At 43.3% G+C, this 134,392-nt stretch overlaps 96 non-coding genes across 96 annotated transcripts; all 96 read left to right on the forward strand.

The window, feature by feature from the left end:
- Positions 1–30,948: 30,948 nt before the first annotated feature.
- On the forward strand, positions 30,949–31,019 carry TRNAG-CCC (transfer RNA glycine (anticodon CCC)). Its single transcript has one exon. It is a non-coding gene; the product is annotated as a tRNA-Gly (tRNA).
- Positions 31,020–31,524: 505 nt separating this feature from the next.
- Positions 31,525–31,595, forward strand: TRNAG-CCC (transfer RNA glycine (anticodon CCC)). Its single transcript has one exon. It is a non-coding gene; the product is annotated as a tRNA-Gly (tRNA).
- A 442-nt stretch (positions 31,596–32,037) lies between these two features.
- On the forward strand, positions 32,038–32,108 carry TRNAG-CCC (transfer RNA glycine (anticodon CCC)). Its single transcript has one exon. It is a non-coding gene; the product is annotated as a tRNA-Gly (tRNA).
- A 505-nt stretch (positions 32,109–32,613) lies between these two features.
- TRNAG-CCC (transfer RNA glycine (anticodon CCC)) lies at positions 32,614–32,684 on the forward strand. Its single transcript has one exon. It is a non-coding gene; the product is annotated as a tRNA-Gly (tRNA).
- A 505-nt stretch (positions 32,685–33,189) lies between these two features.
- Positions 33,190–33,260, forward strand: TRNAG-CCC (transfer RNA glycine (anticodon CCC)). Its single transcript has one exon. It is a non-coding gene; the product is annotated as a tRNA-Gly (tRNA).
- A 442-nt stretch (positions 33,261–33,702) lies between these two features.
- TRNAG-CCC (transfer RNA glycine (anticodon CCC)) lies at positions 33,703–33,773 on the forward strand. The gene has a single exon. It is a non-coding gene; the product is annotated as a tRNA-Gly (tRNA).
- A 496-nt stretch (positions 33,774–34,269) lies between these two features.
- TRNAG-CCC (transfer RNA glycine (anticodon CCC)) lies at positions 34,270–34,340 on the forward strand. The gene has a single exon. It is a non-coding gene; the product is annotated as a tRNA-Gly (tRNA).
- Positions 34,341–34,845: 505 nt separating this feature from the next.
- Positions 34,846–34,916, forward strand: TRNAG-CCC (transfer RNA glycine (anticodon CCC)). The gene has a single exon. It is a non-coding gene; the product is annotated as a tRNA-Gly (tRNA).
- Positions 34,917–35,358: 442 nt separating this feature from the next.
- TRNAG-CCC (transfer RNA glycine (anticodon CCC)) lies at positions 35,359–35,429 on the forward strand. Its single transcript has one exon. It is a non-coding gene; the product is annotated as a tRNA-Gly (tRNA).
- Positions 35,430–35,934: 505 nt separating this feature from the next.
- On the forward strand, positions 35,935–36,005 carry TRNAG-CCC (transfer RNA glycine (anticodon CCC)). Its single transcript has one exon. It is a non-coding gene; the product is annotated as a tRNA-Gly (tRNA).
- Positions 36,006–36,447: 442 nt separating this feature from the next.
- On the forward strand, positions 36,448–36,518 carry TRNAG-CCC (transfer RNA glycine (anticodon CCC)). The gene has a single exon. It is a non-coding gene; the product is annotated as a tRNA-Gly (tRNA).
- A 442-nt stretch (positions 36,519–36,960) lies between these two features.
- TRNAG-CCC (transfer RNA glycine (anticodon CCC)) lies at positions 36,961–37,031 on the forward strand. Its single transcript has one exon. It is a non-coding gene; the product is annotated as a tRNA-Gly (tRNA).
- Positions 37,032–37,473: 442 nt separating this feature from the next.
- Positions 37,474–37,544, forward strand: TRNAG-CCC (transfer RNA glycine (anticodon CCC)). Its single transcript has one exon. It is a non-coding gene; the product is annotated as a tRNA-Gly (tRNA).
- Positions 37,545–37,986: 442 nt separating this feature from the next.
- Positions 37,987–38,057, forward strand: TRNAG-CCC (transfer RNA glycine (anticodon CCC)). Its single transcript has one exon. It is a non-coding gene; the product is annotated as a tRNA-Gly (tRNA).
- A 442-nt stretch (positions 38,058–38,499) lies between these two features.
- Positions 38,500–38,570, forward strand: TRNAG-CCC (transfer RNA glycine (anticodon CCC)). The gene has a single exon. It is a non-coding gene; the product is annotated as a tRNA-Gly (tRNA).
- A 442-nt stretch (positions 38,571–39,012) lies between these two features.
- Positions 39,013–39,083, forward strand: TRNAG-CCC (transfer RNA glycine (anticodon CCC)). Its single transcript has one exon. It is a non-coding gene; the product is annotated as a tRNA-Gly (tRNA).
- Positions 39,084–39,588: 505 nt separating this feature from the next.
- TRNAG-CCC (transfer RNA glycine (anticodon CCC)) lies at positions 39,589–39,659 on the forward strand. Its single transcript has one exon. It is a non-coding gene; the product is annotated as a tRNA-Gly (tRNA).
- A 442-nt stretch (positions 39,660–40,101) lies between these two features.
- Positions 40,102–40,172, forward strand: TRNAG-CCC (transfer RNA glycine (anticodon CCC)). The gene has a single exon. It is a non-coding gene; the product is annotated as a tRNA-Gly (tRNA).
- A 442-nt stretch (positions 40,173–40,614) lies between these two features.
- Positions 40,615–40,685, forward strand: TRNAG-CCC (transfer RNA glycine (anticodon CCC)). The gene has a single exon. It is a non-coding gene; the product is annotated as a tRNA-Gly (tRNA).
- A 478-nt stretch (positions 40,686–41,163) lies between these two features.
- On the forward strand, positions 41,164–41,234 carry TRNAG-CCC (transfer RNA glycine (anticodon CCC)). The gene has a single exon. It is a non-coding gene; the product is annotated as a tRNA-Gly (tRNA).
- Positions 41,235–41,676: 442 nt separating this feature from the next.
- Positions 41,677–41,747, forward strand: TRNAG-CCC (transfer RNA glycine (anticodon CCC)). Its single transcript has one exon. It is a non-coding gene; the product is annotated as a tRNA-Gly (tRNA).
- Positions 41,748–42,189: 442 nt separating this feature from the next.
- On the forward strand, positions 42,190–42,260 carry TRNAG-CCC (transfer RNA glycine (anticodon CCC)). The gene has a single exon. It is a non-coding gene; the product is annotated as a tRNA-Gly (tRNA).
- Positions 42,261–42,738: 478 nt separating this feature from the next.
- TRNAG-CCC (transfer RNA glycine (anticodon CCC)) lies at positions 42,739–42,809 on the forward strand. Its single transcript has one exon. It is a non-coding gene; the product is annotated as a tRNA-Gly (tRNA).
- Positions 42,810–43,130: 321 nt separating this feature from the next.
- TRNAG-CCC (transfer RNA glycine (anticodon CCC)) lies at positions 43,131–43,201 on the forward strand. Its single transcript has one exon. It is a non-coding gene; the product is annotated as a tRNA-Gly (tRNA).
- An 837-nt stretch (positions 43,202–44,038) lies between these two features.
- Positions 44,039–44,109, forward strand: TRNAG-CCC (transfer RNA glycine (anticodon CCC)). The gene has a single exon. It is a non-coding gene; the product is annotated as a tRNA-Gly (tRNA).
- A 442-nt stretch (positions 44,110–44,551) lies between these two features.
- TRNAG-CCC (transfer RNA glycine (anticodon CCC)) lies at positions 44,552–44,622 on the forward strand. Its single transcript has one exon. It is a non-coding gene; the product is annotated as a tRNA-Gly (tRNA).
- Positions 44,623–45,127: 505 nt separating this feature from the next.
- On the forward strand, positions 45,128–45,198 carry TRNAG-CCC (transfer RNA glycine (anticodon CCC)). The gene has a single exon. It is a non-coding gene; the product is annotated as a tRNA-Gly (tRNA).
- A 1,098-nt stretch (positions 45,199–46,296) lies between these two features.
- On the forward strand, positions 46,297–46,367 carry TRNAG-CCC (transfer RNA glycine (anticodon CCC)). The gene has a single exon. It is a non-coding gene; the product is annotated as a tRNA-Gly (tRNA).
- A 442-nt stretch (positions 46,368–46,809) lies between these two features.
- TRNAG-CCC (transfer RNA glycine (anticodon CCC)) lies at positions 46,810–46,880 on the forward strand. Its single transcript has one exon. It is a non-coding gene; the product is annotated as a tRNA-Gly (tRNA).
- Positions 46,881–47,385: 505 nt separating this feature from the next.
- On the forward strand, positions 47,386–47,456 carry TRNAG-CCC (transfer RNA glycine (anticodon CCC)). The gene has a single exon. It is a non-coding gene; the product is annotated as a tRNA-Gly (tRNA).
- A 505-nt stretch (positions 47,457–47,961) lies between these two features.
- Positions 47,962–48,032, forward strand: TRNAG-CCC (transfer RNA glycine (anticodon CCC)). Its single transcript has one exon. It is a non-coding gene; the product is annotated as a tRNA-Gly (tRNA).
- A 505-nt stretch (positions 48,033–48,537) lies between these two features.
- Positions 48,538–48,608, forward strand: TRNAG-CCC (transfer RNA glycine (anticodon CCC)). The gene has a single exon. It is a non-coding gene; the product is annotated as a tRNA-Gly (tRNA).
- Positions 48,609–49,050: 442 nt separating this feature from the next.
- TRNAG-CCC (transfer RNA glycine (anticodon CCC)) lies at positions 49,051–49,121 on the forward strand. Its single transcript has one exon. It is a non-coding gene; the product is annotated as a tRNA-Gly (tRNA).
- A 505-nt stretch (positions 49,122–49,626) lies between these two features.
- Positions 49,627–49,697, forward strand: TRNAG-CCC (transfer RNA glycine (anticodon CCC)). Its single transcript has one exon. It is a non-coding gene; the product is annotated as a tRNA-Gly (tRNA).
- A 505-nt stretch (positions 49,698–50,202) lies between these two features.
- TRNAG-CCC (transfer RNA glycine (anticodon CCC)) lies at positions 50,203–50,273 on the forward strand. Its single transcript has one exon. It is a non-coding gene; the product is annotated as a tRNA-Gly (tRNA).
- Positions 50,274–50,778: 505 nt separating this feature from the next.
- TRNAG-CCC (transfer RNA glycine (anticodon CCC)) lies at positions 50,779–50,849 on the forward strand. The gene has a single exon. It is a non-coding gene; the product is annotated as a tRNA-Gly (tRNA).
- Positions 50,850–51,359: 510 nt separating this feature from the next.
- Positions 51,360–51,430, forward strand: TRNAG-CCC (transfer RNA glycine (anticodon CCC)). Its single transcript has one exon. It is a non-coding gene; the product is annotated as a tRNA-Gly (tRNA).
- A 504-nt stretch (positions 51,431–51,934) lies between these two features.
- Positions 51,935–52,005, forward strand: TRNAG-CCC (transfer RNA glycine (anticodon CCC)). Its single transcript has one exon. It is a non-coding gene; the product is annotated as a tRNA-Gly (tRNA).
- Positions 52,006–52,447: 442 nt separating this feature from the next.
- On the forward strand, positions 52,448–52,518 carry TRNAG-CCC (transfer RNA glycine (anticodon CCC)). Its single transcript has one exon. It is a non-coding gene; the product is annotated as a tRNA-Gly (tRNA).
- Positions 52,519–53,878: 1,360 nt separating this feature from the next.
- On the forward strand, positions 53,879–53,949 carry TRNAG-CCC (transfer RNA glycine (anticodon CCC)). Its single transcript has one exon. It is a non-coding gene; the product is annotated as a tRNA-Gly (tRNA).
- Positions 53,950–54,967: 1,018 nt separating this feature from the next.
- On the forward strand, positions 54,968–55,038 carry TRNAG-CCC (transfer RNA glycine (anticodon CCC)). The gene has a single exon. It is a non-coding gene; the product is annotated as a tRNA-Gly (tRNA).
- Positions 55,039–55,543: 505 nt separating this feature from the next.
- TRNAG-CCC (transfer RNA glycine (anticodon CCC)) lies at positions 55,544–55,614 on the forward strand. The gene has a single exon. It is a non-coding gene; the product is annotated as a tRNA-Gly (tRNA).
- A 442-nt stretch (positions 55,615–56,056) lies between these two features.
- TRNAG-CCC (transfer RNA glycine (anticodon CCC)) lies at positions 56,057–56,127 on the forward strand. The gene has a single exon. It is a non-coding gene; the product is annotated as a tRNA-Gly (tRNA).
- A 505-nt stretch (positions 56,128–56,632) lies between these two features.
- TRNAG-CCC (transfer RNA glycine (anticodon CCC)) lies at positions 56,633–56,703 on the forward strand. Its single transcript has one exon. It is a non-coding gene; the product is annotated as a tRNA-Gly (tRNA).
- A 442-nt stretch (positions 56,704–57,145) lies between these two features.
- Positions 57,146–57,216, forward strand: TRNAG-CCC (transfer RNA glycine (anticodon CCC)). The gene has a single exon. It is a non-coding gene; the product is annotated as a tRNA-Gly (tRNA).
- Positions 57,217–57,721: 505 nt separating this feature from the next.
- Positions 57,722–57,792, forward strand: TRNAG-CCC (transfer RNA glycine (anticodon CCC)). The gene has a single exon. It is a non-coding gene; the product is annotated as a tRNA-Gly (tRNA).
- Positions 57,793–58,234: 442 nt separating this feature from the next.
- TRNAG-CCC (transfer RNA glycine (anticodon CCC)) lies at positions 58,235–58,305 on the forward strand. The gene has a single exon. It is a non-coding gene; the product is annotated as a tRNA-Gly (tRNA).
- A 505-nt stretch (positions 58,306–58,810) lies between these two features.
- TRNAG-CCC (transfer RNA glycine (anticodon CCC)) lies at positions 58,811–58,881 on the forward strand. Its single transcript has one exon. It is a non-coding gene; the product is annotated as a tRNA-Gly (tRNA).
- A 505-nt stretch (positions 58,882–59,386) lies between these two features.
- Positions 59,387–59,457, forward strand: TRNAG-CCC (transfer RNA glycine (anticodon CCC)). Its single transcript has one exon. It is a non-coding gene; the product is annotated as a tRNA-Gly (tRNA).
- A 442-nt stretch (positions 59,458–59,899) lies between these two features.
- On the forward strand, positions 59,900–59,970 carry TRNAG-CCC (transfer RNA glycine (anticodon CCC)). The gene has a single exon. It is a non-coding gene; the product is annotated as a tRNA-Gly (tRNA).
- Positions 59,971–60,475: 505 nt separating this feature from the next.
- Positions 60,476–60,546, forward strand: TRNAG-CCC (transfer RNA glycine (anticodon CCC)). Its single transcript has one exon. It is a non-coding gene; the product is annotated as a tRNA-Gly (tRNA).
- A 955-nt stretch (positions 60,547–61,501) lies between these two features.
- On the forward strand, positions 61,502–61,572 carry TRNAG-CCC (transfer RNA glycine (anticodon CCC)). The gene has a single exon. It is a non-coding gene; the product is annotated as a tRNA-Gly (tRNA).
- Positions 61,573–62,077: 505 nt separating this feature from the next.
- On the forward strand, positions 62,078–62,148 carry TRNAG-CCC (transfer RNA glycine (anticodon CCC)). Its single transcript has one exon. It is a non-coding gene; the product is annotated as a tRNA-Gly (tRNA).
- A 442-nt stretch (positions 62,149–62,590) lies between these two features.
- Positions 62,591–62,661, forward strand: TRNAG-CCC (transfer RNA glycine (anticodon CCC)). The gene has a single exon. It is a non-coding gene; the product is annotated as a tRNA-Gly (tRNA).
- A 505-nt stretch (positions 62,662–63,166) lies between these two features.
- On the forward strand, positions 63,167–63,237 carry TRNAG-CCC (transfer RNA glycine (anticodon CCC)). Its single transcript has one exon. It is a non-coding gene; the product is annotated as a tRNA-Gly (tRNA).
- Positions 63,238–63,877: 640 nt separating this feature from the next.
- On the forward strand, positions 63,878–63,948 carry TRNAG-CCC (transfer RNA glycine (anticodon CCC)). Its single transcript has one exon. It is a non-coding gene; the product is annotated as a tRNA-Gly (tRNA).
- Positions 63,949–64,390: 442 nt separating this feature from the next.
- TRNAG-CCC (transfer RNA glycine (anticodon CCC)) lies at positions 64,391–64,461 on the forward strand. The gene has a single exon. It is a non-coding gene; the product is annotated as a tRNA-Gly (tRNA).
- Positions 64,462–65,416: 955 nt separating this feature from the next.
- TRNAG-CCC (transfer RNA glycine (anticodon CCC)) lies at positions 65,417–65,487 on the forward strand. Its single transcript has one exon. It is a non-coding gene; the product is annotated as a tRNA-Gly (tRNA).
- Positions 65,488–65,992: 505 nt separating this feature from the next.
- TRNAG-CCC (transfer RNA glycine (anticodon CCC)) lies at positions 65,993–66,063 on the forward strand. Its single transcript has one exon. It is a non-coding gene; the product is annotated as a tRNA-Gly (tRNA).
- A 442-nt stretch (positions 66,064–66,505) lies between these two features.
- Positions 66,506–66,576, forward strand: TRNAG-CCC (transfer RNA glycine (anticodon CCC)). Its single transcript has one exon. It is a non-coding gene; the product is annotated as a tRNA-Gly (tRNA).
- Positions 66,577–67,081: 505 nt separating this feature from the next.
- Positions 67,082–67,152, forward strand: TRNAG-CCC (transfer RNA glycine (anticodon CCC)). The gene has a single exon. It is a non-coding gene; the product is annotated as a tRNA-Gly (tRNA).
- A 505-nt stretch (positions 67,153–67,657) lies between these two features.
- TRNAG-CCC (transfer RNA glycine (anticodon CCC)) lies at positions 67,658–67,728 on the forward strand. Its single transcript has one exon. It is a non-coding gene; the product is annotated as a tRNA-Gly (tRNA).
- Positions 67,729–68,566: 838 nt separating this feature from the next.
- Positions 68,567–68,637, forward strand: TRNAG-CCC (transfer RNA glycine (anticodon CCC)). Its single transcript has one exon. It is a non-coding gene; the product is annotated as a tRNA-Gly (tRNA).
- Positions 68,638–69,079: 442 nt separating this feature from the next.
- On the forward strand, positions 69,080–69,150 carry TRNAG-CCC (transfer RNA glycine (anticodon CCC)). The gene has a single exon. It is a non-coding gene; the product is annotated as a tRNA-Gly (tRNA).
- A 510-nt stretch (positions 69,151–69,660) lies between these two features.
- TRNAG-CCC (transfer RNA glycine (anticodon CCC)) lies at positions 69,661–69,731 on the forward strand. Its single transcript has one exon. It is a non-coding gene; the product is annotated as a tRNA-Gly (tRNA).
- An 838-nt stretch (positions 69,732–70,569) lies between these two features.
- On the forward strand, positions 70,570–70,640 carry TRNAG-CCC (transfer RNA glycine (anticodon CCC)). The gene has a single exon. It is a non-coding gene; the product is annotated as a tRNA-Gly (tRNA).
- A 442-nt stretch (positions 70,641–71,082) lies between these two features.
- TRNAG-CCC (transfer RNA glycine (anticodon CCC)) lies at positions 71,083–71,153 on the forward strand. The gene has a single exon. It is a non-coding gene; the product is annotated as a tRNA-Gly (tRNA).
- Positions 71,154–72,108: 955 nt separating this feature from the next.
- On the forward strand, positions 72,109–72,179 carry TRNAG-CCC (transfer RNA glycine (anticodon CCC)). The gene has a single exon. It is a non-coding gene; the product is annotated as a tRNA-Gly (tRNA).
- A 505-nt stretch (positions 72,180–72,684) lies between these two features.
- TRNAG-CCC (transfer RNA glycine (anticodon CCC)) lies at positions 72,685–72,755 on the forward strand. The gene has a single exon. It is a non-coding gene; the product is annotated as a tRNA-Gly (tRNA).
- A 505-nt stretch (positions 72,756–73,260) lies between these two features.
- Positions 73,261–73,331, forward strand: TRNAG-CCC (transfer RNA glycine (anticodon CCC)). Its single transcript has one exon. It is a non-coding gene; the product is annotated as a tRNA-Gly (tRNA).
- Positions 73,332–74,682: 1,351 nt separating this feature from the next.
- On the forward strand, positions 74,683–74,753 carry TRNAG-CCC (transfer RNA glycine (anticodon CCC)). The gene has a single exon. It is a non-coding gene; the product is annotated as a tRNA-Gly (tRNA).
- A 510-nt stretch (positions 74,754–75,263) lies between these two features.
- On the forward strand, positions 75,264–75,334 carry TRNAG-CCC (transfer RNA glycine (anticodon CCC)). Its single transcript has one exon. It is a non-coding gene; the product is annotated as a tRNA-Gly (tRNA).
- Positions 75,335–76,685: 1,351 nt separating this feature from the next.
- TRNAG-CCC (transfer RNA glycine (anticodon CCC)) lies at positions 76,686–76,756 on the forward strand. Its single transcript has one exon. It is a non-coding gene; the product is annotated as a tRNA-Gly (tRNA).
- A 510-nt stretch (positions 76,757–77,266) lies between these two features.
- On the forward strand, positions 77,267–77,337 carry TRNAG-CCC (transfer RNA glycine (anticodon CCC)). The gene has a single exon. It is a non-coding gene; the product is annotated as a tRNA-Gly (tRNA).
- Positions 77,338–77,841: 504 nt separating this feature from the next.
- On the forward strand, positions 77,842–77,912 carry TRNAG-CCC (transfer RNA glycine (anticodon CCC)). Its single transcript has one exon. It is a non-coding gene; the product is annotated as a tRNA-Gly (tRNA).
- A 442-nt stretch (positions 77,913–78,354) lies between these two features.
- On the forward strand, positions 78,355–78,425 carry TRNAG-CCC (transfer RNA glycine (anticodon CCC)). The gene has a single exon. It is a non-coding gene; the product is annotated as a tRNA-Gly (tRNA).
- Positions 78,426–78,930: 505 nt separating this feature from the next.
- TRNAG-CCC (transfer RNA glycine (anticodon CCC)) lies at positions 78,931–79,001 on the forward strand. The gene has a single exon. It is a non-coding gene; the product is annotated as a tRNA-Gly (tRNA).
- Positions 79,002–79,520: 519 nt separating this feature from the next.
- On the forward strand, positions 79,521–79,591 carry TRNAG-CCC (transfer RNA glycine (anticodon CCC)). The gene has a single exon. It is a non-coding gene; the product is annotated as a tRNA-Gly (tRNA).
- Positions 79,592–80,314: 723 nt separating this feature from the next.
- TRNAG-CCC (transfer RNA glycine (anticodon CCC)) lies at positions 80,315–80,385 on the forward strand. Its single transcript has one exon. It is a non-coding gene; the product is annotated as a tRNA-Gly (tRNA).
- A 342-nt stretch (positions 80,386–80,727) lies between these two features.
- Positions 80,728–80,798, forward strand: TRNAG-CCC (transfer RNA glycine (anticodon CCC)). Its single transcript has one exon. It is a non-coding gene; the product is annotated as a tRNA-Gly (tRNA).
- A 342-nt stretch (positions 80,799–81,140) lies between these two features.
- Positions 81,141–81,211, forward strand: TRNAG-CCC (transfer RNA glycine (anticodon CCC)). Its single transcript has one exon. It is a non-coding gene; the product is annotated as a tRNA-Gly (tRNA).
- A 505-nt stretch (positions 81,212–81,716) lies between these two features.
- TRNAG-CCC (transfer RNA glycine (anticodon CCC)) lies at positions 81,717–81,787 on the forward strand. Its single transcript has one exon. It is a non-coding gene; the product is annotated as a tRNA-Gly (tRNA).
- A 510-nt stretch (positions 81,788–82,297) lies between these two features.
- On the forward strand, positions 82,298–82,368 carry TRNAG-CCC (transfer RNA glycine (anticodon CCC)). The gene has a single exon. It is a non-coding gene; the product is annotated as a tRNA-Gly (tRNA).
- A 342-nt stretch (positions 82,369–82,710) lies between these two features.
- Positions 82,711–82,781, forward strand: TRNAG-CCC (transfer RNA glycine (anticodon CCC)). Its single transcript has one exon. It is a non-coding gene; the product is annotated as a tRNA-Gly (tRNA).
- A 342-nt stretch (positions 82,782–83,123) lies between these two features.
- On the forward strand, positions 83,124–83,194 carry TRNAG-CCC (transfer RNA glycine (anticodon CCC)). Its single transcript has one exon. It is a non-coding gene; the product is annotated as a tRNA-Gly (tRNA).
- Positions 83,195–83,704: 510 nt separating this feature from the next.
- Positions 83,705–83,775, forward strand: TRNAG-CCC (transfer RNA glycine (anticodon CCC)). Its single transcript has one exon. It is a non-coding gene; the product is annotated as a tRNA-Gly (tRNA).
- Positions 83,776–84,280: 505 nt separating this feature from the next.
- Positions 84,281–84,351, forward strand: TRNAG-CCC (transfer RNA glycine (anticodon CCC)). Its single transcript has one exon. It is a non-coding gene; the product is annotated as a tRNA-Gly (tRNA).
- A 442-nt stretch (positions 84,352–84,793) lies between these two features.
- Positions 84,794–84,864, forward strand: TRNAG-CCC (transfer RNA glycine (anticodon CCC)). The gene has a single exon. It is a non-coding gene; the product is annotated as a tRNA-Gly (tRNA).
- A 342-nt stretch (positions 84,865–85,206) lies between these two features.
- On the forward strand, positions 85,207–85,277 carry TRNAR-UCU (transfer RNA arginine (anticodon UCU)). Its single transcript has one exon. It is a non-coding gene; the product is annotated as a tRNA-Arg (tRNA).
- Positions 85,278–85,719: 442 nt separating this feature from the next.
- On the forward strand, positions 85,720–85,790 carry TRNAG-CCC (transfer RNA glycine (anticodon CCC)). Its single transcript has one exon. It is a non-coding gene; the product is annotated as a tRNA-Gly (tRNA).
- Positions 85,791–87,394: 1,604 nt separating this feature from the next.
- TRNAG-CCC (transfer RNA glycine (anticodon CCC)) lies at positions 87,395–87,465 on the forward strand. Its single transcript has one exon. It is a non-coding gene; the product is annotated as a tRNA-Gly (tRNA).
- Positions 87,466–95,003: 7,538 nt separating this feature from the next.
- Positions 95,004–95,074, forward strand: TRNAG-CCC (transfer RNA glycine (anticodon CCC)). The gene has a single exon. It is a non-coding gene; the product is annotated as a tRNA-Gly (tRNA).
- A 4,691-nt stretch (positions 95,075–99,765) lies between these two features.
- Positions 99,766–99,836, forward strand: TRNAG-CCC (transfer RNA glycine (anticodon CCC)). Its single transcript has one exon. It is a non-coding gene; the product is annotated as a tRNA-Gly (tRNA).
- A 9,987-nt stretch (positions 99,837–109,823) lies between these two features.
- On the forward strand, positions 109,824–109,894 carry TRNAG-CCC (transfer RNA glycine (anticodon CCC)). The gene has a single exon. It is a non-coding gene; the product is annotated as a tRNA-Gly (tRNA).
- An 8,281-nt stretch (positions 109,895–118,175) lies between these two features.
- On the forward strand, positions 118,176–118,246 carry TRNAG-CCC (transfer RNA glycine (anticodon CCC)). The gene has a single exon. It is a non-coding gene; the product is annotated as a tRNA-Gly (tRNA).
- Positions 118,247–119,592: 1,346 nt separating this feature from the next.
- TRNAG-CCC (transfer RNA glycine (anticodon CCC)) lies at positions 119,593–119,663 on the forward strand. Its single transcript has one exon. It is a non-coding gene; the product is annotated as a tRNA-Gly (tRNA).
- Positions 119,664–134,392: the final 14,729 nt, after the last annotated feature.

Consider the following 134,392-nt stretch of genomic DNA (forward strand, 5'->3'; position numbering starts at 1 on the left):
GCTGAACTCCAGGCAAACAGCTGAACATACACCTGAAGGGTCACAGGTGTGTGTATTGTTTATCTACTGTGCTAAAAAATAAAAAAATAAAAATAAAATAATCCTGTTCAACCAGGTACCCAGAGCAGGCAGCATAGCCAGGTCCTTGGAATCTGCTGTATAATACTGCAGCCGAGAGACACCACCTGGTCTATATGTCTCAATCTGTAACTGTAGAGTAAAATAAGCAGCAATAGAAGCCAAAAGGTCTGCTTGCACTTTCTACTCCTTGGCATTAAAATGACAGGTGTACTATACCAACCCACCCTTTCTTGTCCTGAATCTACACTACAAGCTCCCACCCCAAGCTGCTTATTCGTCTACTCCATGTCTTCATCCTCTGTCACTGGCTGTGACCAGTGGTGAACCGAAATGAAAATTCCAATGCCAAAAACGAAGATTTAGGATGCAGTTGGCCGAAACTGAAAACCGACAGTTAAAAAAAATAAATAATAATAATTGAAATGACTGAGGCGGGTGTAATGTTGCATTGAAATCAATGGAATGCGGTTTTACATTGAAGTCAATGGGAGGCAGCATGCCGTTATCAGCACTTCTTTCTCTTCTATCTGCAAAAACGGTGATAACCCCCATTTTTTTTGGAGGCGATGATTTTCGGTGGCCGATATTATCAGTGCATCCCTAGGTGCAACTATTCCACAGACTTTTATAGGTCCATAGTCTAAGATGTTCAGAATAAGGCCCCAATACAAGTCTGATGACTCAATTTGCAGACAGAGCCCACAATGTGGACTATTTTGGCCTGGACAGGATGAAGACAAAGCCGCAGGGGGTGGGGAGTTTTTGGTACATATTTCAGGAGGGCGAGGGATTAAAAAAAAAAGGTGTTTTATCTGCCTGGAGTCCAGATATGTCCATTCAATTGGGCTGATTTACTTAGGACCCTTTACACCAGGCATATGCAATTAGTGGACCTCCAGCTGTTGCAAAACTACAAGTCCCATCATGCCTCTGCCTCTGGGTGTCATGCTTGTGGCTGTCAGAGTCTTGCTATGCCTCATGGGACTTGTAGTTCAGCCACAGCTGGAGGTCAGCTAATTGCATATCCCTGCTTTACACGAACGGACAGGCAGACCCGATCAGAACCTCCATGAAGCGGTGTTAGTCAACGCCCACCCACATCCATTCCAATCAGCCAAAAACAGAAGGATGGGGATAGCAGTCGAGTATAAGAAATGGATAGGAAGTCCATTTACATCCTATCGCCCATAGAGAGGGGGGCGCTGTCTGCTCTGCATAAAAACGGAGAAGGACCTGCCACCCTCCTGCTGAGTAGTGATCAGCGGACCGACCCCCTGCTGGCCGCAGGCGGATTCCACCCAGTGTGAAAAAGGGGCCTAAAGAATTTGAGAATCATCATAACTGCGTAATTATTCGCTTTGGTTATTCAGTCATTCAAAAATCAAAAATTCCAGCTCACTTTGAATGCCCAATTGTGAAGATGGAATAAATAGAAAGGGGGTTTGGTTTGGGTGACTGAAGTGAATATTTACAAATGTAATTTGAAATTCTCAATTCCTCTAGTAAGCCAGCCTCATTGCGTGGACAACAGTCTTATAATGCTATTAAAAAAAAATAAAAAAAATAAAAAGTGTAACCAACATTACCAGGCCTAATGAACAGCAACCATACAAAGATTTACATTTTTAAAATAAAAAAAATCATTAATAATCATATTTAGTGACATGCAGCATAATTGAAAGCTAAAGCAACAAGCCGGGTCCTCAAATGAAAGCAGCTCAACCCCCCACCACAGCTCACCCATCAAATAAAGAAAAAGCAGAATTTGCTTATTGATCTTTTCAGTATTATGTTAAACAGGATTGATGTACAGATAAGCACACGGTCCCTATGAGTTTTACATCAACAGCCAATGTCCCATATAAATAAATAGGTTTGTTGGATGTTACACACTAGTAAAAACATTAGAGGACACTTTTGTAACTGACATTAATGCAGGAAAAAAAAAAAAACACTAGTCCTTTTGGTTTTCAAAAGAGGGCGGCAGTTGGGCAGAGTGAGAGGTCGGCAGTTGGGCAGAATGAGAGGTCGGCAGTTGGGCAGAGTGAGAGGTCGGCAGTTGGGCACAGTGAGAGGTCGGCAGTTGGGCAGAGTGAGAGGTCGGCAGTTGGGCAGAGTGAGAGGTCGGCAGTTGGGCAGAGTGAGAGGTCGGCAGTTGGGCACAGTGAGAGGTCGGCAGTTGGGCACAGTGAGAGGGCGGCAGTTGGGCAGAGTGAGAGGTCGGCAGTTGGGCACAGTGAGAGGTCGGCAGTTGGGCAGAGTGAGAGGTCGGCAGTTGGGCAGAGTGAGAGGTCGGCAGTTGGGCAGAGTGAGAGGTCGGCAGTTGGTCCCCAACTCCCCTATATATTCAGCGGCTGGGGCAGAAGGCATCAGAAGTTGACTGACCACTGACCAGTGAGCAGCTTGGCTTTGATCTCTCCTGAGAGATACCTTGTGATATTATTGGATTTGATTTCGGTCAATTCAATTTCATTGCAATTTCTATTGTCATACATTTAAAGCGAGTTTCTTTATTCTTAATAATGAACCGATTTAAATGTAATCAGATTCTTTCTCTGAAAAACACCAAAGAGAAACCCAGCAAAGGAAGGGCCATGGTAGGAGGTATTAGTGAGCAGCCTGCAGATACCCCAACCAAAAAGCCCTCCAAGCTGAAGAGGACCCGAGCGTTTGTGCGCGGCTGTTTCAGAGCCGTCGTTGGATGTTTTGGTAAAGCCAATAGACATCGCCGGGATACAGACACTGAGATTGGTAAGTGTTTTTTTCAAAGATTATTTATTTTTTATTTTTTTTCATAAATTTTTTTTTTTCCCAAAAATTTTTTTTTTCAATTTTTTTTCAAAGTATATTATTTTTTTAAATGTTTTTTTTTTCCCCAAAAATTTTTTTTTCATAATTTTTTTTTTCACATTCCCATAGGTACAAATGTTTTTTTTAATATTTTTTAAATCAAGTCCTTTTTTATGACATTTTTTAGTTACAATCAACACAAGACATACACCAGGGCTCCACAAACCCCAGGCTCCGTGTCGCCAATGCTACCGGAAATCACAACCTGGCGCCTAAGCTGCCACCAGCCCACTCACTATTGATGCCCCAGACATGCAGAGCATTAACACTGACTGCCGTCCTCCTCCCTCCTCCGGCCGGGGTGGGCGGGACCCGGCAGCTATCAAACACCAGCCAATGGAATCTGGGCGGGCCGCTACGTGTATGTGGCCGCGCCTCTTTTCTTAAGCAGCCCAATCGTTGGCCAGTGTTTGATAGCTGCTGAGTCCCGCCCTACCCCGGCCGGGTCCCGCCCCCTACCCCGACATATCCGCTGTAGTGTCATATTTTGCTCCCATCATAGAATGCTCCAGAAGGGACGTTGCGGCTAGAAATTTTGCACTGCGCATGCGCGATGCGTTCCAGAGGATTTCCGACAATGTAGTTCAGTGAGACGGTTTCCCTGGTCTGAATTGTGGCAAATCATTTGGAACGCATGGCGCAAGTGTTGGGAACGCATGGCGCATGCGCAGTGCTAAATTTCTGGCCGCAGCGCCACTTCCGGAGCATTCTATGATGGGGAGCAAAATATGACACTACACCGCCTCTCTGTTACTTGTCAGTTTCACACCTCGGCCGAGTCCCGCCCATTCCGACATTAAAGCGGGAGTCCGCCGTTTTTTTTTTTAAAAGCCAGCAACTACAAATACTGCAGCTGCTGACTTTTAAAATAAGGACACTTACCCGCCCAGCACGCCCGCGATGTCGGCACCCGAAGCCGATCTCTCGATCGTCTCTCAAGTGCTGCCGCCACCATCTTGGGTATGGGAATCAGGAAGTGGAGCCTTTCGGCTTCATTTCCTGGTTTCCTACTGCGCATGTGCGAGTCGCGCTGCGCAATAAGGATGGTCCCCGCTGTCTCTGGGATCCGTGTGTTTCCCAGCAGGCAGCGGGGGACCTTCGGAACGGGGCGTGGATTCTGCGGAAAGGGGCGTAGCTTCTGCAGAATCTACGCCGGAAGTGGGTGCAGATACCTGTACTGTACAGGTACCTGCAACCCCTCCCCCCTGAAAGGTGCCAATTGTGGCGCAGGAGGGGGGGAGGGTTCCAATGAGCGGAAGGTCCACTTTAGGGTGGAGCTCCGCTTTAAGCTCAATTCTCACAGCTCCTCTGTTACATTTCAGTAACAGAGTGGTCCACATGAAACCTGCCAGTGCCACCGCCAATCAGTGCCACCTGCTGGTGCCAACCAGTGCCACCGCCAATCATTACCACCTGCATCCACCAACCAGTGCCACCTGCCACTACCAATCAGTGCCACCTGCCAGTGCCACCACCAATCAGTGCCAACTAGTGCCACGCCAACCAGTGCCACCTGCCAACACCAACCAGTGCCACCACCAATCAGTGCCATCTGCCAGTGACAACTAGTGCCACCGCCAACCAGGGCCACCTGCCACTTCCAAACCAGTGCCACCTGCCAATCAGTGCCAGTGCCAATAGTGCTACCTGCCAGTGCCAATATTGCCACCTGCCAGTTCCAAACCAGTGTCACCTGCCAGTTCCAAACCAGTGCCACCTATCGATGCCCACCAGTGCCACCTATCGATGCCCACCAGTGGTGCTAATCATTGACACCTAGAAGTGCTGCCTATCAGTGTAACTGATCAGTGCCCATCACTGCCACCCATCGGTGCCCATCAGTGCCACCTCATCAGCGTACATCAATGACAGACAAAAATTACCCGTTATAACATTTAAAAAAAAAATGTCATTTGGGTACAGTGTTGTATGACCGTGTAATTGTCACTCAAAGTGCGACAGCGCTGAAAGCTGAGGATTGGTGTGGATAGGAGGGGGAGGGGGGTTTAAGTGGGGGGTTTAAGTGGCCGGTAAGCAAGGGGTTAAACATGACAGCATTTTCTACACATATGAGATGGCTGTGTGCTGTGCAGGTTTTATGCCCCTTACACTGTTAGGAAAATGTTGTCACCCCCTCATTTCTTCACAGAGCACACCACCTCCTTTTCCTCTGCTGGCTGAATGTGATGTGGGGGGCGCAGGCTCAGGCCCTGGCTCTTATAGGTGGTAGGGGGCCCAGTCATGTAAGCTGATTTCTAGCAGCGGTCCTGGGTGTGGGCGAATGTCCCTGAATGCAGACAGTGCATGTCATATTAGAAGTGGCTGCGTGCGTGCAGCTGTGCGTTCTACTCATTGTCAATGGACTGCCTGCATGCAGCACCTGGAAGATACAGATGTTGTAGAAACGTCCCGTTCATGTTATATGGGCCTCATCACCCTTGTAAACAAGGCCAGACAGACGGACAAAACCAACACAAATAAAACCGCACTAATTCATTATCCATCAGCATTTTAAAGAGGAAGTAAACCCCTACAAACAACTTTGACCTACAGGTAAGCCTAGATTAAGGCTTACCTGTAGGTCCAAGAAATATCTCCTAAACTTATATGTAGACAGCGGCGCGCAGGCGCACTAAAGGTGGCAGTTCCAAGAATGGAGCTGCCGCATTTGTCGACTCCCGTGCGCATGCGCGGGAGTGACGTCATCGCGGCTTTGCCGAATGACAGCGGCGGAGCTGCGAGACGCCGCCCCCGTGCGCATGCGCGGGTGTGACGTCATCGCGGCTTCGCCGCTGTTACATAGTTACATAGTTAGCCAGGTTGAAAAAAGACACAAGTCCATCCAGTTCAACCTTAAAAACAAATAAATAAAATAAAAAATAATCGTACAATCCAGATACCCAATTTTATGCCCACAATTGATCCAGAGGAAGGCGAAAAAAAAACCCAGCAGAGCATGCTCCAATTTACTACAGCAGGGGAAAAAAAATTCCTTCCTGATCCCCCCAATAGGCGATCGGATTTTCCCTGGATCAACTTTACCTATGTTAGTACCTAGTTATATTATGTACCATCAGGAAAGTATCCAAGCCTTTCTTAAAGCAATCTACTGAACTGGCCAGAACCACCTCTGGTGGGAGTCTATTCCACATTTTCACTGCTCTAACTGTGAAGAAACCTTTCCGTACTTGAAGCTGAAATCTCTTTTCCTCTAGACGTAAAGAGTGCCCCCGTGTCCTCTGGGTTGACCGTACAGAGAACAACTCAACACCAAGTTCACTATATGGACCCCTAATATATTTGAACATGTTAATCATATCCCCCCTTAATCTCCTCTTCTCAAGAGTGAATAAATTTAGTTCCTCTAATCTCTCCTCATAGCTGAGTTCCTCCATGCCTCTTATCAGTTTGGTTGCCCTTCTCTGCACTTTCTCCAGTTCCCCGATATCCTTTTTGAGAACTGGTGCCCAAAACTGAACGGCATATTCCAGGTGAGGTCTTACTAATGATTTGAACAGGGGCAAAATGATATCTCTTTCTCTGGAGTCCATACCTCTCTTAATACAAGAAAGGACTTTGCTCGCTTTGCAAACAGCAGCTTGGCATTGCATGTTGTTATTGAGCTTATGGTCTACCAAAACCCCAAGATCCTTCTCCACTATGGATTCCCCCAGTTTTACTCCCCCTAGCATGTATGATGCATGCATATTCTTAGGCCCCAAGTGCATAACTTTACATTTATCAACATTAAACCTCATCTGCCACATAGTCGCCCAATTAGACAGTGTATTGACTGTCATTCGGCGGAGCTGCGAGACGCCACAAGCAAGATGGATGCGGCGGACTACAGGGGACAGCGGCGACTTCGCTGGCTCCTGTGTCAGGTAAGTGACACATAATGGGCTACTATGCGATGCGATGTGATGCGATGCATAGTAGTCCATTATGCTTTACCTTTGCAGGGAAAAAAAGAGGAAGTAAACTCATCAGGGTTTACTTCCTCTTTAATATGCACTATGCCTTTACCCCAAGTGCTGTCATTAGAAGTGTCTGCGCTCCTAAAGCCGGCCATAGACACTTCCAATCTCACCCGGCTAAGCAAGGACCAGCCAAGATTCTAACCATGTATGGGCAGGCTGATTACGGGCTGGGTACAACCAGCCCCTCTGATTTTTCATGCCATTATTGCCAGCCAGTGGGTCGGGATGAGTGGCAGGCAACCAGCATTTTTATACAAAGTACAACATTAGTCCTCCTTGTGTCCCTGTCCTGTAGAGTTTATTCATGGTCTCTGGCACCAGCGTTTTCATCTCTTCTCTCCATAATTTGATGTTCTACAAAGAAAAATATATGAAATGTAGGTGAAGGTGCTAAATCTAATTCCTCTCTATTTTTATTGTAGGTGTACGCGGTATTGACTGCGACCAATTCGTGTCCGCTCCTCCAGAGTGCGACCAATTCGTGTCCGCTCCTCCAGAGTGCGACCAATTTGTGTCCGCTCCTCCAGAGTGCGACCGATTCGTGTCCGCTCCTCCAGAGTGCGACCGATTCGTGTCCGCTCCTCCAGAGTGCGACCGATTCGTGTCCGCTCCTCCAGAGTGCGACCGATTCGTGTCCGCTCCTCCAGAGTGCGACCGATTCATGTCCGCTCCTCCAGAGTGTGACCGATTCGTGTCCGCTCCTCCAGAGTGCGACCCGGACGTGTCCGCTCCTCCAGAGTGTGACCGATTCGTGTCCGCTCCTCCAGAGTGCGACCGATTCGTGTCCGCTCCTCCAGAGTGCGACCCGGACGTGTCCGCTCCTCCAGAGTGCGACCCAGACGTGTCCGCTCCTCCAGAGTGCGACCCGGACGTGTCGGCTCCTCCAGAGTGCGACCGATTCGTGGCCACTCCACCAGAGTGCGACCCGGACGTGGCCACTCCACCAGAGTGTGCCCAAAACGTGGCCACTCCACCAGAGTGTGCCCAAGACGTGGCCACTCCACCAGAGTGCGACCCGGACGTGTCCACTCCACCAGAGTGCGACCCGGACGTGTCCACTCCACCAGAGTGCGACCTAGACGTGTCCACTCCACCAGACTTTGACCTACATGTGTCCACTCCACCAGAGTGCGACCAAGACATGGCCACTCTACCAGAGTGCGACCAAGACATGGCCACTACACCAACATGCCAGGGGAACGTCTCCAGTGAACATAGGGGCAAGGTTACAAGACAGGATAGGCACATACTAGTGGTAGGGGATTCAGTTATTGGAGGGATACAGAAGGCATTCTGTCACCAATCCCCTTATCGCAAAACAGTATGTTGTTTACCGGGCGCCCGGGTTCGGAATATTGTAGATTGCATTGACGGCTTATTGGATGGGGCTGGGGAGGACCCAGCTGTCATAGTACATATTGGAACCAATGACAACATTAGAAGAAAATGGAGCGCCCTACAAAATGATTTCAGGGACTTAGGGGCTATACTAAAGAAAAGGACCTCCAAGGCAGTATTTTCAGAAATACTGCCTGTACCTCGAGCCACCCCAAGGAGGCAGCAGGAGCTTAGAGAGCTTAGCAGGTGGCTGAAGAACTGGTGCAGGAAGGAGGGGTTCGGCTTCATGGAGACTTGGACCGACTTTTCAATTGGTAACTTTCTCTACAACAAGGATGGATTGCACTTAAATGAGCAGGGTGCAAATCTGCTGGGCAAGAAAATAACCAAAAAGTTGGAAAAAATGACAAATCAACCAAGTGTCATTCACATCGAGACCCCTCCAGCATGCAACGACGTGTCCACTCCACCAGAGTGCGACCCAGACGTGTCCACTCCACCAGAGACGGTAACACAAGCAGTGTGAGACGGTAACACAAGCAGTACTGAGTGAGATAATTTGGCACACTGGCAATGATCTCCCTACACCATACATAGAACCATACATAGAATGTATACATAGGGCCATACATACCACCATACTCAGCATGCCCACCTAGGACCAAACATACCACTATACATACCACCATCAGGGCCACCAATAAGGGGGTACCACCAGTCCTCCTGTAGGGGGCTGGGCACAGAAATCATGAGGAATCGGTGCGGTGGGCGGATGCACTGATCAGTGGGGGAGGCACTGATCTGTGCGGATGCTCAATGCATATATTCTGAATGATCCCCAAATATGATTGTAAACAAGCAGGTAGGTGTGTTTTATTGCATACATACCTGCGTATATAGCACCATGCATACCATCATACACAGCATGTCTACATACCACCACCAGGGCCACCAATAACGGGGTACCACCAGTCCCCCTGTAGGGGGCTGGGCACAAAAAACATAAGGAATCGGTGCGGCGGGCGGAGGCACTGATCAGTGTGGGGGCGCTGATCTGTGCGGATGCTCAATGCATATATTCTGAATGAGCCCCAAAGTTGTGAACAAGCAGGTAGGTGTGTTTTATTGCATACATACCTGCAATACATATGTTCTGTATGGTTCTATGTATGGTTTTTTTCTCTATATGAGATGAACTGGGCACCCTAGACTGATGATTCAGGGACAATCCGATCGCCTTAGGGGGTCAGGAAGGAATTTTTCCCCCCCTTGGAGCCCATCTGGCCGGGGGGTTTTCGCCTTTCTCTGAATCATCTTAAGGTTTAGGCTTAGTGTAAAAAGGCTCTGCCTTTGAGGAGTCCTAGGACAACCGTCACTGATCTCCGATGTTCTCAGAAGCCCGACAATCATTTCCATCTATAGATTTATCTCCAATAAAGATTGGTCGTACCTTAATTGTCTTTGTATGTGTTTTTTTTTCTTCTTTTTTCTAAGAAATATAATGAGGAATGGCAGCAGGGTGGGGAATCTTGCCCCATACTTCACCACTAGGGATGAGCTTCGATTTCAAGAGGAAGATCGAACATTATGGTCCGTTCGTGCCAAATTAGAGCGGCGTGTCACCGCCCATAATGCACTGCGTCATAGCAGTGTATTGCTGGCTGATGATTGGCCAAGCATGCACGATGACCCGCATGCTTTGGCCAATCACAGCTCCGTCAGCGAAGAGAGCCATAATTGGTCACAGACCAATTTTTGATGCAATACTTTGCAGCAGGGCTCATTCCTGCGCCCCAACTAAAGTATCTGTAAGGGGTTGCAGTGTTGTGGCACCAGTGCCTAAGGCCCAATTTTTCTGCCCCTGTTCAACAGAGGCATGTAATTACAATTCTTGATCTAATATTTCACAGCAGGGACCGTTCCTGCGCCCACCCAGAGTAACTGTGAGGGATTATAGTGTTGTGGCAACACCAACACTTAAGGCCCACATTTTTGCGTTTATATTTTGAGTATATAGGGCAGGCCCCTACTTTCAAACATCCAACTTACAAACGACTCTTACTTTCAAACAGAAGGAGACAACAGGAAGTGAGAGGAAATCTACCCCTAGGAAGGGAAATTCTCTCCTGTAAGAGTTCCTCGTTTCACAAAAAAACACAAATTTTAACAATCCAATTGTCATTGGGACAGAAAGTGAGGTGAAATCTTCTGAACAGGTGCGCACAGACAGCAAAACAAATTATACAGGGGTGATAACCCTTCCCTATGTTTTACAAAAAGCTTAAAAATAGATTTTTGGGCTGGAGCGACACTTTAAAAATGTACCAGTTAAAAATTACAAACAGACTCTACTTAATAACAAACCTACACAGTCCCTGTCTTGTTTGGACCGCCTGTATACTGCTGTTCTGGGTATATAGGGCCTGGGGGCCTCAGGCCTTTCCTTTTTATAATTTGGGTGCGCGGTTCTCCTTAATGTCCATACAAGACCCAAAGGGGCTGGTAATGGGCTTGGGGGCGGGGTACCCATGCCTTTGTTCTCAATGATTTTCATCCATATTGCCGGGACCAGACATTACATTAAAGCCGTAAACAGTTTTAAATGACTTTTATTCCTTTAGAAATGTCATTTTGTGCAGGGACAGTTCTAAACACGGGAAACACAGGCCACTTTACAGGCATACTATAGACACCCCCCAGGCATGATATTTATAGGAATGTTTCACTTTTATTTTTTCACTTTAAGCATCATTAAAATCACTGCTCCTGAAAAAACAGCAGTTTTTAAAAATTTTGCATTAATACATGTACCCTGGGGCAGGACCCGGGTCCTCAAACCCTTTTTTAGGACAATAACTTGCATATTAGCCACTTCACACTTTTGATTTCTCACGTTCGAGTCCCATAGACTGTAACGGGGTTTGAAAGTTTGCGCAAACTATCGGTCCGTTTGCAAGTTCTGGTGCAAACAGAACCGGGGGGTGTTTGGCTCATCCCTATTCACCACCCTTCAGCCATGGGATAGCGATAGGAAACACCCCAAGTCTAGTCTCTGTAAATGAGTCATATTATGACAGCAGGTATAATGTTTGCAGGTACAGGCTGTGTATATATATATATATATATACACACATGGAGTGTAGTCTGGGGCCTGATTGTCAGGGCTGGTCAGCCCTTCCTTCTCTGAGCTGGCCGCTCAGCTGTCAGATAATTGGCAGCTCTCATCTCTCTACACAATTTAGCAGCTGTTGTGGATGTGCTCGTCAGTCCCGCCTACTTAACCACTACAATACAGGGCACTTTCGCCCCCTTCCTTCCCAGCCCAATTTTCAGCTTTCATCGCTCTAGCGCTTTCAGTGACAATTGCGCGGTCATGCTACACTGTACCCAAATAAAATTTTTATAATTTTGTTCGCACAAATAGAGATTTATTTTGGTGGTATTTATTCACGACTCCGTTTTTTATTTTTTGCGATATAAGCGCAAAAAAGCAGAAATTTGGAAAAAAAACAATATTTTCTTTTTTCTATTTTAAAAGAAATCCAATAAAATCAAATTTTGTCATAAATTTAAGCCAAAATGTATTCTGCTACATGTTTTTGGTAAAAAAAATTCCGTTAAGTGTATAATAATTGGTTTGTGTGATCACGGACATATGTACGCAAATGATCATGTACATATGTGTGCAGGTGATCACGTACATATGTGTGCACATAATCATTGGGACAAGTGATTTTAGTGGGACATATGTGGGGGACATGTTTTTATTATTAGGGACATGTGTTTTTATTTTTGGGGACATGTATGTTTTGGGGACATGTGTGTTATGGGGACATATGTGGGACTGTGTTTACACTGTGTGGTGTGTTGTGTGTTTACACTAGACTGAAGATCAGTGAGTAAAAAGCTGTAAAAAACAGCTCATACTCACTGATCAACAGCCGGCTGCAGCGATCTGCTCTCCTCTCCTCAGCGATGACTTCTGTGTGAGGAGAGGAGGAGCCGATTGCCTAGCAACCGGCTGTTTGTTTACATCACATGATGGCCGTGATTGGACACGGCCGTCATGTGATCAGGAGGGCCAATCACAGAGCCCTCCTGCCGATCTGAGATGCGCCGTGTCCCGGTGACACGGGCGCATCGGGATCGCGCCGCTGCGCGGGCACGCGCGTGCGCGATCCCGCTCCTCCTGATGGACGTTCCTGAACGTCCTATCAGGAGTAGACGGCTCCCACCCGGCCGTATATGTGCATTGGCCGGGTGGGAAGTGGTTAAAGATCTGCAGGTCTCTTCATTCCTGCCTTCGCCTTGGTCACATCACAAGAAACCATCTCCTGCGTTCCTGTTTAACCACTTAACAACCGGCCCATAGCCAAATGACGGCTACAGGGCGGTTGTTTAACTCTGGGAGGCCGTCGTATGACGTCCTCCCAGAATTCCGCTCTCGCGTGCGACCCCTGGGGCACGCACTCCAGAGCACCCGCGACCGCCGGGTCCTGTATCACGGATCACGGTAAATGGCCGCTCATCGCGTCAAATGACGGAGTGATCACTTGTAAACAAACCGGCGTCATGTTATGACGCCGGTTCCTCCCTCCCCCTCTCTGTACCGATCGGTACAGAGAGGGGGAAGAGATCGGTGTCAGCAGCGCTGTGGGCTGCATCTGCAGTGCCCACATCGCTGCTCACCGAAATGTAACCCCTTAATTCCCTGCCAATACTCTGCAATACCCGCCAATACGCCAATACTCTGCAATACCCGCCAATACTCTGCAATACCCGCAAATACTCGGCAACACCCGCAAATACTCTGCAACACCCGCAAATACTCTGCAGTACCAGCAAAAACTCTGCAATACCCGCCAACACTCTGCAATACCCGCCAATACTCTGCAACACCCGCCAATACTCTGCAACACCCGTCAATACTCTGCAATACCAGCCAATACTCTGCAATACCAGCTAATACTCTATACTACCCTCCAATACTCTGCAGTACCCGCCAATACTCTGCAATACCCTGCCATAAATTGCCATACTCGGAGATACCCAGCCATACTCAGATATACCCAGCTATACCCAGCCATAGTCGGAGATACCCTGCAATACCCAGCCATAGACATCCCCCCCTCCCGCCGCCCTCCGTTGCTTCTACCGACTCGCCAATACGATCAAAGCCAGAATCTTTTTTTTTTTTTTTTTTTCAGGCTTTCCAGCCTAGAGGTGAGATGTGGGGTCTTATTGACCCCATATCTCACTGTAAAGAGGACCTGTCATGCCATATTCCTATTACAAGGGATGTTTACATTCCTTGTAATAGGAATAAAAGTGATCAAAAAATGTATTTTTGGGGAAAAAAATGTCAAACTAAAATAAATAAAGTAAAACGAACAATAACATTTTTTTTTTTAAAGCGCCCCTGTCCTCATGTGCCCCCCCCCGGGGGCCGGGCGGTTGCGGGTCCCCCCCCCCGGGGGCCGGGCGGTTGCGGGTCCCCTCCATGTCGGCGATCGGAGAGGAAGAACGAGGAGATGACAGAACACCGATCCATCTCTGTGATCAGTGACGTGTCACACACAGCCCCTCCCCCCACAGTTAGAATCACTCCCTAGGACACACTTAACCCCTTCATCACCCCCTAGTAATTAACCCCTTCCCTGCCAGTCACATTTATCCAGTAATCAGTGCATTTGTATAGCGCTGATCGCTGTATAAATGACAATGATCCCAAAATGGAGTCAAAAGTGTCTGATGTGTCCGCCGTAATGTCGCAGTCCCGATAAAAATCGCTGATGGCCGCCATTACTAGTAAGTCCATAAATCTCTCCTGTATTTTGTAGACAATGTAACGTTTCCACAGACCGATCAATAATCACTTATTGGGATTTATATATTTATTACCAGAAATCTGTAGAAGAAAACGTGTCGCCTGAACTGAGGAAATGATTTTATATTTTATTACAGCAAAAAGTAAAAAATCAAATCCCACCAATAGAGATCTCTGTGTGGGGGAAGGGCGTCCGCTGTGATTGGGAGCCGCGTCACACCACTGCGCAATTGTCAGCTAAAGCGCCGCCGCGCCGAATCACAAAAACTGCTCTGGTCTTTGGGCAGCCAAATAGTCGGGGGATGAAGGGGTTAATACAAAGCCCCGCCTCTTATGATGGACAGAACAGTCGTCCAATGGCAGCCCAGGAAGCGGGACTTCTTATGAGATGTGTCCATTTATGAAGCGCAGTAGATCTCTTCTCCTCCGAGTGCCAGTTTATGAAGAGCAGTACATCTCTTCTCCTCCGAGTGCCAGTTTATGAAGAGCAGTACATCTCTTCTCCTCCGAGTGCCAGTTTATGAACCAGAGATCTCCTCCAATCATCGTACAGAAGAGAGAAGAGAAGATTGTACGAGGTGACGGTCTATGGAGGAGACATCTCTACCCTCCCCCCTCTACACCACTCCGATCACTCTATAGCCGCCATCTTCCTCCTACCATACCACTTCCGGGATCTCACCTCCACCGGAAATACATCACCGGCTGGAACTTCCTGTCACCCTCAGCTGCCATTTTCCTCCTCCCATACCACTGCCGGTGTTCTAAAATTTCCTGCGACTTGTGAAAAACACTCATCCCGTCACTTCCGGTGCGGCTCCGTCACTGTAACAGCTGACCGCGGGCCGTTAATGCGCATGCACCAAGTCCGTGATATTAACGGCACATGCGCAACATCTTTATTTAAGCGGTGGTTAAAAATTATACACTCAAGTGGGCGGAGACTTGCGGGTGGGCGGGCGGAGCTGAACAGATGCTTAGAACGTCAGCAGCAGCCCCGCCCACCCCACTAACATGCCCCTGAATCGCTGGATGTTTGTTTATGGGTCGAGAAAATTTATGGCTTCAGCTGCTATTAACAGCAATCGCGCATGCGTGGGATCTTTGTTTACTGACCAGAAAAATTATGCACTCAAGCACATTCTTATTGGTGATGAAAATTGATAGACTCGGGCGGGCGATGGCTTTATTATATCATCGGCAGCACCAATATGTATAGTATTTATTAAATCAGAAGAATATGCAGTGTATGGGGCACCATGCCTGCGTTACCCGAGTACCTGTCACCAGCCCATCAGAGTACCCGAGTACTTGTCACCAGCCCATCAGAGTACCCGAGTACCTGTCACCAGCCCATCAGAGTACCCGAATACCAGTCACCAGCCCATCAGAGTACCCGAGTACCTGTCACCAGCCCATCAGAGTACCCGAGTACCTGTCACCAGCCCATCAGAGTACCCAGGTACCTGTCACCAGTCCATCAGAGTACCCGAGTACCTGTCACCAGTCCATCAGAGTACCCGAGTACCTGTCACAGCCCATCAGAGTACCCGAGTACCTGTCACCAGCCCATCAGAGTACCCAGGTACCTGTCACAGCCCATCAGAGTACCCGAGTACCTGTGACCAGCCCATCAGAGTACCCGAGTACCTGTCACCAGCCCATCAGAGTACCCGAGTACCTGTCACCAGCCCATCAGAGTACCCGAGTACCTGTCACCAGTCCATCAGAGTACCCAGGTACCTGTCACCAGTCCATCAGAGTACCCGAGTACCTGTCACCAGTCCATCAGAGTACCCGAGTACCTGTCACAGCCCATCAGAGTACCCGAGTACCTGTCACCAGTCCATCAGAGTACCTGAGTACCTGTCACAGCCCATCAGAGTACCCGAGTACCTGTCACAGCCCATCAGAGTACCCGAGTAACTGTCACCAGCCCATCAAAGTACCCGAGTACCTGTCACCAGCCCATCAGAGTACCCGAGTACCTGTCACCAGCCCATCAGAGTACCCGAGTACCTGTCACCAGCCCATCAGAGTACCCGAGTACCTGTCACCAGTCCATCAGAGTACCCAGGTACCTGTCACCAGTCCATCAGAGTACCCGAGTACCTGTCACCAGTCCATCAGAGTACCCGAGTACCTGTCATCAGCCCATCAGAGTACCCGAGTACCTGTCACCAGCCCATCAGAGTACCCGAGTACCTGTCACCAGTCCATCAGAGTACCCGAGTACCTGTCACAGCCCATCAGAGTACCCGAGTACCTGTCACCAGCCCATCAGAGTACCCGAGTACCTGTCACCAGCCCATCAGAGTACCCGAGTACCTGTCACCAGTCCATCAGAGTACCCGAGTACCTGTCACCAGCCCATCAGAGTACCCGAGTACCTGTCACAGTCCATCAGAGTACCCGAGTACCTGTCACCAGAAAATAAAAAACAAAGCTTTACAACCCCTTTAACATCTTATAATGTTAAGGGGTTGAATATGGCAGAGAAACGATAACGGTATCAGACTCCTGGCTGACTTGGGAAGATTTAAATCTCAAACGTTATTTTTCTGACACACTTTAGAAGTGATAAAAAATTCCAAGACTTAAAGGATCACAGATCCCCGCCAGTGTATGACCGGACATCGCAGACCTCCAAGTCAAGTGGGGTCTCTATTATTCTTCCAAAACCGATTCTATGGAGGGAATCAAAAAGGTAATTACTGATGAAAGGGGGGGTGGGGGGTCGCCTCCTTATTGTGAGAGGAACCCTGGGTGAGCAGAACGTCCATCTACCAATCAGGTCACTTCATCTCCAGTTGGTTCCCCAACACAGGGAGGGGTTCCTGGTGACAGGCGGGGGCTTTAATAGGCTCTTGGATCCCACTTTGGATGCGTCAAAAAGGCTCCTCTCATTTATCATATGTAAAATTGCATAGAGATAGGAAATTCCTACAGGATCTGCAATTGATAGATAGCTGGAGGACTATCCATGTGCAGGACGGGGACTAAACTTATGTTTTGCCGAAACCCCCCCTCCCCCCCAAAAAAAACACATAGACCAGAATTGATTATATCTGGAAATGTAGCGACATCCCTGATAGACGCTTCCATAGGACCATTTACTTTGGCGGGTCACACGCCAACAAATTGTGTTGTAGAACTGGGGGAGTCGGATTCCAGAGAGAGGTTCTGGAAGATTAACGAGACCCTTTAAAAGAAATGGAATATGAGAAAAAATAAAAATAAATGGGCCAGGAATTGGACTCCTTGGCAGCTCTAACAATGACTTCATTTATCACATATCAATTGATAGAGCGAGGGTCCCAACACATGGAAAGGTCGGGGGTCTGAAGAGCACATATTGGGGGGCAGAGAGTTCTGTGTCTCCTGGGAAGGGAAGACTGAGGCCTGAAGGTCCAGAATCCACCCCAACGTCTGCCAGGTCAAGGCCTTAAGCCACAAGAACCTGTGCCAAGAGGCTATTGTAATACCCCACAATGGAGATGCTCCGAGAGTCCGGCAAGGCTGGCATTGTGGGCAGTATTTTGGTGAACACACCCCGTGCAGAAGATTGGCCAAATGGCAGAACCACAAGCCGAAAAGGGCAGAGGAGACACGGCGAGGCAAAGAAATATGTGGGGACATGGGGGGTCCACATCTGATGTCCACACGGGCAGAACGGGTCCCTGGTGGAGGCCACAGCAGACCCGCTGCATTCAATGCAGAATTTCCAGAGCTCCAATAAGGACATTGAGGACTTTGAGATCCCAGAAGAAAAGTGGTGCATTCGCCCCATCATAGAACCGTGACCGGGCCGGATCAGAACTCCTGAACCCGTTCCACTGGTGGGACTGGAGGAATGATGCCCAGGTCCTGGAGACCTCCGGGGCTGCCTGGAAATGTGACATTTGTGTGGTGATGGGGGAAGGGTGCGACGTATGAACTGAAGGAGGACTGGGAGCCGATCTCCGGCCTCCGATCTCCTTCCAACTCCATTATCCCTCCATCCTTCCCCCTCCATTATCCCTCCGTCATTCCTCCTCCGTCCTTCCTCCTCCGGTATCCCTCCATCTTTCCTCCTCCATTATCCCTCCATCCTTCCCTCTTCATTATGCCCCCGTCATTTCCTCTCCATTATCCCTGCGTCCTTCCTCCTCCATTATCCCTCCGTCCTTTCCTCTCCATTATCCCTCCATCCTTACTCCTCCATTATCCTTCCATCCTTCCCCTTCCATTATCCCTCCATCCTTCCTCCTCCATTATCCCTCCGTCATTCCTCCTCCATCCTTCCTCCTCCGGTATCCCTCCATCTTTCCTCCTCCATTATCCATCCATCCTTCCTCCTCCATTATCCCTCCGTCCTTCCCTCTCCGTTATCCCTTCATCCTTCCCCCTCCATTATCCCTCCGTCATTCCTCCTCCGTCCTTCCTCCTCCAGTATCCCTCCATCTTTCCTCCTCCATTATCCCTCCATCCTTCCCCCTCCATTATCCCTCCGTCATTCCTCCTCCGTCCTTCCTCCTCCGGTATCCCTCCATCTTTCCTCCTCCATTATCCCTCCATCCTTCCCTCTTCATTATCCCTCCGTCATTCCTCCTCCGTCCTTCCTCCTCCGGTATCCCTCCATCTTTCCTCCTCCATTATCCCTCCATCCTTCCCTCTTCATTATCCCTCCATCCTTCCTCCTCCATTATCCCTCCGTCATTCCTCCTCCATTATCCCTCCGTCCTTCCCTCTCCATTATCCCTCCGTCATTCCTCCTCCGTCCTTCCTCCTCCGGTATCCCTCCATCTTTCCTCCTCCATTATCCCTCCATCCTTCCCTCTTCATTTTCCCCCCATCATTCCTCTCCATTATCCCTGCGTCCTTCCTCCTCCATTATCCCTCCGTCCTTTCCTCTCCATTATCCCTCCATCCTTACTCCTCCATTATCCTTCCATCCTTCCCCCTCCATTATCCCTCCATCCTTCCCTCTCCATTATCCCTCCGTCATTCCTCCTCCATCCTTCCTCCTCCGTTATCCCTCCATCCTTCCCCTTCCATTATCCCTTCATCCTTCCCCCTCCATTATCCCTCCGTCATTCCTCCTCCGTCCTTCCTCCTCCGGTATCCCTCCATCTTTCCTCCTCCATTATCTCTCCATCCTTCCCCCTCCATTATCCCTCCGTCATTCCTCCTCCGTCCTTCCTCCTCCGGTATCCCTCCATCTTTCCTCCTCCATTATCCCTCCATCCTTCCCTCTTCATTATCCCTCCGTCATTCCTCCTCCGTCCTTCCTCCTTCAGTATCCCTCCATCCTTCCTCCTCCATTATCCCTCCATCCTTCCCCCTCCATTATCCCTCCATCCTTCCCTCTCCATTATCCCTCCATCCTTCCAACTCCATTATCCGTCCATCCTTCCCCCTCCATTATCCCTCCGTCATTCCTCCTCCGTCCTTCCTCCTCCGGTATCCCTCCATCTTTCCTCCTCCATTATCCCTCCATCCTTCCCTCTTCATTATCCCTCCGTCATTCCTCCTCCGTCCTTCCTCCTCCGGTATCCCTCCATCCTTCCTCCTCCATTATCCCTCCATCCTTCCCCCTCCATTATCCCTCCGTCATTCCTCCTCCGTCCTTCCTCCTCCGGTATCCCTCCATCTTTCCTCCTCCATTATCCCTCCATCCTTCCCCCTCCATTATCCCTCCGTCATTCCTCCTCCGTCCTTCCTCCTCTGGTATCCCTCCATCTTTCCTCCTCCATTATCCCTCCATCCTTCCCTCTTCATTATCCCTCCGTCATTCCTCCTCCGTCCTTCCTCCTTCGGTATCCCTCCATCCTTCCTCCTCCATTATCCCTCCATCCTTCCAACTCCATTATCCCTCCATCTTTCCTCCTCCATTATCCCTCCATCCTTCCCTCTTCATTATCCCTCCGTCATTCCTCCTCCGTCCTTCCTCCTCCGGAATCCCTCCATCCTTCCTCCTCCATTATCCCTCCATCCTTCCCCCTCCATTATCCCTCCATCCTTCCCTCTCCATTATCCCTCCATCCTTCCAACTCCATTATCCCTCCATCCTTCCCCCTCCATTATCCCTCCGTCATTCCTCCTCCGTCCTTCCTCCTTCGGTATCCCTCCATCCTTCCTCCTCCATTATCCCTCCATCATTCCCCCATCATTATCCCTCCATCCTTCCAACTCCATTATCCCTCCGTCATTCCTCCTCCGTCCTTCCTCCTCCGGTATCCCTCCATCTTTCCTCCTCCATTATCCCTCCATCCTTCCCCCTCCATTATTCCTCCGTCATTCCTCCTCCGTCCTTCCTCCTCCGGTATCCCTCCATCTTTCCTCCTCCATTATCCCTCCATCCTTCCCTCTTCATTTTCCCCCCGTCATTTCCTCTCCATTATCCCTGCGTCCTTCCTCCTCCATTATCCCTCCATCCTTTCCTCTCCATTATCCCTCCATCCTTACTCCTCCATTATCCTTCCATCCTTCCCCCTCCATTATCCCTCCATCCTTCCCCCTCCATTATCCCTCCGTCCTTCCTCCTTCGGAATCCCTCCATCCTTCCTCCTCCATTATCCCTCCATCCATCCCCCTCCATTATCCCTCCATCATTCCCCCTTCCATCCTTCCAACTCCATTATCCCTCCATCCTTCCCCCTCCATTATCCCTCCATCCTTCCCCCTCCATTATCCCTCCATCCTTCCCCCTCCATTATCCCTCCATCCTTCCCTCTTCATTTTCCCCCCGTCATTTCCTCTCCATTATCCCTGAGTCCTTCCTCCTCCATTATCCCTCCGTCCTTTCCTCTCCAGTATCCCTCCATCCTTCCCCCTCCATTATCCCTCCATCCTTCCCCCTCCATTATCCCTCCATCCTTCCCTCTCCATTATCCCTCCGTCCTTCCCTCTCTATTATCCCTCCATCCTTCCCCCTCCATTATCCCTCCATCCTTCCCTCTCCATTATCCCTCCTTCATTCCTCCTCCATTATCCCTCCGTCATTCCTCCTCCATTATCCCTCCGTCCTTCCCTCTCCGTTATCCCTTCATCTTTCCTCCTCCATTATCCCTCCATCCTTCCCCCTCCATTATCCCTCCATCATTCCCCCTTCATTATCCCTCCATCCTTCCAACTCCATTATCCCTCCATCCTTCCCCCTCCATTATCCCTCCGTCATTCCTCCTCCATTATCCCTCCGTCATTCCTCCTCCATTATCCCTCCGTCCTTCCCTCTCCGTTATCCCTTCATCTTTCCTCCTCCATTATCCCTCCATCCTTCCCCCTCCATTATCCCTCCATCATTCCCCCTTCATTATCCCTCCATCCTTCCAACTCCATTATCCCTCCATCCTTCCCCCTCCATTATCCCTCCATCCTTCCCCCTCCATTATCCCTGCATCCTTCCCCCTCCATTATCCCTCCATCCTTCCCCCTCCATTATCCCTCCATCCTTCCAACTCCATTATCCCTACATCCTTCCCCCTCCATTATCCCTCCATCCTTCCCCCTCCATTATCCCTCCGTCATTCCTCCTCCGTCCTTCCTCCTCCGGTATCCCTCCATCTTTCCTCCTCCATTATCCCTCCATCCTTCCCCCTCCATTATTCCTCCGTCATTCCTCCTCCGTCCTTCCTCCTCCGGTATCCCTCCATCTTTCCTCCTCCATTATCCCTCCATCCTTCCCTCTTCATTTTCCCCCCGTCATTTCCTCTCCATTATCCCTCCATCCTTACTCCTCCATTATCCTTCCATCCTTCCCCCTCCATTATCCCTCCGTCCTTCCCTCTCCATTATCCCTCCGTCATTCCTCCTCCATCCTTCCTCCTCCGATATCCCTCCATCCTTCCCCTTCCATTATCCCTCCATCCTTCCTCCTCCATTATCCCTCCGTCATTCCTCCTCCATCCTTCCTCCTCCGGTATCCCTCCATCTTTCCTCCTCCATTATCCCTCCATCCTTCCTCCTCCATTATCCCTCCGTCCTTCCCTCTCCGTTATCCCTTCATCCTTCCCCCTCCATTATCCCTCCGTCATTCCTCCTCCGTCCTTCCTCCTCCGGTATCCCTCCATCTTTCCTCCTCCATTATCCCTCCATCCTTCCCCCTCCATTATCCCTCCATCCTTCCCCCTCCATTATCCGTCCATCCTTACTCCTCCATTATCCTTCCATCCTTCCCCCTCCATTATCCCTCCGTCCTTCCCTCTCCATTATCCCTCCATCCTTACTCCTCCATTATCCTTCCATCCTTCCCCCTCCATTATCCCTCCGTCCTTCCCTCTCCATTATCCCTCCGTCATTCCTCCTCCATCCTTCCTCCTCCGATATCCCTCCATCCTTCCCCTTCCATTATCCCTCCATCCTTCCTCCTCCATTATCCCTCCGTCCTTCCCTCTCCGTTATCCCTTCATCCTTCCCCCTCCATTATCCCTCCGTCATTCCTCCTCCGTCCTTCCTCCTCCGGTATCCCTCCATCTTTCCTCCTCCATTATCCTTCCCCGTCCATTATCCCTCCATCCTTCCCCCTCCATTATCCGTCCATCCTTCCCCCTCCATTATCCCTCCATCCTTCCCCCTCCATTATCCCTCCATCCTTCCCCCTCCATTATCCCTCCGTCATTCCTCCTCCATCCTTCCTCCTCCATTATCCCTCCATCCTTCCCTCTCCATTATCCCTCCGTCATTCCTCCTCCATCCTTCCTCCTCCGTTATCCCTCCATCCTTCCCCTTCCATTATCCCTCCATCCTTCCTCCTCCATTATCCCTCCATCCTTCCCTCTTCATTTTCCCCCCGTCATTTCCTCTCCATTATCCCTGCATCCTTCCTCCTCCATTATCCCTCCGTCCTTTCCTCTCCATTATCCCTCCATCCTTACTCCTCCATTATCCCTCCATCCTTCCCCTCCATTATCCCTCCATCCTTCCCTCTCCATTATCCCTCCATCATTCCTCCTCCATCCTTCCTCCTCCGTTATCCCTCCATCCTTCCCCTTCCATTACCCCTCCATCCTTCCTCCTCCATTATCCCTCCATCTTTCCTCCTCCATTATCCCTCCATCCTTCCTCCTCCAATATCCCTCCGTCCTTCCCTCTCCGTTATCCCTTCATCCTTCCCCCTCCATTATCCCTCCATCCTTCCAACTCCATTATCCCTCCATCCTTCCCTCTCCATTATCCCTCCGTCATTCCTCCTCCATTATCCCTCCATCCTTCCTCCTCCGTTATCCCTCCATCCTTCCCCTTCCATTATCCCTCCATCATTCCTCCTCCGTTATCCCTCCGTCATTCCTCCTCCGTCCTTCCTCCTCCGGTATCCCTCCATCTTTCCTCCTCCATTATCCCTCCATCCTTCCCCCTCCATTATCCCTCCATCCTTCCTCCTCCATTATCCCTCCATCATTCCTCCTCCGTCCTTCCTCCTCCGGTATCCCTCCATCTTTCCTCCTCCATTATCCCTCCATCCTTCCCCTTCCATTATCCCTCCATCCTTCCTCCTCCATTATCCCTCTGTCATTCCTCCTCCATCCTTCCTCCTCCGTTATCCCTCCGTCATTCCTCCTCCATTATCCCTCCATCCTTCCCCCTCCATTATCCCTCCGTCATTCCTCCTCCATTAGCCCTCCGTCCTTCCCCCTCCATTATCCCTCCATCCTTCCCCTTCCATTATCCCTCCATCCTTCCTCCTCCATTATCCCTCCATCCTTCCCCCTCCATTATCCCTCCATCCTTCCAACTCCATTATCCCTCCATCCTTCCCTCTCCATTATACCTCCGTCATTCCTCCTCCATTATCCCTCCATCCTTCCTCCTCCGTTATCCCTCCATCCTTCCCCTTCCATTATCCCTCCATCATTCCTCCTCCGTTATCCCTCCGTCATTGCTCCTCCGTTTTCTATCCATCCTTCCCCCTTCATCCTTCCCCCTCCATTATCCCTCCATCCTTCCCCCTCCATTATCCCTCCGTCCTTCCCTCTCCATTATCCCTCCGTCATTCCTCCTTCATCCTTCCTCCTCCGATATCCCTCCATCCTTCCCCTTCCATTATCCCTCCATCCTTCCTCCTCCATTATCCCTCCGTCATTCCTCCTCCATCCTTCCTCCTCCGGTATCCCTCCATCTTTCCTCCTCCATTATCCCTCCATCCTTCCCCCTCCATTATCCCTCCGTCATTCCTCCTCCGTCCTTCCTCCTCCGGTATCCCTCCATCTTTCCTCCTCCATTATCCCTCCATCCTTCCCTCTTCATTATGCCCCCGTCATTTCCTCTCCATTATCCCTGCGTCCTTCCTCCTCCATTATCCCTCCGTCCTTTCCTCTCCATTATCCCTCCATCCTTACTCCTCCATTATCCTTCCATCCTTCCCCTTCCATTATCCCTCCATCCTTCCTCCTCCATTATCCCTCCGTCATTCCTCCTCCATCCTTCCTCCTCCGGTATCCCTCCATCTTTCCTCCTCCATTATCCCTCCATCCTTCCTCCTCCATTATCCCTCCGTCCTTCCCTCTCCGTTATCCCTTCATCCTTCCCCCTCCATTATCCCTCCGTCATTCCTCCTCCGTCCTTCCTCCTCCGGTATCCCTCCATCTTTCCTCCTCCATTATCCTTCCCCGTCCATTATCCCTCCATCCTTCCCCCTCCATTATCCGTCCATCCTTCCCCCTCCATTATCCCTCCATCCTTCCCCCTCCATTATCCCTCCATCCTTCCCCCTCCATTATCCCTCCGTCATTCCTCCTCCATCCTTCCTCCTCCATTATCCCTCCATCCTTCCCTCTCCATTATCCCTCCGTCATTCCTCCTCCATCCTTCCTCCTCCGTTATCCCTCCATCCTTCCCCTTCCATTATCCCTCCATCCTTCCTCCTCCATTATCCCTCCATCCTTCCCTCTTCATTTTCCCCCCGTCATTTCCTCTCCATTATCCCTGCGTCCTTCCTCCTCCATTATCCCTCCGTCCTTTCCTCTCCATTATCCCTCCATCCTTACTCCTCCATTATCCCTCCATCCTTCCCCCTCCATTATCCCTCCATCCTTCCCTCTCCATTATCCCTCCGTCATTCCTCCTCCATCCTTCCTCCTCCGTTATCCCTCCATCCTTCCCCTTCCATTATCCCTCCATCCTTCCTCCTCCATTATCCCTCCATCTTTCCTCCTCCATTATCCCTCCATCCTTCCTCCTCCAATATCCCTCCGTCCTTCCCTCTCCGTTATCCCTTCATCCTTCCCCCTCCATTATCCCTCCATCCTTCCAACTCCATTATCCCTCCATCCTTCCCTCTCCATTATCCCTCCGTCATTCCTCCTCCATTATCCCTCCATCCTTCCTCCTCCGTTATCCCTCCATCCTTCCCCTTCCATTATCCCTCCATCATTCCTCCTCCGTTATCCCTCCGTCATTCCTCCTCCGTCCTTCCTCCTCCGGTATCCCTCCATCTTTCCTCCTCCATTATCCCTCCATCCTTCCCTCTCCATTATCCCTCCATCCTTCCTCCTCCATTATCCCTCCATCATTCCTCCTCCGTCCTTCCTCCTCCGGTATCCCTCCATCTTTCCTCCTCCATTATCCCTCCATCCTTCCCCTTCCATTATCCCTCCATCCTTCCTCCTCCATTATCCCTCTGTCATTCCTCCTCCATCCTTCCTCCTCCGTTATCCCTCCGTCATTCCTCCTCCATTATCCCTCCATCCTTCCCCCTCCATTATCCCTCCGTCATTCCTCCTCCATTAGCCCTCCGTCCTTCCCCCTCCATTATCCCTCCATCCTTCCCCTTCCATTATCCCTCCATCCTTCCTCCTCCATTATCCCTCCATCCTTCCCCCTCCATTATCCCTCCATCCTTCCAACTCCATTATCCCTCCATCCTTCCCTCTCCATTATCCCTCCGTCATTCCTCCTCCATTATCCCTCCATCCTTCCTCCTCCGTTATCCCTCCATCCTTCCCCTTCCATTATCCCTCCATCATTCCTCCTCCGTTATCCCTCCGTCATTGCTCCTCCGTTTTCTATCCATCCTTCCCCCTTCATCCTTCCCCCTCCATTATCCCTCCATCCTTCCCCCTCCATTATCCCTCCATCCTTCCAACACCCTTAATCCCTCCATCCTTCCCTCTCCATTATCCCTCCGTCATTCCTCCTCCGTTATCCCTCCATCCTTCCTCCTCCGTTATCCCTCCATCCTTCCCCCTCCATTATCCCTCCGTCATTCCTCCTCCGTTATCCCTCCGTCATTGCTCCTCCGTTTTCTATCCATCCTTCCCCCTTCATCCTTCCCCCTCCATTATCCCTCCATCCTTCCCCCTCCATTATCCCTCCATCCTTCCCTCTCCTTTATCCCTCCATCCTTCCAACTCCATTATCCTTCCATCCTTCCCCCTCCATTATCCCTCCATCCTTCCCCCTCCATTATCCCTCCATCCTTCCTCCACCGTTATCCCTCCATACTTCCTCCTCCATTATCCCTCCGTCATTGCTCCTCCATTATCCCTCAATCCTTCCCCCTCCATTATCCCTCCATCCTTTCTCCTCCGTTATCCCTCAATCCTTCCTCCCCCGTTATCCCTCTGTCATTCCTCCTCCATTATCCCTCCATCCTTCCTCCTCCATTATCCCTCCGTCATTCCTCCTCCATCCTTCCTCCTCCGGTATCCCTCCATCTTTCCTCCTCCATTATCCCTCCATCCTTCCTCCTCCATTATCCCTCCGTCCTTCCCTCTCCGTTATCCCTTCATCCTTCCCCCTCCATTATCCCTCCGTCATTCCTCCTCCGTCCTTCCTCCTCCGGTATCCCTCCATCTTTCCTCCTCCATTATCCCTCCATCCTTCCCCCTCCATTATCCCTCCATCCTTCCCCCTCCATTATCCGTCCATCCTTACTCCTCCATTATCCTTCCATCCTTCCCCCTCCATTATCCCTCCGTCCTTCCCTCTCCATTATCCCTCCATCCTTACTCCTCCATTATCCTTCCATCCTTCCCCCTCCATTATCCCTCCGTCCTTCCCTCTCCATTATCCCTCCGTCATTCCTCCTCCATCCTTCCTCCTCCGATATCCCTCCATCCTTCCCCTTCCATTATCCCTCCATCCTTCCTCCTCCATTATCCCTCCGTCCTTCCCTCTCCGTTATCCCTTCATCCTTCCCCCTCCATTATCCCTCCGTCATTCCTCCTCCGTCCTTCCTCCTCCGGTATCCCTCCATCTTTCCTCCTCCATTATCCTTCCCCGTCCATTATCCCTCCATCCTTCCCCCTCCATTATCCGTCCATCCTTCCCCCTCCATTATCCCTCCATCCTTCCCCCTCCATTATCCCTCCATCCTTCCCCCTGCATTATCCCTCCGTCATTCCTCCTCCATCCTTCCTCCTCCATTATCCCTCCATCCTTCCCTCTCCATTATCCCTCCGTCATTCCTCCTCCATCCTTCCTCCTCCGTTATCCCTCCATCCTTCCCCTTCCATTATCCCTCCATCCTTCCTCCTCCATTATCCCTCCATCCTTCCCTCTTCATTTTCCCCCCGTCATTTCCTCTCCATTATCCCTGCGTCCTTCCTCCTCCATTATCCCTCCGTCCTTTCCTCTCCATTATCCCTCCATCCTTACTCCTCCATTATCCCTCCATCCTTCCCCCTCCATTATCCCTCCATCCTTCCCTCTCCATTATCCCTCCGTCATTCCTCCTCCATCCTTCCTCCTCCGTTATCCCTCCATCCTTCCCCTTCCATTACCCCTCCATCCTTCCTCCTCCATTATCCCTCCATCTTTCCTCCTCCATTATCCCTCCATCCTTCCTCCTCCAATATCCCTCCGTCCTTCCCTCTCCGTTATCCCTTCATCCTTCCCCCTCCATTATCCCTCCATCCTTCCAACTCCATTATCCCTCCATCCTTCCCTCTCCATTATCCCTCCGTCATTCCTCCTCCATTATCCCTCCATCCTTCCTCCTCCGTTATCCCTCCATCCTTCCCCTTCCATTATCCCTCCATCATTCCTCCTCCGTTATCCCTCCGTCATTCCTCCTCCGTCCTTCCTCCTCCGGTATCCCTCCATCTTTCCTCCTCCATTATCCTTCCCCGTCCATTATCCCTCCATCCTTCCCCCTCCATTATCCGTCCATCCTTCCCCCTCCATTATCCCTCCATCCTTCCCCCTCCATTATCCCTCCATCCTTCCCCCTCCATTATCCCTCCGTCATTCCTCCTCCATCCTTCCTCCTCCATTATCCCTCCATCCTTCCCTCTCCATTATCCCTCCGTCATTCCTCCTCCATCCTTCCTCCTCCGTTATCCCTCCATCCTTCCCCTTCCATTATCCCTCCATCCTTCCTCCTCCATTATCCCTCCATCCTTCCCTCTTCATTTTCCCCCCGTCATTTCCTCTCCATTATCCCTGCGTCCTTCCTCCTCCATTATCCCTCCGTCCTTTCCTCTCCATTATCCCTCCATCCTTACTCCTCCATTATCCCTCCATCCTTCCCCCTCCATTATCCCTCCATCCTTCCCTCTCCATTATCCCTCCGTCATTCCTCCTCCATCCTTCCTCCTCCGTTATCCCTCCATCCTTCCCCTTCCATTATCCCTCCATCCTTCCTCCTCCATTATCCCTCCATCTTTCCTCCTCCATTATCCCTCCATCCTTCCTCCTCCAATATCCCTCCGTCCTTCCCTCTCCGTTATCCCTTCATCCTTCCCCCTCCATTATCCCTCCATCCTTCCAACTCCATTATCCCTCCATCCTTCCCTCTCCATTATCCCTCCGTCATTCCTCCTCCATTATCCCTCCATCCTTCCTCCTCCGTTATCCCTCCATCCTTCCCCTTCCATTATCCCTCCATCATTCCTCCTCCGTTATCCCTCCGTCATTCCTCCTCCGTCCTTCCTCCTCCGGTATCCCTCCATCTTTCCTCCTCCATTATCCCTCCATCCTTCCCTCTCCATTATCCCTCCATCCTTCCTCCTCCATTATCCCTCCATCATTCCTCCTCCGTCCTTCCTCCTCCGGTATCCCTCCATCTTTCCTCCTCCATTATCCCTCCATCCTTCCCCTTCCATTATCCCTCCATCCTTCCTCCTCCATTATCCCTCTGTCATTCCTCCTCCATCCTTCCTCCTCCGTTATCCCTCCGTCATTCCTCCTCCATTATCCCTCCATCCTTCCCCCTCCATTATCCCTCCGTCATTCCTCCTCCATTAGCCCTCCGTCCTTCCCCCTCCATTATCCCTCCATCCTTCCCCTTCCATTATCCCTCCATCCTTCCTCCTCCATTATCCCTCCATCCTTCCCCCTCCATTATCCCTCCATCCTTCCAACTCCATTATCCCTCCATCCTTCCCTCTCCATTATCCCTCCGTCATTCCTCCTCCATTATCCCTCCATCCTTCCTCCTCCGTTATCCCTCCATCCTTCCCCTTCCATTATCCCTCCATCATTCCTCCTCCGTTATCCCTCCGTCATTGCTCCTCCGTTTTCTATCCATCCTTCCCCCTTCATCCTTCCCCCTCCATTATCCCTCCATCCTTCCCCCTCCATTATCCCTCCATCCTTCCAACACCCTTAATCCCTCCATCCTTCCCTCTCCATTATCCCTCCGTCATTCCTCCTCCGTTATCCCTCCATCCTTCCTCCTCCGTTATCCCTCCATCCTTCCCCCTCCATTATCCCTCCGTCATTCCTCCTCCGTTATCCCTCCGTCATTGCTCCTCCGTTTTCTATCCATCCTTCCCCCTTCATCCTTCCCCCTCCATTATCCCTCCATCCTTCCCCCTCCATTATCCCTCCATCCTTCCCTCTCCTTTATCCCTCCATCCTTCCAACTCCATTATCCTTCCATCCTTCCCCCTCCATTATCCCTCCATCCTTCCCCCTCCATTATCCCTCCATCCTTCCTCCACCGTTATCCCTCCATACTTCCTCCTCCATTATCCCTCCGTCATTGCTCCTCCATTATCCCTCAATCCTTCCCCCTCCATTATCCCTCCATCCTTTCTCCTCCGTTATCCCTCAATCCTTCCTCCCCCGTTATCCCTCTGTCATTCCTCCTCCATTATCCCTCCGTCATTCCTCCTCCATTATCCCTCAATCCTTCCTCCTCCATTATCCCTCCATCCTTCCTCCTCCATTATCCCTCCGTCATTCCTCCTCCATCCTTCCTCCTCCGTTATCCCTCCGTCATTCCTCCTCCATTATCCCTCCATCCTTCCCCCTCCATTATCCCTCCATCCTTCCCCCTCCATTATCCCTCCGTCATTCCTCCTCCGTTATCCCTCCATCCTTCCTCCTCCATTATCCCTCCATCCTTCCTCCTCCATTATCCCTCCATCCTTCCCCCCATTATCCCTCCATCCTTCCCCCCATTATCCCTCCATCCTTCCCCCCATTATCCCTCCAGCACCAGTAGTTTAGGGGTATCATGCAAGATTCCCATTCTTGTGACCCCGGTTCAAGTCCCGGCTGGTGCAAAAATGCTATTTTAAACATAGCTTACTTGAATCAGAAAACTTGAAGAGCTTTTCAAAAGCAATGCTAAAAAGCATTGCTTGTGCTTGGTTATGATGTCCATTTCAAAATGATACCCAGAGAACAGCTGAGTAGATAAACTGCAAGATATCCAATTTACAAATATTCTCTCCAGAAAGTGTTCATTTGTGAAACCTTGATATTAAGTCCAGGAACATGCTAGCTGGTTTGCAAAAAAACATGCGTCTGTTCATGGTTTGCAGCATTGAAAATAGACACATTCCTGTGTTTTCTTAACAAATTGCATTTAATTAGGGTTATCATGCAAGTTTCCCATTCTCGTGACCTTGGTTTTATTCCTGACTGGCACATAGATCCAACCCTGTAGCGAACAGTCTGTATACTGAGATTTCAAGAAGGCAGATTAACATGAGAGCAATTAGGGCACCAGTAGTGTAGGGGTATCATGCAAGATTCCCATTCTTGTGACCCGGGTTCAAGTCCCGGCTGGTGCAAAAATGCTATTTTAAACATAGCTTACTTGAATCACAAAACTTGAAGAGCTTTTCAAAAGCAATCACAAATTATGAATTGTTCATTTGTGAAACCTTGAAATTAAGTCCAGGAACATGCTAGCTGGTTTGCAAAAAAACACATATCCAATTTACAAATATTCTCTCCAGAAAGTGTTCATTTGTGAAACCTTGAAATTAAGTCCAGGAACATGATTATTAATTATTAATTAAGTCCAGGAAGTTTCATTTGTGAAACCTTGATATTAAGTCCAGGAACATGCTAGCTGGTTTGCCACAAAACATGCGTCTGTTCATGGTTTGCAGCATTGAAAAGAGACACTTTCCTGTGTTTTCATAACAAATTGCATTTAATTAGGGGTATCATGCAAGATTCCCATTCTCGTGACCTTGGTTTGATTCATGGCTGGCACATAGATGCAACCCTGTAGCGAAAGGTCTGTATATTGAGATTTCAAGAAGGCAGATTAACATTAGAGCCCATAGGGCACCAGTAGTTTAGGGGTATCATGCAAGATTCCCATTCTTGTGACCTGGGTTCAAGTCCCGGCTGGTGCAAAAATGCTATTTTAAACATAGCTTACTTGAATCACAAAACTTGAAGAGCTTTTCAAAAGCAATGCTAAAAAGCATTGCTTGTGCTTGGTTATGATGTCCATTTCAAAATGATACCCAGAGAACAGCTGAGTAGATAAACTGCAAGATATCCAATTTACAACTATTCTCTTCAGAAAGTGTTCATTTGTGAAACCTTGAAATTAAGTCCAGCAACATGCTAGCTTGTTTGCAAAAACCCATGCTGCTGGACATGGTTTGCAGCATTGAAAATAGACACATTCCTGTGTTTTCATAACAAATTGCATTTAATTAGGGGTATCATGCAAGTTTCCCATTCTCGTGACCTTGGTTTTATTCCTGACTGGCACATAGATCCAACCCTGTAGCGAACAGTCTGTATACTGAGATTTCAAGAAGGCAGATTAACATGAGAGCAAATAGGGCACCAGTAGTGTAGGGGTATCATGCAAGATTCCCATTCTTGTGACCCAGGTTCAAGTCCCGGCTGGTGCAAAAATGCTGTTTTAAACATAGCTTACTTGAATCACAAAACTTGAAGAGCTTTTCAAAAGCAATCACAAATTATGAATTGTTCATTTGTGAAACCTTGAAATTAAGTCCAGGAACATGCTAGCTGGTTTGCAAAAAAACAGATATCCAATTTACAAATATTCTCTCCAGAAAGTGTTCATTTGTGAAACCTTGAAATTAAGTCCAGGAACATGATTATTAATTATTAATTAAGTCCAGGAAGTTTCATTTGTGAAACCTTGAAATTAAGTCCAGGAACATGCTAGCTGGTTTGCAAAAAAACATGTGTCTGTTCATGGTTTGCAGCATTGAAAATAGACACTTTGCTGTGTTTTCATAACAAATTGCATTTAATTAGGGGTATCATGCAAGATTCCCATTCTCGTGACCTTGGTTTTATTCCTGGCTGGCACATAGATCCAACCCTGTAGCGAAAAGTCTGTGTATTGAGATTTCAAGAACGCAGATTAACATGAGAGCACATAGGGCACCAGTAGTGTAGGGGTATCATGCAAGATTCCCTTTCTTGTGACCTGGGTTCAAGTCCCGGCTGGTGCAAAAATGCTATTTTAAACATAGCTTACTTGAATCACAAAACTTGAAGAGCTTTTCAAAAGCAATCACAAATTATGAATTGTTCATTTGTGAAACCTTGAAATTAAGTCCAGGAACATGCTAGCTGGTTTGCAAAAAAACACATATCCAATTTACAAATATTCTCTCCAGAAAGTGTTCATTTGTGAAACCTTGAAATTAAGTCCAGGAACATGATTATTAATTATTAATTAAGTCCAGGAAGTTTCATTTGTGAAACCTTGAAATTAAGTCCAGGAACATGCTAGCTGGTTTGCAAAAAAACATGTGTCTGTTCATGTTTTGCAGCATTGAAAATAGACACTTTGCTGTGTTTTCATAACAAATTGCATTTAATTAGGGGTATCATGCAAGATTCCCATTCTCGTGACCTTGGTTTTATTTTTGGCTGGCACATAGATCCAACCCTGTAGCGAAAAGTCTGTGTATTGAGATTTCAAGAACGCAGATTAACATGAGAGCACATAGGGCACCAGTAGTGTAGGGGTATCATGCAAGATTCCCATTCTTGTGACCCGGGTTCAAGTCCCGGCTGGTGCAAAAATGCTATTTTAAACATAGCTTACTTGAATCACAAAACTTGAAGAGCTTTTCAAAAGCAATGCTAGAAAGCATTGCTTGTGCTTGGTTATGATGTCCATTTCAAAATGATACCCAGAGAACAGCTGAGTAGATAAACTGAAAGATATCCAATTTACAACTATTCTCTTCAGAAAGTGTTCATTTGCGAAACCTTGAAATTAAGTCCAGCAACATGCTAGCTTGTTTGCAAAAACCCATGCATCTGTTCATGGTTTGCAGCATTGAAAATAGACACTTTCCTGTGTTTTCATAACAAATTGCATTTAATTAGGGGTATCATGCAAGATTCCCATTCTCGTGACCTTGGTTTTATTCCTGGCTGGCACATAGATCCAACCCTGTAGCGAACAGTCTGTATACTGAGATTTCAAGAAGGCAGATTGACATGCGAGCAAATAGGGCACCAGTAGTGTAGGGGTATCATGCAAGATTCCCATTCCTGTGACCCGGGTTCAAGTCCCGGCTGGTGCAAAAATGCTATTTTAAACATAGCTTACTTGAATCAGAAAACTTGAAGAGCTTTTCAAAAGCAATCACAAATTGTGAATTGTTCATTTGTGAAACCTTGAAATTAAGTCCAGGAACATGCTAGCTGGTTTGCAAAAAAACAGATATCCAATTTACAAATATTCTCTCCAGAAAGTGTTCATTTGTGAAACCTTGAAATTAAGTCCAGGAACATGATTATTAATTATTAATTAAGTCCAGGAAGTTTCATTTGTGAAACCTTGATATTAAGTCCAGGAACATGCTAGCTGGTTTGCCACAAAACATGCGTCTGTTCATGGTTTGCAGCATTGAAAAGAGACACTTTCCTGTGTTTTCATAACAAATTGCATTTAATTAGGGGTATCATGCAAGATTCCCATTCTCGTGACCTTGGTTTGATTCATGGCTGGCACATAGATGCAACCCTGTAGCGAAAGGTCTGTATATTGAGATTTCTAGAAGGCAGATTAGTGATTAGGCACCAGTAGTGTAGGGGTATCATGCAAGATTCCCTTTCTTGTGACCTGGGTTCAAGTCCCGGCTGGTGCAAAAATGCTATTTTAAACATAGCTTACTTGAATCACAAAACTTGAAGAGCTTTTCAAAAGCAATCACAAATTATGAATTGTTCATTTGTGAAACCTTGAAATTAAGTCCAGGAACATGCTAGCTGGTTTGCAAAAAAACAGATATCCAATTTACAAATATTCTCTCCAGAAAGTGTTCATTTGTGAAACCTTGAAATTAAGTCCAGGAACATGATTATTAATTATTAATTAAGTCCAGGAAGTTTCATTTGTGAAACCTTGAAATTAAGTCCAGGAACATGCTAGCTGGTTTGCAAAAAAACATGTGTCTGTTCATGTTTTGCAGCATTGAAAATAGACACTTTGCTGTGTTTTCATAACAAATTGCATTTAATTAGGGGTATCATGCAAGATTCCCATTCTCGTGACCTTGGTTTTATTTTTGGCTGGCACATAGATCCAACCCTGTAGCGAAAAGTCTGTGTATTGAGATTTCAAGAACGCAGATTAACATGAGAGCACATAGGGCACCAGTAGTGTAGGGGTATCATGCAAGATTCCCATTCTTGTGACCCGGGTTCAAGTCCCGGCTGGTGCAAAAATGCTATTTTAAACATAGCTTACTTGAATCACAAAACTTGAAGAGCTTTTCAAAAGCAATGCTAAAAAGCATTGCTTGTGCTTGGTTATGATGTCCATTTCAAAATGATACCCAGAGAACAGCTGAGTAGATAAACTGCAAGATATCCAATTTACAAATATTCTCTCCAGAAAGTGTTCATTTGTGAAACCTTGAAATTAAGTCCAGGAACATGCTAGCTGGTTTGCAAAAAAACATGTGTCTGTTCATGGTTTGCAGCATTGAAAATAGACACTTTGCTGTGTTTTCATAACAAATTGCATTTAATTAGGGGTATCATGCAAGATTCCCATTCTCGTGACCTTGGTTTTATTCCTGGCTGGCACATAGATCCAACCCTGTAGCGAAAAGTCTGTGTATTGAGATTTCAAGAACGCAGATTAACATGAGAGCACATAGGGCACCAGTAGTGTAGGGGTATCATGCAAGATTCCCTTTCTTGTGACCTGGGTTCAAGTCCCGGCTGGTGCAAAAATGCTATTTTAAACATAGCTTACTTGAATCACAAAACTTGAAGAGCTTTTCAAAAGCAATCACAAATTATGAATTGTTCATTTGTGAAACCTTGAAATTAAGTCCAGGAACATGCTAGCTGGTTTGCAAAAAAACAGATATCCAATTTACAAATATTCTCTCCAGAAAGTGTTCATTTGTGAAACCTTGAAATTAAGTCCAGGAACATGATTATTAATTATTAATTAAGTCCAGGAAGTTTCATTTGTGAAACCTTGAAATTAAGTCCAGGAACATGCTAGCTGGTTTGCAAAAAAACATGTGTCTGTTCATGTTTTGCAGCATTGAAAATAGACACTTTGCTGTGTTTTCATAACAAATTGCATTTAATTAGGGGTATCATGCTAGATTCCCATTCTCGTGACCTTGGTTTTATTTTTGGCTGGCACATAGATCCAACCCTGTAGCGAAAAGTCTGTGTATTGAGATTTCAAGAACGCAGATTAACATGAGAGCACATAGGGCACCAGTAGTGTAGGGGTATCATGCAAGATTCCCATTCTTGTGACCCGGGTTCAAGTCCCGGCTGGTGCAAAAATGCTATTTTAAACATAGCTTACTTGAATCACAAAACTTGAAGAGCTTTTCAAAAGCAATGCTAAAAAGCATTGCTTGTGCTTGGTTATGATGTCCATTTCAAAATGATACCCAGAGAACAGCTGAGTAGATAAACTGCAAGATATCCAATTTACAAATATTCTCTCCAGAAAGTGTTCATTTGTGAAACCTTGAAATTAAGTCCAGGAACATGCTAGCTGGTTTGCAAAAAAACATGTGTCTGTTCATGGTTTGCAGCATTGAAAATAGACACTTTGCTGTGTTTTCATAACAAATTGCATTTAATTAGGGGTATCATGCAAGATTCCCATTCTCGTGACCTTGGTTTTATTCCTGGCTGGCACATAGATCCAACCCTGTAGCGAAAGGTCTGTATATTGAGATTTCAAGAAGGCAGATTAACATTAGAGCACATAGGGCACCGGTAGTGTAGGGGTATCATGCAAGATTCCCATTCTTGTGACCTGGATTCGAATCCCGGCTGGTGCAAAAATGCTGTTTTAAACATAGCTAACTTGAATCACAAAACTTGAAGAACTTTTCAAAAGCAATGCTAAAAAGCATTGCTTGTGCTTGGTTATGATGTCCATTTCAAAATGATACCCAGAGAACAGCTGAGTAGATAAACTGCAAGATATCCAATTTACAAATATTCTCTCCAGAAAGTGTTCATTTGTGAAACCTTGAAATTAAGTCCAGGAACATGCTAGCTAGTTTGCAAAAAAACATGCGTCTGTTCATGGTTTGCAGCATTGAAAAGAGACACTTTCCTGTGTTTTCATCACAAATTGCATATAATTAGGGGTATCATGGAAGATTCCCATTCTCATGACATTTTTTTGATTCATGGCTGGCACATAGATGCAACCCTGTAGCGAAAGGTCTGTGTATTAAGATTTCAAGAAGGCAGATTAACATGAGAGCAAATAGGGCACCAGTAGTGTAGGGGTATCATGCAAGATTCCCATTCTTGTGACCTGGGTTCAAGTCCCGGCTGGTGCAAAAATGCTATTTTAAACATAGCTTACTTGAATCACAAAACTTGAAGAGCTTTTCAAAAGCAATGCTAAAAAGCATTGCTTGTGCTTGGTTATGATGTCCATTTCAAAATGATACCCAGAGAAGAGCTGAGTAGATAAACTGCAAGATATCCAATTTACAAATATTCTCTCCAGAAACTGTTCATTTGTGAAACCTTGAAATTAAGTCCAGGAACATGCTAGCTGGATTGCAAAAAAACATGCGTCTGTTCATGGTTTGCAGCATTGAAAAGAGACACTTTCCTGTGTTTTCATCACAAATTGCATATAATTAGGGGTATCATGCAAGATTCCCATTCTCGTGACCTTGGTTTTATTCCTGGCTGGCACATAGATGCAACCCTGTAGCGAAAGGTCTGTATATTGAGATTTCAAGAAGGCAGATTAACATTAGAGCACATAGGGCACCAGTAGTGTAGGGGTATCATGCAAGATTCCCATTCTTGTGACCTGGATTTGAATCCCGGCTGGTGCAAAAATGCTGTTTTAAACATAGCTAACTTGAATCACAAAACTTGAAGAACTTTTCAAAAGCAATGCTAAAAACCATTGCTTGTGCTTGGTTATGAAGTCCATTTCAAAATGATACCCAGAGAACAGCTGAGTAGATAAACTGCAAGATATCCAATTTACAAATATTCTCTCCAGAAAGTGTTCATTTGTGAAACCTTGAAATTAAGTCCAGGAACATGCTAGCTGGTTTGCAAAAAAACATGCATCTGTTCATGGTTTGCAGCATTGAAAAGAGACACTTTCCTGTGTTTTCATCACAAATTGCATATAATTAGGGGTATCATGCAAGATTCCCATTCTCATAACATTGGTTTGATTCATGGCTGGCACATAGATGCAACCCTGTAGCGAAAGGTCTGTATATTGAGATTTCAAGAAGGCAGATTAACATTAGAGCACATAGGGCACCAGTAGTGTAGGGGTATCATGCAAGATTCCCATTCTTGTGACCTGGATTCGAATCCCGGCTGGTGCAAAAATGCTGTTTTAAACATAGCTAACTTGAATCACAAAACTTGAAGAACTTTTCAAAAGCAATGCTAAAAAGCATTGCTTGTGCTTGGTTATGATGTCCATTTCAAAATGATACCCAGAGAACAGCTGAGTAGATAAACTGCAAGATATCCAATTTACAAATATTCTCTCCAGAAAGTGTTCATTTGTGAAACCTTGATATTAAGTCCAGGAACATGCTAGCTGGTTTGCAAAAAAACATGCGTCTGTTCATGGTTTGCAGCATTGAAAATAGACACTTTCCTGTGTTTTCATAACAAATTGCATTTAATTAGGGGTATCATGCAAGATTCCCATTCTCGTGACCTTGGTTTGATTCATGGCTTGCACATAGATGCAACCCTGTAGCGAAAGGTCTGTATATTGAGATTTCAAGAAGGCAGATTAGCATTAGAGCACATGGGGCACCAGTAGTGTAGGGGTATCATGCAAGATTCCCATTCTTGTGACCTGGGTTCAAGTCCCGGCTGGTGCAAAAATGCTATTTTAAACATAGCTTACTTGAATCACAAAACTTGAAGAGCTTTTCAAAAGCAATGCTAAAAAGCATTGCTTGTGCTTGGTTATGATGTCCATTTCAAAATGATACCCAGAGAAGAGCTGAGTAGATAAACTGCAAGATATCCAATTTACAAATATTCTCTCCAGAAACTGTTCATTTGTGAAACCTTGAAATTAAGTCCAGGAACATGCTAGCTGGATTGCAAAAAAACATGCGTCTGTTCATGGTTTGCAGCATTGAAAAGAGACACTTTCCTGTGTTTTCATCACAAATTGCATATAATTAGGGGTATCATGCAAGATTCCCATTCTCATAACATTGGTTTGATTCATGGCTGGCACATAGATGTAACCCTGTAGCGAAAGGTCTGTATATTGAGATTTCAAGAAGGCAGATTAACATGTGCGTACATAGGGCACCAGTAGTGTAGGGGTATCATGCAAGATTCCCATTCTTGTGACCCGGGTTTAAGTCCCGGCTGGTGCAAAAATGCTATTTTAAACATAGCTTACTTGAATCAGAAAACTTGAAGAGCTTTTCAAAAGCAATCACAAATTGTGAATTGTTCATTTGTGAAACCTTGAAATTAAGTCCAGGAACATGCTAGCTGGTCTGCAAAAAAACAGATATCCAATTTACAAATATTCTCTCCAGAAAGTGTTCATTTGTGAAACCTTGAAATTAAGTCCAGGAACATGATTATTAATTATTAATTAAGTCCAGGAAGTTTCATTTGTGAAACCTTGAAATTAAGTCCAGGAACATGCTAGCTGGTTTGCAAAAAAACATGCGTCTGTTCATGGTTTGCAGCATTGAAAAGAGACACTTTCCTGTGTTTTCATCACAAATTGCATATAATTAGGGGTATCATGCAAGATTCCCATTCTCATGACATTTTTTGGATTCATGGCTGGCACATAGATGCAACCCTGTAGCGAAAGGTCTGTATATTGAGATTTCAAGAAGGCAGATTAACATTAGAGCACATAGGGCACCAGTAGTGTAGGGGTATCATGCAAGATTCCCATTCTTGTGACCTGGATTCGAATCCCGGCTGGTGCAAAAATGCTGTTTTAAACATAGCTAACTTGAATCACAAAACTTGAAGAACTTTTCAAAAGCAATGCTAAAAAGCATTGCTTGTGCTTGGTTATGATGTCCATTTCAAAATGATACCCAGAGAACAGCTGAGTAGATAAACTGCAAGATATCCAATTTACAAATATTCTCTCCAGAAAGTGTTCATTTGTGAAACCTTGATATTAAGTCCAGGAACATGCTAGCTGGTTTGCAAAAAAACATGCGTCTGTTCATGGTTTGCAGCATTGAAAATAGACACTTTCCTGTGTTTTCATAACAAATTGCATTTAATTAGGGGTATCATGCAAGATTCCCATTCTCGTGACCTTGGTTTGATTCATGGCTGGCACATAGATGCAACCCTGTAGCGAAAGGTCTGTATATTGAGATTTCAAGAAGGCAGATTAACATGTGCGTACATAGGGCACCAGTAGTGTAGGGGTATCATGCAAGATTCCCATTCTTGTGACCCGGGTTTAAGTCCCGGCTGGTGCAAAAATGCTATTTTAAACATAGCTTACTTGAATCACAAAACTTGAAGAGCTTTTCAAAAGCAATTCTAAAAAGCATTGCTTGTGCTTGGTTATGATGTCCATTTCAAAATGATACCCAGAGAAGAGCTGAGTAGATAAACTGCAAGATATCCAATTTACAAATATTCTCTCCAGAAACTGTTCATTTGTGAAACCTTGAAATTAAGTCCAGGAACATGCTAGCTGGATTGCAAAAAAACATGCGTCTGTTCATGGTTTGCAGCATTGAAAATAGACACTTTCCTGTGTTTTCATCACAAATTGCATATAATTAGGGGTATCATGCAAGATTCCCATTCTCATAACATTGGTTTGATTCATGGCTGGCACATAGATGTAACCCTGTAGCGAAAGGTCTGTATATTGAGATTTCAAGAAGGCAGATTAACATGTGCGTACATAGGGCACCAGTAGTGTAGGGGTATCATGCAAGATTCCCATTCTTGTGACCCGGGTTTAAGTCCCGGCTGGTGCAAAAATGCTATTTTAAACATAGCTTACTTGAATCAGAAAACTTGAAGAGCTTTTCAAAAGCAATCACAAATTGTGAATTGTTCATTTGTGAAACCTTGAAATTAAGTCCAGGAACATGATTATTAATTATTAATTAAGTCCAGGAAGTTTCATTTGTGAAACCTTGAAATTAAGTCCAGGAACATGATTATTAATTATTAATTAAGTCCAGGAAGTTTCATTTGTGAAACCTTGAAATTAAGTCCAGGAACATGCTAGCTGGTTTGCAAAAAAACATGCGTCTGTTCATGGTTTGCAGCATTGAAAAGAGACACTTTCCTGTGTTTTCATCACAAATTGCATATAATTAGGGGTATCATGCAAGATTCCCATTCTCATGACATTTTCTGGATTCATGGCTGGCACATAGATGCAACCCTGTAGCGAAAGGTCTGTATATTGAGATTTCAAGAAGGCAGATTAACATTAGAGCACATAGGGCACCAGTAGTGTAGGGGTATCATGCAAGATTCCCATTCTTGTGACCTGGATTCGAATCCCGGCTGGTGCAAAAATGCTGTTTTAAACATAGCTAACTTGAATCACAAAACTTGAAGAACTTTTCAAAAGCAATGCTAAAAAGCATTGCTTGTGCTTGGTTATGATGTCCATTTCAAAATGATACCCAGAGAACAGCTGAGTAGATAAACTGCAAGATATCCAATTTACAAATATTCTCTCCAGAAAGTGTTCATTTGTGAAACCTTGATATTAAGTCCAGGAACATGCTAGCTGGTTTGCAAAAAAACATGCGTCTGTTCATGGTTTGCAGCATTGAAAATAGACACTTTCCTGTGTTTTCATAACAAATTGCATTTAATTAGGGGTATCATGCAAGATTCCCATTCTCGTGACCTTGGTTTGATTCATGGCTGGCACATACATGCAACCCTGTAGCGAAAGGTCTGTATATTGAGATTTCAAGAAGGCAGATTAACATGTGCGTACATAGGGCACCAGTAGTGTAGGGGTATCATGCAAGATTCCCATTCTTGTGACCCGGGTTTAAGTCCCGGCTGGTGCAAAAATGCTATTTTAAACATAGCTTACTTGAATCACAAAACTTGAAGAGCTTTTCAAAAGCAATTCTAAAAAGCATTGCTTGTGCTTGGTTATGATGTCCATTTCAAAATGATACCCAGAGAAGAGCTGAGTAGATAAACTGCAAGATATCCAATTTACAAATATTCTCTCCAGAAACTGTTCATTTGTGAAACCTTGAAATTAAGTCCAGGAACATGCTAGCTGGATTGCAAAAAAACATGCGTCTGTTCATGGTTTGCAGCATTGAAAATAGACACTTTCCTGTGTTTTCATCACAAATTGCATATAATTAGGGGTATCATGCAAGATTCCCATTCTCATAACATTGGTTTGATTCATGGCTGGCACATAGATGTAACCCTGTAGCGAAAGGTCTGTATATTGAGATTTCAAGAAGGCAGATTAACATGTGCGTACATAGGGCACCAGTAGTGTAGGGGTATCATGCAAGATTCCCATTCTTGTGACCCGGGTTTAAGTCCCGGCTGGTGCAAAAATGCTATTTTAAACATAGCTTACTTGAATCAGAAAACTTGAAGAGCTTTTCAAAAGCAATCACAAATTGTGAATTGTTCATTTGTGAAACCTTGAAATTAAGTCCAGGAACATGATTATTAATTATTAATTAAGTCCAGGAAGTTTCATTTGTGAAACCTTGAAATTAAGTCCAGGAACATGATTATTAATTATTAATTAAGTCCAGGAAGTTTCATTTGTGAAACCTTGAAATTAAGTCCAGGAACATGCTAGCTGGTTTGCAAAAAAACATGCGTCTGTTCATGGTTTGCAGCATTGAAAAGAGACACTTTCCTGTGTTTTCATCACAAATTGCATATAATTAGGGGTATCATGCAAGATTCCCATTCTCATGACATTTTTTGGATTCATGGCTGGCACATAGATGCAACCCTGTAGCGAAAGGTCTGTATATTGAGATTTCAAGAAGGCAGATTAACATGTGCGCACATAGGGCACCAGTAGTGTAGGGGTATCATGCAAGATTCCCATTCTTGTGACCCAGGTTCAAGTCCCGGCTGGTGCCAAAATGCTATTTTAAACATAGCTTACTTGAATCAGAAAACTTGAAGAGCTTTTCAAAAGCAATTAAAAGCAATCACAAATTGTGAATTGTTCATTTGTGAAACCTTGAAATTAAGTCCAGGAACATGCTAGCTGGTTTGCAAAAAAACAGATATCCAATTTACAAATATTCTCTCCAGAAAGTGTTCATTTGTGAAACCTTGAAATTAAGTCCAGGAACATGATTATTAATTATTAATTATTGGCACATAGATGCAACCCTGTAGCGAAAGGTCTGTGTATTGAGATTTCAAGAAGGCAGATTAACATGAGAGCAAATAGGACACCAGTAGTGTAGGGGTATCATGCAAGATTCCCATTCTTATGACCCAGGTTCAAGTCCTGGCTGGTGCAAAAATGCTATTTTAAACATAGCTTACTTGAATCACAAAACTTGAAGAACTTTTCAAAAGCAATGCTAAAAAGCATTGCTTGTGCTTGATGATGATGTCCATTTCAAAATGATACCCAGAGAACAGCTGAGTAGATAAACTGCAAGTTATCCAATTTACAAATATTCTCTCCAGAAAGTGTTCATTTGTGAAACCTTGAAATTATTTATTTTAAACATAGCTTACTTGAATCACAAAACTTGAAGAACTTTTCAAAAGCAATGCTAAAAAGCATTGCTTGTGCTTGGTTATGATGTCCATTTCAAAATGATACCCAGAGAAGAGCTGAGTAGATAAACTGCAAGATATCCAATTTACAAATATTCTCTCCAGAAAGTGTTCATTTGTGAAACCTTGAAATTATTTATTTTAAACATAGCTTACTTGAATCACAAAACTTGAAGAACTTTTCAAAAGCAATGCTAAAAAGCATTGCTTGTGCTTGGTTATGATGTCCATTTCAAAATGATACCCAGAGAACAGCTGAGTAGATAAACTGCAAGATATCCAATTTACAAATATTCTCTCCAGAAAGTGTTCATTTGTGAAACCTTGAAATTAAGTCCAGGAATATGCTAGCTAGTTTGCAAAAAACATGCGTCAGTTCATGGTTTGCAGCATTGAAAAGAGACACTTTCCTGTGTTTTCATCACAAATTGCATATAATTAGGGGTATCATGCAAGATTCCCATTCTCATAACATTGGTTTGATTCATGGCTGGCACATAGATGCAACCCTGTAGCGAAAGGTCTGTATATTGAGATTTCAAGAAGGCAGATTAACATTAGAGCACATAGGGCACCAGTAGTGTAGGGGTATCATGCAAGATTCCCATTCTTGTGACCTGGATTCGAATCCCGGCTGGTGCAAAAATGCTGTTTTAAACATAGCTAACTTGAATCACAAAACTTGAAGAACTTTTCAAAAGCAATGCTAAAAAGCATTGCTTGTGCTTGGTTATGATGTCCATTTCAAAATGATACCCAGAGAACAGCTGAGTAGATAAACTGCAAGATATCCAATTTACAAATATTCTCTCCAGAAATTGTTCATTTGTGAAACCTTGAAATTAAGTCCAGGAACATGCTAGCTGGTTTGCAAAAAAACATGCATCTGTTCATGGTTTGCAGCATTGAAAATAGACACTTTCCTGTGTTTTCATAACAAATTGCATTTAATTAGGGGTATCATGCAAGATTCCCATTCTCGTGACCTTGGTTTGATTCATGGCTGGCACATAGATGTAACCCTGTAGCGAAAGGTCTGTATATTGAGATTTCAAGAAGGCAGATTAACATGGGTGCACATAGGGCACCAGTAGTGTAGGGGTATCATGCAAGATTCCCATTCTTGTGACCCGGGTTCAAGTCCCGGCTGGTGCAAAAATGCTATTTTAAACATAGCTTACTTGAATCAGAAAACTTGAAGAGCTTTTCAAAAGCAATCACAAATTGTGAATTGTTCATTTGTGAAACCTTGAAATTAAGTCCAGGAACATGCTAGCTGGTTTGCAAAAAAACAGATATCCAATTTACAAATATTCTCTCCAGAAAGTGTTCATTTGTGAAACCTTGAAATTAAGTGCAGGAACATGATTATTAATTATTAATTAAGTCCAGGAAGTTTTATTTGTGAAACCTTGAAATTAAGTCAAGGAACATGCTAGCTGGTTTGCAAAAAAACATGCATCTGTTCATGGTTTGCAGCATTGAAAAGAGACACTTTCCTGTGTTTTCATCACAAATTGCATATAATTAGGGGTATCATGCAAGATTCCCATTCTCATGACATTTTTTTGATTCATGGCTGGCACATAGATGCAACCCTGTAGCGAAAGGTCTGTGTATTGAGATTTCAAGAAGGCAGATTAACATGAGAGCAAATAGGGCACCAGTAGTGTAGGGGTATCATGCAAGATTCCCATTCTTGTGACCTGGGTTCAAGTCCCGGCTGGTGCAAAAATGCTATTTTAAACATAGCTTACTTGAATCACAAAACTTGAAGAGCTTTTCAAAAGCAATGCTAAAAAGCATTGCTTGTGCTTGGTTATGATGTCCATTTCAAAATGATACCCAGAGAAGAGCTGAGTAGATAGACTGCAAGATATCCATTTACAAATATTCTCTCCAGAAACTGTTCATTTGTGAAACCTTGAAATTAAGTCCAGGAACATGCTAGCTGGATTGCAAAAAAACATGCGTCTGTTCATGGTTTGCAGCATTGAAAAGAGACACTTTCCTGTGTTTTCATCACAAATTGCATATAATTAGGGGTATCATGCAAGATTCCCATTCTCATAACATTGGTTTGATTCATGGCTGGCACATAGATGCAACCCTGTAGCGAAAGGTCTGTATATTGAGATTTCAAGAAGGCAGATTAACATGAGAGCACATAGGGCACCAGTAGTGTAGGGGTATCATGCAAGATTCCCATTCTCGTGACCTTGGTTTTATTCCTGGCTGGCACATAGATCCAACCCTGTAGCGAAAGGTCTGTGTATTGAAATTTCAAGAATGCAGCTTAACATGAAAGTACATAGGGAGCCACTAGTGTAGGGGTATCATGCAAGATTCCTATTCTTATGACCCAGGTTCAAGTCCCGGCTGGTGCAAAAATGCTATTTTAAACATAGCTTACTTGAATCACAAAACTTGAAGAACTTTTCAAAAGCAATGCTAAAAAGCATTGCTTGTGCTTGGTGATGATGTCCATTTGAAAATGATACCCAGAGAACAGCTGAGTAGATAAACTGCAAGATATCCAATTTACAAATATTCTCTCCAGAAAGTGTTCATTTGTGAAACCTTGAAATTAAGTCCAGGAACATGCTAGCTGGTTTGCAAAAAAACATGCATCTGTTCATGGTTTGCAGCATTGAAAAGAGACACTTTCCTGTGTTTTCATCACAAATTGCATATAATTAGGGGTATCATGCAAGATTCCCATTCTCATAACATTGGTTTGATTCATGGCTGGCACATAGATGCAACCCTGTAGCGAAAGGTCTGTATATTGAGATTTCAAGAAGGCAGATTAACATTAGAGCACATAGGGCACCAGTAGTGTAGGGGTATCATGCAAGATTCCCATTCTTGTGACCTGGATTCGAATCCCGGCTGGTGCAAAAATGCTGTTTTAAACATAGCTAACTTGAATCACAAAACTTGAAGAACTTTTCAAAAGCAATGCTAAAAAGCATTGCTTGTGCTTGGTTATGATGTCCATTTCAAAATGATACCCAGAGAACAGCTGAGTAGATAAACTGCAAGATATCCAATTTACAAATATTCTCTCCAGAAAGTGTTCATTTGTGAAACCTTGATATTAAGTCCAGCAACATGCTAGCTTGTTTGCAAAAACCCATGCTGCTGGACATGGTTTGCAGCATTGAAAATAGACACATTCCTGTGTTTTCATAACAAATTGCATTTAATTAGGGGTATCATGCAAGTTTCCCATTCTCGTGACCTTGGTTTTATTCCTGGCTGGCACATAGATCCAACCCTGTAGCGAACAGTCTGTATACTGAGATTTCAAGAAGGCAGATTAACATGCGAGCAAATAGGGCACCAGTAGTGTAGGGGTATCATGCAAGATTCCCATTCTTGTGACCCGGGTTCAAGTCCCGGCTGGTGCAAAAATGCTATTTTAAACATAGCTTACTTGAATCACAAAACTTGAAGAGCTTTTCAAAAGCAATCACAAATAATGAATTGTTCATTTGTGAAACCTTGAAATTAAGTCCAGGAACATGCTAGCTGGTTTGCAAAAAAACAGATATCCAATTTACAAATATTCTCTCCAGAAAGTGTTCATTTGTGAAACCTTGAAATTAAGTCCAGGAACATGATTATTAATTATTAATTAAGTCCAGGAAGTTTCATTTGTGAAACCTTGATATTAAGTCCAGGAACATGCTAGCTGGTTTGCCACAAAACATGCGTCTGTTCATGGTTTGCAGCATTGAAAATAGACACTTTCCTGTGTTTTCATAACAAATTGCATTTAATTAGGGGTATCATGCAAGATTCCCATTCTCGTGACCTTGGTTTTATTTTTGGCTGGCACATAGATCCAACCCTGTAGCGAAAAGTCTGTGTATTGAGATTTCAAGAGCGCAGATTAACATGAGAGCACATAGGGCACCAGTAGTGTAGGGGTATCATGCAAGATTCCCATTCTTGTGACCCGGGTTCAAGTCCCGGCTGGTGCAAAAATGCTATTTTAAACATAGCTTACTTGAATCAGAAAACTTGAAGAGCTTTTCAAAAGCAATCACAAATTGTGAATTGTTCATTTGTGAAACCTTGAAATTAAGTCCAGGAACATGCTAGCTGGTTTGCAAAAAAACACATATCCAATTTACAAATATTCTCTCCAGAAAGTGTTCATTTGTGAAACCTTGAAATTAAGTCCAGGAACATGATTATTAATTATTAATTAAGTCCAGGAAGTTTCATTTGTGAAACCTTGAAATTAAGTCCAGGAACATGCTAGCTGGTTTGCAAAAAAACATGCGTCTGTTCATGGTTTGCAGCATTGAAAAGAGACACTTTCCTGTGTTTTCATCACAAATTGCATATAATTAGGGGTATCATGCAAGATTCCCATTCTCATGACATTTTTTTGATTCATGGCTGGCACACAGATGTAACCCTGTAGCGAAAGGTCTGTATATTGAGATTTCAAGAAGGCAGATTAACATGTGTGCACATAGGGCACCAGTAGTGTAGGGGTATCATGCAAGATTCCCATTCTTGTGACCCGGGTTCAAGTCCCGGCTGGTGCAAAAATGCTATTTTAAACATAGCTTACTTGAATCAGAAAACTTGAAGAGCTTTTCAAAAGCAATCACAAATTGTGAATTGTTCATTTGTGAAACCTTGAAATTAAGTCCAGGAACATGCTAGCTGGTTTGCAAAAAAACAGATATCCAATTTACAAATATTCTCTCCAGAAAGTGTTCATTTGTGAAACCTTGAAATTAAGTCCAGGAACATGATTATTAATTATTAATTAAGTCCAGGAAGTTTCATTTGTGAAACCTTGAAATTAAGTCCAGGAACATGCTAGCTGGTTTGCAAAAAAACATGCGTCTGTTCATGGTTTGCAGCATTGAAAAGAGACACTTTCCTGTGTTTTCATCACAAATTGCATATAATTAGGGGTATCATGCAAGATTCCCATTCTCATGACATTTTTTTGATTCATGGCTGGCACATAGATGCAACCCTGTAGCGAAAGGTCTGTGTATTGAGATTTCAAGAAGGCAGACTAACATGAGAGCAAATAGGGCACCAGTAGTGTAGGGGTATCATGCAAGATTCCCATTCTTGTGACCTGGGTTCAAGTCCCGGCTGGTGCAAAAATGCTATTTTAAACATAGCTAACTTGAATCACAAAACTTGAAGAACTTTTCAAAAGCAATGCTAAAAAGCATTGCTTGTGCTTGGTTATGATGTCCATTTCAAAATGATACCCAGAGAACAGCTGAGTAGATAAACTGCAAGATATCCAATTTACAAATATTCTCTCCAGAAAGTGTTCATTTGTGAAACCTTGATATTAAGTCCAGCAACATGCTAGCTTGTTTGCAAAAACCCATGCTGCTGGACATGGTTTGCAGCATTGAAAATAGACACATTCCTGTGTTTTCATAACAAATTGCATTTAATTAGGGGTATCATGCAAGTTTCCCATTCTCGTGACCTTGGTTTTATTCCTGGCTGGCACATAGATCCAACCCTGTAGCGAACAGTCTGTATACTGAGATTTCAAGAAGGCAGATTAACATGCGAGCAAATAGGGCACCAGTAGTGTAGGGGTATCATGCAAGATTCCCATTCTTGTGACCCGGGTTCAAGTCCCGGCTGGTGCAAAAATGCTATTTTAAACATAGCTTACTTGAATCACAAAACTTGAAGAGCTTTTCAAAAGCAATCACAAATAATGAATTGTTCATTTGTGAAACCTTGAAATTAAGTCCAGGAACATGCTAGCTGGTTTGCAAAAAAACAGATATCCAATTTACAAATATTCTCTCCAGAAAGTGTTCATTTGTGAAACCTTGAAATTAAGTCCAGGAACATGATTATTAATTATTAATTAAGTCCAGGAAGTTTCATTTGTGAAACCTTGATATTAAGTCCAGGAACATGCTAGCTGGTTTGCCACAAAACATGCGTCTGTTCATGGTTTGCAGCATTGAAAATAGACACTTTCCTGTGTTTTCATAACAAATTGCATTTAATTAGGGGTATCATGCAAGATTCCCATTCTCGTGACCTTGGTTTTATTTTTGGCTGGCACATAGATCCAACCCTGTAGCGAAAAGTCTGTGTATTGAGATTTCAAGAGCGCAGATTAACATGAGAGCACATAGGGCACCAGTAGTGTAGGGGTATCATGCAAGATTCCCATTCTTGTGACCCGGGTTCAAGTCCCGGCTGGTGCAAAAATGCTATTTTAAACATAGCTTACTTGAATCAGAAAACTTGAAGAGCTTTTCAAAAGCAATCACAAATTGTGAATTGTTCATTTGTGAAACCTTGAAATTAAGTCCAGGAACATGCTAGCTGGTTTGCAAAAAAACACATATCCAATTTACAAATATTCTCTCCAGAAAGTGTTCATTTGTGAAACCTTGAAATTAAGTCCAGGAACATGATTATTAATTATTAATTAAGTCCAGGAAGTTTCATTTGTGAAACCTTGAAATTAAGTCCAGGAACATGCTAGCTGGTTTGCAAAAAAACATGCGTCTGTTCATGGTTTGCAGCATTGAAAAGAGACACTTTCCTGTGTTTTCATCACAAATTGCATATAATTAGGGGTATCATGCAAGATTCCCATTCTCATGACATTTTTTTGATTCATGGCTGGCACACAGATGTAACCCTGTAGCGAAAGGTCTGTATATTGAGATTTCAAGAAGGCAGATTAACATGTGCGCACATAGGGCACCAGTAGTGTAGGGGTATCATGCAAGATTCCCATTCTTGTGACCCGGGTTCAAGTCCCGGCTGGTGCAAAAATGCTATTTTAAACATAGCTTACTTGAATCAGAAAACTTGAAGAGCTTTTCAAAAGCAATCGAAAATTGTGAATTGTTCATTTGTGAAACCTTGAAATTAAGTCCAGGAACATGCTAGCTGGTTTGCAAAAAAACAGATATCCAATTTACAAATATTCTCTCCAGAAAGTGTTCATTTGTGAAACCTTGAAATTAAGTCCAGGAACATGATTATTAATTATTAATTAAGTCCAGGAAGTTTCATTTGTGAAACCTTGAAATTAAGTCCAGGAACATGCTAGCTGGTTTGCAAAAAAACATGCGTCTGTTCATGGTTTGCAGCATTGAAAAGAGACACTTTCCTGTGTTTTCATCACAAATTGCATATAATTAGGGGTATCATGCAAGATTCCCATTCTCATGACATTTTTTTGATTCATGGCTGGCACATAGATGCAACCCTGTAGCGAAAGGTCTGTGTATTGAGATTTCAAGAAGGCAGACTAACATGAGAGCAAATAGGGCACCAGTAGTGTAGGGGTATCATGCAAGATTCCCATTCTTGTGACCTGGGTTCAAGTCCCGGCTGGTGCAAAAATGCTATTTTAAACATAGCTTACTTGAATCACAAAACTTGAAGAGCTTTTCAAAAGCAATGCTAAAAAGCATTGCTTGTGCTTGGTTATGATGTCCATTTCAAAATGATACCCAGAGAAGAGCTGAGTAGATAAACTGCAAGATATCCAAAATACAAATATTCTCTCCAGAAACTGTTCATTTGTGAAACCTTGAAATTAAGTCCAGGAACATGATTATTAATTATTAATTAAGTCCAGGAAGTTTCATTTGTGAAACCTTGAAATTAAGTCCAGGAACATGCTAGCTGGTTTGCAAAAAAACATGCGTCTGTTCATGGTTTGCAGCATTGAAAAGAGACACTTTCCTGTGTTTTCATCACAAATTGCATATAATTAGGGGTATCATGCAAGATTCCCATTCTCATGACATTTTTTTGATTCATGGCTGGCACACAGATGTAACCCTGTAGCGAAAGGTCTGTATATTGAGATTTCAAGAAGGCAGATTAACATGTGCGCACATAGGGCACCAGTAGTGTAGGGGTATCATGCAAGATTCCCATTCTTGTGACCCGGGTTCAAGTCCCGGCTGGTGCAAAAATGCTATTTTAAACATAGCTTACTTGAATCAGAAAACTTGAAGAGCTTTTCAAAAGCAATCACAAATTGTGAATTGTTCATTTGTGAAACCTTGAAATTAAGTCCAGGAACATGCTAGCTGGTTTGCAAAAAAACAGATATCCAATTTACAAATATTCTCTCCAGAAAGTGTTCATTTGTGAAACCTTGAAATTAAGTCCAGGAACATGATTATTAATTATTAATTAAGTCCAGGAAGTTTCATTTGTGAAACCTTGAAATTAAGTCTAGGAACATGCTAGCTGGTTTGCAAAAAACATGCGTCTGTTCATGGTTTGCAGCATTGAAAAGAGACACTTTCCTGTGTTTTCATCACAAATTGCATATAATTAGGGGTATCATGCAAGATTCCCATTCTCATGACATTTTTTTGATTCATGGCTGGCACATAGATGCAACCCTGTAGCGAAAGGTCTGTGTATTGAGATTTCAAGAAGGCAGACTAACATGAGAGCAAATAGGGCACCAGTAGTGTAGGGGTATCATGCAAGATTCCCATTCTTGTGACCTGGGTTCAAGTCCCGGCTGGTGCAAAAATGCTATTTTAAACATAGCTTACTTGAATCACAAAACTTGAAGAGCTTTTCAAAAGCAATGCTAAAAAGCATTGCTTGTGCTTGGTTATGATGTCCATTTCAAAATGATACCCAGAGAAGAGCTGAGTAGATAAACTGCAAGATATCCAAATTACAAATATTCTCTCCTGAAAGTGTTCATTTGTGAAACCTTGAAATTAAGTCCAGGAACATGCTAGCTGGTTTGCAAAAAAACATGCATCTGTTCATGGTTTGCAGCATTGAAAATAGACACTTTCCTGTGTTTTCATAACAAATTGCATTTAATTAGGGGTATCATGCAAGATTCCCATTCTCGTGACCTTGGTTTGATTCATGGCTGGCACATAGATGTAACCCTGTAGCGAAAGGTCTGTATATTGAGATTTCAAGAAGGCAGATTAACATGTGCGCACATAGGGCACCAGTAGTGTAGGGGTATTATGCAAGATTCCCATTCTTGTGACCCGGGTTCAAGTCCCGGCTGGTGCAAAAATGCTATTTTAAACATAGCTTACTTGAATCAGAAAACTTGAAGAGCTTTTCAAAAGCAATCACAAATTGTGAATTGTTCATTTGTGAAACCTTGAAATTAAGTCCAGGAACATGCTAGCTGGTTTGCAAAAAAACAGATATCCAATTTACAAATATTCTCTCCAGAAAGTGTTCATTTGTGAAACCTTGAAATTAAGTCCAGGAACATGATTATTAATTATTAATTAAGTCCAGGAAGTTTTATTTGTGAAACCTTGAAATTAAGTCCAGGAACATGCTAGCTGGTTTGCAAAAAAACATGCGTCTGTTCATGGTTTGCAGCATTGAAAAGAGACACTTTCCTGTGTTTTCATCACAAATTGCATATAATTAGGGGTATCATGCAAGATTCCCATTCTCATAACATTGGTTTGATTCATGGCTGGCACATAGATGCAACCCTGTAGCGAAAGGTCTGTATATTGAGATTTCAAGAAGGCAGATTAACATGAGAGCACATAGGGCACCAGTAGTGTAGGGGTATCATGCAAGATTCCCATTCTCGTGACCTTGGTTTTATTCCTGGCTGGCACATAGATCCAACCCTGTAGCGAAAGGTCTGTGTATTGAGATTTCAAGAATGCAGCTTAACATGAAAGTACATAGGGAGCCACTAGTGTAGGGGTATCATGCAAGATTCCTATTCTTATGACCCAGGTTCAAGTCCCGGCTGGTGCAAAAATGCTATTTTAAACATAGCTTACTTGAATCACAAAACTTGAAGAACTTTTCAAAAGCAATGCTAAAAAGCATTGCTTGTGCTTGGTGATGATGTCCATTTCAAAATGATACCCAGAGAACAGCTGAGTAGATAAACTGCAAGATATCCAATTTACAAATATTCTCTCCAGAAAGTGTTCATTTGTGAAACCTTGAAATTATTTATTTTAAACATAGCTTACTTGAATCACAAAACTTGAAGAACTTTTCAAAAGCAATGCTAAAAAGCATTGCTTGTGCTTGGTTATGATGTCCATTTCAAAATGATACCCAGAGAACAGCTGAGTAGATAAACTGCAAGATATCCAATTTACAAATATTCTCTCCAGAAAGTGTTCATTTGTGAAACCTTGATATTAAGTCCAGGAACATGCTAGCTTGTTTGCAAAAAAACATGCGTCTGTTCATGGTTTGCAGCATTGAAAATAGACACTTTCCTGTGTTTTCATAACAAATTGCATTTAATTAGGGGTATCATGCAAGATTCCCATTCTCGTGACCTTGGTTTGATTCATGGCTGGCACATAGATGCAGCCCTGTAGCGAACAGTCTGTATACTGAGATTTCAAGAAGGCAGATTAACAAGAGAGCAAATAGGGCACCAGTATTGTAGGGGTATCATGCAAGATTCCCATTCTTGTGACCCGGGTTCAAGTCCCGGCTGGTGCAAAAATGCTATTTTAAACATAGCTTACTTGAATCACAAAACTTGAAGAGCTTTTCAAAAGCAATCACAAATTATGAATTGTTCATTTGTGAAACCTTGAAATTAAGTCCAGGAACATGCTAGCTGGTTTGCAAAAAAACAGATATCCAATTTACAAATAGTCTCTCCAGAAAGTGTTCATTTGTGAAACCTTGAAATTAAGTCCAGGAACATGATTATTAATTATTAATTAAGTCCAGGAAGTTTCATTTGTGAAACCTTGAAATTAAGTCCAGGAACATGCTAGCTGGTTTGCAAAAAAACATGTGTCTGTTCATGGTTTGCAGCATTGAAAATAGACACTTTGCTGTGTTTTCATAACAAATTGCATTTAATTAGGGGTATCATGCAAGATTCCCATTCTCATGACCTTGGTTTTATTCCTGGCTGGCACATAGATGCAACCCTGTAGCGAAAGGTCTGTATATTGAGATTTCAAGAAGGCAGAATAACATTAGAGCAAATAGGGTACCAGTAGTGTAGGGGTATCATGCAAGATTCCCATTCTTGTGACCTCGGTTCAAGTCCCGGCTGGTGCAAAAATGCTATTTTAAACATAGCTTACTTGAATCACAAAACTTGAAGAGCTTTTCAAAAGCAATGCTAAAAAGCATTGCTTGTGCTTGGTTATGATGTCCATTTCAAAATGATACCCAGAGAAGAGCTGAGTAGATAAACTGCAAGATATCCAATTTACAAATATTCTCTCCAGAAACTGTTCATTTGTGAAACCTTGAAATTAAGTCCAGGAACATGCTAGCTGGATTGCAAAAAAACATGCGTCTGTTCATGGTTTGCAGCATTGAAAATAGACACATTCCTGTGTTTTCATAACAAATTGCATTTAATTAGGGGTATCATGCAAGTTTCCCATTCTCGTGACCTTGGTTTTATTCCTGGCTGGCACATAGATCCAACCCTGTAGCGAACAGTTTGTATACTGAGATTTCAAGAAGGCAGATTAACATGCGAGCAAATAGGGCACCAGTAGTGTAGGGGTATCATGCAAGATTCCCATTCTTGTGACCCGGGTTCAAGTCCCGGCCGGTGCAAAAATGCTATTTTAAACATAGCTTACTTGAATCACAAAACTTGAAGAGCTTTTCAAAAGCAATCACAAATTATGAATTGTTCATTTGTGAAACCTTGAAATTAAGTCCAGGAACATGCTAGCTGGTTTGCAAAAAAACAGATATCCAATTTACAAATATTCTCTCCAGAAAGTGTTCATTTGTGAAACCTTGAAATTAAGTCCAGGAACATGATTATTAATTATTAATTAAGTCCAGGAAGTTTCATTTGTGAAACCTTGATATTAAGTCCAGGAACATGCTAGCTGGTTTGCCACAAAACATGCGTCTGTTCATGGTTTGCAGCATTGAAAATAGACACTTTACTGTGTTTTCATAACAAATTGCATTTAATTAGGGGTATCATGCAAGATTCCCATTCTCGTGACCTTGGTTTGATTCATGGCTGGCACATAGATGCAACCCTGTAGCGAAAGGTCTGTATATTGAGATTTCAAGAAGGCAGATTAACATTAGAGCCCATAGGGCACCAGTAGTGTAGGGGTATCATGCAAGATTCCCATTCTTGTGACCTGGGTTCAAGTCCCGGCTGGTGCAAAAATGCTATTTTAAACATAGCTTACTTGAATCACAAAACTTGAAGAGCTTTTCAAAAGCAATGCTAAAAAGCATTGCTTGTGCTTGCTTATGATGTCCATTTCAAAATGATACCCAGAGAACAGCTGAGTAGATAAACTGCAAGATATCCAATTTACAACTATTCTCTTCAGAAAGTGTTCATTTGTGAAACCTTGAAATTAAGTCCAGCAACATGCTAGCTTGTTTGCAAAAACCCATGCTGCTGGACATAGTTTGCAGCATTGAAAATAGACACATTCCTGTGTTTTCATAACAAATTGCATTTAATTAGGGGTTTCATGCAAGTTTCCCATTCTCGTGACCTTGGTTTTATTCCTGACTGGCACATAGATCCAACCCTGTAGCGAACAGTCTGTATACTGAGATTTCAAGAAGGCAGATTAACATGCGAGCAAATAGGGCACCAGTAGTGTAGGGGTATCATGCAAGATTCCCATTCTTGTGACCCGGGTTCAAGTCCCGGCCGGTGCAAAAATGCTATTTTAAACATAGCTTACTTGAATCACAAAACTTGAAGAGCTTTTCAAAAGCAATCACAAATTATGAATTGTTCATTTGTGAAACCTTGAAATTAAGTCCAGGAACATGCTAGCTGGTTTGCAAAAAAACAGATATCCAATTTACAAATATTCTCTCCAGAAAGTGTTCATTTGTGAAACCTTGAAATTAAGTCCAGGAACATGATTATTAATTATTAATTAAGTCCAGGAAGTTTCATTTGTGAAACCTTGATATTAAGTCCAGGAACATGCTAGCTGGTTTGCCACAAAACATGCGTCTGTTCATGGTTTGCAGCATTGAAAATAGACACTTTACTGTGTTTTCATAACAAATTGCATTTAATTAGGGGTATCATGCAAGATTCCCATTCTCGTGACCTTGGTTTGATTCATGGCTGGCACATAGATGCAACCCTGTAGCGAAAGGTCTGTATATTGAGATTTCAAGAAGGCAGATTAACATTAGAGCCCATAGGGCACCAGTAGTGTAGGGGTATCATGCAAGATTCCCATTCTTGTGACCTGGGTTCAAGTCCCGGCTGGTGCAAAAATGCTATTTTAAACATAGCTTACTTGAATCACAAAACTTGAAGAGCTTTTCAAAAGCAATGCTAAAAAGCATTGCTTGTGCTTGCTTATGATGTCCATTTCAAAATGATACCCAGAGAACAGCTGAGTAGATAAACTGCAAGATATCCAATTTACAACTATTCTCTTCAGAAAGTGTTCATTTGTGAAACCTTGAAATTAAGTCCAGCAACATGCTAGCTTGTTTGCAAAAACCCATGCTGCTGGACATAGTTTGCAGCATTGAAAATAGACACATTCCTGTGTTTTCATAACAAATTGCATTTAATTAGGGGTTTCATGCAAGTTTCCCATTCTCGTGACCTTGGTTTTATTCCTGACTGGCACATAGATCCAACCCTGTAGCGAACAGTCTGTATACTGAGATTTCAAGAAGGCAGATTAACATGAGAGCAAATAGGGCACCAGTAGTGTAGGGGTATCATGCAAGATTCCCATTCTTGTGACCCGGGTTCAAGTCCCGGCTGGTGCAAAAATGCTATTTTAAACATAGCTTACTTGAATCACAAAACTTGAAGAGCTTTTCAAAAGCAATCACAAATTGTGAATTGTTCATTTGTGAAACCTTGAAATTAAGTCCAGGAACATGCTAGCTGGTTTGCAAAAAAACAGATATCCAATTTACAAATATTCTCTCCAGAAAGTGTTCATTTGTGAAACCTTGAAATTAAGTCCAGGAACATGATTATTAATTATTAATTAAGTCCAGGAAGTTTCATTTGTGAAACCTTGATATTAAGTCCAGGAACATGCTAGCTAGTTTGCAAAAAAACATGCGTCTGTTCATGGTTTGCAGCATTGAAAATAGACACTTTCCTGTGTTTTCATAACAAATTGCATTTAATTAGGGGTATCATGCAAGATTCCCATTCTCGTGACCTTGGTTTGATTCATGGCTGGCACATAGATGCAACCCTGTAGCGAAAGGTCTGTATATTGAGATTTCAAGAAGGCAGATCAACATTAGAGCACATAGGGCACCAGTAGTGTAGGGGTATCATGCAAGATTCCCATTCTTGTGACCTGGGTTCAAGTCCCGGCTGGTGCAAAAATGCTATTTTAAACATAGCTTACTTGAATCACAAAACTTGAAGAACTTTTCAAAAGCAATGCTAAAAAGCATTGCTTGTGCTTGCTTATGATGTCCATTTCAAAATGATACCCAGAGAACAGCTGAGTAGATAAACTGCAAGATATCCAATTTACAACTATTCTCTTCAGAAAGTGTTCATTTGTGAAACCTTGAAATTAAGTCCAGCAACATGCTAGCTTGTTTGCAAAAACCCATGCTGCTGGACATAGTTTGCAGCATTGAAAATAGACACATTCCTGTGTTTTCATAACAAATTGCATTTAATTAGGGGTTTCATGCAAGTTTCCCATTCTCGTGACCTTGGTTTTATTCCTGACTGGCACATAGATCCAACCCTGTAGCGAACAGTCTGTATACTGAGATTTCAAGAAGGCAGATTAACATGCAAGCAAATAGGGCACCAGTAGTGTAGGGGTATCATGCAAGATTCCCATTCTTGTGACCCGGGTTCAAGTCCCGGCTGGTGCAAAAATGCTATTTTAAACATAGCTTACTTGAATCACAAAACTTGAAGAGCTTTTCAAAAGCAATCACAAATTGTGAATTGTTCATTTGTGAAACCTTGAAATTAAGTCCAGGAACATGCTAGCTGGTTTGCAAAAAAACAGATATCCAATTTACAAATATTCTCTCCAGAAAGTGTTCATTTGTGAAACCTTGAAATTAAGTCCAGGAACATGATTATTAATTATTAATTAAGTCCAGGAAGTTTCATTTGTGAAACCTTGATATTAAGTCCAGGAACATGCTAGCTAGTTTGCAAAAAAACATGCGTCTGTTCATGGTTTGCAGCATTGAAAATAGACACTTTCCTGTGTTTTCATAACAAATTGCATTTAATTAGGGGTATCATGCAAGATTCCCATTCTCGTGACCTTGGTTTGATTCATGGCTGGCACATAGATGCAACCCTGTAGCGAAAGGTCTGTATATTGAGATTTCAAGAAGGCAGATTAACATGTGTCCACATAGGGCACCAGTAGTGTAGGGGTATCATGCAAGATTCCCATTCTTGTGACCCGGGTTCAAGTCCCGGCTGGTGCAAAAATGCTATTTTAAACATAGCTTACTTGAATCACAAAACTTGAAGAGCTTTTCAAAAGCAATCACAAATAATGAATTGTTCATTTGTGAAACCTTGAAATTAAGTCCAGGAACATGCTAGCTGGTTTGCAAAAAAACAGATATCCAATTTACAAATATTCTCTCCAGAAAGTGTTCATTTGTGAAACCTTGAAATTAAGTCCAGGAACATGATTATTAAATATTAATTAAGTCCAGGAAGTTTCATTTGTGAAACCTTGATATTAAGTCCAGGAACATGCTAGCTGGTTTGCAAAAAAACATGCGTCTGTTCATGGTTTGCAGCATTGAAAATAGACACTTTCCTGTGTTTTCATAACAAATTGCATTTAATTAGGGGTATCATGCAAGATTCCCATTCTCGTGACCTTGGTTTGATTCATGGCTGGCACATAGATGCAACCCTGTAGCGAAAGGTCTGTATATTGAGATTTCAAGAAGGCAGATCAACATTAGAGCACATAGGGCACCAGTAGTGTAGGGGTATCATGCAAGATTCCCATTCTTGTGACCTGGATTCGAATCCCGGCTGGTGCAAAAATGCTGTTTTAAACATAGCTAACTTGAATCACAAAACTTGAAGAACTTTTCAAAAGCAATGCTAAAAAGCATTGCTTGTGCTTGGTTATGATGTCCATTTCAAAATGATACCCAGAGAACAGCTGAGTAGATAAACTGCAAGATATCCAATTTACAACTATTCTCTTCAGAAAGTGTTCATTTGTGAAACCTTGAAATTAAGTCCAGCAACATGCTAGCTTGTTTGCAAAAACCCATGCTGCTGGACATGGTTTGCAGCATTGAAAATAGACACATTCCTGTGTTTTCATAACAAATTGCATTTAATTAGGGGTTTCATGCAAGTTTCCCATTCTCGTGACCTTGGTTTTATTCCTGACTGGCACATAGATCCAACCCTGTAGCGAACAGTCTGTATACTGAGATTTCAAGAAGGCAGATTAACATGAGAGCAAATAGGGCACCAGTAGTGTAGGGGTATCATGCAAGATTCCCATTCTTGTGACCTGGGTTCAAGTCCCGGCTGGTGCAAAAATGCTATTTTAAACATAGCTTACTTGAATCACAAAACTTGAAGAGCTTTTCAAAAGCAATCACAAATTGTGAATTGTTCATTTGTGAAACCTTGAAATTAAGTCCAGGAACATGCTAGCTGGTTTGCAAAAAAACAGATATCCAATTTACAAATATTCTCTCCAGAAAGTGTTCATTTGTGAAACCTTGAAATTAAGTCCAGGAACATGATTATTAATTATTAATTAAGTCCAGGAAGTTTCATTTGTGAAACCTTGAAATTAAGTCCAGGAACATGCTAGCTGGTTTGCAAAAAAACATGCGTCTGTTCATGGTTTGCAGCATTGAAAAGAGACACTTTCCTGTGTTTTCATCACAAATTGCATATAATTAGGGGTATCATGCAAGATTCCCACTCTCATGACATTTTTTTGATTCATGGCTGGCACATAGATGCAACCCTGTAGCGAAAGGTCTGTGTATTGAGATTTCAAGAACGCAGATTAACATGAGAGCAAATAGGGCACCAGTAGTGTAGGGGTATCATGCAAGATTCCCATTCTTGTGACCTGGGTTCAAGTCCCGGCTGGTGCAAAAATGCTATTTTAAAAATAGCTTACTTGAATCACAAAACTTGAAGAGCTTTTCAAAAGCAATGCTAAAAAGCATTGCTTGTGCTTGGTTATGATGTCCATTTCAAAATGATACCCAGAGAACAGCTGAGTAGATAAACTGCAAGATATCCAATTTACAAATATTCTCTCCAGAAAGTGTTCATTTGTGAAACCTTGAAATTAAGTCCAGGAACATGCTAGCTAGTTTGCAAAAAAACATGCGTCTGTTCATGGTTTGCAGCATTGAAAAGAGACACTTTCCTGTGTTTTCATCACAAATTGCATATAATTAGGGGTATCATGCAAGATTCCCATTCTCATAACATTGGTTTGATTCATGGCTGGCACATAGATGCAACCCTGTAGCGAAAGGTCTGTATATTGAGATTTCAAGAAGGCAGATTAACATGAGAGCACGTAGGGCACCAGTAGTGTAGGGGTATCATGCAAGATTCCCATTCTTGTGACCTGGATTCGAATCCCGGCTGGTTCAAAAATGCTGTTTTAAACATAGCTTACTTGAATCACAAAACTTGAAGAACTTTTCAAAAGCAATGCTAAAAAGCATTGCTTGTGCTTGGTTATGATGTCCATATCAAAATGATACCCAGAGAACAGCTGAGTAGATAAACTGCAAGATATCCAATTTACAAATATTCTCTCCAGAAAGTGTTCATTTGTGAAACCTTGAAATTAAGTCCAGGAACATGCTAGCTGGATTGCAAAAAAACATGCATCTGTTCATGGTTTGCAGCATTGAAAATAGACACTTTCCTGTGTTTTCATAACAAATTGCATTTAATTAGGGGTATCATGCAAGATTCCCATTCTCGTGACCTTGGTTTTATTCCTGGCTGGCACATAGATCCAACCCTGTAGCGAACAGTCTGTATACTGAGATTTCAAGAAGGCAGATTAACATGCGAGCAAATAGGGCACCAGTAGTGTAGGGGTATCATGTAAGATTCCCATTCCTGTGACCCGGGTTCAAGTCCCGGCTGGTGCAAAAATGCTATTTTAAACATAGCTTACTTGAATCAGAAAACTTGAAGAGCTTTTCAAAAGCAATCACAAATTGTGAATTGTTCATTTGTGAAACCTTGAAATTAAGTCCAGGAACATGCTAGCTGGTTTGCAAAAAAACAGATATCCAATTTACAAATATTCTCTCCAGAAAGTGTTCATTTGTGAAACCTTGAAATTAAGTCCAGGAACATGATTATTAATTATTAATTAAGTCCAGGAAGTTTCATTTGTGAAACCTTGAAATTAAGTCCAGGAACATGCTAGCTGGTTTGCAAAAAAACATGTGTCTGTTCATGGTTTGCAGCATTGAAAATAGACACTTTGCTGTGTTTTCATAACAAATTGCATTTAATTAGGGGTATCATGCAAGATTCCCATTCTCGTGACCTTGGTTTTATTTTTGGCTGGCACATAGATCCAACCCTGTAGCGAAAAGTCTGTGTATTGAGATTTCAAGAACGCGGATTAACATGTGAGCACATAGGGCACCAGTAGTGTAGGGGTATCATGCAAGATTCCCATTCTTGTGACCTGGGTTCAAGTCCCGGCTGGTGCAAAAATGCTATTTTAAACATAGCTTACTTGAATCACAAAACTTGAAGAGCTTTTCAAAAGCAATGCTAAAAAGCATTGCTTGTGCTTGGTTATGATGTCCATTTCAAAATGATACCCAGAGAACAGCTGAGTAGATAAACTGCAAGATATCCAATTTACAACTATTCTCTTCAGAAAGTGTTCATTTGTGAAACCTTGAAATTAAGTCCAGCAACATGCTAGCTTGTTTGCAAAAACCCATGCTGCTGGACATGGTTTGCAGCATTGAAAATAGACACATTCCTGTGTTTTCATAACAAATTGCATTTAATTAGGGGTATCATGCAAGTTTCCTATTCTCGTGACCTTGGTTTTATTCCTGACTGGCACATAGATCCAACCCTGTAGCGAACAGTCTGTATACTGAGATTTCAAGAAGGCAGATTAACATGAGAGCAAATAGGGCACCAGTAGTGTAGGGGTATCATGCAAGATTCCCATTCTTGTGACCCGGGTTCAAGTCCCGGCTGGTGCAAAAATGCTATTTTAAACATAGCTTACTTGAATCACAAAACTTGAAGAGCTTTTCAAAAGCAATCACAAATTATGAATTGTTCATTTGTGAAACCTTGAAATTAAGTCCAGGAACATGCTAGCTGGTTTGCAAAAAAACAGATATCCAATTTACAAATATTCTCTCCAGAAAGTGTTCATTTGTGAAACCTTGAAATTAAGTCCAGGAACATGATTATTAATTATTAATTAAGTCCAGGAAGTTTCATTTGTGAAACCTTGAAATTAAGTCCAGGAACATGCTAGCTGGTTTGCAAAAAAACATGTGTCTGTTCATGGTTTGCAGCATTGAAAATAGACACTTTGCTGTGTTTTCATAACAAATTGCATTTAATTAGGGGTATCATGCAAGATTCCCATTCTCGTGACCTTGGTTTTATTCCTGGCTGGCACATAGATCCAACCCTGTAGCGAAAAGTCTGTGTATTGAGATTTCAAGAACGCAGATTAACATGAGAGCACAAAAGGCACCAGTAGTGTAGGGGTATCATGCAAGATTCCCATTCTTGGGACCCGGGTTCAAGTCCCGGCTGGTACAAAAATGCTATTTTAAACATAGCTTACTTGAATCACAAAACTTGAAGAACTTTTCAAAAGCAATGCTAAAAAGCATTGCTTGTGCTTGGTTATGATGTCCATTTCAAAATGATACCCAGAGAAGAGCTGAGTAGATAAACTGCAAGATATCCAATTTACAAATATTCTCTCCAGAAAGTGTTCATTTGTGAAACCTTGAAATTATTTATTTTAAACATAGCTTACTTGAATCACAAAACTTGAAGAACTTTTCAAAAGCAATGCTAAAAAGCATTGCTTGTGCTTGGTTATGATGTCCATTTCAAAATGATACCCAGAGAACAGCTGAGTAGATAAACTGCAAGATATCCAATTTACAAATATTCTCTCCAGAAAGTGTTCATTTGTGAAACCTTGAAATTAAGTCCAGGAACATGCTAGCTAGTTTGCAAAAAAACATGCGTCTGTTCATGGTTTGCAGCATTGAAAAGAGACACTTTCCTGTGTTTTCATCACAAATTGCATATAATTAGGGGTATCATGCAAGATTCCCATTCTCATAACATTGGTTTGATTCATGGCTGGCACATAGATGCAACCCTGTAGCGAAAGGTCTGTATATTGAAATTTCAAGAAGGCAGATCAACATTAGAGCACATAGGGCACCAGTAGTGTAGGGGTATCATGCAAGATTCCCATTCTTGTGACCTGGATTCGAATCCCGGCTGGTGCAAAAATGCTGTTTTAAACATAGCTAACTTGAATCACAAAACTTGAAGAACTTTTCAAAAGCAATGCTAAAAAGCATTGCTTGTGCTTGGTTATGATGTCCATTTCAAAATGATACCCAGAGAACAGCTGAGTGGATAAACTGCAAGATATCCAATTTACAAATATTCTCTCCAGAAAGTGTTCATTTGTGAAACCTTGAAATTAAGTCCAGGAACATGCTAGCTGGTTTGCAAAACAACATGCGTCTGTTCATGGTTTGCAGCATTGAAAAGAGACACTTTCCTGTGTTTTCATCACAAATTGCATATAATTAGGGGTATCATGCAAGATTCCCATTCTCATGACATTTTTTTGATTCATGGCTGGCACATAGATGCAACCCTGTAGCGAAAGGTCTGTGTATTGAGATTTCAAGAAGGCAGATTAACATTAGAGCAAATAGGGCACCAGTAGTGTAGGGGTATCATGCAAGATTCCCATTCTTGTGACCTGGGTTCAAGTCCCGGCTGGTGCAAAAATGCTATTTTAAACATAGCTTACTTGAATCACAAAACTTGAAGAGCTTTTCAAAAGCAATGCTAAAAAGCATTGCTTGTGCTTGGTTATGATGTCCATTTCAAAATGATACCCAGAGAACAGCTGAGTAGATAAACTGCAAGATATCCAATTTACAAATATTCTCTCCAGAAAGTGTTCATTTGTGAAACCTTGAAATTAAGTCCAGGAACATGCTAGCTAGTTTGCAAAAAAACATGCGTCTGTTCATGGTTTTCAGCATTGAAAAGAGACACTTTCCTGTGTTTTCATCACAAATTGCATATAATTAGGGGTATCATGCAAGATTCCCATTCTCATAACATTGGTTTGATTCATGGCTGGCACATAGATGCAACCCTGTAGCGAAAGGTCTGTATATTGAGATTTCAAGAAGGCAGATTAACATGAGAGCACATAGGGCACCAGTAGTGTAGGGGTATCATGCAAGATTCCCATTCTTGTGACCTGGATTCGAATCCCGGCTGGTTCAAAAATGCTGTTTTAAACATAGCTTACTTGAATCACAAAACTTGAAGAACTTTTCAAAAGCAATGCTAAAAAGCATTGCTTGTGCTTGGTTATGATGTCCATATCAAAATGATACCCAGAGAACAGCTGAGTAGATAAACTGCAAGATATCCAATTTACAAATATTCTCTCCAGAAAGTGTTCATTTGTGAAACCTTGAAATTAAGTCCAGGAACATGCTAGCTGGATTGCAAAAAAACATGCATCTGTTCATGGTTTGCAGCATTGAAAATAGACACTTTCCTGTGTTTTCATAACAAATTGCATTTAATTAGGGGTATCATGCAAGATTCCCATTCTCGTGACCTTGGTTTTATTCCTGGCTGGCACATAGATCCAACCCTGTAGCGAACAGTCTGTATACTGAGATTTCAAGAAGGCAGATTAACATGCGAGCAAATAGGGCACCAGTAGTGTAGGGGTATCATGTAAGATTCCCATTCCTGTGACCCGGGTTCAAGTCCCGGCTGGTGCAAAAATGCTATTTTAAACATAGCTTACTTGAATCAGAAAACTTGAAGAGCTTTTCAAAAGCAATCACAAATTGTGAATTGTTCATTTGTGAAACCTTGAAATTAAGTCCAGGAACATGCTAGCTGGTTTGCAAAAAAACAGATATCCAATTTACAAATATTCTCTCCAGAAAGTGTTCATTTGTGAAACCTTGAAATTAAGTCCAGGAACATGATTATTAATTATTAATTAAGTCCAGGAAGTTTCATTTGTGAAACCTTGAAATTAAGTCCAGGAACATGCTAGCTGGTTTGCAAAAAAACATGTGTCTGTTCATGGTTTGCAGCATTGAAAATAGACACTTTGCTGTGTTTTCATAACAAATTGCATTTAATTAGGGGTATCATGCAAGATTCCCATTCTCGTGACCTTGGTTTTATTTTTGGCTGGCACATAGATCCAACCCTGTAGCGAAAAGTCTGTGTATTGAGATTTCAAGAACGCGGATTAACATGTGAGCACATAGGGCACCAGTAGTGTAGGGGTATCATGCAAGATTCCCATTCTTGTGACCTGGGTTCAAGTCCCGGCTGGTGCAAAAATGCTATTTTAAACATAGCTTACTTGAATCACAAAACTTGAAGAGCTTTTCAAAAGCAATGCTAAAAAGCATTGCTTGTGCTTGGTTATGATGTCCATTTCAAAATGATACCCAGAGAACAGCTGAGTAGATAAACTGCAAGATATCCAATTTACAACTATTCTCTTCAGAAAGTGTTCATTTGTGAAACCTTGAAATTAAGTCCAGCAACATGCTAGCTTGTTTGCAAAAACCCATGCTGCTGGACATGGTTTGCAGCATTGAAAATAGACACATTCCTGTGTTTTCATAACAAATTGCATTTAATTAGGGGTATCATGCAAGTTTCCTATTCTCGTGACCTTGGTTTTATTCCTGACTGGCACATAGATCCAACCCTGTAGCGAACAGTCTGTATACTGAGATTTCAAGAAGGCAGATTAACATGAGAGCAAATAGGGCACCAGTAGTGTAGGGGTATCATGCAAGATTCCCATTCTTGTGACCCGGGTTCAAGTCCCGGCTGGTGCAAAAATGCTATTTTAAACATAGCTTACTTGAATCACAAAACTTGAAGAGCTTTTCAAAAGCAATCACAAATTATGAATTGTTCATTTGTGAAACCTTGAAATTAAGTCCAGGAACATGCTAGCTGGTTTGCAAAAAAACAGATATCCAATTTACAAATATTCTCTCCAGAAAGTGTTCATTTGTGAAACCTTGAAATTAAGTCCAGGAACATGATTATTAATTATTAATTAAGTCCAGGAAGTTTCATTTGTGAAACCTTGAAATTAAGTCCAGGAACATGCTAGCTGGTTTGCAAAAAAACATGTGTCTGTTCATGGTTTGCAGCATTGAAAATAGACACTTTGCTGTGTTTTCATAACAAATTGCATTTAATTAGGGGTATCATGCAAGATTCCCATTCTCGTGACCTTGGTTTTATTCCTGGCTGGCACATAGATCCAACCCTGTAGCGAAAAGTCTGTGTATTGAGATTTCAAGAACGCAGATTAACATGAGAGCACAAAAGGCACCAGTAGTGTAGGGGTATCATGCAAGATTCCCATTCTTGGGACCCGGGTTCAAGTCCCGGCTGGTACAAAAATGCTATTTTAAACATAGCTTACTTGAATCACAAAACTTGAAGAGCTTTTCAAAAGCAATCACAAATTATGAATTGTTCATTTGTGAAACCTTGAAATTAAGTCCAGGAACATGCTAGCTGGTTTGCAAAAAAACAGATATCCAATTTACAAATATTCTCTCCAGAAAGTGTTCATTTGTGAAACCTTGAAATTAAGTCCAGGAACATGATTATTAATTATTAATTAAGTCCAGGAAGTTTCATTTGTGAAACCTTGAAATTAAGTCCAGGAACATGCTAGCTGGTTTGCAAAAAAACATGTGTCTGTTCATGGTTTGCAGCATTGAAAATAGACACTTTGCTGTGTTTTCATAACAAATTGCATTTAATTAGGGGTATCATGCAAGATTCCCATTCTCGTGACCTTGGTTTTATTTTTGGCTGGCACATAGATCCAACCCTGTAGCGAAAAGTCTGTGTATTGAGATTTCAAGAACGCAGATTAACATGAGAGCACATAGGGCACCAGTAGTGTAGGGGTATCATGCAAGATTCCCATTCTTGTGACCCGGGTTCAAGTCCCGGCTGGTGCAAAAATGCTATTTTAAACATAGCTTACTTGAATCACAAAACTTGAAGAGCTTTTCAAAAGCAATGCTAAAAAGCATTGCTTGTGCTTGGTTATGATGTCCATTTCAAAATGATACCCAGAGAACAGCTGAGTAGATAAACTGCAAGATATCCAATTTACAAATATTCTCTCCAGAAAGTGTTCATTTGTGAAACCTTGAAATTATTTATTTTAAACATAGCTTACTTGAATCACAAAACTTGAAGAACTTTTCAAAAGCAATGCTAAAAAGCATTGCTTGTGCTTGGTTATGATGTCCATTTCAAAATGATACCCAGAGAAGAGCTGAGTAGATAAACTGCAAGATATCCAATTTACAAATATTCTCTCCAGAAAGTGTTCATTTGTGAAACCTTGAAATTATTTATTTTAAACATAGCTTACTTGAATCACAAAACTTGAAGAACTTTTCAAAAGCAATGCTAAAAAGCATTGCTTGTGCTTGGTTATGATGTCCATTTCAAAATGATACCCAGAGAACAGCTGAGTAGATAAACTGCAAGATATCCAATTTACAAATATTCTCTCCAGAAAGTGTTCATTTGTGAAACCTTGAAATTAAGTCCAGGAACATGCTAGCTAGTTTGCAAAAAAACATGCGTCTGTTCATGGTTTGCAGCATTGAAAAGAGACACTTTCCTGTGTTTTCATCACAAATTGCATATAATTAGGGGTATCATGCAAGATTCCCATTCTCATAACATTGGTTTGATTCATGGCTGGCACATAGATGCAACCCTGTAGCGAAAGGTCTGTATATTGAAATTTCAAGAAGGCAGATCAACATTAGAGCACATAGGGCACCAGTAGTGTAGGGGTATCATGCAAGATTCCCATTCTTGTGACCTGGATTCGAATCCCGGCTGGTGCAAAAATGCTGTTTTAAACATAGCTAACTTGAATCACAAAACTTGAAGAACTTTTCAAAAGCAATGCTAAAAAGCATTGCTTGTGCTTGGTTATGATGTCCATTTCAAAATGATACCCAGAGAACAGCTGAGTGGATAAACTGCAAGATATCCAATTTACAAATATTCTCTCCAGAAAGTGTTCATTTGTGAAACCTTGAAATTAAGTCCAGGAACATGCTAGCTGGTTTGCAAAACAACATGCGTCTGTTCATGGTTTGCAGCATTGAAAAGAGACACTTTCCTGTGTTTTCATCACAAATTGCATATAATTAGGGGTATCATGCAAGATTCCCATTCTCATGACATTTTTTTGATTCATGGCTGGCACATAGATGCAACCCTGTAGCGAAAGGTCTGTGTATTGAGATTTCAAGAAGGCAGATTAACATGAGAGCAAATAGGGCACCAGTAGTGTAGGGGTATCATGCAAGATTCCCATTCTTGTGACCTGGGTTCAAGTCCCGGCTGGTGCAAAAATGCTATTTTAAACATAGCTTACTTGAATCACAAAACTTGAAGAGCTTTTCAAAAGCAATGCTAAAAAGCATTGCTTGTGCTTGGTTATGATGTCCATTTCAAAATGATACCCAGAGAAGAGCTGAGTAGATAAACTGCAAGATATCCAAATTACAAATATTCTCTCCAGAAACTGTTCATTTGTGAAACCTTGAAATTAAGTCCAGGAACATGATTATTAATTATTAATTAAGTCCAGGAAGTTTCATTTGTGAAACCTTGAAATTAAGTCCAGGAACATGCTAGCTGGTTTGCAAAAAAACATGCGTCTGTTCATGGTTTGCAGCATTGAAAAGAGACACTTTCCTGTGTTTTCATCACAAATTGCATTTAATTAGGGGTATCATGCAAGATTCCCATTCTCGTGACCTTGGTTTTATTTTTGGCTGGCACATAGATCCAACCCTGTAGCGAAAAGTCTGTGTATTGAGATTTCAAGAACGCAGATTAACATGAGAGCACATAGGGCACCAGTAGTGTAGGGGTATCATGCAAGATTCCCATTCTTGTGACCCGGGTTCAAGTCCCGGCTGGTGCAAAAATGCTATTTTAAACATAGCTTACTTGAATCACAAAACTTGAAGAGCTTTTCAAAAGCAATGCTAAAAAGCATTGCTTGTGCTTGGTTATGATGTCCATTTCAAAATGATACCCAGAGAACAGCTGAGTAGATAAACTGCAAGATATCCAATTTACAAATATTCTCTCCAGAAAGTGTTCATTTGTGAAACCTTGAAATTATTTATTTTAAACATAGCTTACTTGAATCACAAAACTTGAAGAACTTTTCAAAAGCAATGCTAAAAAGCATTGCTTGTGCTTGGTTATGATGTCCATTTCAAAATGATACCCAGAGAAGAGCTGAGTAGATAAACTGCAAGATATCCAATTTACAAATATTCTCTCCAGAAAGTGTTCATTTGTGAAACCTTGAAATTATTTATTTTAAACATAGCTTACTTGAATCACAAAACTTGAAGAACTTTTCAAAAGCAATGCTAAAAAGCATTGCTTGTGCTTGGTTATGATGTCCATTTCAAAATGATACCCAGAGAACAGCTGAGTAGATAAACTGCAAGATATCCAATTTACAAATATTCTCTCCAGAAAGTGTTCATTTGTGAAACCTTGAAATTAAGTCCAGGAACATGCTAGCTAGTTTGCAAAAAAACATGCGTCTGTTCATGGTTTGCAGCATTGAAAAGAGACACTTTCCTGTGTTTTCATCACAAATTGCATATAATTAGGGGTATCATGCAAGATTCCCATTCTCATAACATTGGTTTGATTCATGGCTGGCACATAGATGCAACCCTGTAGCGAAAGGTCTGTATATTGAAATTTCAAGAAGGCAGATCAACATTAGAGCACATAGGGCACCAGTAGTGTAGGGGTATCATGCAAGATTCCCATTCTTGTGACCTGGATTCGAATCCCGGCTGGTGCAAAAATGCTGTTTTAAACATAGCTAACTTGAATCACAAAACTTGAAGAACTTTTCAAAAGCAATGCTAAAAAGCATTGCTTGTGCTTGGTTATGATGTCCATTTCAAAATGATACCCAGAGAACAGCTGAGTGGATAAACTGCAAGATATCCAATTTACAAATATTCTCTCCAGAAAGTGTTCATTTGTGAAACCTTGAAATTAAGTCCAGGAACATGCTAGCTGGTTTGCAAAACAACATGCGTCTGTTCATGGTTTGCAGCATTGAAAAGAGACACTTTCCTGTGTTTTCATCACAAATTGCATATAATTAGGGGTATCATGCAAGATTCCCATTCTCATGACATTTTTTTGATTCATGGCTGGCACATAGATTCAACCCTGTAGCGAAAGGTCTGTGTATTGAGATTTCAAGAAGGCAGATTAACATTAGAGCAAATAGGGCACCAGTAGTGTAGGGGTATCATGCAAGATTCCCATTCTTGTGACCTGGGTTCAAGTCCCGGCTGGTGCAAAAATGCTATTTTAAACATAGCTTACTTGAATCACAAAACTTGAAGAGCTTTTCAAAAGCAATGCTAAAAAGCATTGCTTGTGCTTGGTTATGATGTCCATTTCAAAATGATACCCAGAGAACAGCTGAGTAGATAAACTGCAAGATATCCAATTTACAAATATTCTCTCCAGAAAGTGTTCATTTGTGAAACCTTGAAATTAAGTCCAGGAACATGCTAGCTAGTTTGCAAAAAAACATGCGTCTGTTCATGGTTTTCAGCATTGAAAAGAGACACTTTCCTGTGTTTTCATCACAAATTGCATATAATTAGGGGTATCATGCAAGATTCCCATTCTCATAACATTGGTTTGATTCATGGCTGGCACATAGATGCAACCCTGTAGCGAAAGGTCTGTATATTGAGATTTCAAGAAGGCAGATTAACATGAGAGCACATAGGGCACCAGTAGTGTAGGGGTATCATGCAAGATTCCCATTCTTGTGACCTGGATTCGAATCCCGGCTGGTTCAAAAATGCTGTTTTAAACATAGCTTACTTGAATCACAAAACTTGAAGAACTTTTCAAAAGCAATGCTAAAAAGCATTGCTTGTGCTTGGTTATGATGTCCATATCAAAATGATACCCAGAGAACAGCTGAGTAGATAAACTGCAAGATATCCAATTTACAAATATTCTCTCCAGAAAGTGTTCATTTGTGAAACCTTGAAATTAAGTCCAGGAACATGCTAGCTGGATTGCAAAAAAACATGCATCTGTTCATGGTTTGCAGCATTGAAAATAGACACTTTCCTGTGTTTTCATAACAAATTGCATTTAATTAGGGGTATCATGCAAGATTCCCATTCTCGTGACCTTGGTTTTATTCCTGGCTGGCACATAGATCCAACCCTGTAGCGAACAGTCTGTATACTGAGATTTCAAGAAGGCAGATTAACATGAGAGCAAATAGGGCACCAGTAGTGTAGGGGTATCATGCAAGATTCCCATTCTTGTGACCCGGGTTCAAGTCCCGGCTGGTGCAAAAATGCTATTTTAAACATAGCTTACTTGAATCACAAAACTTGAAGAGCTTTTCAAAAGCAATCACAAATTATGAATTGTTCATTTGTGAAACCTTGAAATTAAGTCCAGGAACATGCTAGCTGGTTTGCAAAAAAACAGATATCCAATTTACAAATATTCTCTCCAGAAAGTGTTCATTTGTGAAACCTTGAAATTAAGTCCAGGAACATGATTATTAATTATTAATTAAGTCCAGGAAGTTTCATTTGTGAAACCTTGAAATTAAGTCCAGGAACATGCTAGCTGGTTTGCAAAAAAACATGTGTCTGTTCATGGTTTGCAGCATTGAAAATAGACACTTTGCTGTGTTTTCATAACAAATTGCATTTAATTAGGGGTATCATGCAAGATTCCCATTCTCGTGACCTTGGTTTTATTCCTGGCTGGCACATAGATCCAACCCTGTAGCGAAAAGTCTGTGTATTGAGATTTCAAGAACGCAGATTAACATGAGAGCACAAAAGGCACCAGTAGTGTAGGGGTATCATGCAAGATTCCCATTCTTGGGACCCGGGTTCAAGTCCCGGCTGGTACAAAAATGCTATTTTAAACATAGCTTACTTGAATCACAAAACTTGAAGAGCTTTTCAAAAGCAATCACAAATTATGAATTGTTCATTTGTGAAACCTTGAAATTAAGTCCAGGAACATGCTAGCTGGTTTGCAAAAAAACAGATATCCAATTTACAAATATTCTCTCCAGAAAGTGTTCATTTGTGAAACCTTGAAATTAAGTCCAGGAACATGATTATTAATTATTAATTAAGTCCAGGAAGTTTCATTTGTGAAACCTTGAAATTAAGTCCAGGAACATGCTAGCTGGTTTGCAAAAAAACATGTGTCTGTTCATGGTTTGCAGCATTGAAAATAGACACTTTGCTGTGTTTTCATAACAAATTGCATTTAATTAGGGGTATCATGCAAGATTCCCATTCTCGTGACCTTGGTTTTATTTTTGGCTGGCACATAGATCCAACCCTGTAGCGAAAAGTCTGTGTATTGAGATTTCAAGAACGCAGATTAACATGAGAGCACATAGGGCACCAGTAGTGTAGGGGTATCATGCAAGATTCCCATTCTTGTGACCCGGGTTCAAGTCCCGGCTGGTGCAAAAATGCTATTTTAAACATAGCTTACTTGAATCACAAAACTTGAAGAGCTTTTCAAAAGCAATGCTAAAAAGCATTGCTTGTGCTTGGTTATGATGTCCATTTCAAAATGATACCCAGAGAACAGCTGAGTAGATAAACTGCAAGATATCCAATTTACAAATATTCTCTCCAGAAAGTGTTCATTTGTGAAACCTTGAAATTATTTATTTTAAACATAGCTTACTTGAATCACAAAACTTGAAGAACTTTTCAAAAGCAATGCTAAAAAGCATTGCTTGTGCTTGGTTATGATGTCCATTTCAAAATGATACCCAGAGAAGAGCTGAGTAGATAAACTGCAAGATATCCAATTTACAAATATTCTCTCCAGAAAGTGTTCATTTGTGAAACCTTGAAATTATTTATTTTAAACATAGCTTACTTGAATCACAAAACTTGAAGAACTTTTCAAAAGCAATGCTAAAAAGCATTGCTTGTGCTTGGTTATGATGTCCATTTCAAAATGATACCCAGAGAACAGCTGAGTAGATAAACTGCAAGATATCCAATTTACAAATATTCTCTCCAGAAAGTGTTCATTTGTGAAACCTTGAAATTAAGTCCAGGAACATGCTAGCTAGTTTGCAAAAAAACATGCGTCTGTTCATGGTTTGCAGCATTGAAAAGAGACACTTTCCTGTGTTTTCATCACAAATTGCATATAATTAGGGGTATCATGCAAGATTCCCATTCTCATAACATTGGTTTGATTCATGGCTGGCACATAGATGCAACCCTGTAGCGAAAGGTCTGTATATTGAAATTTCAAGAAGGCAGATCAACATTAGAGCACATAGGGCACCAGTAGTGTAGGGGTATCATGCAAGATTCCCATTCTTGTGACCTCGATTCGAATCCCGGCTGGTGCAAAAATGCTGTTTTAAACATAGCTAACTTGAATCACAAAACTTGAAGAACTTTTCAAAAGCAATGCTAAAAAGCATTGCTTGTGCTTGGTTATGATGTCCATTTCAAAATGATACCCAGAGAACAGCTGAGTGGATAAACTGCAAGATATCCAATTTACAAATATTCTCTCCAGAAAGTGTTCATTTGTGAAACCTTGAAATTAAGTCCAGGAACATGCTAGCTGGTTTGCAAAACAACATGCGTCTGTTCATGGTTTGCAGCATTGAAAAGAGACACTTTCCTGTGTTTTCATCACAAATTGCATATAATTAGGGGTATCATGCAAGATTCCCATTCTCATGACATTTTTTTGATTCATGGCTGGCACATAGATGCAACCCTGTAGCGAAAGGTCTGTGTATTGAGATTTCAAGAAGGCAGATTAACATGAGAGCAAATAGGGCACCAGTAGTGTAGGGGTATCATGCAAGATTCCCATTCTTGTGACCTGGGTTCAAGTCCCGGCTGGTGCAAAAATGCTATTTTAAACATAGCTTACTTGAATCACAAAACTTGAAGAGCTTTTCAAAAGCAATGCTAAAAAGCATTGCTTGTGCTTGGTTATGATGTCCATTTCAAAATGATACCCAGAGAAGAGCTGAGTAGATAAACTGCAAGATATCCAATTTACAAATATTCTCTCCAGAAACTGTTCATTTGTGAAACCTTGAAATTAAGTCCAGGAACATGATTATTAATTATTAATTAAGTCCAGGAAGTTTCATTTGTGAAACCTTGAAATTAAGTCCAGGAACATGCTAGCTGGTTTGCAAAAAAACATGCGTCTGTTCATGGTTTGCAGCATTGAAAAGAGACACTTTCCTGTGTTTTCATCACAAATTGCATTTAATTAGGGGTATCATGCAAGATTCCCATTCTCGTGACCTTGGTTTTATTTTTGGCTGGCACATAGATCCAACCCTGTAGCGAAAAGTCTGTGTATTGAGATTTCAAGAACGCAGATTAACATGAGAGCACATAGGGCACCAGTAGTGTAGGGGTATCATGCAAGATTCCCATTCTTGTGACCCGGGTTCAAGTCCCGGCTGGTGCAAAAATGCTATTTTAAACATAGCTTACTTGAATCACAAAACTTGAAGAGCTTTTCAAAAGCAATGCTAAAAAGCATTGCTTGTGCTTGGTTATGATGTCCATTTCAAAATGATACCCAGAGAACAGCTGAGTAGATAAACTGCAAGATATCCAATTTACAAATATTCTCTCCAGAAAGTGTTCATTTGTGAAACCTTGAAATTATTTATTTTAAACATAGCTTACTTGAATCACAAAACTTGAAGAACTTTTCAAAAGCAATGCTAAAAAGCATTGCTTGTGCTTGGTTATGATGTCCATTTCAAAATGATACCCAGAGAAGAGCTGAGTAGATAAACTGCAAGATATCCAATTTACAAATATTCTCTCCAGAAAGTGTTCATTTGTGAAACCTTGAAATTATTTATTTTAAACATAGCTTACTTGAATCACAAAACTTGAAGAACTTTTCAAAAGCAATGCTAAAAAGCATTGCTTGTGCTTGGTTATGATGTCCATTTCAAAATGATACCCAGAGAACAGCTGAGTAGATAAACTGCAAGATATCCAATTTACAAATATTCTCTCCAGAAAGTGTTCATTTGTGAAACCTTGAAATTAAGTCCAGGAACATGCTAGCTAGTTTGCAAAAAAACATGCGTCTGTTCATGGTTTGCAGCATTGAAAAGAGACACTTTCCTGTGTTTTCATCACAAATTGCATATAATTAGGGGTATCATGCAAGATTCCCATTCTCATAACATTGGTTTGATTCATGGCTGGCACATAGATGCAACCCTGTAGCGAAAGGTCTGTATATTGAAATTTCAAGAAGGCAGATCAACATTAGAGCACATAGGGCACCAGTAGTGTAGGGGTATCATGCAAGATTCCCATTCTTGTGACCTCGATTCGAATCCCGGCTGGTGCAAAAATGCTGTTTTAAACATAGCTAACTTGAATCACAAAACTTGAAGAACTTTTCAAAAGCAATGCTAAAAAGCATTGCTTGTGCTTGGTTATGATGTCCATTTCAAAATGATACCCAGAGAACAGCTGAGTGGATAAACTGCAAGATATCCAATTTACAAATATTCTCTCCAGAAAGTGTTCATTTGTGAAACCTTGAAATTAAGTCCAGGAACATGCTAGCTGGTTTGCAAAACAACATGCGTCTGTTCATGGTTTGCAGCATTGAAAAGAGACACTTTCCTGTGTTTTCATCACAAATTGCATATAATTAGGGGTATCATGCAAGATTCCCATTCTCATGACATTTTTTTGATTCATGGCTGGCACATAGATGCAACCCTGTAGCGAAAGGTCTGTGTATTGAGATTTCAAGAAGGCAGATTAACATGAGAGCAAATAGGGCACCAGTAGTGTAGGGGTATCATGCAAGATTCCCATTCTTGTGACCTGGGTTCAAGTCCCGGCTGGTGCAAAAATGCTATTTTAAACATAGCTTACTTGAATCACAAAACTTGAAGAGCTTTTCAAAAGCAATGCTAAAAAGCATTGCTTGTGCTTGGTTATGATGTCCATTTCAAAATGATACCCAGAGAAGAGCTGAGTAGATAAACTGCAAGATATCCAATTTACAAATATTCTCTCCAGAAACTGTTCATTTGTGAAACCTTGAAATTAAGTCCAGGAACATGATTATTAATTATTAATTAAGTCCAGGAAGTTTCATTTGTGAAACCTTGAAATTAAGTCCAGGAACATGCTAGCTGGTTTGCAAAAAAACATGCGTCTGTTCATGGTTTGCAGCATTGAAAAGAGACACTTTCCTGTGTTTTCATCACAAATTGCATATAATTAGGGGTATCATGCAAGATTCCCATTCTCATGACATTTTTTTGATTCATGGCTGGCACACAGATGTAACCCTGTAGCGAAAGGTCTGTATATTGAGATTTCAGGAAGGCAGATTAACATGTGCGCACATAGGGCACCAGTAGTGTAGGGGTATCATGCAAGATTCCCATTCTTGTGACCCGGGTTCAAGTCCCGGCTGGTGCAAAAATGCTATTTTAAACATAGCTTACTTGAATCAGAAAACTTGAAGAGCTTTTCAAAAGCAATCACAAATTGTGAATTGTTCATTTGTGAAACCTTGAAATTAAGTCCAGGAACATGCTAGCTGGTTTGCAAAAAAACAGATATCCAATTTACAAATATTCTCTCCAGAAAGTGTTCATTTGTGAAACCTTGAAATTAAGTCCAGGAACATGATTATTAATTATTAATTAAGTCCAGGAAGTTTCATTTGTGAAACCTTGAAATTAAGTATAGGAACATGCTAGCTGGTTTGCAAAAAACATGCGTCTGTTCATGGTTTGCAGCATTGAAAAGAGACACTTTCCTGTGTTTTCATCACAAATTGCATATAATTAGGGGTATCATGCAAGATTCCCATTTTCATGACATTTTTTTGATTCATGGCTGGCACATAGATGCAACCCTGTAGCGAAAGGTCTGTGTATTGAGATTTCAAGAAGGCAGACTAACATGAGAGCAAATAGGGCACCAGTAGTGTAGGGGTATCATGCAAGATTCCCATTCTTGTGACCTGGGTTCAAGTCCCGGCTGGTGCAAAAATGCTATTTTAAACATAGCTTACTTGAATCACAAAACTTGAAGAGCTTTTCAAAAGCAATGCTAAAAAGCATTGCTTGTGCTTGGTTATGATGTCCATTTCAAAATGATACCCAGAGAAGAGCTGAGTAGATAAACTGCAAGATATCCAATTTACAAATATTCTCTCCAGAAACTGTTCATTTGTGAAACCTTGAAATTAAGTCCAGGAACATGCTAGCTGGATTGCAAAAAAACATGCGTCTGTTCATGGTTTGCAGCATTGAAAATAGACACATTCCTGTGTTTTCATAACAAATTGCATTTAATTAGGGGTATCATGCAAGTTTCCCATTCTCGTGACCTTGGTTTTATTCCTGGCTGGCACATAGATCCAACCCTGTAGCGAACAGTCTGTATACTGAGATTTCAAGAAGGCAGATTAACATGCGAGCAAATAGGGCACCAGTAGTGTAGGGGTATCATGCAAGATTCCCATTCTTGTGACCCGGGTTCAAGTCCCGGCTGGTGCAAAAATGCTATTTTAAACATAGCTTACTTGAATCACAAAACTTGAAGAGCTTTTCAAAAGCAATCACAAATTATGAATTGTTCATTTGTGAAACCTTGAAATTAAGTCCAGGAACATGCTAGCTGGTTTGCAAAAAAACAGATATCCAATTTACAAATATTCTCTCCAGAAAGTGTTCATTTGTGAAACCTTGAAATTAAGTCCAGGAACATGATTATTAATTATTAATTAAGTCCAGGAAGTTTCATTTGTGAAACCTTGATATTAAGTCCAGGAACATGCTAGCTGGTTTGCCACAAAACATGCGTCTGTTCATGGTTTGCAGCATTGAAAATAGACACTTTCCTGTGTTTTCATAACAAATTGCATTTAATTAGGGGTATCATGCAAGATTCCCATTCTCGTGACCTTGGTTTGATTCATGGCTGGCACATAGATGCAACCCTGTAGCGAAAGGTCTGTATATTGAGATTTCAAGAAGGCAGATTAACATTAGAGCCCATAGGGCACCAGTAGTGTAGGGGTATCATGCAAGATTCCCATTCTTGTGACCTTGGTTCAAGTCCCGGCTGGTGCAAAAATGCTATTTTAAACATAGCTTACTTGAATCACAAAACTTGAAGAGCTTTTCAAAAGCAATGCTAAAAAGCATTGCTTGTGCTTGGTTATGATGTCCATTTCAAAATGATACCCAGAGAACAGCTGAGTAGATAAACTGCAAGATATCCAATTTACAACTATTCTCTTCAGAAAGTGTTCATTTGTGAAACCTTGAAATTAAGTCCAGCAACATGCTAGCTTGTTTGCAAAAACCCATGCTGCTGGACATGGTTTGCAGCATTGAAAATAGACACATTCCTGTGTTTTCATAACAAATTGCATTTAATTAGGGGTATCATGCAAGTTTCCTATTCTCGTGACCTTGGTTTTATTCCTGACTGGCACATAGATCCAACCCTGTAGCGAACAGTCTGTATACTTAGATTTCAAGAAGGCAGATTAACATGATTCATGGCTGGCACATAGATGCAACCCTGTAGCGAAAGGTCTGTATATTGAGATTTCAAGAAGGCAGATTAACATTAGAACTCATAGGGCACCAGTAGTGTAGGGGTATCATGCAAGATTCCCATTCTTGTGACCTGGATTCGAATCCCGGCTGGTGCAAAAATGCTGTTTTAAACATAGCTTACTTGAATCACAAAACTTGAAGAGCTTTTCAAAAGCAATGCTAAAAAGCATTGCTTGTGCTTGGTTATGATGTCCATTTCAAAATGATACCCAGAGAAGAGCTGAGTAGATAAACTGCAAGATATCCAATTTACAAATATTCTCTCCAGAAACTGTTCATTTGTGAAACCTTGAAATTAAGTCCAGGAACATGCTAGCTGGATTGCAAAAAAACATGCGTCTGTTCATGGTTTGCAGCATTGAAAATAGACACATTCCTGTGTTTTCATAACAAATTGCATTTAATTAGGGGTATCATGCAAGTTTCCCATTCTCGTGACCTTGGTTTTATTCCTGGCTGGCACATAGATTCCTGGCTGGCACATAGATTTCAAGGTGAAACCTTGAAATTAAGTCCAGGAACATGATTATTAATTATTAATTAAGTCCAGGAAGTTTCATTTGTGAAACCTTGAAATTAAGTCCAGGAACATGCTAGCTGGTTTGCAAAAAAACATGCGTCTGTTCATGGTTTGCAGCATTGAAAAGAGACACTTTCCTGTGTTTTCATCACAAATTGCATATAATTAGGGGTATCATGCAAGATTCCCATTCTCATGACATTTTTTTGATTCATGGCTGGCACATAGATGCAACCCTGTAGCGAAAGGTCTGTATATTGAGATTTCAAGAAGGCCGATTAACATGTGCGCACATAGGGCACCAGTAGTGTAGGGGTATCATGCAAGATTCCCATTCTTGTGACCCGGGTTCAAGTCCCGGCTGGTGCAAAAATGCTATTTTAAACATAGCTTCCTTGAATCAGAAAACTTGAAGAGCTTTTCAAAAGCAATCACAAATTGTGATTTGTTCATTTGTGAAACCTTGAAATTAAGTCCAGGAACATGCTAGCTGGTTTGCAAAAAAGCATGCGTCTGTTCATGGTTTGCAGCATTGAAAAGAGACACTTTCCTGTGTTTTCATCACAAATTGCATATAATTAGGGGTATCATGCAAGATTCCCATTCTCATAACATTGGTTTGATTCATGGCTGGCACATAGATGCAACCCTGTAGCGAAAGGTCTGTATATTGAGATTTCAAGAAGGCAGATTAACATTAGAACTCATAGGGCACCAGTAGTGTAGGGGTATCATGCAAGATTCCCATTCTTGTGACCCGGGTTCAAGTCCCGGCTGGTGCAAAAATGCTATTTTAAACATAGCTTACTTGAATCAGAAAACTTGAAGAGCTTTTCAAAAGCAATCACAAATTGTGAATTGTTCATTTGTGAAACCTTGAAATTAAGTCCAGGAACATGCTAGCTGGTTTGCAAAAAAACATGCGTCTGTTCATGGTTTGCAGCATTGAAAAGAGACACTTTCCTGTGTTTTCATCACAAATTGCATATAATTAGGGGTATCATGCAAGATTCCCATTCTCATGACATTTTTTTGATTCATGGCTGGCACACAGATGTAACCCTGTAGCGAAAGGTCTGTATATTGAGATTTCAAGAAGGCAGATTAACATGTGCGCACATAGGGCACCAGTAGTGTAGGGGTATCATGCAAGATTCCCATTCTTGTGACCCGGGTTCAAGTCCCGGCTGGTGCAAAAATGCTATTTTAAACATAGCTTACTTGAATCAGAAAACTTGAAGAGCTTTTCAAAAGCAATCACAAATTGTGAATTGTTCATTTGTGAAACCTTGAAATTAAGTCCAGGAACATGCTAGCTGGTTTGCAAAAAAACAGATATCCAATTTACAAATATTCTCTCCAGAAAGTGTTCATTTGTGAAACCTTGAAATTAAGTCCAGGAACATGATTATTAATTATTAATTAAGTCCAGGAAGTTTCATTTGTGAAACCTTGAAATTAAGTCTAGGAACATGCTAGCTGGTTTGCAAAAAAACATGCGTCTGTTCATGGTTTGCAGCATTGAAAAGAGACACTTTCCTGTGTTTTCATCACAAATTGCATATAATTAGGGGTATCATGCAAGATTCCCATTCTCATGACATTTTTTTGATTCATGGCTGGCACATAGATGCAACCCTGTAGCGAAAGGTCTGTGTATTGAGATTTCAAGAAGCCAGACTAACATGAGAGCAAATAGGGCACCAGTAGTGTAGGGGTATCATGCAAGATTCCCATTCTTGTGACCTGGGTTCAAGTCCCGGCTGGTGCAAAAATGCTATTTTAAACATAGCTTACTTGAATCACAAAACTTGAAGAGCTTTTCAAAAGCAATGCTAAAAAGCATTGCTTGTGCTTGGTTATGATGTCCATTTCAAAATGATACCCAGAGAAGAGCTGAGTAGATAAACTGCAAGATATCCAATTTACAAATATTCTCTCCAGAAACTGTTCATTTGTGAAACCTTGAAATTAAGTCCAGGAACATGATTATTAATTATTAATTAAGTCCAGGAAGTTTCATTTGTGAAACCTTGAAATTAAGTCCAGGAACATGCTAGCTGGTTTGCAAAAAAACATGCGTCTGTTCATGGTTTGCAGCATTGAAAAGAGACACTTTCCTGTGTTTTCATCACAAATTGCATATAATTAGGGGTATCATGCAAGATTCCCATTCTCATAACATTGGTTTGATTCATGGCTGGCACATAGATGCAACCCTGTAGTGAAAGGTCTGTATATTGAGATTTCAAGAAGGCAGATTAACATGAGAGCAAATAGGGCACCAGTAGTGTAGGGGTATCATGCAAGATTCCCATTCTTGTGACCCGGGTTCAAGTCCCGGCTGGTGCAAAAATGCTATTTTAAACATAGCTTACTTGAATCAGAAAACTTGAAGAGCTTTTCAAAAGCAATCACAAATTGTGAATTGTTCATTTGTGAAACCTTGAAATTAAGTCCAGGAACATGCTAGCTGGTTTGCAAAAAAACATGCGTCTGTTCATGGTTTGCAGCATGGAAAAGACACACTTTCCTGTGTTTTCATCACAAATTGCATATAATTAGGGGTATCATGCAAGATTCCCATTCTCATAACATTGGTTTGATTCATGGCTGGCACATAGATGCAACCCTGTAGCGAAAGGTCTGTATATTGAGATTTCAAGAAGTTAGATTAACATGAGAGCAAATAGGGCACCAGTAGTGTAGGGGTATCATGCAAGATTCCCATTCTTGTGACCCGGGTTCAAGTCCCGGCTGGTGCAAAAATGCTATTTTAAACATAGCTTACTTGAATCAGAAAACTTGAAGAGCTTTTCAAAAGCAATCACAAATTGTGAATTGTTCATTTGTGAAACCTTGAAATTAAGTCCAGGAACATGCTAGCTGGTTTGCAAAAAAACATGCGTCTGTTCATGGTTTGCAGCATTGAAAAGAGACACTTTCCTGTGTTTTCATCACAAATTGCATATAATTAGGGGTATCATGCAAGATTCCCATTCTCATGACATTTTTTTGATTCATGGCTGGCACATAGATGCAACCCTGTAGCGAAAGGTCTGTGTATTGAGATTTCAAGAAGGCAGACTAACATGAGAGCAAAAAGGGCACCAGTAGTGTAGGGGTATCATGCAAGATTCCCATTCTTGTGACCTGGGTTCAAGTCCCGGCTGGTGCAAAAATGCTATTTTAAACATAGCTTACTTGAATCACAAAACTTGAAGAGCTTTTCAAAAGCAATGCTAAAAAGCATTGCTTGTGCTTGGTTATGATGTCCATTTCAAAATGATACCCAGAGAAGAGCTGAGTAGATAAACTGCAAGATATCCAATTTACAAATATTCTCTCCAGAAACTGTTCATTTGTGAAACCTTGAAATTAAGTCCAGGAACATGATTATTAATTATTAATTAAGTCCAGGAAGTTTCATTTGTGAAACCTTGAAATTAAGTCCAGGAACATGCTAGCTGGTTTGCAAAAAAACATGCGTCTGTTCATGGTTTGCAGCATTGAAAAGAGACACTTTCCTGTGTTTTCATCACAAATTGCATATAATTAGGGGTATCATGCAAGATTCCCATTCTCATGACATTTTTTTGATTCATGGCTGGCACACAGATGTAACCCTGTAGCGAACAGTCTGTATACTGAGATTTCAAGAAGGCAGATTAACATGTGCGCACATAGGGCACCAGTAGTGTAGGGGTATCATGCAAGATTCCCATTCTTGTGACCCGGGTTCAAGTCCCGGCTGGTGCAAAAATGCTATTTTAAACATAGCTTACTTGAATCACAAAACTTGAAGAGCTTTTCAAAAGCAATCACAAATTGTGAATTGTTCATTTGTGAAACCTTGAAATTAAGTCCAGGAACATGCTAGCTGGTTTGCAAAAAAACAGATATCCAATTTACAAATATTCTCTCCAGAAAGTGTTCATTTGTGAAACCTTGAAATTAAGTCCAGGAACATGATTATTAATTATTAATTAAGTCCAGGAAGTTTCATTTGTGAAACCTTGAAATTAAGTCTAGGAACATGCTAGCTGGTTTGCAAAAAAACATGCGTCTGTTCATGGTTTGCAGCATTGAAAAGAGACACTTTCCTGTGTTTTCATCACAAATTGCATATAATTAGGGGTATCATGCAAGATTCCCATTCTCATGACATTTTTTTGATTCATGGCTGGCACATAGATGCAACCCTGTAGCGAAAGGTCTGTGTATTGAGATTTCAAGAAGGCAGACTAACATGAGAGCAAATAGGGCACCAGTAGTGTAGGGGTATCATGCAAGATTCCCATTCTTGTGACCTGCGTTCAAGTCCCGGCTGGTGCAAAAATGCTATTTTAAACATAGCTTACTTGAATCACAAAACTTGAAGAGCTTTTCAAAAGCAATGCTAAAAAGCATTGCTTGTGCTTGGTTATGATGTCCATTTCAAAATGATACCCAGAGAAGAGCTGAGTAGATAAACTGCAAGATATCCAATTTACAAATATTCTCTCCAGAAACTGTTCATTTGTGAAACCTTGAAATTAAGTCCAGGAACATGCTAGCTGGATTGCAAAAAAACATGCGTCTGTTCATGGTTTGCAGCATTGAAAAGAGACACTTTCCTGTGTTTTCATCACAAATTGCATATAATTAGGGGTATCATGCAAGATTCCCATTCTCATAACATTGGTTTGATTCATGGCTGGCACATAGATGCAACCCTGTAGCGAAAGGTCTGTATATTGAGATTTCAAGAAGGCAGATTAACACAAGAGCAAATAGGGCACCAGTAGTGTAGGGGTATCATGCAAGATTCCCATTCTTGTGACCTGGGTTCAAGTCCCGGCTGGTGCAAAAATGCTATTTTAAACATAGCTTACTTGAATCAGAAAACTTGAAGAGCTTTTCAAAAGCAATCACAAATTGTGAATTGTTCATTTGTGAAACCTTGAAATTAAGTCCAGGAACATGCTAGCTGGTTTGCAAAAAAACATGCGTCTGTTCATGGTTTGCAGCATTGAAAAGAGACACTTTCCTGTGTTTTCATCACAAATTGCATATAATTAGGGGTATCATGCAAGATTCCCATTCTCATGACATTTTTTTGATTCATGGCTGGCACATAGATGCAACCCTGTAGCGAAAGGTCTGTGTATTGAGATTTCAAGAAGGCAGACTAACATGAGAGCAAATAGGGCACCAGTAGTGTAGGGGTATCATGCAAGATTTCTATTCTTGTGACCTGGGTTCAAGTCCCGGCTGGTGCAAAAATGCTATTTTAAACATAGCTTACTTGAATCACAAAACTTGAAGAGCTTTTCAAAAGCAATGCTAAAAAGCATTGCTTGTGCTTGGTTATGATGTCCATTTCAAAATGATACCCAGAGAAGAGCTGAGTAGATAAACTGCAAGATATCCAATTTACAAATATTCTCTCCAGAAACTGTTCATTTGTGAAACCTTGAAATTAAGTCCAGGAACATGCTAGCTGGATTGCAAAAAAACATGCGTCTGTTCATGGTTTGCAGCATTGAAAAGAGACACTTTCCTGTGTTTTCATCACAAATTGCATATAATTAGGGGTATCATGCAAGATTCCCATTCTCATAACATTGGTTTGATTCATAGCTGGCACATAGATGCAACCCTGTAGCGAAAGGTCTGTATATTGAGATTTCAAGAAGGCAGATTAACAGGAGAGCAAATAGGGCACCAGTAGTGTAGGGGTATCATGCAAGATTCCCATTCTTGTGACCTGGGTTCAAGTCCCGGCTGGTGCAAAAATGCTATTTTAAACATAGCTTACTTGAATCACAAAACTTGAAGAGCTTTTCAAAAGCAATGCTAAAAAGCATTGCTTGTGCTTGGTTATGATGTCCATTTCAAAATGATACCCAGAGAAGAGCTGAGTAGATAAACTGCAAGATATCCAATTTACAAATATTCTCTCCAGAAACTGTTCATTTGTGAAACCTTGAAATTAAGTCCAGGAACATGCTAGCTGGATTGCAAAAAAACATGCGTCTGTTCATGGTTTGCAGCATTGAAAAGAGACACTTTCCTGTGTTTTCATCACAAATTGCATATAATTAGGGGTATCATGCAAGATTCCCATTCTCATAACATTGGTTTGATTCATGGCTGGCACATAGATGCAACCCTGTAGCGAAAGGTCTGTATATTGAGATTTCAAGAAGGCAGATTAACATGAGAGCACATAGGGCACCAGTAGTGTAGGGGTATCATGCAAGATTCCCATTCTCGTGACCTTGGTTTTATTCCTGGCTGGCACATAGATCCAACCCTGTAGCGAAAGGTCTGTGTATTGAGATTTCAAGAATGCAGCTTAACATGAAAGTACATAGGGAGCCACTAGTGTAGGGGTATCATGCAAGATTCCTATTCTTATGACCCAGGTTCAAGTCCCGGCTGGTGCAAAAATGCTATTTTAAACATAGCTTACTTGAATCACAAAACTTGAAGAACTTTTCAAAAGCAATGCTAAAAAGCATTGCTTGTGCTTGGTGATGATGTCCATTTCAAAATGATACCCAGAGAACAGCTGAGTAGATAAACTGCAAGATATCCAATTTACAAATATTCTCTCTAGAAAGTGTTCATTTGTGAAACCTTGAAATTATTTATTTTAAACATAGCTTACTTGAATCACAAAACTTGAAGAACTTTTCAAAAGCAATGCTAAAAAGCATTGCTTGTGCTTGGTTATGATGTCCATTTCAAAATGATACCCAGAGAAGAGCTGAGTAGATAAACTGCAAGATATCCAATTTACAAATATTCTCTCCAGAAAGTGTTCATTTGTGAAACCTTGAAATTATTTATTTTAAACATAGCTTACTTGAATCACAAAACTTGAAGAACTTTTCAAAAGCAATGCTAAAAAGCATTGCTTGTGCTTGGTTATGATGTCCATTTCAAAATGATACCCAGAGAACAGCTGAGTAGATAAACTGCAAGATATCCAATTTACAAATATTCTCTCCAGAAAGTGTTCATTTGTGAAACCTTGAAATTAAGTCCAGGAACATGCTAGCTGGTTTGCAAAAAAACATGCATCTGTTCATGGTTTGCAGCATTGAATATTCATTCCAGAAAGTGTGTTCATTTGTGAAACCTTTGAACTAAGTCCAGGAACATGCTAGCTGGTTTGCAAAAAAACATGCGTCTGTTCATGGTTTGCAGCATTGAAAATAGACACTTTCCTGTGTTTTCATAACAAATTGCATTTAATTAGGGGTATCATGCAAGTTTCCCATTCTCGTGACCTTGGTTTGATTCCCGGATGGCACATAGATGCAACCCTGTAGCGAAAGGTCTGTATATTGAGATTTCAAGAAGGCAGATTAACATGAGCGCACATAGGGCACCAGTGGTGTAGGGGTATCATGCAAGATTCCCATTCTTGTGACCCGGGTTCAAGTCCCGGCTGGTGCAAAAATGTTATTTTAAACATAGCTTACTTGAATCACAAAACTTGAAGAGCTTTTCAAAAGCAATGCTAAAAAGCATTGCCTGTGCTTGGTTATGATGTCCATTTCAAAATGATACCCAGAAAAGAGCTGTGTAGATAAACTGCAAGATATCCAATTTACAAATATTCTCTCCAGAAAGTGTTCATTTGTGAAACCTTGAAATTAAGTCCAGGAACATGCTAGCTTGTTTGCAAAAACCCATGCTGCTGGACATGGTTTGCAGCATTGAAAAGAGACACTTTCCTGTATTTTTATTACAAATTGCATTTAGTTAGGGCTGTCATGCAAGATTCCCACTCTTATGACCTGGGTTTGAATCCCGGCTGGCGCAAATATGCTATTTTAAACATAGCTTGCTCGAATTAGAAAAATTGAGGAACCTTTCAAAAGCAATGCTAAAAAGCCTTGCTTGTGTTTGGTTATGATGTCCATTTCCAAATTATATCCCGAGAACAGCTGAGTAGATAAAATGCTAGATATCCAATTTACAAATATTCTCTCCAGAAAGAGTGTTCATTTGTGAAACCTTGAAATTAAGTCCAGGAACATGCTAGCTGGTTTGCAAAAAACCATGCGTCTGTTCATGGATTGCAGCATTGAAAAGAGACACTTTCCTGTGTTTTCATCACAAATTTCATATAATTAGGGGTATCATGCAAGATTCCCATTCTCATGACATTGGTTTTATTCATGGCTGGCACATAGATGCAACCCTATAGCGAAAGGTCTGTATATTGAGATTTCAAGAAGGCAGATTAGTGTTGAAAATATTTTTATTGAAACATGTCAAGTAAAAACAATAAACAGTAACCATCATGAGGCAAATGCAGACAGGAACAGTAACAGGAGTACAATTACGGGAGACCGGCTAATGACAAACCGCCACAGCCGGTCCCTGACGGGAAGCTTGGAGAGTAGAGAAGACGGCCTGTGCTCCGATCCCTGAGGCCACAGTAGTGAGAAATAGACATGTGCATTCGTTTTCGTCTGAATGCATTTTCGTCCGAATTTCAGCTATTTTCGTTTTCGCTTTGACAAACGATAACGAAAGCACAAAATCCGAAAAACGAAAGATCCAACATAAATAAATGGTTTATTTTCGTTTTCATTGTTACAACAGTTCGATATAGAATAGGAGATTCGACATGACTCTGACAATAACAATCTGTCTATAGAACCTGTGGTCGAATGTGCCTAACCTTACCTCTATTAGTCCAAGATTATATAGAGAAAATATTCGACAGAGAAAAAAGATTCTGCAAGTTACTGTCATAAAAAGTGTTTGGGGACCCGGGTCCTGCCCCAGGGAACATGTATCAATGCAAAAAAAAGTTTTAAAAACGGCCGTTTTTTCGGAAGCAGTGATTTTAATAATGATTAAAGTGAAACAATAAAAGTGTAATATCCCTTTAAATTTCGTAGGGGGGGGGGGGGGTATCTATAGTATGCCTGTGAAGGGGCTCATGTTTCTGGTGCTTAGAACTGTCCCTGCACAAAGTGTCATTTATGCAGGAAAAAAAGTCCTTTAAAATCACTCACAGCTATTATGAATTGTCGGCTCCGTAATACAGAGAACACTCATTGAAAGTCATTGATAAATAAATAAATAAATAAATAAATAAATAAAAGTGTGGGGGTCCCCCAAATTCAATTACCAGGCCCTTCAGGTCTGGTATGGATATTAAGGGGAACCCTGCCTCAAATTTAAAAAAAAAATTGACGTGGGGTTCCCCCTAAATATCCATAACCAGACCCTTCAGGTCTGGTATGGATATTAAGGGGAACCCCGCATCAAATTTTAAAAAAAATTGACGTGGGATTCATCCTTAAAAATCCATACCAGACCCTTTATCCGAGCACGCAACCTGGCAGGCCACAGGAAAAGAGGGGGGACGAGAGAGCGACCCCCCCTCCCTCCTGACCTGTATCAGGCCACATGCCCTCAACATTGGGAGGATGCTTTGGGGGTCTGTGACCCCTCAAAGCACCTTGTCCCCATGTTGATGAAGACAAGGGCCTCATCCCCACAACCGTGGCCGGTGGTTGTGGAGGTCTGCGGGCGGGGGGCTTATCAGAATCTGGAAGCCCCCTTTAACAAGGGGACCCCCAGATCCCGCCCCCCCTGTTTGAAATGCTAAGGGGGTACAAAAGTACCCCTACCATTTCACAAAGAAAGTGTAAAAAATGGTTAAATAAAACAAACACACTTTTGAAAAATTCCTTTATTAAAAATAAAAAAATAAAAAAAAGATTCCAGCGGCGGTAATCCACTCTTGCTATCCAGCGACGGACGGTCATCTCTCCAGCGATGGCTCATCTCATCCAGCGCAGCGAATACATCCTTCTTCTGTCTCCGTGGAGGAGACACTGCAAGGATTCCGGCGGCCTGACGTTTCTTATATACGGAGGGCAGGGCCACCCGTCACCTGACCCCGCCCCCCTCTGACGCAAGGGGAAACCCCGCACCCCTCTGATGTAACACAGGTAGGTTTCCGTTACATCAGAGGGGGGCGGGGTCACCCATACGTCACGGGGAACCCCGGGTTTCCCCTTGCGTCAGAGGGGGGCGGGGTCAGGTGACGGGTGGCCCCGCCCACCGTATATAAGAAACGCCAGGCCGCCGGAATCCTTGCAGTGTCTCCTCCACGGAGACAGAAGAAGGATGGATTTGCTGCGCTGGATGAGATGAGCCATCGCTGGAGAGATGACCGTCCGTCGCTGGATAGCAAGAGGGGATTACCGCCGCTGGAATCTTTTTTTTATTTTTTTATTTTTAATTAAGGAATTTTTCAAAAGTGTATTTGTTTTATTTAACCATTTTTTACACTTTCTTTGTGAAATAGTAGGGGTACTTTTGTACCCCCTTACCATTTCAAACAGGGGGGGCCGGGATCTGGGGGTCCCCTTGTTAAAGGGGGCTTCCAGATTCTGATAAGCCCCCCGCCCGCAGACCTCCACAACCACCGGCCACGGTTGTGGGGATGAGGCCCTTGTCTTCATCAACATGGGGACAAGGTGCTTTGAGGGGTCACAGACCCCCAAAGCATCCTCCCAATGTTGAGGGCATGTGGCCTGGTACAGTTCAGGAGGGAGGGGGGGCCGCTCTCTCGTCCCCCCCTCTTTTCCTGCGGCCTGCCAGGTTGCGTGCTCGGATAAAGGGTCTGGTATGGATTTTTAGGGGGAACCCCACGTCAATTTTTTTTTTAAATTTGACGCGGGGTTCCCCTTAATATCCATACCAGACCTGAAGGGTCTGGTTATGGATATTTAGGGGGAACCCCACGTCACATTTTTTCTTAAATTTGAGGCAGGGTTCCCCTTAATATCCATACCAGACCTGAAGGGCCTGGTAATTGAATTTGGGGGACCCCCACGCTTTTTATTTATTTATTTATTTATTTATCAATGACTTTCAATGAGTGTTCTCTGTATTACGGAGCCGACAATTCATAATAGCTGCGAGTGATTTTAAAGGACTTTTTTTCCTGCATAAATGACACTTTGTTCAGGGACAGTTCTAAGCACCAGAAACATGCGCCCCTTCACAGGCATACTATAGACAACCCCCCCCCCCCCCCCCCTACGAAATTTAAAGGAATATTACACTTTTATTGTTTCACTTTAATCATTATTAAAATCACTGCTCCTGAAAAAATGGCCGTTTTTAAAACTTTTTTTTGCATTGATACATGTCCCCTGGGGCAGGACCCGGGTCCCCAAACACTTTTTTAGGACAGTAACTTGCAAATTAACCTTTAAAATTAGCACTTTAGATTTTGAACGTTGGAGTCCCATAGACTTTAATAGGGTTCTAAAGTATGCTATATACTAGCTCCGTCTAATCTTCTTTATACATTCGACAGACACCATAAGCCTTCAAAGACAGATTCAACCGTAATTCATGTGGATTTTCGGACGAATGCAATTTTTGAACGAAAAACGAAATATAATAAAAACGAATTTCGGGAGTAACTAAATAAATTAAGTTTTCGGACGAAAACGAAATTCCGAAACAAAATATTTTACTCTGCACATGTCTAGTGAGAAACACTCATGGGTTACTACATGAGGCAGTTTTTAGACAATAACATAAAAAAAGATAGAAAGGAAGAGAGAAGAGAGAGGAGCAAAGTAAAGAGGAGCAAGGCGGTATAGGGGAAAGCTAAATAGCAAGGAGAGGAGGGAAAAGGGGAGGAAGGGGGGGAGGGTTAAGGGAGAGCCCACAGCGTCCTCATGCGTTTAAGATTTGGTTCATTAAAGTGTCAGAAGAAGAGAAGCGGAGCCAGATCGACCATTGAGAAATACATTTGGCGTAAGTGTCATTGTCCAGTGCCAACATCTCCTCCATTCTCATGGTGTCATTCATAATCGATACCCACCGTGACAATGGGGGGGTGGTCGTCGTCTTCCAATAAGCAGGTATCAGTTGCCTAGCGGAGGACATAAAGAAACGGAGCAATCTTTGTCTCTGCGATTTAATAGACCCGGGCAGAATAGAGAGTAATGCAATTTTTGGAGAGATAGGAACCGGGATATCAGCCAAGAGATTATAACATTCAAAAACCTGTGTCCAGAAGGGGCGGATCCTCTCACAGTCCCACCAGACATGCATGTAAGTTCCGACTGAAGCTTCACAGCGCCAGCAGGTGGCCGGGGTAGACAGGAAAATCCTGTGTAAAGTAGCAGGGTCCCTGTACCACCTGGATAATAGTTTGTAGTCCTTTTCTTGGGAGTAGCAGGAGATTGTTGAATTATGTGTGAAATGAAAAGAGGTATGCCATTCCAGCACAGAGATGTCCTCACCCAAATCCGCAGACCACAGCCTGGTGTAATGTGGGAGTTGATCATGTGCTAAAGTCTGTAGTAGGTTATATAAGGAGGACAGTAGGTGTTTGGGAGTTTCTAGAAGCGAGCACAGTTCCTCGAAATTGGTAAGCTTGCGATGTATTTGAGAGGAGGAGTGTAGTCGTTTGGCAAATGCGGACACATGTAGGGCCGTGAGCCAATCTCCGGAGTCTGTCACGGAGACCGGGGTCCCCTGAGAGGGGTGCACAAATGTACGGGCCTGCGGCCATTCTGTGCGCTTAAAGGGTCCTAGGGAGGCTGCCCCTGTACTTTGTGGCAAAGCAGGATGGTCAAAGAGGGATGTCAAGGGGCCCGGGTCCGAGGAGAGAGTGGAGTTTAGCCCAGTCCTGTACCACATCGTCAGGGAGGCCAAAGTCAGAGGGGACAAGGAGGTCATACGAGAGTAGTCCAGTTTATAACCCCATGGAAGGGCTCGGAGATCTACAGGAGAAAGGTCCTGTTCAACAGACACCGAGGCCTTGCAGGAAGGGCGAGAGAACCATTCTATGATGCGAGTCATATGAGCGGCCTTATGGTAAGTCTCAAAGTCAGGAAGGCCTGTTCCTCCTAAAGTCTTCGGGATCGTTAGTAGTTTAAATTTAACCCTGGGGAGGCCCCTGTTCCACAAGAATCTGATTGCCAGCGAGCGTAGGGAGATAAAAAATGATTTGGGGACGTGGATGGGTATTGTTTGAGATAAATACAGGAACTTGGGTAGAGTGTCCATCTTTAGGATATTAATCCGTCCGAACCAGGGTAAAGGAGATCCCCCCCACTCCTCGAGGTCCTTCCGTATACGGTTAAGCAGGGGGATATAATTCAGGGAAAACAAATCAGCTAGGTTGGAGGGTATAACAACCCCTAGGTACGAGATCCCCTGCCATTTAAATGAGAAGTTGGATTTCAGAAGGGACAGCGTGGAGGGGGTAAGGGATATGTTGAGGGCTTCTGTCTTAGAGATGTTGAGCTTAAATTTACTATAGATACCAAAGCGTTGAAATTCACTGAGTAGGGATGGTATGGAGATGTGTGGATTCTGAATATACACTAGGAGGTCATCAGCATACAGGGAAAGTTTGTGATGTGCAGACGGAGTTTGAATACCAAGAATGGAGGGGTTTTGTCGTATGGCACAAGCCAAATGCTCAATGATGATGACAAAGAGGAGGGGGGACAGGGGGCAGCCCTGCCGAGTACCGTTGGCAATGTCAAAGGGAGCCGATGTTGTACCGTTGACCAGGACCGTAGCTGAGGGTATAGGGACATTACTTTGATATGAAGGGAGCTCCAAGGCCAAGTTGTTCTAGAGACAGCTGTAGAAACCTCCAACTGACCCTATCGAAGGCCTTTTCAGCGTCGAAGGATAAGAGGCAAGCTCTCAGACCTTTACGTTGGATCAGGGATATGAGATGTATCGTCTTGGTGGTGTTGTCCCTTGCCTCCCTGCCAGGGACAAACCCCACCTGATCATTATGAATAATCTTGGGTAATAGAGGGGACAGACGGGTGGCTAGGACTTTTGCGAATAGCTTGATATCTATGTTGAGCAGGGAGATGGGCCAATAGCTGCTGCATTGGGATGGGTCTTTGCCCGGTTTAGGGATAATAGAAATGTTAGCAGATAAAGATTCCTTTGACGGGAGGTTAGAACTGTCCACCGAGTTAAAGGCTTTCGTCAGAAGGGGAGCAAGCTGGGTGGCAAAAGTTTTGTAGAACCGGGGTGTAAAGCCGTCAGGGCCCGGGCATTTCCCCACTTTAAGGACTTTAACAGCCTGTAAAAAGTCAAAGGTAGTCAGGGGCTCGTCCAAGGTCGCTGCGTCCACAGCGTCAACAGTAGGTAGAGCGGTCTCTAGGATATAAGCCTGCGTGGGGTCAGAAGATGGAGGGGATGTAACTGGGGGGGTTGCATGCGGGAGGTTATAGAGCTGGGAGTAGTATTGCCTGAAGGATGCAGACATCCCAGAGGTGTTAAACGTTTTCGTTTGGTCTGGTCGAACAAGGAAGGGGATAGAATGTCGCGGGGGTCTAGGATGGATGATCCTAGCCAGGTGCTTACCACACTTGTTTGCCAGAGAGTAGAAGTGGTTCCGCGCTTTATCCCTGGCGATCAGGGAGTGCGCGTCTAGGAGCTGGAGTAGGTCTCTGCGGGCATTGGAAAGCTGAACAAAAACAGCAGGGTCCAAATCCTTTTTGTGGAGGGGTTCGAGGTCCGCAATGATAGTAAGGAGTCTGCGTATGTCATGGGCTCGGGCCTTTTTAAGGCGAGAACCGTGTTGTATAAGGGTACCCCGGAGCACACATTTGAGAGTGTCCCACTGGTTCATAGGGGAGGTAGTGTCAGCGGAATGGTCACCTACAAAGTCCTTAATGGCCTTAGAGACATCCGCCATACACACGGTGTCCCGTAGCAGATTGTCGTTAAGTCTCCAGCTTGCTCCCCGACGGATAGCAGGGGGGCGAACCAGAGTCAGGTAGACGGGGGCATGGTTGGACCACAGAAGATTACCGATCGAAGTATAGAGAGGTGTGTCAAGTAGGGATTGTGATATGAGGAAGTGGTCCAATCTACTATAGGAGTTGTGTGCAACGGAGAAGTAGCTGTAATCCCTTTCCGTGGGATGCCCAAGAAGGCAGATTAACATGAGAGCACATAGAGCACCAGTAGTGTAGGGGTATCATGCAAGATTCCCATTCTTGTGACCCAGGTTCAAGTCCCGGCTGGTGCAAAACTGCTATTTTAAACATAGCTTACTTGAATCACAAAACTTGAAGAGCTTTTCAAAAGCAATGCTAAAAAGCATTGCTTGTGCTTGGTTATGATGTCCATTTCAAAATGATACCCAGGGAACAGCTAAGTAGATAAACTGCAAGATATCCAATTTACAAATATTCTCTCCAGAAAGAGTGTTCATTTGTGAAACCTTGAAATTAAATCCAGGAACATGCTAGCTGGTTTGCAAAAACCCATGCTTCTGGAAATGGTTTGCTGCATTGAAAAGAGACACTTTCCTATATTTTCATTAAAATTTGCATTTAATTAGGGCTATCATGCAAGATTCCCAATCTTGTGACCTGGGTTCGATTTGTGGCTAGCACATGGATGCTATTTTAATCATAGCTTGCTTGAATTACAAAAATTGAAGAACCTTTCAAAAGCAATGTTAAAAAGCCTTAATTGTCTTTGGTTATGATGTCCACTTCCAAATGATACCCAGAGAACAGCTGAGTAGATACACTAAGTGAGGTTATTAAGGAAGAAATATCCACTTGTGCAGCGTGTCTTCAATCAACAAAAACTAGTGATGGTGTGATCCCTTCACCGGTAAGCAAGGTGGACTCTCACCTCAACAAATGGACCCCTGTTCTCACAGATAGGTCAAACAAAGCGTGTTCCCCTCATGGGTAAGTCACAGCATTCAGTAGATGTGGCAGGCATAAAATAGAATCCTCCTCATATCCTCAAGGCGGTATAATTCCATATAAAACATAAAGAACAAATCTAGTGCTCTCCGTTTGAACAAATTTATTAAAAGGAAGCAGTAGTAAAGTAAATACACTCACATATTAGTGCACTGAACTCCAGTGCCGAGTGTTGGGCATGAAAACAGATAAAACACAGCATCCATGCGTGGATCAGTAAGGCGGCTTGCGGATGACGTCACGGGCTTAGGTCACATGGTCCGTACGCGTTGCGTCCCAGAAAGTAGGCGGGACTTCATCAGCGGTGACGGCGTGACGTCGGGCAGACGCTTTTAAGCTTAGTACACTGATAATAAGCCAATGGAAAAGAGAATAATGCGCAAGTCAGCTATACAGAGGAAACAGGCATCAAGCATGACTCCGGAAGCCAGATTAGCAACAAAGCAAACACCAAAAAAGAAAAGGAGATGAATTAATGAAACTAAATAAACTGAGATACTAGAAAGATAGACTAGAGAATTCTCTTTTCCATTGGCTTATTATCAGTGTACTAAGCTTAAAAGCGGCTGCCCGACGTCACGCCGTCACCGCTGATGAAGTCCCGTCTACTTTCTGGGACGCAACGCGTACGGACCATGTGACCTAAGCCCGTGACGTCATCCGCAAGCCGCCTCACTGATCCACGCATGGATGCTGTGTTTTATCTGTTTTCATGCCCAACACTCGGCACTGGAGTTCAGTGCACTAATATGTGAGTGTATTTACTTTACTACTGCTTCCTTTTAATAAATTTGTTCAAACGGAGAGCACTAGATTTGTTCTTTATGTTTTATATGGAATTATACCGCCTTGAGGATATGAGGAGGATTCTATTTTATGCCTGCCACATCTACTGAATGCTGTGACTTACCCATGAGGGGAACACGCTTTGTTTGACCTATCTGTGAGAACAGGGGTCCATTTGTTGAGGTGAGAGTCCACCTTGCTTACCGGTGAAGGGATCACACCATCACTAGTTTTTGTTGATCGAAGACACGCTGCACAAGTGGATATTTCTTCCTTAATAACCTCACTTGGTTTCTTTTTTCTTATGGACATTAATTGTTTGTCTATGCACTATATTTATTGATTGACATTTTTTTGTTTTATTTATTTAATTATGCGCTGTACTGTTACTTTTTACTTTGTGATGTGGGATTTGGTATTTTGGCCTATAGTATTCTAGCTGCATTTTTATATTTTCTCACTTGTTTATTGTGTTCAGCGCTGATTGATCTTTTGTTTTATTGAGTAGATACACTGCATGATATCCAATTTACAAATATTCTTTCCAGAAAGGGTGTTCATTTGTGAAACCTTGAAACTAAGTCCAGGAACATGCTAGCTGGTTTGCAAAAAAACATGCATTTGTTCATGGCTTGGCGCATTGAAAATAGACACTTTCCTGTGTTTTCATAACAAATTGCATTTAATTAGGGGTATCATGCAATTTTCCCATTCTCGTGACCTTGGTTTGATTCCCGGCTGGCACATAGATCCAACCCTGTAGCGAAAGGTCTGCTTATTGAGATTTCAAGAACGCAGCTTAACATGAAAGCACATACGTCACCAGTAGTGTCGGGGTATCATGCAAGATTCCCATTCTTGTGACCTGGATTCTAATCCCGGCTGGCGCAAAAATGCTATTTTAAACATAGCTTACTTGAATCACAAAACTTGAAGAACTCTTCAAAAGCAATGCTAAAAAACATTGCTTGTGCTTGGTTATGATGTCCATTTCAAAATGATACCCAGAGAACAGCTGAGTAGATAAACTGCAAGATATCCAATGTACAAATATTCTCTCCAGAGTGTTCATTTGTGAAACCTTGAAATTAAGTGCAGGAACATGCTAGCTGGTTTGCAAAAACCCATGCTGCTGGACATGGTTTGCAGCATTGAAAAGAGACACTTTCCTGTATTTTCATAACAAATTGCATTTAATTAGGGGTATCATGCAAGATTCCCATTCTCGTGACCTTGGTTTGATTCATGGCTGGCACATAGATCTAACCCTGTAGCGAAAGGTCTGTATATTGAGATTTCAAGAACGCAGCTTAACATGAAAGCACATAGGGCACCAGTAGAGTAGGGGTATCATGCAAGATTCCCATTCTTGTGACCCGGGTTCAAGTCCCAGCTGGTGCAAAAATGCTATTTTAAACATAGCTTACTTGAATCACAAAACTTGAAGAACTTTTCAAAATCAATGCTAAAAAGCATTGCTTGTGCTTGGTTATGATGTCCATTTCAAAATGATACCCAGAGAACAGTTGAGTAGATAAACTGCAAGATATCCAATTTGCAAATATTCTCTCCAGAAGAGTGTTCTTTGTGAAACCTTGAAATTAAGTCCAGGAACATGCTAGCTTGTTTGCAAAAACCAATGCTGCTGGACATGGTTTGCAGCATTGAAAATAGACACTTTCCTGTATTTTCATTACAAATTGCATTTTGTTAGGGCTATCATGCAAGATTCCCACTCTTATGACCTGGGTTTGAATCCCAGCTGGCGCAAATATGCTATTTTAACCACTTCCCGACCAGCGCACGACGATGTACGTCGACAGAATGGCACGGGCAGGCATATTGGCGTACATGTACATCCAATATTCGTTGCCGCCGTGCCATCGGGAGCGCGCCGCCGGCGGTGCGCTCCCGCGCTGGTCTGGATCCCCGTGAGTCCGGTCGCAGGACCCGCGGACTCGATCGCCGCGGGCATCCCCGCGATCGTCTCACGGAGCGGCCGAATGGAGGAAATGCTGTATAAACAACATTTTTCCATTCTGCCTAGCAACTAGTGACGCTGATCTCTGCTCCATGTGATTGGAGCAGAGATCAGTGTACACTAAATGAAAGCCCAACCCCCCCACAGTTAGTAACACACCCCTAGGAACACTTAACCCCTACACTGCCACCCACTGCCAGTGTCATTTACACAGGAATCACTGCATTTATATAGCAGTGATTACTGTATAAATGACAATGGTCCCAAAAATGTGTCAAAAATGTCCGATGGGTCCCCCACAATGTCGCAGTCACAATAAAAATCGCAGATCGCCGCCATTACTAGTAAAAAAAAAAAATAATAAAAAATTATTAATAAAAATGCTATAAAACTATCCCTATTTTGTAAACGCTATAACTTTTGCGCAAACCAATCAATAATCGCTTATTGCGATTTTTTTTACCAAAAATATGTAGAAGAATACGTATCGGCCTAAACTGAGGGAAAAAAATGTTTTTTTATATATTTTTGGGGGATATTTATTATTACAAAAAGTAAAAAATAATGCGTTTTTTTCAAAATTATCGCTCTATTTTTGTTTATAGCGCAAAAAATAAAAACCGCAGGGGTGATCAAATACCACCAAAAGAAAGCTCTATTTGTGGGAAAAAAAGGACGTTAATTTTGTTTGGGAGCCACGTCGCACGACCGCGCAATTGTCAGTTAAAGCGACGCAGTGCCGAATCGCAAAAAGTGGTCTGGTCTTTGACCAGCAAATTGGTCCGGTCTGAAAGTGGTTAAACATAGCTTGCTCGAATTAGAAAAATTGAGGAACCTTTCAAAAGCAATGCTAAAAAGACTTGCTTGTGTTTGGTTATAATGTCCATTTCCAAATTATAAACAGAGAACATCTGAGTAGATAAACTGCAAGATATCCAATTTACAAATATTCTCTCCAGAAAGAGTGTTCATTTGTGAAACCTTGAAATTAAGTCAAGGAACATGCTAGCTGGTTTGCAAAAAAACATGCGTCTGTTCCTGGTTTGCAGCATTGAAAAGAGACACTTTCCTGTGTTTTCATCACAAATTGCATATAATTAGGGGTATCGTGCAAGATTCCCATTCTCATGACATTGGTTTGATTCATGGCTGGCACATAGATACAACCCTGTAGCGAAAGGTCTGTATATTGAGATTTCAAGAAGGCAGATTAACATGATAGCACATAGGGCTCCAGTAGTGTAGGGGTATCATGCAAGATTCCCATTCTTGTGGCCCGGGATCAAGTCCCGGCTGGTGCAAAAATGCTATTTTAAATATAGCTTACTTGAATCACAAAACTTGAAGAACTTTTTAAAAGCCTTGCTTGCGTTTGGTTATGATGCCCATTTCCAAATTATATCCAGAGAACAGCTGAGTAGATAAAATGCTAGCTATCCAATTTAAAAATATTCTCTCCAGAAAGAGTGTTCATTTGTGAAAACTTGAAATTAAGTCCAGGAACATGTTAGCTGGTTTGCAAAAACCCATGCTTCAGGAAATGGTTTGCTGCATTGAAAGGAGACACTTTCCTATATTTTCATTAAAATTTGCATTTAATTAGGGCTATCATGCAAGATTCCCACTCTTGTGACCTGGGTTCGATTTGTGGCTAGCACATGGATGCTATTTTAATCATAGCTTGCTCGAATTGCAAAAATTGAAGAACCTTTCAAAAGCAATGTTAAAAAGCCTTGCTTGTGTTTGGTTATCATGTCCACTTCCAAATGATACCCAGAGAACAGCTGAGTAGATAAACTGCATGATATCCAATTTACAAATATTCTTTCCAGAAAGGGTGTTCATTTGTGAAACCTTGAAACTAAGTCCAGGAACATGCTAGCTGGTTTGCAAAAAAACATGCGTCTGTTCATGGTTTGCAGCATTGAAAAGAGACACTTTCCTGTGTTTTCATAACAAATTGCATTTAATTAGGGGTATCATGCAAGATTCCCATTCTCGTGACCTTGGTTTTATTCCTGGCTGGCACATAGATCCAACCCTGTAGAGAAAGGTCTGTGTATTGAGATTTCTCGTTCAAAATTTTTTATTTTATGTTAAAATAAATTACATGTACAGAATATAAGACAAATTATGTGATACCAGAAATAAAAAGTAGACATATTGAAGTACAGATGATACAAAGCAAAGAAGAATTTCAAGATATTCTCGTGGGAATGACAATAAATGGCCTTATATATTTTAGAATTTGAAAACATTCTTATAGCTGAGTTTTAAACATTTTAATCCCAAGAAAATATAAATATGTCTAAAATAAAATATATGATTTTAAAGTTTTGACCATAAACTTCTAAAGTATGTTTATAGTAAGTTTTATATAGTAAGGGAAGAACATAAAAGGTATATAGGAGGGGAAGGGGAGGGAATAATTCTCCGGAGAAGGTTTTATATATCACCTAATGTTGTAATTCTATAAAAAATCTTAATCACCATAACAATAAAACTCGGTTGTCAATATTATCTGACGTATAATATTTAATCCAGGGTTTCCATATGATATCAAACTTTGTCATCTGGTTTTTATCTATAGCGTCCATTTTAGCATGGATGAAAGATTGATTCATTCTACGTTTGGTTTCTGCAATATTCACCACATCTGTTTTCCACGCATTGGCTATAGTCTGCTTTGCGGCTATCAGGAGTGTAAGAACTAATTTGAATTGTTTCTAAATCAGAAAGGCTGGTTTTAAATTAAGGAGAGCTATAATTGGGTCTTTAAATTTGGACGATCAAAATTTTTTGTAATTATGAGAAAGATCTTTTTCCAAAATGATTGTACAATTGAGCAATGCCACCAGGTATGTATATAGGTACCTTTTTCTGGACAGCCACGAAAGCAGAGGCCAGTGTTGTCTGTTGAGAATTTGGCGATTCTCGCAGGAACCAAATACCAGCGTGTGAGAACTTTATATGATGATTCAGATGCCAATATATTTATAGAGGAAGATTTTGTGAAAGACCATATGTTGGACCAAGACCTAGAATCGATCGTACAATCCAAATCTTTTTCCCACTTGGCCACATTTTTAGGTATAACAGTATTATAATTAGATATCAATTGTGTATACAATGATGTAATACGACCTTTAGCATGTGGTTCCTTGAGACAAAATCATTCAAATTGAGAAATATTATGTAAGTTTACATTTAAATTGAGAAGAGGAGTATAAAAATCTTTGATTTGGAGATATCTGAATATTTCTGATTGTGGAAGCTTATATAATTCACATAGATCTGTAAAAGATTTTATTGATGTAGTTGAAGTTAAATTATATAGACAAGTGATACCAGCCTTAGACCAAGCTTTAAAGGTTTTGGGATATTTCCAGGCTGGGTAAAAAGTCGGATTCTTGTGGAAAGATAATAGCGGATTTTGTGGAGATTGCAGACCATGCGAATTTCTATACCTATCCCATATAGATAGAGAGTGCTTAGAAATTGGGTTATTTATAGACTTACGATCCGCAGGTTGTAACCATAATATATTGTTTATAGGAAGAGGATCACAGTCTACAGCTTCAATGAGGACCCATAAAGGAATCTCTGTAGAAGAGTGATATTTTGTTAATTGAGATAATTGAGCTGCCTTATAATATATGTTAAAATCTGGGAATCCCAAACCACCCAAAGCTTTGGGGAGAACAAGTGTTTTTTTGTGAAGTCTGGGTTTTATTTTCCCCCAAGTAAACTTCGTTACTTTTTGTTGAATCAGCCTAAGAAAATATGCAGGAATATGAATCGGGAGAGTTCTGAATAAATATAAAAATTTCAGAAGAACAGACATTTTTATGATATTGATTTTCCCAAACCATGATATCGGCATTGATGACAAATTAGATAACGACCTTGTAATATTTTTTAATAGAGCTGGGTAATTAGCTGCAAATAAATCGGAGGGGTTAGGAGTAAACTGCACACCCAGATATGGGAGGCTATGATCTACCCACTTAAAGGGTAGTGAATTTTGTAAAGATTGTTTATCTTTTTCGACAAGTGAAATGTTTAATGCTGAAGATTTTTGAATATTGACCTTAAGGCCCGAAATAAACGAGAATTCTTGTAGTACAACCATAAGATTTGGGGCCGAAACATGTGGAGAAGATAGAAAAAGGAGAATATCGTCTGCGAATAAACAGAGCTTATGATGAAAGCCACCCATTTCAATACCTGTTATAGTGGGTTCCATCCTAATTCTTTGTGCTAAAGGTTCAATGAGTAAAGTAAATAATAATGGCGAAAGTGGACATCCTTGACGAGTCCCCCTCAGTATATTAAACTCGTCCGATTTGTACCCTGCATATCTGATATAAGCTTTGGGATCTTGATACAAATTAGAGAGCCATCGTAAAAAATGAGGGCCGAATCCCCATTTGGAAAGGGTATAGTTCATATATGACCAAGATACTGTGTCAAAAGCTTTCATAATATCTAAAGAAAGAAAACAAGTGGGAATACGTCTTTTTTTAGCGGCATGTGACAGGAGAGTTGCACGTCTAATATTATCTCCTGCTTGACGTAATGGAATGAAGCCCACTTGATCACGATGTATTAGATTGCCTATAATAGTATTTAATCTGTTAGCTAGAAATTTGGCTTAAATTTTTATGTCCAAATTTAATAACGAAATAGGGCGATAATTAGACCATATTGAATAGTCTGTGTGAGGTTTAGGGAGCATACAGATAATTGCAGTTAGGGTTTCTCTTCTAAAAGAATGACCTTCCAAAAGGGAATTAAAAGTGTTTGTCAAGACTGGAGATAGGGTGTCTACAAACGTTTCGTAATACAGAGCAGAAAAACCATCAGGACCTGGCCTTTTATTTAGTTTCAGATTTTTTATAACTTCAGATACCTCTATAATTGACACTGGTTCCTCCATCATTTCCATTTGTGTTTTAGATAGTGTCGGTAGATATATATGAGAGAAAAAATCATTTGCTCTAGAAGGGTCCAACTCATTATTAGAAGAGTATAAATTTTTTAATTGTGTTTTGAATTTTTGTAATATTTTTAAAGGATTATTTGTGTATACCCCCCTAGAGATTTTCAGACGTATCAGTTTCGTTGGGTTCTGGCAGGATTTTAATGCCCTGGCTAATAGTTTGTGAGGTTTATTCACATTGATATAGAAATTGTGTTGTGATCTCTTGATGGTTTTATCCGCTGCTTCAGTAAGGAATAGATCAAATTCCAATTTAGCTTTGTCAAGATTTATTTTAGATAAAGAAGAAGGGTTATTTTGGAATGCTGTGTGACATTTATTGAAATTTGTTTCTAAAGTCTGACAAAGGATTTTCCGCTCTCTGTTGAATATGTTTGCTTGCTGTAGACATATGCCACGGAGAACAGGTTTGTGTGCTTCCCATAATGTAGTCGGAGAGACGTCAGGTGTGGAGTTATATTTTATATAATCTTGGAGCGCAATTTCAATATTATTTTTATGAGCTGGATTTTTGAGTAGGAAATCTCTTAATATCCATGTTGGATCTTTTTTTTTTTTTTGGAATTATAGAGGCAACAGTAATGTAGCCTGCACTATGATCGGACCATGGGATGGGAATAATTTTTGTAGATATTATTTCTGGAATTAGCCCTATGGACATAAATATATGGTCTATCCTAGAGAATGAGCGATGAGGGAACGAGTAATGTGTGTATTGTCTCTTGGTTGGATTCAATTCTCTCCAAGTATCTACTAGGTTATGTTTTGTAATTAGTTTTGATAAGAGTTGTTTGTCTGCTGTATGTGACTGTGGCATTGGTGATTTATCCAAAAATGGGAATATGGTCTGATTAGAATCTCCACATAGAATTGTAGTACCCATTTTGTGGTGTTCTATAGTTTGAAATAAATGAGAAAGAAAAGAAATATGATTTTTGTTAGGAGCGTAGTATGATGTAATGGTGATAGCGGTATCAAGTAGGTGTCCTTTAAGAATCAAGTAACGACCTTCTGGATCCTTGATTTCCTTCATTAGTGAAAATGGTGTATTGCGATGGAAAGCTATAAGCACGCCTCGTTTTTTAGAGGAGGCCGAAGCTGTGTATACTTGGGGATAGTCTTTACTGAAAAATTTGGAAGTGGATTGTGACGCAAAATGAGTCTCTTGGAGGCAAACTATATGTGCTTTCTTGGATGAAAATGTGCGGAAGGCTTTAGTGAGTTTGTGTGGAACGTTTGGTCCCTGAGTATTTAATGATATGATGTTTAATGGGGCCATGGAGTTGGGAAAAGTAAATATGTGTTGGTGTTTATGTTAGAACGTGTGTCATATAAGAAATTATTTGTCTCCAGAGTATAGGGGTGGAGGGAAAGGAGATAATGACTGAAAAAGAAAATACAATTAATATACAATATTGAAATATATCTTAACATATCTATGTTCTTAATGTGTCCGTTGGGAGGAGAAAATCTCTCCCTCCAAGGGTACATGAGCCACTGTCAACTGCCCGGTGTACACCGAGCTGCTGAGGGTAGCAAGAGAGGGTGCAAGGAACTTCCCTGCAGGACACCAAGAGCCAATCATATAATTTCATTTTTCAAGCAAAAAATAAAAATGTAAGATTAAGGCAACCTCAGAGACAAAGAAGAGAAGAGAGAGAAAAAAAAAGTTATAATAAGGTGCCTAAATTATTAAGAACATTTCTTAAATAAGATTATGATAAAAATATTGATTGGAAGTCAGAGAAAAAACTCGGCAGTAGCCATTCTGTTGAAAAGGCAAGATAGTAGCCTCAGTACAAGTGTTCATCAGTCCATAGTGTCAGCCAGATCTGGAGGTGGAGATTGTATGCGACTTCTTTTCTGTGGATTGTAGTCTTCTTCTCTTCTGGAAGCAGAGGAGGGAGTATCAGCATATGAGGATGATTTTTGGCGAGTGTCCGCAGCATCTCTTGATGTGTTTATCATCCCTAGTTTCTGTAAAGTAGTTTGCAGGTCCTTAGCTGTTCGGCACATATATTTGCATCTTTGGAAAGTAAAACGCACTGAGAAAGGAAAGCCCCATTGGTAGATTATGTAATTTCGCTGTAATATTTGCAGTAGTGGTTTCAGGGTTCTTCTTTTGTTGACTGTAATCTGTGAGAGGTCTGTGAATAATTGATATTTATGACCCTGGAAAATTAGGGGATCTTTATTTCTAGCTGTATTTAGCAGTAGCTCCTTAGTGCAGTAGAAATGCAATTTTGCGATAATGTCACAGGGAGGAACATCTATTTTCTTTCGTGCTAGGGCTCTATGAACCCGGTCCATTTCAAGACGCTCTAGTGGGATAGCTGGTTGTAATTCTTGAAAAAGTGCAGTAATAGCACTGTTTAAATCAGTCACAGATTCGGGTATTCCTCTAATACGTATATTGGAGCGTCTTGCACGATTTTCGAAATCCTCCAATTCCATTGTAATATGTAATTTTCCTCTTTAAGAAAATCAATTTCTGAGGCAATGTTAGATGTATAATTTTCCAGATCATCTGCTCTAATTTCCAGTGCTGATGTACGCTGACCAAGTATTCTAATTTCTTTGGTAAGGTTTGTGGTGATGATATCTGCAGTGGTTTTTAGTGATTTTTGAAGCAGATTTTCTATTTGTTTCAGCGTTACAGGAGGGGATAAGTCTTTTTGTGTGGAAAGTTCTAAATTCTGCAGAACTGACATATTTTCCTCAGGTATTTGGTTAGAGAGACTATGTGCCTTTAATGAGAGAACATCTTTATGTAAAGCAGCAGAAGGGGCTGTCTGTTTGTTCTCCTCACTGTGTCTCCCCTCAGAGGGGGAGGGTTTCAGTGCCATACTGCTGTGTGTGTGAGGCGGCGCTTTCTTGTTAATTTTCTGCCTCATGAGTCTCCTCTGACCCCCCCAAATGTCACCAATGTAAGGTAGGGATATTTATCTACTGTTTGGTATGATATATATGCGGAGGGACAAGTTACCTCCGCCATTATATGGCTCTGTTGTCCTGCTGAGAATGGAGCTCTAAGGCCGCGTACACACGGGCGGACTGTTCGCCCAACCTTGTTCGGCAAACAGTTTCATCAAACAGTCCGCTCAAAATTTGCATGAGCGGACTTGCCCACACACGAGCGGACTGTTTGACGAACAAGGTTGGGCAAACAGTTCGCTCAACTTTTGAAATGAACGGACTCGCCCACGTAAGGCGGAGGCAAATCCGCCCATTTCGAGCGCATGTACAGGTAGGCGGGGCCCGCGAAGGAGACGTCGCGGGCTCCGCCGCCTGGAATGGGCTTAAAGGGGAACCCCAACGCCGAAAAAAAACGGCGTGGGGGTTCCCCCCAAGTCCACACCAGACCCTTGTCCGAGCACGCTACCCGGCCGGCCAGGAAAGGGGGGCGAGCGAGCGCGCCCCCCCTCCTGAGCCGTACCAGGCCGCGTGCCCTCAACATGGGGGGTGCCTTGGGGAAGGGGGGGCCGCACGGCCCCCTCACCCCAAAGCACCTTGTCCCCATGTTGATGAGGACAAGGGCCTCTTCCCGACAACCCTGGCCGTTGGTTGTCGGGGTCTGCGGGCGGGGGCTTATCGGAATCCGGGAGCCCCCTTTAACCACCGCCCCATTGTCACTATATAAGTGGCAGCGGAGCGTGTCCCTGGCATTCCGGCCGGAGAGCTCGTCGAGTCAACATCTCCAGGAGAAGAAGAAGAACAAGAAGAAGAACAAGAACGGAAGGCGGCGGCGACGACAGCGGCGACAGAAGACCGGGCCACCGCCTGTAAAAGAGCTACAAGAAGGCGCGGTGGCCCGGCAGAAGAACCGAAGGCGGCGACAGAAGAACGGAAGACGGCGACAGAAGACCGGGCCACCGGACCAGGCGCGGTGGCCCGGCAGAAGAACCGAAGAGGGGGACAAGACCCCCGAAGTCGGGAGAAGAGGCCGGCGGCGGGGAGGAAGAAAGCCGGACTCCTCCGCTAGCAAAAGAGCTACACACACATAGCGGAGGAGTCCGGCGAGAAGACCCCCGGAGCTGTGCAATAAAATATTTTTTCTCTGTGTTGTGTTTTTTATTGTACTTTAGTTCACAGGTGAATGGGTAGGGGTACATTGTACCCCATACTCATTCACATAGGGTGGGGGGCCGGTATCCGGGGGCCCCCTTCTTAAAGGGGGCTCCCGGATTCCGATAAGCCCCCCGCCCGCAGACCCCGACAACCAACGGCCAGGGTTGTCGGGAAGAGGCCCTTGTCCTCATCAACATGGGGACAAGGTGCTTTGGGGTGGGGGGGCCGCGCGGCCCCCCTTCCCCAAGGCACCCCCCATGTTGAGGGCACGCGGCCTGGTACGGCTCAGGAGGGGGGGCGCGCTCGCTCGCCCCCCTTTCCTGGCCGGCCGGGTAGCGTGCTCGGACAAGGGTCTGGTGTGGACTTGGGGGGAACCCCCACGCCGATTTTTTTCGGCGTTGGGGTTCCCCTTTAAGCCCATTCCAGGCGGCGGAGCCCGCGACGTCTCCTTCGCGGGCCCCGCCTACCTGTACACGCGCTCGAAATGGGCGGACTTTCCGAGCGGGAACAGTCCGCTCATTTCGAAAGTACAGCGGACAAGCCCACACACGGGCGGACTGTTCGCTCAAACACAGTTTCAGCGGACAGTTTTTCGGAATTTCCGAAAGACTTTGTCCGTCCAACTGTCCGCTGAAACTGTCCGCTGAAAGCCCACACACGAGCGGACTGTCCGCCCAAACACTGTTCAGCGGACAAGGTTGGGCGAACAGTCCGCCCGTGTGTACGCGGCCTAAGCCAGCATTACCTCTCGGCTAGGCTCCGCCTTCTCCCTCCGTGTATTGAGATTTCAAGAACGCAGCTTAACATGAAAGCACATAGGATACCAGTAGTGTAGGGGTGTCATGCAAGATTCCCATTCTTGTGACCTGGGTTTGAATCCCGGCTGGCGCAAAAATGCCATTTTAAACATAGCTTACTTGAATCACAAAACCTGAAGAGCTTTTCAAAAGCAATGCTAAAAAGCATTGCTTGTGCTTGGTTATGATGTCCATTTCAAAATGATACCCAGAGAACAGCTGAGTAGATAAACTGCAAGATATCCAATGTACAAATATTCTCTCCAGAAAGTGTTCATTTGTGAAGCCTTGAAATTAAGTCCAGGAACATGCTAGCTTGTTTGCAAAAACCCATGCTGCTGAACATGGTTTACAGCATTGAAAAGAGACACTTTCCTGTATTTTCATAACAAATTGCATTTAATTAGGGGTATCATGCAAGATTCCCATTCTCGTGACCTTGGTTTGATTCATGGCTGGCACATAGATCTAACCCTGTAGCGAAAGGTCTGTATATTGAGATTTCAAGAACGCAGCTTAACATGAAAGCACATAGGGTACCAGGAGTGTAGGGGTATCATGCAAGATTCCCATTCTTGTGACCCGGGTTCAAGTCCCGGCTGGTTCAAAAATGCTATTTTAAACATAGCTTACTTGAATCACAAAACTTGAAGAACTTTTCAAAAGCAATGCTAAAAAGCATTGCTTGTGCTTGGTTATGATGTCCATTTCAAAATGATACCCAGAGAACAGCTGAGTAGATAAACTGCAAGATATCCAATTTACAAATATTCTCTCCCGAAAGAGTGTTCATTTGTGAAACCTTGAAATTAAGTCCAGGAACATGCTAGCTTGTTTGCAAAAACCCATGCTGCTGGACATGGTTTGCAGCATTGAAAAGAGACACTTTCCTGTATTTTCATTACAAATTGCATTTTGTTAGGGCTATCATGCAAGATTCCCACTCTTATGACCTGGGTTTGAATCCCAGCTGGCGCAAATATGCTATTTTAAACATAGCTTGCTCGAATTAGAAAAATTGAGGAACCTTTCTAAAGCAATGCTAAAAAGCCTTGCTTGTGTTTGGTTATAATGTCCATTTCAAAATTATAAACAGAGAACATCTGAGTAGATAAACTGCAAGATATCCAATTTACAAATATTCTCTCCAGAAAGAGTGTTCATTTGTGAAACCTTGAAATTAAGTGCAGGAACATGCTAGCTGGTTTGCAAAAAAACATGCGTCTGTTCATGGTTTGCAGCATTGAAAAGAGACACTTTCCTGTGTTTTATCACAAATTGCATATAATTAGGGGTATCATGCAAGATTCCCATTCTCATGACATTGGTTTGATTCATGGCTGGCACGTAGATACAACCCTGTAGCGAAAGGTCTGTATATTGAGATTTCAAGAAGGCAGATTAACATGATAGCACGTAGGGCTCCAGTAGTGTAGGGGTATCATGCAAGATTCCCATTCTTGTGACTTGGGTTCAAGTCCCGGCTGGTGCAAAAATGCTATTTTAACCACTTCCCGACCACCGCACGACGATGTACGTCGACAGCGGGGCGTACATGTACGTCCCTGCCTTCCCGCGGGTCGGGGGCCCGATCGGGCCCCCGCCCGGTGCCCGCGGCGGTCGGCATCCGTGCAGGAGCGATCGGTGATGAGGAGGCGGCCATTCATTCATGGCCACCCCCTCGCGATCGCTCCAGACGAATGGGAGTGAAGCATTGCATCACTTCCTCTCCTGTAATGTAAACACAGGAGAGGAAGTGATGTAATCTCTCCTCCGTGTCGGTATTTTTCGTTCCGACACCGAGGAGAGAGCATCGGTGAGTTGCACAAGCACTACACTACACAGTAGAACATGCCAGGCACACTCACACCCCCCCTTTACCCCCCCGATCACCCCCCCAATTACCCCTGCCCCCCCAGTCACAGTGACACCAATGCATTTTTTTTTTTTTTGCATTGGTGTCATTTGTGACTGTAATAACTGTTAGGGCAGTTAGGGTTAGCCCCCTTTAGTTCTAATGTACCCCCCTAACCCCCCCAATAAAGGTTTAACCCCGTGATCACCCCCCGTCGCCAGTGTCACTAAGGCTGGGTTCACATTGCAGCGGTTTATGAGAACGGATGTGATTCGCACCGCACTGCAGTGCAAATCACATCCAATCTCTGCGATTCGAGTTCAGCCATTCGCCGCACCCGGCGCAAATTCGCACGGGAACCTTTTTTTGATCCGCAGCAGAATCGGATCGCATGGGTGTTCACACCATGCGATCCGAGTTTGCAGATCGCACTGCGATATGCGAACTGATCTGGGGGTGTCATTAACATTTCACTGACACTCCTAGCAGTTCGCATAGGGCAGTATGAACTGCCGCCGGGAGGCATGCGATGCGGGAACCCGCCGCGGATTTGTGGCGTTCCCGCATCACTCCAGTGTGAACCCAGCCTAATAAGCGATCATTTTTCTGATCGCTGTATTAGTGTCACAGGTGACGCTAGTTAGGCAGGTAGGTATTTAGGTTCGCCGCAGCTTTTTATAGCGCCAGGGACCCCCATATACTACCGCATAAAGCCCCCTGATTGCCCCCTAGTTAACCCTTTCACCAGTGATCACCATATAACTGTTACAGGTGACGCTGGTTGGTTAGTTATTTTTTTATAGTTTCAGGGCACCCGCCATTTATTACCTAATAAAGGTTTAACCCCCTGATCACACGGCGGGTGTCATTTGTGACTGTAATAACTGTTAGGGCAGTTAGGGTTAGCCCCCTTTAGTTCTAAGGTACCCCCCAACCCCCCCAATAAAGGTTTAACCCCGTGATCACCCCCCGTAGCCAGTGTCACTAAGGCTGGGTTCACATTGCAGCGGTTTATGAGAACGGATGTGATTCGCACCGCACTGCAGTGCAAATCACATCCGATCTCTGTGCGATTCGAGTTCAGCCATACAGATAGTATGGCTGAATTCGCATTGCACCCGCCGCACCCGCCGCACCCGCCGCAAATTCGCACGGGACCCTTTTTTTGGTCCGCAGCAGAATCAGATCACATGGGTGTTCACACCATGCGATCCGAGTTTGCAGATCGCACTGCGATATGCGAACTGATCTGGGGGTGTCATTAACATTTCACTGACACTCCCAGCAGTTCGCATAGGGCAGTGTGAACTGCCGCCGGGAGGCATGCGATGCGGGAACCCGCCCCGGATTCATGGCGTTCCCGCATCGCTCCAGTGTAAACCCAGCCTAATAAGCGATCGTTTTTCTGATCGCTGTATTAGTGTCACAGGTGACGCTAGTTAGGCAGGTAGGTATTTAGGTTCGCCGCAGCTTTTTGTAGCGCCAGGGACCCCCATATACTACCGCATAAAGCCCCCTGATTGCCCCCTAGTTAACCCTTTCACCAGTGATCACCATATAACTGTTACAGGTGACGCTGGTTGGTTAGTTTTTTTTTATAGTTTCAGGGCACCCGCCATTTATTACCTAGTCTCACTAGTGTACCCGTAAATTTAGGGGTGTCTACTTTCCAAAATGGGGTCATTTGGGGGGGGTTTGTGCCATCTTGGCATTTTATGGCCTTCAAAACGCCCTTAGAAAGCCTGAAGGCGGTGCTTGGTTCTCGGGTCCCCGTACGCGGCTAGGCTCCCAAAAAGTCCCACATATGTGGTATCCCCATACTCAGGAGAAGCAGCAGAATTTATTTTGGGGTGTCATTTCACATATGCCCATGGCATGCGTGAGCAATATATCATTTAGTGACAACTTTGTGTAAAAAAAAAAAAAAAAAAAAAAAGTTTGTAATTTTCCCGCAAATTGTGGCAAAATATAAAATATTCCATGGACTCAACATGCTTCTCAGCAAATAGCTTGGGGTGTCTACTTTCTAAAATGGGGTCATTTGTGGGGGTTTTGTGCCATTTTGGCATTTTATGGCCTTCAAAACTGTAATAGGTAGTGAGAAGTGAAATCAAAAAATTACGCCCTTAGAAAGCCTGATGGCGGTGCTTGGTTTTCGGGGCCCCGTACGCGGCTAGGCTCCCAAAAAGTCCCACATATGTGGTATCCCCGTACTCAGGAGAAGCAGCAGAATTTATTTTGGGGTGTCATTTCACATATGCCCATAGCATGTGTGAGCAATATATCATTTAATGACAACTTTGTGTAAAAAAAAAAAAAAATTTTTGTCATTATTCAATCGCTTGAGGCAAAAAAATAAAATATTCAATGGGCTCAACATGCCACTTATCAATTTCCTTAGGGGGTCTACTTTCCAAAATGGGGTCATTTGGGGGGGTTTTGTACTGCCCTGCCATTTTAGCACCTCAAGAAATGAGATAGGCAGTCGTAAACTAAAAGCTGCGTAAATTCCAGAAAACGTACCTTAGTTTGTAGATGTGACAACTTTTGCGCAAACCAATAAATATACAGTTATTGACTTTTTTTTTACCAAAGACATGTGGCTGAATACATTTTGGCCTAAATGTATGACTAAAATTGAGTTTATTGGATTTTTCTAATAACAAAAAGTAGAAAATATCATTTTTTTTCAAAATTTGCGGTCTTTTTACGTTTATATCACAAAAAATAAAAATCGCAGAGTCAGTCAAATACCTTTAAAAGAAAGCTCTATTTGTGGGAAGAAAAGGACGCAAATTTCGTTTGGGTACAACATTGCATGACCGCGCAATTACCAGTTAAAGCAGCGCAGTGCCAAAGTGTAAAAAGACCTCTGGTCATTTACCAGCAAAATGGTCCGGTCTGAAAGTGGTTAAATATAGCTTACTTGAATCACAAAACTTGAAGAACTTTTCAAAAGCAATGCTTAAAAGCCTTGCTTGCGTTTGGTTATGATGTCATTTTCCAAATGATACCCAGAGAACAGCTGAGTAGATAAACTGCAAGATATCCAATTTACAAATATTCTCTCCTGAAAGAGTGTTCATTTGTGAAACCTTGAAATTAAGTCCAGGAACATGCTAGCTTGTTTGCAAAAACCCATGCTGCTGGACATGGTTTGCAGCATTGAAAAGAGACACTTTCCTGTATTTTCATTACATATTGCATTTAGCTAGGGCTATCGTGCAAGATTCCCACTCTTATGACCTGGGTTTGAATCCCGGCTGGCGCAAATATGCTATTTTAAACATAGCTTGCTCGAATTAGAAAAATTGAGGAACCTTTCAAAAGCAATGCTAAAAAGCCTTGCTTGTGTTTGGTTATAATGTCCATTTCAAAATTATAAACAGAGAACATCTGAGTAGATAAACTGCAAGATATCCAATTTACAAATATTCTCTCCAGAAAGAGTGTTCATTTGTGAAACCTTGAAATTAAGTGCAGGAACATGCTAGCTGGTTTGCAAAAAAACATGCATCTGTTCATGGTTTGCAGCATTGAAAAGAGACACTTTCCTGTGTTTTATCACAAATTGCATATAATCATGGGCGTCCGCAGCAGGGGGCAAGGGGGGTCAAGTGCCCCCCCCCCCCCGGAATCCCTAAGGTGTCTGCCATAGCCGCATTTTTTTCACTTTTTTTTTTCATTTTTTTGTCCGCTGGCGGCTGCATCCTCCGCCCTCTCCGACTCCTATGGATCGGAGCGCTGGATGGCTCGGTTTACTGCGGCCGCTCTGCAACATTGCCCCGCACCCTCAGACCGGCTCGTGTGATAGTAAAGAGAATCAACGTTCCGCCTTTCACAAGAGCCGGTCTGGGGGGCGGGGCCATGTTACAGAGCGGCCGCAGTACACAGAGCCATCCAGCACTATGATCAAGAGAAGGAGATGCTGCAGGTACAGCCCACCCTATGTGCCACACTGCCTGGATAGGAGGATCGAGGGGGGGGGGTATCCAACTTATTTTACTGTCCCCAGTTCACCTTGTGCTCTCCTCCCCACCACACTCTCCTGCTCTCCTCCCCACCACACTCTCCTGCCCCCCCCAAGTGCTCTCCTCCACCACCACACTCTCCCACCCCCCCCAGTGTTCTCCTCCACCACCACACTCTCCTGCTCCCCCAGTGCTCTCCTCCACCACCACACTCTCCTGCCCCCCCCCAGTGCTCTCCTCCACCACCACACTCTCCTGCGCCCCCCCCCAGTGCTCTCCTCCACCACCACACTCTCCTGCGCCCCCCCCCCAGTGCTCTCCTCCACCATCACACTCTCCTGCCCCCCCCCAAGTGCTCTCCTCCACCACCACACTCTCCTGCGCCCCCCCAGTGCTCTCCTCCACCACCACACTCTCCTGCGCCCCCCCCAGTGCTCTCCTCCAGCACCACACTCTCCTGCCCCCCCCAGTGCTCTCCTCCCCACTACACTCTCCTGCCCCCCCCAAGTGCTCTCCTCCACCACCACACTCTCCCGCCCCCCCAGTGTTCTCCTCCACCACCACACTCTCCTGCCCCCCCAGTGCTCTCCTCCACCACCACACTCTCCTGCCCCCCCAGTGCTCTCCACCACCACACTCTGCTGCCCCCCCAGTGCTCTCCTCCACCACCACACTCTCCTGCGCCCCCCCCAGTGCTCTCCTCCACACCACACTCTCCTGCCCCCCCCAAGTGCTCTCCTCCACCACCACACTCTACTGCCCCCCCAGTGCTCTCCTCCACCACCACACTCTCCTGCCCCCCCAGTGCTCTCCTCCACCACCACACTCTCCAGCCCCCCCAGTGCTCTCCTCCAGCACCACACTCTCCTGCCCCCCCCCAGTGCTCTCCTCCAGCACCACACTCTCCTGCCCCCCCCCCCAGTGCTCTCCTCCAGCACCACACTCTCCTGCCCCCCCCAGTGCTCTCCTCCAGCACCACACTCTCCTGCCCCCCCAGAGCTCTCCTCCACCACCACACTCTCCTGCCCCCCCCCCAGTGCTCTCCTCCACCACCACACTCTCCTGCCCCCCCAGTGCTCTCCTCCAGCACCACACTCTCCTGCCCCCCCAGTGCTCTCCTCCAGCACCACACTCTCCTGCCCCCCCAGTGCTCTCCACCACCACACTCTCCTGCCCCTCCTCCGTGCTCTCCTCCACCACCACACTCTCCTGCTTCCCCCCCTCTCCTCCACCACACTCTCCTGCCCCCTCACAGTTTTCACCTCCCCTCCAACTCTCCAGCTCTCCCCATCCTTCCCTAGCCACCATCCCAGTGCTCCCCCCCTGTCCCCCCCAGTGCTCTCCCCCCTTGTTCCCCCCCGCCCAGTGCTCTCCACTCCCCCCAGTGCTCCCCTCCCCACAGCACTCTCCACTCCCCCCGGTCCTCTCCCCTCCGTGCTCCCCCCCTGTTCTCCCCCCCAGTGCTCTCCACTCCCTCCAGTGCTCTCCCCCCTGTTATTTCTCCCCCCTCTTCTTTCCACTCCCCCCAGTGCTCCCCCCCCATGCTCTTCAGCTCTCCCCATCACTCTCCAGCCCCCAACCCAGTGCTCTCCAGCCCCCCATTCTCCCCACCCCTGTTCTTTCTGCCCCCCTGGTGCTCTCCAGCCTCCACCCCTGTTCTTTTTGGCTCCCCCCATCTCTCCACTCCCCACCCCTGTACTCTCCACTCCCCCTGCATTCTGCCCCCACCCATGTGCTCTCCAACCCTACCAGTGCTCTCCACCCCCCATAGCCCATAGTGCTCTCCAGTCCCCAGTGGTTTCCACCCCTGTTCTTTCTTGCCCCCACTGGTGCTCTCCACTCCCCCCTGCTCTTTGTACCCCCCCCAGTACTCTCCAGCCCCCGTGCTCTCCACCCCTGTTTTTCTGCTCCCCCAGTGCTCTTCACCGCACCACACTCTCCTGCACCCCCGTGCTCTCCTCCACCACCACACTCTCCTGCCCCCCTGCTCTCCACCTCTCCCCATCCTTCTCTAGCCACCATCCCAGTGCTCTCCCCCGTTCCCCCCTGAGTGCTCTCCCCTCTGTGCCCCCCCCCCAGTGCTCTCCACTCCCCACAGTGCTCTCCACTCCCCCCAGTCCTCTCCCTTTCGTGCTCTCCCACTGTTCTCCTCCCCAGTGCTCTCCCCCCAGTGCTCTTTGCAAGGTTACTCAGGTGGCTGCGTACCATGCCCATATAGTCTAGAGAATGTACATCTTTTTACATTGCAATACTTCTGTTTTTGCCATATTTTTATCTTGATGAAAACAGCCTATACAGTGACAGTATGAGATCAAAATATGGCCACAACAGATGTATTGCAATGTAAAAAGATGTACATTCTCTAGACTATATGGGCATGGAACACAGCCGCCAGACTAACTTCCAATACAAAGTGAAGATGAATTATCTGTTATATAACACATATGTATTACCAGTGGAAAGATTTTCATGAGATTGTCGAAAAGGGGCGGAGCATGAGTGGCCTTAAAATGATGCCCCCCCTTGGAAAAAGTTCTGAGGACGCCCATGCATATAATTAGGGGTATCATGCAAGATTCCCATTCTCATGACATTAGTTTGATTCATGGCTGGCACGTAGATACAACCCTGTAGCGAAAGGTCTGTATATTGAGATTTCAAGAAGGCAGATTAACATGATAGCACATAGGGCTCCAGTAGTGTAGGGGTATCATGCAAGATTCCCATTCTTGTGACCTGGTTTCAAGTCCTGGCTGGTGCAAAAATGCTATTTTAAATATAGCTTACTTGAATCACAAAACTTGAAGAACTTTTCAAAAGCAATGCTTAAAAGCCTTGCTTGCGTTTGGTTATGATGTCCATTTCCAAATGATATCCAGAGAACAGCTGAGTAGATAAACTGCAAGATATCCAATTTACAAATATTCTCTCCAGAAAGAGTGTTCATTTGTGAAACCTTGAAATTAAGTCCAGGAACATGCTAGCTTGTTTGCAAAAACCCATGCTGCTGGACATGGTTTGCAGCATTGTAAAGAGACACTTTCCTGTATTTTCATTACATATTGCATTTAGCTAGGGCTATCGTGCAAGATTCCCACTCTTATGACCTGGGTTTGAATCCCGGCTGGCGCAAATATGCTATTTTAAACATAGCTTGCTCGAATTAGAAAAATTGAGGAACCTTTCAAAAGCAATGCTAAAAAGCCTTGCTTGTGTTTGGTTATGATGTCCATTTCCAAATAATATCCAGAGAACAGCTGAGTGGATAAAATGCTAGCTATCCAATTTACAAATATTCTCTCCAGAAAGAGTGTTCATTTGTGAAAACTTGAAATTAAGTCCAGGAACATGCTAGCTGGTTTGCAAAAACCCATGCTTCAGGAAATGGTTTTCAGCATTGAAAGGAGACACTTTCCTATATTTTCATTAAAATTTGCATTTAATTAGGGCTATCATGCAAGATTCCCACTCTTGTGACCTGGGTTCAATTTGTGGCTAGCACATGGATGCTATTTTAATCATAGCTTGCTCGAATTGCAAAAATTGAAGAACCTTTCAAAAGCAATGTTAAAAAGCCTTGCTTGTGTTTGGTTATCATGTCCACTTCCAAATGATACCCAGAGAACAGCTGTGTAGATAAACTGCATGATATCCAATTTACAAATATTCTTTCCAGAAAGGGTGCTCATTTGTGAAACCTTGAAACTAAGTCCAGGAACATGCTAGCTGGTTTGCAAAAAAACATGCGTCTGTTCATGGTTTGCAGCATTGAAAATAGACACTTTCCTGTGTTTTCATAACAAATTGTATTTAATTAGGGGTATCATGCAAGATTCCCATTCTCGTGACCCTGGTTTTATTCCTGGCTGGCACATAGATCCAACCCTGTAGCGAAAGGTCTGTGTATTGAGATTTCAAGAACGCAGCTTAACATAAAAGCACATAGGGCACCAGTAGTGTAGGGGTATCATGCAAGATTCCCATTCTTGTGACCCGGGTTTGAATCCCGGCTGGCGCAAAAATGCTTTTTTAAACATAGCTTACTTGAATCACAAAACTTGAAGAGCTTTTCAAAAGCAATGCTAAAAAGCATTGCTTGTGCTTGGTTATGATGTCCATTTCAAAATGATACCCAGAGAACAGCTGAGTAGATGAACTGCAAGATATCCAATTTACAAATATTCTCTCCAGAAAGTGTTCATTTGTGAAACCTTGAAATTAAGTCCAGGAACATGCTAGCTGGTTTGCAAAAAAACATGCGTCTGTTTATGGTTTGCAGCATTGAAAATAGACACTTTCCTGTGTTTTCATCACAAATTGCATATAATTAGGGGTATCATGCAAGATTCCCATTCTCGTGACATTGGTTTGATTCATGGCTGGCACATAGATGCAACCCTGTAGCGAAAGGTCTATATATTGAGATTTCAAGAAGGCAGATTAACATGACAGCACATAAGGCACCAGCAGGGGCGTAACTAGAAATCACAGGCCCTGATAGCAAAATGTTGTATTGCCCCCCCCCCCACCAAAAAAATTAACTAATGCCATTGAACAACAGATTACCACACCCCTGTGGCACAGTACTCAGGCAACAGCTTATATTCATTTCGAACAACAAAGTATGCAGTATACTGTATGCATCCCCTGAAGGACACACATTGCTGACCTCCATCAGTACAGTGCAGACCCCACAGCAGTACAGAGACCCCTCAGTACAGACATCCCCTACCTCAGTGCAGAGCCCCCAGCAGTACAGACACCCATCAGTACAGACACCCTCTACCTCAGTACAGAAACCCCCCAGTGCAGACACCCCCCAGCAGAACAGACCACCCCAGAGCAGTGCAGACACCTCCTTAGTACAGATACCCCCCTCAGTGCAGACACTCCACTTAGTACAGACACCCCCCTTTACAGACCCCCCCCCCCTCAGTGCAGGACCACCCCAGCAGTACAAATACCTCCCAGTGCAGACACCCCCCCAGTCCAGACCACCCCCTCAGTACAGACCGACCCCAGTGCAGACCACCCCCAGCATTGCAGACACCCCCTCAGTGCAAGACCCCCCTCAGTGCAGACTCCCCCCTCAGTAGTGAAGACCCCCCTCAGTAGTGCAGACACCCCCCATTACAGACCCCCACTCAGTGCAGGACCCCCCAGCAGTACAGACACCCCCAGCATTGCAGACACCCCCTCAGTGTAGACACCTCCCCCCTGAGTAGTGCAGACTCCCCCCTCAGTGCAGTCACCCCTCAGTAGTACAGACACCCCCCCCCATTACAGACCCCCCTCTGTGCAGGATCCCCCAGCAGTGCAGACAGTGAAAACACAGGAAAGTGTCTATTTTCAATAGCACATAGGGCACCAGTAGCGTAGGGGTATCATGTAAGATTCCCATTCTTGTGACCCGGGTTCAAGTCCCGGCTGGTGCAAAAAATGGGATTTTATATACAGCTTACCTGTAAAATCCTTTTCTTGATCATACATCACGGGACACAGGAGCTTCATTACATAGTGGGTTATATAGGCACCTCTGGTGATTGGACACTGGTTGACCCCAATTAAGGAGAATTCCTCCCCTATATAACCCCTCCCATCTGGGAGGCACCTCAGTTTTGTAGCAAAGCAATAAGAAACCACGTAAAACCCAAGAGGGGCGGGAGCCCTGTGTCCCGTGATGTACTCTCAAGAAAAGGATTTTACAGGTAAGCTGTATATAAAAATCCCATTTTCTTGATCATACATCACGGGACACAGGAGCTTCATTACATAGTGGGATGTCCCATAGCAATGCTCAGTTTGAGGGGAGGGAGACACAGATCATAAATATAGGCCGCCAGGGACCGGAGGACCTAAACTGCAGCCTGCAGTACACTGCGCCCGAAGGCGATATCCTCTTGCCCTCTGACATCCACCTGATAGAATCTGGTGAATGTGTGGACTGATGACCAAGTCGCAGCCTTACAGATCTGAGCCAGGGAGGCCTGGTGATGCACTGCCCAAGAAGCACTAACAGCCCTAGTAGAGTGCGCTTTCACCCAAAAAGGAGGAATCTTCCCCTTTAAACCATAGGCCTGAGAGATAACTTGCCTGATCCATCTTGAGAGAGTGGATTTTGACGCCGCCTGGCCCTTTCTAGGGCCTTTCGGCAGAATAAATAAACAATCAGTTTTCCTTATCTGAGTAGTTGCTTGAAGATAAATACTGATTACTCTAACCACATCTAAAGTGTGCAAAGATTCTTCTTCTGTGGATTGAGGGTCCGGAAAAAAGGATGGTAGGATTACATCCTGATTCAAATTGAAACCCGAAACCACCTTAGGCAGAAAGGACCTGTTGGGACGCATGACCACCCGGTCCTTATGGATAATTAAATACGGCTCCTTACTGGAAAGAGTTGCCAACTCTGATACTCTTCTAGCCGTAGATATGGCTACTAAGAAGACCAGCTTTTTAGTCAGGAGAGCTAAAGAAGCCAGGTGTAAAGGTTCAAATAGTTGCCCCTGTAAGGCCGAGAGAACCAAATTCAGATCCCATGGGCATACCGGAGGTTTAACTGGCGGTTTTGTCCGCATAGCCCCCTGGATAAAAGCCCGTACTAGGGAATGTGATGCAAGCGGTTTTTGAAAAAATACCGACAGGGCCGAAATCTGCACTTTGATAGTGCTTATGGCCAAATTCATTTCCAGGCCTGACTGGAGAAAGGCCAAGATTCTGTTAATGACATACTTTCTAGGATGCCATTTCCTGAGTTCACACCAGGAAACATATGTCCTCCAGATCTTGTAATAAACAAGTCTGGAGGCCGGCTTTCTGGCATTGACCAGAGTAGAAAGGACTGGCCCCGAAAGGCCACGGTCTCTCAGAATGTGGGTCTCAGCAGCCAGACCGTCAAATTCAGACTGCATAAAGCAGGATGGTAGATTGGACCCTGTGAGAGCAGATCTGGCCGGAGAGGGAGGGTCCATGGCCTGCCTACTGCCAACTTCATGATTTATGCATACCATGGTCGCCTGGGCCAAGCCGAGGCCACCAAAAGGACCGACTGTCTCCCTCTTGACCCTTCCCAGGAACCGCGACAGAAGCGGGCTCGGGGGGAAGGCATAGATCAGATTGTACTGATCCCAGGGAACTGTCAGAGCATCTGACCCCTGAGCAAGTGCATCTCTTGTCCTTGACACAAACTTGTCCAGCTTCCTGTTGAACCTGGAAGCAAACAGATCTACGTCTGGAGTACCCCACTTGTGACATATGTTCTGAAACACGTCGGGGTGCAGAGCCCATTCTCCTGGGCACAACTGCTGGCGGCTGAGAAAATCCGCCTGCCAATTCTCCACTCCTGGGATGAAGACTGCAGAAAGACACGGAACATGCTTTTCTGCCCAGACAAGTATGCGATTCACCTCTTTTTGGGCCACCAGACTTCTGGTACCGCCCTGGTGATTGATATAAGCCACTGCGGTGGCATTGTCGGACTGAACCCGAACTGGGAAACCTCGCAGTCTGTAAGACCACTCTATGAGTGCCATGTAAACTGCCCGGATCTCTAAGATATTTATGGGCAGTAGATTCTCGGTCGCATGTTTCCTCCAGTACAGCTCCCCAGCCTGTCAGGCTGGCATCTGTTGTGATAATCTTCCATGAGAGAGGAAGAAAGGTTTTGCCCTTCAGCAAATTCTTGGTTTGTAACCACCAGACAAGACTCTTGCGTGTCCCTGGGGATAGACGCATAGGAAGATCCAGAGATTGGGGCTTCCTGTTGCAAGCCGCAAGGATGCATCCTTGTAAAGGCCTTGAATGGAACTGGGCGAATGGGACGGCCTCGAAGGAGGCGACCATCTTCCCTAACAGTCTCATGCACAACCGAAAGGAGGAAGATCTTCTGCCCAGAATCAGGCGCACCAGATCCCCAATGGCCAAGGCTTTTAGCCTTGGAAGAAACACCCTGCCCTGAGCGGTGTCGATGATCATACCTAGGTATTCCAACCTGGTAGTCGGTTGTAGGGACGACTTTTCTAGGTTTATAATCCAACCTAGGCGTTCTAGGTGTTCTAGCGTTTTGGTGACGCTGCGACTTAGGAACGCTGCAGTTTTCTCCATGAGAAGCAAGTCGTCTAGATAAGCCATGACGGCTATGCCCTGAGCTCTTAAGATTGCTAAGAGAGGGTCTAGAATCTTTGTGAAGACTCGAGGGGCTGTAGCAAGCCCGAACGGCAAGGCCACAAATTGAAAATGGCGCCGCTCTACCGCGAACCTTAGGAATTTTTGGTGTGCGGGAAAAATTGGCACATGGAGATATGCATCCTTGATATCTATTGATGCCATGAATTCTCCTCCTTGCAGGGAGGAGACCACAGTGCGGATTGACTGCATTCGGAAGGACCGGATGTGTAAAAACCGGTTCAGGTCTTTCAGATCCAAGATAGGTCTGACACTTCCACTTGGTTTTGGAACGGTGAAGAGATTTGAGTAAAACCCCGAACCCTGATCTTTCGGGTTCACTTCTACTATCACACCCTGGGATAGTAACTGATCTAAGGCCAGAAATAGCGTTTTTTGCTTTACTGGATCCCTGGGGATCCTTGACCTTAGGAAATGAGAAGGTGGAATCTCCTGAAACTCTAGCTTGTAGCCCAGAGATACTGAATAGATCACCCACTTGTCCTGGATCTCTTCCCGCCAGGCGCCTGCAAACTGCAGGAGCCTTCCCCCCACTCTGCCGAGCGGGGGCGCCCCTTCACAAGGACGTTTTTGGGCTCTGCTTGGCAGGCTTTCACCCCCAAGTCTTTTTCTGTCCCTGGGCTTGGCCTTGAGCCTTTCTAGTAGAGGAGGACTGAGAAGGCCGTCGCCACTGTTTAGAGCTTGATGCTTCGGGAGAGAGAGCACGCCTGAATGAAGGACGCTTGCTCTTTTTGACTGGAAGGAGAGTAGATTTTCCTCCTGAAATATTTTGAACGAACTTATCTAGTTCTTCTCCAAACAAACGCTCCCCTTTAAACGGGAACCCAGTCAAATGCTTCTTGCATGACAGCTCAGCTGCCCAATTCTTTAGCCATAGGGCCCTTCGCATGTGAACCAACATGAGAGACAAACGTGATGCTTGTTGGACGGAATCCAAAATCGCATCAATTATGAAACACAGAATGTGAGGCAATTCTGTATAATTTTCTACTTCCTCACTGGGAAGGAGCCCAAGCATCTGTTTAACCTGTTCCTTGAGGAACTGACACAACCCCACGGCTGCGACTGTAGGTTGCACCACAGTGCCAGCCATGGAAAAGGAGGCTTTTAATAAGGTTTCCAGCTTTTTATCAGTTGGATCCTTGAATACCTGCGCATCATCCAAAGGACAAGTTAGGTTCTTATTCACACAAGAAACAGCCGCATCGACAGATGGGACCCCCCACTTCTTGGTGAAACTTTCCTCCACAGGATAATGCATAGAAAACCTTTTAGGAGGAGCAAACAGTTTATCGGGATGTCCCCAATCCTCATACATCAATTTATCCATTAAAGGATGAATTGGGAAGGAATAGGCAGTCTGTGGGGCTTTCCTGACTCCCAGGGAAGAGACAGAGGATGTAGCGACTTCAGCAGCAGGCATTCTGAATGTGGTACGCACCAATTCAGTATAATACTGCACCTGTTTTCTGAGCGCCTGGGAGGAGGGGACTATCTCCTCTTCCTCTGACTCATCCGACTGCTCATGATCCCTATCCAAAGATAGGGATCCGTCCTCATTTTCAGAAGAATCATCTGAGAGAGGGATATCAGCAGAGGGAGGGGGATCTACCCCTTTTCCTGCTATCTTTTAGGGAAACAGCAATAAAATTCATGATTCTCCCTTCAAAACCCTCCAATGTAGCCCTAAGGGAGTCCTCAGTGACATAAACCGGGGCTGCGACATTAGGAGAGGCTGCAAAACCCGACAGGGGCACTGACTCGTCTTGAGAGGCTGGCTCCAGTCTTGCAGGGGGGGATGGTAATTTACAGGCACTTTTGGAACCCCTGGACCTAGGCGGTGATTTACCAGTGCCCTTATTACCTCCCCCTGAGACCCTCTTACGAGGAGACATAGTACTAGGCTACAAAGCAGAGGTACTAGTACAAGTGGTGTAGTGGTCAGCACTCTCACCTAGCAGTAAGAAGGGTCGCTGGTTCCAATCCCAACTACGACACTACCTGCCTGGAGTTTGCATGTTCTCCCTGTGCCTGCGTGGGTTTCCTCCGGGTACTCCGGTTTCCCCCCACAATCCAAAGACATGCAGGTAGGTTAATTGGTTTCTGTCCAAAATTGGCCCTGGTATATGAATGGGGACCTTGGATTGTGGGCTCCTTGAGGGTAGGAACCAATGTGAGTGTGCAATGTACAGGGATAGGGACAATTGTAGACGCTCACTCAGGTTGAACTGGATGGACTGGTGTCTGAATTCAACCTTAGCAACTATGAAACTATGAAGTGCAAGTGCAATCACTGTTGTGCTTAAAGTCTCACAATAATATATATGCTTAAATTGCACAACCTGATGCTGAGTAGGTGTCTAAGGTTTGCCTGGATCCAATCCCCACGGATGCTTACGGCCCACAGCTCCTGTGTCTCCAATTACAGCCCCCTGACGCTCTGGGCTTTTAAAGCTGCCGCCTGGCGCCTGCACAGTACAGCGCCGTGCACACTGACGTGCACGGCTCGCAACCACACCCCCTCCTCCATTAGGCCGGGAGCGCGCCCGGCGCGTGCACGAGGACCGCGGAATCCAGGGGGGGGAAGGAGAACCCAAAAATGGAGCTGCGTGGGACCCCTGAAGTGTTTACCTTATTTGTGGCAGGGACTGCAATGGAGACGTGAGTTAGCTGGAGAATCAGGCTTTCACTGAGCATGTGTATTGAAAAGGCATGTAAGTATGCATCAGGCTGCTCTTACTCCCTCTAGTGGTGGAAACCAGGTAAGACATACAACTACTCACAATGAAGAAATCCATTCATATAATTAAATATACAGGATAACTTCCCTTACCTGTCCCCGCCGCAGGAATTGCTGAACCAGACAAATTCCAGCCTTCACCCATCACGGCGGGTATTGTTAGCCAACCTTCAGGTATATCTGGGGTTCCTTCTCGGAAGAACCTCCCACCTGGGCCATGTAGAAAGCTCTGCCAGAAACTTTCGTGCCCTCTGTATAAACAGTACACCAAGTCTGGTTTTCCCAGAGCCCAGTCTTCCAATGGAAAGGACTTACAGGCGAAACCTCGCTTCTTCGGCTGACGAGGCCTGGGTACCATACCATCTTGGGAGTCAAATATCGGCCCAAGGTATGGATCCGGTTTATTGTAGCCCTTAGGCCCTCGCAGGGATCTTCATAGAGCTAAAGTTTTACGTGACCATCACCATAGACACTGGCGAAAAAACTGAGGTGCCTCCCAGATGAGAGGGGTTATATAGGGGAGGAATTCTCCTTAATTGGGGTCAACCAGTGTCCAATCACCAGAGGTGCCTATATAACCCACTATGTAATGAAGCTCCTGTGTCCCGTGATGTATGATCAAGAAATGCTATTTTAAACATAGCTTACTATGAAACTAAGTCCAGGAACATGCTAGCTGGTTTGCAAAAAAAAAATGTGTCTGTTTATGGTTTGCAGCATTGAAAATAGACACTTTCCTGTGTTTTCATAACAAATTGCATTTAATTAGGGGTATCATGTAAGATTCCCATTCTCGTGACCTTGGTTTGATTCCTGGCTGGCACATAGATGCAACCATGTAGCGAAAGGTCTGTATATTGAGATTTCTAGAATGCAGCTTAACACAAAAGCTCGTCGGGCACTAGTAGTGTAGGGGTATCATGCAAGATTCCCATTCTTGTGACCTGGGTTCAAGTCCTGGCTGGCGCAAAAATACTATTTTAAACATAGCTTACTTGAATCACAAAACTTGAAGAACTTTTCAAAAGCAATGCTAAAAAGCCTTGCTTGTGTTTGGTTATGATGTCCATTTCCAAATTATAAACAGAGAACAGCTGAGTGGATAAACTGCAAGATAACGGAAAATTGTTTCATACTTTTTAATTTTCCTTTCCTGGTGCCTACCCATGACAGCATACCTGTGATAACTCCGCCCCGGAGTCCTCCCCTCAGGATAGTTAATAGCTTAAAAATGACCAACCTACCCCGCTAGCATTCTCCAATTATATTGAATACCAAGGGAGGGAGCGTATGCTGCCATGGGTAGGCACCAGGAAAGGAAAATTACTGTAAGTATAAAACAATTTTCCGTTTTCCTGGTGCCCCCATGGCAGCATACCTGTGATACAATAAATAGCTAAGACCAGGGTGGGTACTGCTTCAAAGAAAATGTTATTTAAGGAAAAGCGCTAGCTGCTTCAATTGCCCTTTTCCCGAATTCTACTGAAGTGAGTGCTCCTGGGTCAATTCTGTAATGGCGCATGAACGTATTTGGCGACGTCCATGTGGCTGCTTTACAGATCATTTCCAACTATACACTTGCTCTTGCCGCCCACAAAGAAGAAACTGCTCTCGTTGAATGGGTTTTCACCGCCGGAGGCTCCAACCCTCTAGCCCTATACACACTTTGGATTAACCTACAAATCCATGAAGCTATCGTCCTCGATGTGGCTCCTTTCCCTTTATTTTTGCCCCATGGTAGTACGAATAATCTATCCGATGCTCTGAAAGGACTTGTGGCCTGCAAATAATGTGCTAGAACTTTAGAAACATCCAACTCTTGCAACGAACCAGATAAAGGATCCGTGAATGAAGGCAGTGCCCAAGCCTCGGAGAGAGTGGATTGGGATGACACTTTTGGGACAAATCCTTGAACTGTCCGCAGTTCCACCCTATCCGGGAAGAAAACTATGTGTTCTTTCTCTGCTCCTAATGCCTGCAATTCTGAAGCTCTCTTCCCCGACGTTATAGCAACTAGAAAAACAGTTTTGAGTGTTAGGTTCCATAGTGAAGCGGCCTCCAATGGACTAAAAGGCTGCGCTATTAGACAGTCTAGCACAAAAGGTAGGTCCCAGGCCGGGAAAGCTCGTTTTACTGGAGGGCGGATCTTCTTGACTGCTTTGATAAATTGCATGATGAGAGTATCTTCTGCCCATTTTAAGTGGGTACTTGCTGAAATTGCTGCTACTTGAACTTTTAATGAAATTAAACTGAGTCCCAGGTCTAAACCATTCTGCAGAAACTCCAAAACTATTGAGGTAGAAGGACTGGAGGGATCCCCTCGTTTGCTTATTGCAAACGCTTTGAATTTATTCCATATCTTAGAATAGATAAAGTTTGTGGAAGGTTTCCTAGCTTTCAGGAGAGTCGAGATCACTCCCGCTGAGAATCCCAATGATTGGAACTTCTGCCGCTCAATATCCAGACATGTAGGTTCAATTTGTGAGGAGCTGGATGCAACAATTTCCCCCGTGAGAGAAGCTGCGGGAATACAGGGATCTTGAACGGTGGGCATATGCTGAGGTTCACAGCCCAAGGGAACCACGGCCTCTTCGGCCAGTAAGGCAGAATAGCTATCACTCTGATTGGCTCCATTGCTAATCTGATTAAGAATTTTGCGATCAAGGGTCTGGGGGGAAACACATATGCAGTCTCACAAAGCCATGGACACGAGAGGGCATCCACTGCTTCTGCTCGGGGATGAGGCAGGCGGGATAGAAATCTCGGTAGCTTCGCATTCACTGGTGAGGCAAAGAGATCTATTTCTGGTGGCTTCTGGAGATTCATATTCCAACTGAACACTGATGGGTGCATTGCCCATTCGTTGCTGTCTGGAAAACAACGTGATAGGCGCTCCGCCTGCTAATTCAAACGTCCCGGAAGGTAAACTGCCTTTAAATCCACAAAATTTCTTTACGCCCATAACATGATGGGCTCCACTTCCCTTAGTAAAGTGATGCTGTGCGTCCCCCCCGCCTCTGTATATATGATACCACTGCTCTGTTGTCCATCCATACCAGCAATTGTCTCTGTCGTAGATGTTCTTTTAGACTTAACAAAGCTAAATACACTGCTCTCAGCTCTAAGATGTTGGAGACTACCCCTGTCACAGGGACGTCCCATCTCCCTTGTACTGCCAGGTGATCGCAGTGAGCACCCACCCTTTCGAACTCGCGTCGGTGGTAACAATGGTCCAGGAAGGGCATTGCAGGAGCCAAGGTTTTGAAATTAGGTCTTCCTTCGACCACCAGAGGAGACCCCCCCCTCATGGAAGCAGAAATTGCTATTCTCTGACATAGGGACTTCCTCCTCCACTGCGTCAAAAAGCCCCATTGAAAAATCCTCAGATGCCAATGAGCCCAAGGTAACATCAGAATGCAAGCTGCCATAGTCCCGATTAAACTCAGGCAATTTGAGGCTGACAGGTGGAAGAGAGACCTGGCGTGGATCATCTTCTGGGCAATCGTTTTCACCTTCTGAGGAGGGAGGCGCACTGTACCAGCCTTGGTGTCGAATAGAGCACCTAAGTAAATCATCACCTGAGTTGGGGTCAGGTGGCTCTTCTCTGCATTTACTAACCATCCAAACTCTTTCAGAGTCCTCAGCAGAATCCCCTTGTGGACCCATAACTGGGCTTGATTGGATGCTAGCAGTAAAATGTCGTCCAGAAAGTGAAAGACTTGAAGGCCTTTTTCCCTGAGAGGAGCCAGGATTGAAACTAGAACTTTTGAGAATATTCTTGGTGATGTACATAGGCCAAATGGCAGGCATTGAAACTGGAGATGTGCTGATCCTATTGCCACTCTCAAAAATCTTTGGAATGCTGGCAACACGGGTACATGGAAATAAGCATCTTGCAAGTCTACCGATACCATCCAATCCCCTGGTTGTATCATTTGCGTGATCGTCTGCAAGGATTGCATCTTGAACGAGTCGAGCTGTATGAAACGATTTAACCTCTTTAGATCCACCACTGGTCTCCATCCTCCACTCTTCTTGGGGACGAGGAAGAGAGGAGAATAGAATCCCGTGAACCTTTCAGAGGGAGAGACCGGTAAAACTGCCTGTTGAGCTACAAGAAGATGTAGATATCTTTGTAAAGCTTCCGCTTTCTGCGGTGACGTTGGACTTCTCGTTAGAACGAACAAATCTTTTTGAAAGGTCCAAAAATGGCCAAAACGGATCGTAGAAACTACCCATGGATCCTCGCATCGACTGGCCCATACTTCCGCAAACCTCTTCAACCTGGCCCCTACTTGCTGGAGTGGCCTCTTGTCAAAAGGACTTCGTCCCCTCCTGAGTGTTGGAGAGACCTCTCTGTTTATTCGCTTTTAAAAACGTGGCCTGAGTACTCCTCCAATTCTTTTTGGGGTCTTTATTTTGTCTAAAGTTAGAGAAACTTCTATTCCTAGAAACTTGGAATTTTGTTGACACCACACGTGACCGCCTCACTCTTCTATCCTGGGGAAGTAGCCCAGACTTCCCTCCTGTCACTCTAGATATTGCCTTCTACAATCTTTCTCCAAAGAGCGCATTCCCATCAAACGGGATTTTGCACCAGGTCTGTTTTGAAGCTGCGTCGGCAGCCTATGGCTTCAGCCATAGTGCGCGCTTAGCTCACGGAGTCAATTGCGGCTTCTCCAATAAAATCTGCTGACAGCTTGAGCTCTTCTAACGCCTCTATAATATCGTCCTTGGGGACCTCTTCTCGGATGGCAACTTCAATATTAACTGTCCAAACTTTAATGGCATAATACACCGAGGCTAAAGCTACCGCTGGTCTACAGGCTTCTCCCACCAGCTGATAGGCTTTTTTCACCCCTCTATTAAATCTTTTAATTCCTCTAGAAAGGGAAAAAAATTCAATCTCTTTTTCAGAAATGGAAAGAAGGTTTTTGCCTTTTTGGGAGGTTCTTCCACTTCTTCCCAACCGATGGCTTGCTTTACTGCTAAGACAAAGGGCTGCACTAATGAGAAATTAAAGCCCGAAGGGTCTGCGTCATCTGAGGAATCCTCCGAATCGGGTTTGTCCCCAGCCGATAAGGGAGGCGGGGTTGCAGAAGTGCCTGCCTGGTCTGTGGATGATTGACCCTGATTAGATATTTCTGATGTTTGACCCTTAAACGTGTCTTGCAGGGTGGGAGTCGTATGAATTAGCTCCGCTAATGAGTCTTTTACTACTCTTTTAATCAATTCTGTAACTTGTTCCACCACCGCCTTTTCGCGTTCCGCGTAGGCTTGAAAACAGTCTTTACAGATCAGTTTATCAGACATCGGGAGTGCTCCACACGCTCTATATTCTCTCTTTCCCCCGTCTGTGAGGGCTAGCTGAATGATGCCTTTTGGAACTAGTTCTTGGCAAAGAATGATGAGAGGTAGATGAGCGGCTGTTCGCTGAGCTTGGACGTGTGCGTCTGTTGCGATGACCAGACGTCTGGTTAGAAGCACTCTGGTGTAAAGGGCTGAAACTAAAACGTAACAGCGCAAGGCTCTCTTTTAGTCCGACAAAAAAAAAAAAAGAAGAAAAATCTTTTGGCACGTACCCTTACCTAAGAAAGCGAGGGTCTTGGTCTAGCGGTGGCTGGCTCATAATTGCAGGGCAGGCAAGGGCGAAAGTGACTGGACAGAATGCTAAAGAAAACACAATAGACTCCTAAGAGACCCCGTGAATATACACCCCCCTTCCCACCTATACACATATGTATTTATATATAATATATATATATATATATATATACACATACACACACACACACACATATACATACATATATATATATATATATATATATATATATATATATATATATATATATATATATATATATATATATACACACATACATACACATACATACATATATTCAGATATCCCCAACTATACAGCCCTGCCTAAACAATTACAAATTCATCCTGTAACTTCATCCACAACTTTCCTTCATGAATGCTTGAGAAGAAAGAAAAATAGTTCCAAAACAAATCCATCTCTGTCCTCCTTACAACCCCCTAAATTATCTCCTCTACATAAGTAAACCTATAAATATACATCTAATAGAGAACAAAAACAAGTACAGAAAAAAGAATCATGCACAAGCAAAACCTATAGTCAAACCGCACTACAGCCACATTTATTTACTTCTTTCTTTCTTTTTACTTACTAAGGAATCAGGTTCCAGTCCACACAGAGCACTCAGGAGGCAGCATCTACAGCTGGCTACGCCTGCCTCCTACTGACACTGCAGCCCCTAAGTAGAGGAAGGAACCTCCCATCCCCTTCCTCTGCTCCGCCCCCCTACCGAAGGGCAACACTGCCTGTTTTCCCTTCTCCAAGATGGCGCAGGCAGCGTCAGACGCCTGCGCATGCGCAGAACGGCGCGCCGTCCCTACCAGCATAACTATAGTCAGAGTACAGCGCTGCGTGCCCAGCGCTTGCTGTAAATAACACCGCTCGTGAAAAGGCAGAAAGATAATAAACAGCACAATGAAAAAGGGAAAGCTCAGAAGTGAGCCCCTACCTGCCCCACTGACTGACAGCTTTGCCTTCAAGCAGAAACAATATCCCACGTAGGAAGTGGCTGCTGCCCCAAAAGACCCTCAGAAGGGGCTCCTCTCTTATAAGCGCTGGTTAGCAACCCAAGAAATGGGGACTGCATCTGGGAGAGGCTTGAACCCAGACGGAAACTGCTCACGGCAGAGGTAAGAAACGTCCAAACACTATCCGTTAGGTATGAGGAAAAAAAGGAGAATGCTGGGGGGGTAGGTTGGTCATTTTTATAGGCTATTAACTATCCTGAGGGAAGGACTCCGGGGCAGAGCTATCACAGGTATGCTGCCATGGGGGCACCAGGAAATCCAATTTACAAATATTCTTTCCAGAAAGGGTGTTAATTTGTGAAACCTTGAAACTAAGTCCAGGAACATGCTAGCTGGTTTGCAAAAAAACATGCGCCTGTTCATGGTTTGCAGCATTGAAAATAGACACTTTCTTGTGTTTTCATAACAAATTGCATTTAATTAGGGGTATCATGCAAGATTCCCATTCTCATGACCTTGGTTTGATTCCTGGCTGGCACATAGATGCAACCCTATAGCAAAAGGTCTGTATATTGAGATTTCAAAAACGCAGCTTAACATGAAAGCACATAGGGCACCAATAGTGTAGGGGCATCATGCAAGATTTCCATTCTTGTGACCCGGGTTCAAGCCCTGGCTGGCGCAAAAATGCTATTTTAAACATAGCTTACTTGAATCACAAAACTTGAAGAACTTTTCAAAAGCAATGCTAAAAAGCCTTGCTTGTGTTTGGTTATGATGTCAATTTCCAAATGATACCCAGAGAACAGCTGAGTGGATAAACTACAAGATATCCAATTTACAAATATTCTCTCCAGAAAGAGTGTTCATTTGTGAAACCTTGAAATTAAGTCCAGGAACATGCTAGCTGGTTTTCAAAAAAACATGCTTCTGGACATGGTTTGCAGCATTGAAAATAGACACTTTCCTGTGTTTTCATCATAAATTGCATATAATTAGGGGTATCATGCAAGATTCCCATTCTCATGACATTGGTTTGATTCATGGCTGGCACATAGATGCAACCCTGTAGTGAAAGGTCTATATATTGAGATTTCAAGAAAGTGGATTGACTTGATAGCACATAGGGCACCAGTATTGTAGGGGTATCATGCAAAATTCTCATTCTTGTTATCCGGGTTCGAATCCTGGCTGGCGCAAAAATGGAAAATTGTTTCATACTTACCGTAATTTTCCTTTCCTGATGCCTATCCATGACAGCATACCAGTGATAACTCCGCCCCGGAGTCCTCCCCTCAGGATAGTTACTAGCTTATAAAAAGGAAACCCATATCCCCACCTAGCATTCTCCAATTATATTGAATACCAGGGAGGGTATGTATGCTGCCATGGATAGGCACCAGGAAAGGAAAATTACGGTAAGTATGAAACAATTTTCACTTTTCCTGGTGCCTCCATGGCAGCATACCAGTGACACAATAAATAGCTAAAACCAGGGTGGGTAATGCTTCAAAGGAAAACTTCATTTAAGGCAATGCCAGGGCTGACTCAATAGTCGTTCTACTAAATTCCACCAAAGTTAGTGCCCCTGGGTCAATTCTGTAGTGACGCATTAACATATTTGGAGAAGTCCATGTGGCTGCCTTGCAGATAGTCTCTAAATATACGCATGTCCTTGCCACCCATGAGGACGAAACAGCTCTAGTGGAATGAGCTCTGACCACCGGCAGATCCAACCCTCTTGCTTTATACACCTTTTGAACTAATTAATTTGCAGATTCCAGAGGCGATAGTCCTAGATGTGGCTTCTTTCCCTTTATTTCTTCCCCATGGTATTATGAATAGCCTATTCGAGGACCTAAAGGCACTCGTGACCTGTAAGTAGCGTGCTAAATCTTTTGAAATGTCCAGTTCTTGTACCGCCCCAGAGTGTGGGTCTGTAAAGGTTGGTAGTGCCCAGGCTTCAGAGAGTGTGGCATGGGAAGAAACTTTCGGGACAAAAGCATGCACTGTCCGTAGTTCTACCCTGTTTGGAAAAAGGTTATGTGCTCTTTTTCTGCCCTCAACGCTTGCAACTCTGAAGCTCTTCTTCCTGAAGTAATAGCCACCAAGAAAACCAATTTCAGGGTTAGGTTCCAAAGTGAAGCAGAATCCAATGGGATGAACGGTTGAGACTTTCTAGAACCAGAGGTAGATCCCCGGCTGGAAAGGAACGTTTTAGCGGTGGGCGAATCTTCTTGACTGCCTTAAGGAACTGTATGATGAGTGCATCTTTTGCCCATCTTTTCTGGGTACTCGCTGAAATATCTGCCACTTGGACTTTTAGGGAGCTTATGAGTCCCAAGTCCGAGCCTGATTGCAAGAATTCTAAGATTACTGAGGTGGATAGCACAGCTGGGTTCACCTGTCTGTCTTCCGCAAACTGTTTGAACTTATCCCATATCTTTGAGTAAATGTAATTAGTAGAGGGCATCCTTGCCTTTAATATTGTTGAAATTACGTCCGCCAAACATCCTAGGGATTGGAATATTTCTGTTCAAGATCCAGGCATGTAAATTCAGCTTGTGTGGGGGCTGGATGAAAAAAACTTTCCCTGTGAAAGCAGTTGCGGGAATACTGGGATCTTGAACGGAGGACGTACACTGAGGCTCATTGTCCAAGAGAACC

This window comes from Lithobates pipiens, unplaced genomic scaffold (genome assembly GCF_037356315.1).
Source record: "Lithobates pipiens isolate NorthernLeopardFrog02 unplaced genomic scaffold, aLitPip1_a1.2 Scaffold_25, whole genome shotgun sequence".
NCBI lineage: Eukaryota > Metazoa > Chordata > Amphibia > Anura > Ranidae > Lithobates > Lithobates pipiens.